This window comes from Meriones unguiculatus, chromosome 10, assembly GCF_030254825.1.
Source record: "Meriones unguiculatus strain TT.TT164.6M chromosome 10, Bangor_MerUng_6.1, whole genome shotgun sequence".
Lineage (NCBI taxonomy): Eukaryota > Metazoa > Chordata > Mammalia > Rodentia > Muridae > Meriones > Meriones unguiculatus.
In genome coordinates, this window is record NC_083358.1 from 102,117,199 (window position 1) to 102,260,976 (window position 143,778).

The 143,778-nt window shown below is 44.5% G+C and overlaps 3 protein-coding genes and 1 long non-coding RNA gene across 4 annotated transcripts; 1 reads left to right on the plus strand and 3 right to left on the minus strand.

Annotated features, from left to right (window-relative positions):
* Positions 1-24,296: 24,296 nt before the first annotated feature.
* Bcas2 (BCAS2 pre-mRNA processing factor) lies at positions 24,297-34,645 on the minus strand. The gene is made up of 7 exons (XM_021653349.2): positions 34,488-34,645; positions 34,313-34,405; positions 31,089-31,159; positions 30,428-30,589; positions 27,453-27,503; positions 25,766-25,846; positions 24,297-24,590 (listed from the first exon to the last, which is right to left on the minus strand). The coding sequence occupies exons 1-7, from the start codon at positions 34,578-34,580 to the stop codon at positions 24,464-24,466; spliced, it is 678 nt and encodes a 225-aa protein (XP_021509024.1). The 5' UTR covers positions 34,581-34,645; the 3' UTR covers positions 24,297-24,463.
* A 33-nt stretch (positions 34,646-34,678) lies between these two features.
* Positions 34,679-35,842, plus strand: LOC132656947 (uncharacterized). Its single transcript, XR_009594787.1, has 2 exons — positions 34,679-34,821; positions 35,717-35,842. It is a non-coding gene; the product is annotated as an uncharacterized LOC132656947 (long non-coding RNA).
* A 73-nt stretch (positions 35,843-35,915) lies between these two features.
* Dennd2c (DENN domain containing 2C) lies at positions 35,916-106,986 on the minus strand. The gene is made up of 19 exons (XM_021653355.2): positions 106,903-106,986; positions 74,358-75,354; positions 72,756-72,886; positions 72,071-72,183; positions 70,228-70,398; positions 66,502-66,598; positions 58,870-58,914; positions 55,506-55,693; positions 53,641-53,750; positions 50,750-50,819; positions 49,879-49,956; positions 48,417-48,557; positions 47,724-47,872; positions 46,820-46,997; positions 43,454-43,495; positions 42,415-42,520; positions 40,321-40,557; positions 39,344-39,430; positions 35,916-37,805 (listed from the first exon to the last, which is right to left on the minus strand). The coding sequence occupies exons 2-19, from the start codon at positions 75,164-75,166 to the stop codon at positions 37,774-37,776; spliced, it is 2,784 nt and encodes a 927-aa protein (XP_021509030.1). The 5' UTR covers positions 75,167-75,354; positions 106,903-106,986; the 3' UTR covers positions 35,916-37,773.
* A 2,767-nt stretch (positions 106,987-109,753) lies between these two features.
* Ampd1 (adenosine monophosphate deaminase 1) lies at positions 109,754-135,634 on the minus strand. Its single transcript, XM_060393291.1, is given in 17 exon segments — positions 109,754-109,934; positions 110,329-110,439; positions 110,570-110,743; positions 112,609-112,729; positions 113,536-113,699; positions 113,873-113,999; positions 115,669-115,832; positions 116,445-116,576; positions 116,860-117,054; positions 120,482-120,611; positions 122,021-122,240; positions 123,788-123,953; positions 127,409-127,574; positions 129,543-129,723; positions 133,143-133,154; positions 135,521-135,577; positions 135,580-135,634. Coding segments are annotated over 17 exon segments (2,334 nt in total). The 3' UTR covers positions 109,754-109,775.
* Positions 135,635-143,778: the final 8,144 nt, after the last annotated feature.

Sequence of the window (143,778 nt, forward strand, 5' to 3'; positions counted from 1 at the left end):
CAGATACGGATGCTTTATGGAATGCCTGTTTCAAGCTGATCGAGATCAGGGCCACAGAAGGGACTCAGAAGCCTAACTGTGACATCAACCTGCTCTTAGGGCAATCTTTTGATAGGAAAACCAAGTGTAGAAGGTGGGGGCAGGGACATTTTAAGTTCATTTTGGCTAACTAGACAAAGTATTATCAGCTAACCTTTAAGCTGATTGGTCCCCAGTGAGGTAAGTGAGGTGGTGGTTAGGGTCTTCCAAAGCACAACCAGCCAAGTGCGGAAATAACATAGAGTACAACCAGAGTGTAGCCAAGGGTGGAGATAACAGCATGAGTTATAAAACCATTTAGTCATAGTAAAACATTAGGTTAACTTGACCTTCTGGCAGGGTCTACTAGTATCAGCTATGAAAAACTACTTCTAGGAAGCAGAGTTAAAAATTTTTGAACTTAATTTCACCTTATAAACAAAATGGCTATTGAATACAAAATGGCTCCATCTATGTTACAAAGATGCAGGCCCTAACGGTGAGCTGCTATGTGGGGGCTGGGAATTGAACTCCGGGTCCTCCAGAAGACCATCTAGTGCTCTTAACCACTGAGCCATTTCTCCAGCCCCTCCCCAGCTATTTTTAATGCACCAAGTGTCTTACCGTTGCTACACTTGCTCTCTCCTCTGGTTTCACCAGTAATGGCTGCTGTGGGATGCTGAACAGTTCACTAGCCCCCGGGGCCTGGAGCTTTTTTGCCCCTAGTTTTCCTTACTGAGACTTGCCCTAAGCAGAAGAAAACCTCCTTTCTGTCCTCCGACTGCTTCAGAATCCACAGACAATGATCCCAGGGGAGAGAAACTGAAGCATCATTCCAGCTTTAAGGCTACCGGAAGGGGAAGGGACTGTAGAGAGCCTTCCCCCAAGCACAGCTCAGATTACCTTCTGCTTAGTCCTGCTCCCCTGGCTCTCACACAGTGCTGATCCAAAGAGCGCTCTCTAACACAACCGTCCTGCACCCTCATTTCCACCTCACAGCTTGTTTCATACAGGATGAATCCATAGCACACCTAACAATTGCACCTTCCCCTTAAAGTTTCATCTGTGCAACTTAACAATTTAACAATAGAAAAATTTCATGTTTTGTTTAAAGCAATGTTCCTCCATAAGTTTTGACAAATGTAGACTCCAACATCTACTTTTTGTTGTTAGTTGGTTATTTGCTTGTTTGGTTAAGTTTCTTAGTGTTAAAGATTAGAGTCCTCGCATATGCTGGGACCCACCTAGCACTTGTAGCCAAATCCCCAACAAGATTGCCACATCTAAGATTACCTACCCCTTTTCACAAGACACATCCTGTTAGATCCGTGCAGAGGGGCAGCAACCATTAGCTAGGCATTCACAATGCAACCCTTGCTCAAGACGGTGTATTGCTGCATACTTCTATAGCAATCACTCAAAGGTCACGAGCACAGAGGAAGTCCACAACTGGACATTTCACATAGTATTGTTTGGGGTCAAAAGGGAATTATAACATCATTTCGTATTTGTTTTGGCAGTTGGTTTTGTTTTTGAGACAGGGTCATGTGTAGTCCAGGCTGGCCTTGAACTGGCGGAGTAGCTACATATCTCTGATCCTTCGGCCTCTACCTTCTGAGGAATAGAATTACAGACGTGTGCCACCATACCCAGTTAATGTTGGGCATTGAACCCAGGCTTTATACATGACAGGCAAGCACTCCATTGAGGCCCCAAATGTGGGGGGCCTTCTGGCACCTTGCTGCCCCCCCCCCAGAATTCTTGGCATATTTAATGACAATATTGCATTCCTGGCTGACTTGGGGCTTGCGATAAGGTCATCTTCCTGATACACCTTAAACCCTCCTCCCCTCTTGGGGCTTCCCGAGTAACACTTCTGAGGAACTTTGCAAACAATCATTATTAACACGTCTTGTGACTCATTTTTGGGTCGTCCTGTGATACACCTTTATTAGCACATCTTGTGACTCCGCTGGTGGGTCATCCTGTGATTCCTAGTCACTTAGTAACCCTGCCAAAGGCAACTACATTCCTTTCACCTTGCCTATATAAAGGATGTAGGAAAATAATAATAAACTGAGACTTTGATCAGAGAAACTGTCTTGGTCTTTATTTCTCGCGTCTCTTGTCCCACCCCATCTCACCACCTCTCTTAGGGTCTCGTTTGACTGACCTGCGGGCTGGGTCACACAAATATATTAATTATACAGACTTTGCAATATCAGACAGCTCTCACCATAGGACACTACTCTCATTTACTTTAAACATATTGCAAATGCTGGCTGTGGTGGGACACATCTGCCATCCCGGCACTCAAGACGCTATGGCATGAAAGCTTGGAGCCAGCCTGAGCTACGTAGAGAGATCATCCTGAACACACACACACACACACACACACACACAAGATCCAAAAATAAAGTTCTGAAATGAAGACAGGCGACAGGGGTTAGGACCAAATAAAATGATGATGTGCACTGCAGATTTTATATGAAAGATGTTTATTAGATGGAGATGAAGAGAAGAAAGAAGGCGAGAGGGAGGCATGATAGGGGGAAGGGAGGGGATACCCTGACAAGAGAAGAGAGGGCAAGAGAGTGACAAAGTGGCGGGTTGATCCTTTTAAGGAGCAACATAACCATGCCTGCCAGCTGTGGCTACCTGGCTGGTGATACATGATGACATCATAGGTTGCTAGGCAACCCAGAAGCAGGCTGCCTAGATACTAACATTCCTCCCTTTTTCTATAATTAAAAACGAGAAGCTTGGGCGGCTTCTCATGTAAGCAAGTTCAAGTATATAAATTTAGGTTCATTGGGAGCAGCTGTTGGTTGCCACGCAAGGGGGTAAGAGAGAAAAAAAAATAGCAACAAAATGTCCAGATTACATGATCAAGAGGAGGGGAAGCCCCTGCCCTGGAAAGTTCAGGGTAGAGGGTTGCCAGTAGAGAGTTGCCAGCCACACAAGGCAGCAGGTAGGGACTGAGGAATGCTGGGAGAACTTGGAACTAGTTGTCCTGGGCCTGAATCACACCATTTCAGCCTTTTATTAATAATAAGTGAATAACGGGCATAGACTCTCTTCTGGCTACTTCCTGCTGACACTGGGGGTGATGTAGGGAGGTCAAAAGGCTGAAATGCTGGCCAAGTCCAGAAAGAATAGGCTGTTTGGATGCTGTTCAGGGTCTGGGAGAACATCCATGGCTGGGAGGGAAAGTGCAGGTCCAGCTTGATGGAAGTCTGTGAGGTCAGACTGGAACACCTGTGGTAGCTGCTTTGATACTATTGTAGATATAGGAAACACCTGGGTCTGGCAGGATACTGGACTATATATATAGGCAGAAGACAAAGTAAAGTAGATTATAGAGAATATTTCTTCAGGTGTACATTTAAAACTTTTGGGAGCGCAAACAGAGAGAGGTACAAGGTTTGGATCAAAGAGACTTGAACATGGGAACCTCCATTTACCCAATCACTGGCAGTAATTATGGCTTTACTTTGGATCTGTCATCTAAGGAAACTGAGGCCAAGTTGGGTTACAGAAGTATATAAGCTTAGAGGCCCTTAAAACAGGCACTAGGTGTAGAAATCTGAACTTCTCGAGAAGAAATCCCAGAGGAGAATCTGGAGGAACAGACGAAAGAACTATTCCCATTGGGCAGGTAGGATTCAGTGACTTGTCAAGATGTCTCAAGAGCAAGTTTTGACTCAGTAGAGTAGTATGGTACAATCTGTTCCAACAGCTCATCAGGGTTGGCCAGAAACCAAGGGCACAGTTGCGTGTGGCAGACAGGGTTTCAGCTCGTCAGTGTTGGCCAGAGACCAAGGGCACAGTTGCCCATAGCAGACACGATTTACCCAGCTAGGATTTTCATAGATGAGTGAGAGGGGGAGGGAGAGAAACTGTGCCAGTAGAGGGAAAGTCTTACTCAAGGGAGAAGACGGTCCTAGATGAAGGGTTTAGATGTAGGTTGGTGAGAGCAGCAGGAAGCATTTGCTCCAGCCAGAAGTGAAGACTCACTAAATGTTTGGTATATGAAGGTAGCAATTGGTAGCCAGGAATTGATACCAATCAGAAGGGAAGACTCACCAATGAGCTAGTGTTGGGTATAGGAATATAGCAATCAAGTGGCCAGGAAAGGGAAGTCCCAAAACCAGGGAAAGGGGAGGAATCCCACCCTCTGAGATAGGCAGTAAGTGTAGCAGTTGTCTGGAGCCCAGTTGACCTGAGAGGTGGATTCAGGTGGATTTCCTGCAGCTTACAATAATTACTTTTAAGTTTTACAAAGGAGATAAAACTTTAGACATGTTAGCATTACAATTGTAATCTGCACTGAAATATACATTGTAGAAAAGTCAGTAGACATACACATTTATGTTAACAACATAAACATTCTTTAAGGTGAGCTCTAAAAAGGCAGAAGCCTTTTGTGAAGTAGAAGGGGAACCTCTCTTGATCTTAATTAACCTTTAGTATAAGCACACATAATGGAGATTTAAAATCTTGAGCTCAGAACCATAATAGTGTGTGATATAGTGGAATGTTTTGTATTAGAGTTAGATTAATAAAGCAGAGCTCTATTGATAAAGGTCAAAGCTCTGGAAAGTCAATATAACAGTATCATAGCAACAGGAGGAAATACTATGCATTTTTACCTATTTAGGATACCTTAAATCACCTTAGACCTTACAACCTTTATAACTTTCATTTACCAACCTTAAAACATTTTCTTAGACCCTCAAACTGAGGCCTGTTTCTTGAGTCTAGTAACAAAACATATTGTGTCTAGGCCTGACAGCAACAGCTCTAGAAGGTTTAAGGCCTGGTCTCCTGCATATGAAGAGAACTAAAAAGGCATCTGAAGTCTCCCAAGACGGAAGTTGGCAACATGTCCACGGGACCTCAGTGTGAGGCCAAAACAGAGCTGCAGTGTTAACCTGGGCTGGGTGAGGGTGCTGGAGGTCACTGAATCAAGGAGCCATTTGTCCTCTGCCAGGCCAAGGAGCTGGAAGGCTGGAAGTGTCTGTGGCTCTTGTGCTGGTTGAGCCTCCATGGCTGGGCACAGAGAACAAGCCTGCATAGAGCATTTTGACTTCCAGAGGCCAGTCTGCCATGAGGCAGCCATGCCTTGTTGAGGCAGCTGAGAGACCAGCGTCCCCTTTGTCTGTGTTTGAAACAGTCAGCTGAGGAATTGACTTTTGGTTATACCCCAGCGGGATGGGGCACTGCAGACCTCTTGTTTTTTGTGCGGGAATACCAACAGCCTCAGAGCAGCAGCCAAGGTCTGGAGCATAGTGCTGTAAAAAGTTATTAATATTTACTATGGGTTTATCTTCTAGTAACGCTGCTGTTAATCCTCAGCAGCTATAAAACCAAATCACCACACAGAGACTGGGTTTTTAGTTAACCTAGAACACAATGCTGGGCAATATTTACTCCCTCCTAAGCCTCCAAGCCCTCAGTTTCCTAACATTTAGATTTCCCACATTATACTTGCTTTTTGTGAAATCTTAGGTCTGGTTCATGCTCCAAGTCCTCCTAGCTCTCTCCTCTCGCTCTGCTCTCTCGTGCACCTCTCCTCGAGCTCCTCCTCCTTCTCTCCCCTTCCTGTTCTCTATCTTCTCCCCTCTTTCCTGTCCTCTGGCTCCTCCCATTGCACAACATTGTATCTAGTTGCTTTATTTGTGTCCTGTTTACACAAGAGTTGAGACAGGATGCTTATAGTGAGTATCACAATGCAATATCCAGATTGAAACCAGAGAGTTGGGGGTGGGGAAATCAGCATTTGAATTAACAAGGGTAAGGCATATACATTTTAAAAGAACATTATACCAAGGTTATACCCCAGCGGGATGGGGCACTGCAGACCTCTTGTTTTTTGTGCGGGAATGCCAACAGCCTCAGAGCAGCAGCCAAGATCTGGAGCATAGTTTTTGCTGTAGATGAGTCTGTCGGGAAGGTTCCTCTCTTCTTATTTTTACCAACTCCTGTATGGTGACTCAAGGACCATCCTCAGCTGTTTATTAAAGATGGCAGTGAGACCATATTTGCATCCGTAGGACTATAAATATATTTTTGGACATTTTAGAGGACTTGATCATCTATGAGATGACTGACTGTTAGCTTGCATTCATTAACCATCAAATATTAGGACTTTAGGTTTTGTCCCTGTGAAGTTGGAACCTTAAAAGTCATAAATATAGTCCATTAAAGTGAGAGCATAACAGTTTTCTGTATGATTGAGTATATTAGAAGTTCATAGCTTATAAAAGTCTAAGACTATAGTATAGATTAATAATATTACCATTTTTAGAAAACAAGAGCAAGCATATTTAACCTTTTGATAGTAAAGATATAGCATAATGATCAAGTTTTAACATAAATAAATGCCTCTAAAATTAATAGATCTTAATTTAGAGTATTGGTAAAAACTTGTACGTAGTAACCAACCCCTGAGTTATGAGTTTTAAAACCAACAATATAGTAGAACAGTATAAAGCAATTTTAAAATTACATTTGAATTTATTATTGCAAACCTATTAGCCAGAAAGCCTAGTGGTGAACCTGGATCATAGGTAGCTCATGGCAGGAGAAACAGCATTTATTAATTAGGAATTGATAACGACATAGGCAGTTTGATATACATTTTAATTAATTTAATTTGAATAGACATTTATAACTTTGAAATTTTAACATTATATAAAAATTATTTTGAACCAGGGTTGAATTATATATGTCGTATGTTATAAAAAATATAGCTTTAAAGACTTAAAGGTCCTTGCCAGACTACAGGTGGTGGTTTTTTCAGAGCGAAAGAAGGAGATGGAAGTAGTAAAATTTGTTATCAGTATTGTCAGTTTCATTTCCTTTTCCTCTGTACTTTTGATATCTTGGTTTAAAAATACCCTTTCCTCCAAAACATAAATAGATGTAAGCGGAAGGAAAAATAATATCCAATACTTACTGAAATGATCACCGTTCTTTATTTTTATTTTATTTTATTTTCTGAGACATGTCCCTGTCTTAGGGTTTCTCCTGCTATGAAGATACGTCACTGTTGAGGACATTTTGGTTTATGATATGTAAACATGTTTTTGTTATAATCCCAAATGGATTTTTGTTTGTCCTCGTCTGTTAATTGTCTCGTGCAGAGTGTGGTTAGCTGGAATTCGTTGAATTCTGAGGACTTTGAGGACTTTGATAGCCCAGAGGAAGAAGGTGTGGCGGCTTGGAGGAGTTGGAGGAGGAGTGCTTGCTGTGCTTGCTGGTTAACTGGACCTCTGGATTTCCTGACTACAGAGATTGGTGTCCCGTCCCCCGTCCCCTGAAAAGACTTCTACAACCCTACCCAGAGGGAAGAAGGAAAGAGGGCTCTATTCCCCCTTTTCCTTACAACCTTCTGTTTCCCCTACCTGGGCTTGGGGGTTTGGAAGGGAGGGCTAAGCTTTAAGGAACCCCTAAATACAGCAGCATTTGAAACTAACACACCATGACTATTTAATCGGGGCTGGCTCACAGTTTCAGAGGTTTAGTTCACTATCGTCATGGTGGGAAGCATGGCAGCATATGAGCAGACATTTTGCTGGAGAGGGAGCTAAGAGTTTTACATCTTGATCCAAAGGCAGCAAAAGGATACTGTGTGCCACACTGGCCAGACTTGAGCTTCTTAAGACCTCAAAGTCCCTAGTGTCACACTTCTTCCACCAATGCCACACCTACTCAACTAAGGCCACACCTCCTAATAGTGACATTCCCTAATGGGCCAAGCACTCATACATATGAGTCTATGGGGTCATACTTATTCAAACCACCACATTCTCATTATGTAGTTCTGACTATCCTAGAAGCCATTATGTAGACCAGGCTTTCCTCAAACTCACAGAGATCCTCCTGCCTCTGCCTCCCCATTGCTGGAGTTAAGGGTATGTGCCCCAGCCCTCGGGGCTTCAATGGGGTTCCTAAGGTGGAGAGATTGGAAGGAATGGGGGGATAGAGACAAGAGACACAGGAATGAAAGCCAAGTCTGTTTGTCTGATCAAGGCTTTCGTTTATTAGAAATTTTTACCCAACTTATATAGGGAGAAGGCAGGAAAGGGGGAAGATTAATCTACTGCTGCAGGAAATAGGAAGAGTGCTTTCATGGGTTAAATATTGTACCTGCAAGATACCATAAGGATGTTCTCTTAAGATATCTGACGGATGCTCTAACAAACTCACAATCTATCACCCATGATTTAGGGTCTAGATAACTCTTTCACTACATAGCTTTAGGTCTCCAGTAAATTACCTTTGCTCTCTACTTGGCTTTGGCTTCAGTAACTACCTTTGTCTCCACTAGATAGCTTTGACTTTGGCTTCCGTAGATAGCCTTGGCTCACTAATTGACTTTGGCTTTCCGTAGATACCTTTGTCTTCACTAGATAGCTTTGGCTCCCGGCAGGTATGTGCCACTATGCCCGGCTTTTATGATCATATTTCTAATACTGGAGTAGGAAAGTTTATATTCCATTCTCTACAATACATATACTTTGTATAAAGAGAAATACATGCTGAAATGTTGGGTTTGCCACTGACATGCTGCCAAAGAAGAGATTGTGTTCTGTGCTGTAATTATGTATTTGGTATTAAGTAATAATTATACCAATTGTAATTGATTAGCTATATTAACATAAAAAGATGTTCTTACTGTATTATACTCGTATGCTACAAGTAAACCCTGACATTTGGGGTTGGAGAGACAAACCAGGTGTTAAGAATAGATAGCCAGGCTGGAGAGATGGCTCAGGTTAAGAGCACTGGCTGCTCTTCCAGAGGTCCTGAGTTCAATTCCCAGCAATCACTTGGTGGCTCACAACCATCTATAATGAAATCTGTTGCCCTCTTCTGGCGTGCAGGTGTACATGCAAAACACAACATTGTGTACATAATAAATAAATAAATCTTAAAAAAAAAAAGAGTACATAGCCAAGTTTGACCCCCAGCACCAACATTGGATGGCTCACAACTGCTTGTAATTCTAGCTCAAAGGGAAACACAGTGCCCTCTTCTGGACTTTATGAGTAACTGCACTCACATATGCATATATCCATACACAGACATACACATACACACATAATCAAAAAAGTAATTTCTTTTTTGTTTGTTTTGGTTTTTTTTTTGTTGTTGTTTTTTTGTTTGTGTTTTTTGGTTTTTTTTTGAGACAGGGTTTCTCTATGTAGCCTTGGCTGTCCTGGAGCTCACTCTGTAGACCAGGCTGGCCTCGAACTCACAGAGATCCACCTGCCTCTGCCTCGAAAGTGCTGTTGTTAAAGGCGTGCACCACCACTGCCCAGCAATAAATCTTTTGCTTTGCTGTGCTTTTTTTTTTTTTTTTTTTGAAGGGCTTGTTTTTTTCCTAGGGATTTACCTTCATCCATCCATAGGAACAGTGACTTTTTCTTTTCTGTTTTTAATTAATTAATTTTAAATTTTATTTTTGAATTTTTTTGAAACACAGTCTCTCTCTCTCTCTAGCCCTGGCTGTCCTGAACTTTCTCTGTATACCAGGCTGGCCTCAAACCAAGAGATTCACCTGCATCTACCTCCTGAGTGCTGGGATTAATGGAGCATACCACCATGCCCATCCTAGAACAAATCTTTAAAATAAAATACTCGTATTTGATCTCTTTAAAAATATTTTTGTAAGCTGGTCATAGTGGCATATTCCTTTAATCCCAGCACTTGGAAGACAGAGGCAGGCAGATCTCTGAGTTAAAGGATAGCTTGGTCTACATAGAGAGTTCTAGGATAGCCAGGGCTGCCGAGAGATTATCTGTCTCAAAAATAAAACTTTTGTGATTGATCATATTCAGTGACTTTAGAAAGAAATTGAGAACCAGTGTGGTTATTTGTGGTAAAATTGTATGTAGTTATGCTAATTGTCATTGTTTTGTGCTACTATGGTTTCCTTTTTAAATTAAACAAATATTATTATGTATATATACATAATATATAATATGTTAGATATCTTCAGATCTAATCTTAATTAATTTTGAAGGTGTCCATAGCTTTTCTTCTCCTGTTGAAACAAAGGCAAAACCTCTCTCCCAACACAACACAGTCCCTACCTTCCATTCTGAAGTTATAGGCTGATCTAATTCCACAGTCTTTTTTGGCATCCGGCGTTTTTCCAGCAGCTCTGCTACCTGTGTCATTAACATTTAAAATTTAAATTCAATAGAACACTTTAATTTTTCTCTGGGAGATCCCATATCCCCCTTCTGTTCTATGAGCATTTCTTTTGAAGTCCTGTTAGGTATCTCTACAGTTGCGTGTCCTATAGGATGATAAGATACATCTGTAACATTTTCTATGCCACAATGTCTAAAAAAAAAAAGAAATTGTTGTATTCTAATGAATGCATATGTTGGAGCATCTTCAGTTTCCCCGTACAAACGCTTCTCCAAGGTTGTCATCACCTCTAATAAATGTGCAAGCTCAGAATCAGCCTCTTCACAACTCAAGGCAGAAACATGCTGCAATTGTAGGGAAGTATCAGTTGTATCATGCAACAGCATAGTTTTCCAAACTCTACAAAATGAGACGCGTAATCTATTGTATGACATTGCTGTAAGGCAGTGTCGTTAAACAGAATCTGTAATCTTAACTCAGCATATTGTATCTCTATGCGTTGCCATTTTAACTCCTCGGGCCTTTGTGAATTTTTCTCATCTGGAACTACCTTCGAAAGTGTCTCAGCACATCTGGCAACATTTCAGCTTTTCCCGCCACCTCTTCCTGTCTGTAGCTGGTGTCAGCCAGTCTCCCTGCGGCTCCGCCCTGCTCGAGTCAGTACCTCTCTGGGCGGCTGCAGGCTTTTTCTGCTTGGACCCAAACCCGGCTGCCATCTCTGGGAGAATTCTTTTACCCTCCGCAGCGTGCGGGCAGAGGGACTCAGCGGGGCACTGCTCAGCCCACCCCGAACCTGAGGCTCCGGAATTGGTGCAGCCTTCTGCGCTGGGCTTCTGGCCTCCTCCCCGGCAGGCTGCTTTGCGGCTGAGCCAGCACTCCAGAGGAGCCGCCTTCCACTCTCAGCCTCTCTGTGGTTTCTTTGGCTCTTGTGGCCACAGAGTAGCTTGCCGGGGAGAGTTTCTTCCCGGGCTTGCTCGAGCCTCCCACCCAGGGTCCTGTCTAAGAATATTTCGTGGTTGTTATTGGCCTCCCGAGACAGGGTTTCTCTGTGTGGCCTTGGCTGTCCTGGAACTCACTCTGTAGACCAGGCTGGCCTCATGATGTTTTTGTTCTAAGCCTGGATTTCTGTCTACGTTTGGATTATGTGCCAGTCGTTGTATGCCAAACGTAAATGTAATGTTTTTCTATGGCCGCCCTTGCTCTGAGTAAGGACGCGGAGAGCTTTGTATTAAACGCTTGCAGGCGCTATAGCTGGGCAGATACTCAGCTGTTCTAACCCAGCAATTCTGGCTTGGCCTACTTCCCAGCCACGTGGCCTGTTAACTGCCATCTTAGTCTCACCCTGGCGCCTCCTTCTTCATCTGTGTCCTCACGGCGACTCTTCTCCCTCTGGGACCCTCTCTGGGCTCAGAAGTCCTGCCTTATCCTCTCCTCTCCAGCTATTGGCTGTTCAGTTCTTTCTTTCACCAACCAGTAGGTAACAGAGAACAGTGATTGGAGATTATTGGGCCAAGAGTTGCTTCATAAAAATGGCAATGCCGATGTCCAAACTGTAACCAGATCTCTGGGTACAGAAATCAGCCTTGGTATACACGGTGTACAAAACTTCCTCTAACAATAGGGTTGGTTCAGCAGTTAAAGACACTGCTTGTTTTAGTTTAGGTTCCTATTGCTGGCATGAAATACCATGATCAAGATACCCCATCAATCACTAATTAAGAAAATGCCCTACAGACTTGCCTACCGCACAACCTTAGGGAGGCATTTTCTTTTGTTTTTTTTTTTTGTGTGTGTGTGTATGTGTGGTTGTGTGTGTGTTTAATTTTTTTGAGACAGGGTTTCTCTCTGTAGCCCTGGCTGTCCTGGACTCCCTTTGTAGACCAGGCTGGCCTCAGACTCACAGAGATCTGGCTGCCTCTGCCTCTGCTGGGATTACAGGCATGGACCTCCCCTCAGCTTGGATCGAGTTGACATAAAACTATGCAGCAGATCACTCTTTCAGAGGACCCAGGTTCTGTTCCCAGCACCCACATGGCAGCTCATACCTGTCTGTGACTCCAGTTCCAGTGGATCCAGTGCCCTTCCTGACCTCCTCAGGCTACCCACACTCAGGCACACACACACACACAATAAAAATAAAAATTAAAAAATATTTTCACAACACATATCTCTCTCCACTGAGCATTGAACTCAGAATCTTTCACATACCAAGCAAGCAACCCTCCACTGGGAAACACTTCCACTCCTTTTCAGATTTCTAGGCAGGGTCCTGTTAAATTACCCAGGCTGCCATGCAACGGGGAATGCCCCTGCTTGAGCCTCCCCGTAGCTGAGGTTATGAGTGCGTACCACCAAATAGACTGTTTTGTTGGGTATAATCCACTAAGTACTCTAGATTTTGCTTGGCAGCAACTACCGTCTTTTATTCCATTCAAGTTTTAAATACGAGCATCAAAAACTTTCACAGCATTATACCCAATGTTACAGAACATCTTAGGGTTGAAGAGGTCCATGGGGCCTCCTATACCTTCCTTCTATGGAAGGTAGAGGCAGAGGGCTGATGCAGGGGCAAAGCAAGTCACAAGGGTCTGAGGAGCCCATCACGGAGGCCGTGGTCAGGGCTGTCAAGTTGTAGACCGAACCAACTGGGGCCAGGGGACTGAGCGGAAGCCCTGGGGCAGATTGCAAGCTGTGGTGATTCATTTCCGAGGTGGTCTGGGGAGCTGCCTCACCCTGTCAGGTGCTACCATATGTCCTGGTGGTGAGCCTGCTCTGGTGTGTTTACTCACAGGTCTGGCTTCTCCCATGTGATTTTGGCATACTCTTGTTCATACTCACGAATTTGTGCCTGCATACTCTTGATTTAATCTGCTAAATTCACCAATGGCAATTTCTTTTTCTTTTTTTTCATTAAAAAATTCTTTACCAATATGTTCTTCATGGTATGTGCTGGACAGACGGTGGTGGTCATTCACTTTCATGAACAAGATGCAGAATTAAACAGGGCTGGAGAGATGGTTCAGAGGTTGAGAGTAGCGACTGCTCTTCCAGAGGCCCTGGGTTCAATTCCCAGCACCCACGTAGGCTCACAATGACCTGTGACTTCAGATCCAGAGGATCCGGTTTCTTCTTTTGGTCTTTGCAGGCACGGCATATAAATGGTATACATACAAGCAGGAATATACACGTAAAATAAAATTAAAAGAGGCGGAGTTGTTTCGCCTTAGCACTCATACTCCGCACCTGAGTACAGTAAATTGCTGCTTTATAAAACTGACTCGCACAGGGCAAGGCACGACCTGTAAGACACTGGCCTGTACGTCGTGAAATAGCTGACCCCAGAGCCTGAGGGAAATTCACCGTCTGGTGCAAGATACGTCATCACTAGCAAAGCACAAGACTCCTGGTTGGTGAAACGCGGGAGCTGAGGGTGCAGTCTGTCCTGTGTATGTAGATGCAGCGCCTTCTTCAAAGGACACGCTAGTCACATGACCCGAGGGAAGCGTTACATGGGAAAGTAGGTGAAATCAATTATGTATGTATGTATGTATGTATGTATGTATATGAAAAACAAGCAGGAGGCCGGAGAAGTGGCCCAGTAGTTAAGAGTACTGGTTGTTCTTGTAGGAGACCTGGGTTCAACTCATACATGACAACTTAGAACCATCTGTAACTCTACTTCCAGGAGATCTGACACATTCTTTTAGCATCTGTAGACACCCCATGAGAAAGTACTGCACGGGGATACATTCAGGCAAAACACCTATACACGTAAAGCAAGCAAGCAATAAAATACGAACAAACATTCTCTGACATGATAACTGAGGAATTATCATGATAATTGAGTAACCTCTGGATTTATCTCTTAACTCAAAACATGGGCGAATGTAACCAAGCAAAAGAGACAGTCACAATACAATTATAAATTATTTTTATAAAACTATGTTTGTTTCTGTTTTTTCTTAATATCACACAAATAATTGTTATTCTTTTATATTTGTCTAGTAATAAGCTTCACAGTGGCTGAGCAGTTATTACTTATTCTTAAACTCTAAGCTAATCTGGTTTCTGCCCAGCGCACATCCCAGAGATACTTGCACTTTGTAGCTTTTCTCGATCTAGCTCCTTTCCCGAAGTCACCTGGACCTCTCCCCATGGCTCAATTCCTTACTTTTCTCCTTTAATTCCTCCTCCCCTGGCTGGCAGGAAGTCCATGCCTATTCGCTTCCCTGCTCAGTGATTGGCTGAAAGCTGCTTTATTGGCATATCAGGGGACAATTGGGGAGCAGCGTTTATACAACAATGAGACAGAAATTCCCAGAACCAGGAATGCAACCAGATATGGGGGTGGGGTACAGAAATCTGCATTTGAATTACACAATAATCTTATGCCTACACAGTATAGGATAACCTTGAACCTATACAATATATTTAAAGAGAGAGTTTCAAAAATTTGTAACAAACAGGAATTTGTTGGCTCATGGTTATGAAGACTAGGAAGGATTCAGAATCTAGTGAGGGCTTCTTGCTCAGTCATCCCTTGATAGAAGAGCAAAGAGAAGAAAGTGGAGTGAAGGAGGGAAGAAGGGAGAAAGATGGAGAGAGAGAGAGACCCAACTCTTTGGGGACAGCAATAGCTAAGTGGTATAGTACCTGTCTGGCACTCACAATGCCATTGGTTCCCTAACACTGTGGAAAAACAAAACAAAACAACTTTCTCTCCCACAAGCCTGCAGATGCCAACTGTTAATAACGAATCATTTGACCCCTATCTTTCAACAACTCATGACTGTGCTCAAGAGCTCTCAGCTTCTTGCCATTTTCTAGGTCAAACCATGTCTCAGACCAGTAAAAGCATCCTAATTTTCCCACTAAGGAAATTACACCATAATAAATATAACATTACCCAGGCACGGTGCCTTTAATCCCAGCAATCAGGAGACAGGGTCAGGTGGATCTCTGTGACTTCCAGACCGACATGGTCTACACAGGCAGTTTCAGGCCCATCTAGTGCTACATAATGAGACCCTGTCTCCAAAAACAAACAAACAAACAAAACAAAAAAGCAAAAGAAAATAAAACAGCCCTACTCTGAGAATTCTGGATATGGACTTTATCAGTGCTCCTCATCCTGGCCAGTATTTAATAAAACTTGCTTGGCTCAAACAAAACACAGGAGGACCAAGGGCATTGAATGATTTATATACTGGATCAGCTAAGGGAAGGGGCCCAGCTTAGGGAAAGGGGTTATCTCTTAACCCAGGGAAGATCCATCCTGTAATGGACTACTATCACCTGTCGCTTTCCTTCTCTTCTCCTGCTTATTCTGATGAAACCAGGTCCAGTTTAATCAACACCAACTACAGTGCTCCACCCCAGGACCAAATGTAAGAGACACGTGACCCAGGATAGCCAATCATGCTACCCCAAGGCCCCCAGTCACAGCTCTAAATCCAAGGGCTGATGAGAATCTATGCCTTCTCTGGAATCACCTCTGTTGACCTTCCTCTTAGGTTGCTAACCTCCAGGATGGATGTCTAATTCTGCCTGTGGCTTTGACTCATTGCATAAAGGAAGCCTACAGGAAAGAGAAGGAGACCAGAAGGGAAACAAAAAGAGGCAGATGAAAGAGTAAAGTGACCTTCTGAGTTCAGTGTACCCTGCAGCCAGCTTCCCTCTTGTCCTCACCAGCCACAGGAGCCAATCAATCCCCTTTTACGGCTTACGGGGAATTTTAAAGCATAAACAGTCACCGCAAAGAGAATTCTAATCTACAGAAATGCATCCTAAGGATGGAAGAAACAAGATCTAATGTAATACGTATAAGCCCTCAGGGCACAAAATGCGGTAAAACAAAAACCGTAAAGGTCCATTCATTAATAAGTCAGGAAGTGTCTCATTAGCTTGACTCATTATGGGTTTGTAGCAACCAGGGCCTTGCCCATGTCAGAGCGAGCTCTGTCACTGAGCCGTAACCCCATGTTCTATTTCAGCCAGTCTTTGATTCCATGATACCCAATGCATTTTTACTGAAATAAAAAGAAACGTGGTGTTTCTGTTCGTAATATATATAAAATAAAAATAGTACCGTCTGGATTCTAGCACAGGCAGAACACTCACCTAGGTTTGGGGCTTGAACGCTGGCACCAAAAAGCGAAGAAGACATTCTCCCTGGTTCAAAGAGTAGATAGCTCTGGCAAACTTATCAGTGAATAACTGTTCTTTTTGCTAGCATTTTCTGAGCGGCCTATAACAAACACCAACTTTTGTTTTTGTTGTTGGTGGTGGTGGTGTTTTTCAAAGACAGGTTTTCTCTGTACCCTTAGCTTTCCTGGAACTCACTCTGTAGACCAGGCTGACCTGGAACTCACAGAGCTCCGGCTGCCTCTGTCCCCCAAGCGCTGGGATCAAAGGTGTGTGCCACCATGCCCCTTTTTAAACATATTAATCAAACAGTTACTATCTGCCAGTTACTTGTGTTAGTTTCCTACTGTTGCTGTGACAAACTGTGAGGCTTAAAAACAGATTTCCTTCCCAGTTCTGAAAGTCAAAGCCTTCAGCAGCTCTACAAAGCAGAGCTTCTTGGGAACACTTGGGTAGATAGATTGGTTTCTTTTGCTTTTCCAGTTTCTAGAAGCCATCTTGCATCCCTTGGCCCATGACTCCCTTTCATTTCCAGAGCCAGCAGCTCAGCATCTCCTGTTTTCTTGACTTTTCATTTGCCTTTTATAAACACCCTTGTCATTTCTTTGTGTTTACCTAGGTAATCCTACAAAAACTTTTTTCTACCTAAGGATTGGGGTCTGGTCATTTTCAGGGACTAGTATTAAGCCTAACATAACTCTCTACCTATAAAAACATAAAAGATAGCAATTATATAAACTGTAATGCAAGCAAGGTTTAGCTATTCGAAGAGTGAGCAGGCCTGGTGGTGGTACGCCTTTAATCTCAGCACTCAGGAGGCAGAGGTAGGTAGATTTCTGTGAATTTGAAGTCTGCCAGATCTAAACAGTGAGTTCCAGGACAGCCAGAGCTATGTAGAGAGACCCAGTTTAAAAAAAAAAAAACAAACCAAATATAACTAATAATAAAAGTCACTGTTTCTATGGATAGATGAAGGTAAGTCCCCAGTTAAAAACAAACTTAACAAAAATAGGTTATTATATGTTTTAGTTTCACTGATGGTTGCAAAGCCTATTTTGGGTGAAGTCAGGGGGAAATGCCATAAGTGATTTCTGGGAAACAAAGGGCTTAGTGTATTATGAAGGTTCTGGCAAGGCTAGCAGGCAGGCTGGTTTTCCATGAATGAACTGAGCTTTTCCTACTTCTTAACATGCCAAGAATAAGATGGAGCAGATCATTTCTAGAAGATTGGACATTTGTGTCTGAATTCTGAAGGCACAGCTCCACTGTCTTCTAGCCTCCCGAGTGGCTGTGGAAACATCCTCAGACGTCCTAGTGCTTTTGTTTTTAAGACCGGATCTCACCCAGCAGTGGTGGCACACACCTTTAATCAGAGGATTTGGGAGGCAGAGGCAGGTGGATCTCTTAGTTCAAAGCCAGCCTGGTATACAGAATGTCCCATCTACAGGACAGTCAGGGCCCTATCTGGAAAAACAAAACAAAACACTGTGTCTCACCATGTAAGGCCAGGATGGCTTGTAATTTGGGATTTTCCTGCCTCAGCTGTTGAGATCACAGGTGTAATTCACTGTTGGATAGCTTGATGCTTTTTCCTTTCCTTTCCTTTCTTTTTTTTTCTCCCCAGACAGGGATTCTCTGCATACCCTTGGTTGTCCTAGAACTTGATCTGTAGATGAGGTTGGCCTCAAACTCACAGAGATCCACCTGCCCCCCCCAAGTGCTGGGATTAAAGGCGTGAGCCATCACCCCCTGGCTAGATAACCTCATTCTTGATCCCTCCTATCTAACATTCTCCCCACTTGCTGAAAGCTTGTAGAATCTTCTTTTGTGCTCAATGTTCTGGAAAATTCCAACAACCATGTTTTGGAGCTTGTCTGTTTTCATCTACTGTTATTGGAACCTTTTGAATCTGGGGATTCATGATGGAGAAGTTTGTAAAGTTCCCAGAAAAAGCCACACCCATGTTGGAGACTCTGAGAGGCAGAGCAACTCAGTAGAGCTTGGGGACTGTGGCTGCTGCTGACTGAGCCATATCACCTGGCGATGCTTTGGCTTCCCTTTATAGCCACTCACCGCCCTCACCACCCTCACTGCCCACCTTTACGTCTGCGCTAATGGACAGGCCTGTACTACCAGACCACACCCTTCTACCAACCCCAAAGCCAAGGATGTCCTCAGGACACTTCAACAATGCTCAGGGTTTGCCACTTCGTGGCCACTCATGTCTGTGGTGTCCCCAGCAATGGAGTAAAGGCCCTGACCTATGACCTTCTTTTTGCTCTGTCACTGTAAGAAGTTCATGTAGCCACTTCCTCATGGGAACTGTCATTCAGGGCAACTTGAATCTGTGTTTCTGGTCCAGTCTCACTCATATTTGACTCAGAAAAATGCTTATTTGTTCCTTTTGAAATCAGGCCTAACTGGGGATTTAGGATGCTAATGATATGCAATTAGTGAGGTTGTGTGTATCAACTATGAATAATGAAACAATGCGTATGACCCCAAAGCCATAGAAACCTGACATAAAAATCCCTGTCCTTCATATAATACGGGTGCTGACCTTCTAAACCCCAGGCCCACCTCCCTCATTATTCTTTTTAATAGAGCTTTATTAAGTTTTATGCTGGAGTGTTTGCCTGCATGTATGTCTGTGCCCCACATGGGTGCAGTGCCAGCAGAGGTCAGAAGGGGGCATGAGATCACCTGGGACTGAAGTGACAGGTGTCTGTAAGCCACTGTGTGGGTGCTGGGGATTGAACCCTTTTTTCAGAGGTGAAAGCGCAGCCAGGACACTTACCTGCTGAGCTGTCGCTAGCCCTTTAAGAAATATTCTTGCTCTGCTTGCTCTTACCCGTGGATCTCTGTCCACTTCTTTGTTTGTGGACACACGAACCTGCAGGTCCCCACCGTGCTCTGCTGTGATTGCCATTTCCCAGGCTGGCCTTCCAACCCCAAGTTCAAGTAATCTTCCCATCTTAGCGTCCTGAGTGTCTGCCACTGCAGACACACTGGAGAATGCCAGGCTATCCCCTCTTTCTTTATTAGTTTTGCATATGCTAGGCAAAGTGCTCTACCACCAACTACGCCCATAACCTGCACAATGTCCTTTAAGTTTTTATTTGAGCTGTCTTGTTAAGTCGCCCACACTGACCTCTACCTTGTGATCCCCTCGTCTCAGGCTCTGGGGTAGCTGGGATTATAGGCATATGCCGCCACGATTAGTTCAGTCATGTCCAATTTCAACTCCTGACTTAAGAGTTCTGCCACCATTTTTTCCCTTCTGTTTTGAAACAAGGTTTTGCTCTGTAGCTCAAGCTGGCCCAAAATTGTGTCCTTCTGCCTCAGTTTCCCCAGTGCTAGGATTACAGATGTGGTCACCATACCCAGATCTGTCACCATGTTTCTTGATGTCTGTGAATTGTTCCCCACCCCACATGGATGTTTCTCAAGGCTCTTAAGAACAGCAATCTGGGGGCTGGAGAGATGGCTCAGTGGTTAAGAGCGCTGTCTGCTTTTGGGTTCAATTCCCAGCACCCACATAGGATCTCACAACTGTCTGAAATGCCAATTCCAAGAGGTCTGACACCTTCACACTAATGCACATAAAATAAAAAAAATAAAAAAAAAAAAAAAAAGAACAGCAATCTGCATCCTATCTTATGGCTGCAGGATCTTCTACAAGAAGATATAACAAACAAGAAAGGTTTCCCCCCGTATTTCCTGTTTTGTTCCTTCTTTTGAGGTGGAGACTTGTCCTAGGTGTCTATCCAGTGTTTTTCAGTTTTCTGTTGATACTTGAAAGGGGGAAACCCAAAGAGGCTAGAAGCTCTGTGAGCAGCGAAGTCAGGCTGTACCCACTGAGCCATCTCACTGCCTGATTAGGTTAAGGATATTTGTAAGTTGTGTCCATGGATTGACGTGTCTCTCCTCTAGATAAATACAGAGAACATTGGGGGGCGAATTCAGGGCCAGCCCAGGCAACCTAACGAGGTCTTCCCCCAATATAAAGACAAATGAAGAGGGTTGGGGTTACAGCTCAGCACACATTAAACTTGGTGTGTTTCTTGTAATGACAATGGCAGATAACATTCAGAACCACTAGGCTTCCGGTCTCATTTGGTGCATTAGTCAGCTTTCTATTGCTGTGGTAAGTACCTGAGACAAACACTTGTAAGGAGAAATGGGTTTATTTCCATTCATCCAGTGTGGTGGCGCACACCTGTAATCCCAGTATCAGGAGGCAGGGCAGGCGGATCTCTGAATTCAAGGCCCTCCTGGTTGGCGTACAGAGCAAGTACAGGACAGTCAAAGCGACACAGAAAAACCCTCTCAAAAAAACAAAAGGGGGCGGGGGGAGACTTTAGCCCGTGGCTGGGCTCCATTGCTTTGAGCCTATGGCGAGTACCCTTCATGTCAGTAGACACGATATAGGAGGCTGGTCATTTCACAGAAGCCAGGAAGCAAAAGGGAAAGGGAAAGGGTCATGGTCCTAAGGTCTCTGTCAAGCCCGGGGCCCCTGAATGACTTAATATTTACATACTAGGCTCTGCCCCCTAAACGTTTCATTCAAGATTCAAACTGTGGTATTTTCCTCTGTCTTCAAAGGCTCATGTCCACTTCCTAATGCAAAAATGCATTCAGTTTAAAATCGCCAGGAGTCCCCAGAGTGTAAAGAGTTCCCTTGCTCCAAAGTCCACACTCTCAGTTCTGCAGTGGTGTGAATGTCAGAAGTTAAAAACCTCCAAGACAGCGGCACCGGCCAAACATTCCCAATGGGGATAGGAGCCCAAAAGGGAGGGTTTAACTAGAATCCTCAGAAGTAGAAACTCAGCGGTGCTAGCATTATGACTAGTCACGGGGTCCCCAGGGGCGTGACAAGCACTCCAAAGGATAGTCCCACCTCTCTGGCCTCGCTGACAGCCAGACTCTCAGACTGGTTCTCCATTTGGCAGACGCTGCTCCACTACAGTCTTGGCCTCTCCCCCAGCTTCATGCTTCACCACCAGGGGCTGCTGTGGGGCGTGGCACAGCCACCCTGCAGGCCTCAGGCTTTCCTTTGTAAGTTCATGCCAAGTCAGCAAAACTGACATCATGTGGATGAGTAAGGGGCGGTGGTGCTGGGGCTCCTCTCAACCTCAGCAACAGTCTCTGAATGCCTTGATGGCTGAATATGGAGGAAAATCCCAGAGAAACAATTCCCTAGATGACTGTGCAACCAGGGTGCCCCAGGGGCCCCCCTAAAGTCTTTGAAATTAATTTATAGTGTGCTGCCTTTGAGCCCATGATGGATGGGGCCTTGCTAATTATTGAAAAATCACTTCAAAGATTTTTTTTTCCTATTGTCCTAGTGAAAAGTACTTCCTTTGAGACAAGGTTTCTGACTCTCACCAACCCTGTAAGCACCATGACCTCATGCTGAGCAACCATGCCTGGTTGCCCCACATCAAATGAACAGTATCTCCTAGTAACTGCACACCTTGGCACTCCCCTTAAACATGCCTCTTTTCTGGCCAAACTGCAAGGTTTCCCAGTATGTTGCTCCTGATTCTCACTACAAAAAGAGCTCCAAGGAGCCGGAAACTCCCAGGCTAAAAACCTCAACACTTGCCTTGCCTTTCTTCTACATTAGTCTGTTACCTTTAAAGCCAGCCCCCCACAAAGCTGCAGGGCTTGCCGACAAAGTCATGGCAATTCCTTGCCAAAAAATTGAGGGTGGTGGCCTTTGGTCTGCTTCCCAACAGACTTATTCCCACCTGAAACCCCATGAACACAATCTTTTCACTGCTGTGTTGGCCCTCACCAGGACTGCCCGTGGAATTCTGCTCCTGGTGTTCTAACCTGCCTCTAGATTGTTTTTCCCAATAGTTCCAAATTCCTACTGCTCCATGGTCGGGGCGGTAGGTTTTTATTGTGGATAAGAGAAGACCCAGAGGCATCTGGGAGAGGAGAAAGACCCAGAGCAGAAAGAGAAACAGACTAGCTGTGGCCAGGGCTAGGAAATAAGGTGAGTAGCTGGCGGAGGTAAGCTGGGGAGAGGTTAGGAAGAGGAGGTGGTGAGAAGGGCTGCCGTGGGGTTTGAGGTGTATGACGAGTATGTATGAAGAGCGACTGCGGGGCCTCGAGGCTGGCATGGACTCCAAAATGCAGCCACAGGTGTATGTCAAATGAAGAGTCATATGTCTCTACTGCCAGAGGTAAGGGAGATGACTTTTTAGATGAACCCGTTTCACAAGTTCCTGAGGAATGCTGGCTTTTACCTGCCAGAAATCCTTCTACAGTCCAGCTTGAGCTGAGCCAAGCCTGTTACTTAGTTCTGGGCATAGGTACTGCCTACTGGAGTTTTGGGAACTGGAGTTGTCTTTGGAACTGACACTGCCGCAAATTAATTCCAGGGTCTGAGTAATCCATACTGTCAAGGAATCACTGTGACCTCACTCCACAGCTTTTTGGCAATCCAGTCGGTTGACATCCAAGATTAAGTGAAACATTTGATCAAGAAAATGCAGAGATGGAGAGATGGCTCAGTGGTTAAGAACACTGACTGTTCTCCTGAGTCAACTCCCAGCAACCAAATGGTGGCTCACAGCCGTGTAGCTGATGCCCTCTTCTGTCATGCAAGCACACATGCAAATAGGAGCACTCATATACATAAATAAATCTAAAAAAAGAAAATGCCTCTACTCCTCCCCATTCCAGAGACAATGGCATTTTCTTGAGCAGTCTAGCCTAGTCCCTGACTCACAAGGACGGCTGGAGTGACTGGCTTTGCCTATACTGGGCACCCGGCCACCAAGGCTGCCTTCAACTCTTGGCAAAGTGAAAACTGCCATCAATGACACCTCATTGACTACAAATACACAGTGCTCATGTTCCAGTACAAGTCTATCTGTGGCAAACTCCACAGCGGGTAAGGCACAGAATGGAAAACTTGTCACGCAGGGAAGGCCATCTCAGTCTTCTGGCGGTGAGATTCCACCATCACCTGGGGTGATATTGAGCATGTTATGAGGTTTCCTGGCATCTTTACCACGATGGAGAACAAGGCCCACCTGAGAGGCAGAGCCAAGTGCTACCAGCTCGGCCCCTTCGCTGATGTCCTCATGCTTGTGATGGGTGTGAGCCACAGAAGTGTGACAACCAGCTCAAGACTGTCAGCAACACCTCTTCCATCACCAACTGCTTTCTGGCCCCCACGCCACCATCTTACAACTTTGGCACCATCGAGGGACTTAAGACCGTAATTCATGCCATCGCCAGCACCCAGAGGACGGCGGATGGCCACAGGGCTGTCTAAAACATCATCCCTGCGCCTGCTGCTCTGCTAAGGCTGTAGGAACGGTCATGCTGAAGCTAAATGCGAAGAACTCACTGGTAGAAACTTCTGTACTCCTACTCCCATTGTGTCCACTGTGGAGCTCACATGGTGCCTGAAGCTGCCAAGTTCGATGACATCAATAAGGCGGTAAAACACTCAGGACCAGGCTGTCTCTACTTCTGAAGTGGGGCTGCACCACTTGAGCACCTTTGCCAAGCTCATTTCCTGCTGTGACAATGAATACGGCTCTGGCAACAGAGTGGTGGACCTCACGGCCTCCAAGTACTAAGAAGCCCTGGACCACCCACCCCAGCAAGAACAGGGAGGAAGACAGAAGCCCTCGGCTGCCGAGAGGTTCCTGTCCCGACTCAGTACCCAACACTGAGCATCTCCTGTTTCTGTCATAGACTCCTAGAAGAGAGCCATACTTTCCTGAATACCATCAACAAAGTTTTCTGTAGCCATGCATAAAAATGCTCAGGGCTGTAACTTTATTCAACAAAAACATAACCTCAAACTTCCCAGCTTCCTGAACATGTTGGAAGCCTTAAATAAAGAAGCTTCATTACAAAATTTGAAGCATTAAAAAAAAGGACCTCTGCTACAAAATATGACAAGATTATCTAAAGCCATACTCACTTTGAAAACCAGGTTTTCATAGCTATGAAAATAGCAACATGTTGGAAAGTCTTTATTTTTCTAAGACACACACAGAAGCAGTACAACAGTGTCCACAGTCCATGGTCTCTACACTTGACCAACAGTTGCTCTGAGAAAGTCCTCATGCCTGAGGTCTTGTGGGGACGGCTTCCCTTCCTTTCAGAAGTCTTGGCGGATGTTTTCCTTGTTTGCCTCCCCGTGCTGCTGCTTGATTTGATAGATCTCATTCTCCAGCTGTACAATTGTCCGTTCAATCTCATAGTTCTTACTCACCAGGGACACCCAACTAAAAAGGGGGAAAGCAAATAAAAAAGAAAAGACAGAAAGGAAGAAAAAGGGAAAAGGATGTGATGTAAAATTTTTTGTAGAGTTTATCTTGAACATAGCTTCACTCAGGGCAGTAACATTTTTAACTTTTTACTTAAAAAAAAACCTGTCAAGTGCAATTATGGGAAGTAGGTAAAGGGGACACAGAACCTCTCTGCATTATTCCTTATAACTGTAAGTGAATCTACAATTGTCTCATGATAAGCAGCTTACCTTAGGAAGTAAGCACAAATGGGAGAATTAGTGAGGCAGAATCAGGAAGGGGTATGGAAGACAGCATCAAATTAACAGAAAACAGGCCAAAGTGTTAGAAAATGGTAGACAAGCCAGGCGAGGTAGCACATGCACTCGGGCAGGCAGAGGCAGGAGGATATCTGTGAATTCGAGGCACCCTGATCTACGAGGCTACACAGAGAAACCCTGTCTTAAAAAAAAAAAAAAGAAAGAAAGAAAAGAAAAGAAAAGAAAATGGTGGGCCAAATTCTAGAATTGATAAAACAACCAAAACCAAATCCAGACTTAAGGAAGTCACTATTTCCTGTTAACAAATCTCAAGGACAGATTTTAAAAAGCATCAGGTGAAAAAAAGTGAGAATACTGAAGGTGGGACACAGAGAATGAGGTGGGAGATGAAGGAAAAGTAGAAAACAGAGAAATCACAAACACTCACCACTAGATTTAGGATTCAATTTCTTTTTTTAGAGACAGGGTCTCACTCTGTAACCCAGGCTGGCCTTAAACTCAAGATCCTTCTTCCTTGATTTCTGACATGCAGGGACTAAGGTATTTATGGGCACACACAGCATATGGTTAGAAATTTCTATAAATTATGTGTGTGTGTAATAATGTTTTAAAAAATAATATGCATTCACAGGGGTAAACAAACTAAGGCACAATTAGGCAAAGCAAGGAATCTCCCTTCCTGCAAGACTGATGGCCTCAAGGCAAGCACTCAGCAGCAGCTCACCCTCCTCTGGAGGCACAGCTACTCTGACTGCATCTCCCTCAGCACATAGCAAAGGCAGGAAGACTTCCTGTGCTTCCGTGGCAGCCCTTGCGGACAGTCCCGCAATCTGACCTCTTGCTCTTAGAACACACTAGACCACTTGAAACACAATAAAAGCACACACTTACTTTGACTCCATCTCTCTCAATTTAGAGCCAGCGGTGAGCTGCATGTTTTTTCGCTGCCAGTTTAAATCTTGAATATGTTTCCTGTAAAAAGTGTTTTATATGAAACAATGGCATCTCAACATACAACAATACAAGAAAGTTATCTTTAAACTCTTCAGTGTTCACACACACAATTATAGGCTAATTCCAGAATTAACTATTTATTTCCCAATTACAAATTTCATGAAACATGCTCATCGTGGGAGAATAAAAATAGTACCCAACCCACGAACATGTACACAGATCACAAATTCCTCCTTCATGCACCTCTCCTTGGTAACGGCCTTGGGAAGAGTCACCGTCCAGCGCGCACACTGCAGCATGACCGCCATGTGGGCCAGCAAGCGTGCGCCAAGCTGGTCCAGTCACAGTGGTTAGAGGTAGCCTGAAGGAGGTGCTGGACCAGGTATGGCTATCAGAGCAGAGAGCCACACCACAATACCAGGGGCTTCAAACTAGAACGCACACATGCAGCCTCCCCGTCTCTTGTCATGTGATTCCAGACCATGTTCAGATCTGCCTCTAGGGGCATCAACAGATACACTTCTTCAATCTTGGAGTGCCACAAGTCTAAGTCAAAATAAAGGGCTTCTCTTTCACGCTTACCACGTCTGTGGTACTATTAGGAAAACAACGTGAACCAAGACAGTGCGTGTCCTTCCGGGTTCTTTCCCATATGGACATGTGTGTGCAGTGTGTTATCCTGCAATGTCCTGCCTGACTCCCAACATGCTCTTTCCAGGTTTGTGAGTTATACAGAATGTTTTTAGGTTTCAAGCTTATTTTTACCTCCACTTAGGTACAGCAAACTCAGGGCCATGGACACAGCATATCAAAAATACCTCCATGAACTCTAGTAACATTACAATTATATATATGTATGTGTGTGTATAAACAACTATTTGCTAACTGGCCTACATATTGTCTAAAACCAAAGCCAATTTAAAAACAAAAACCCAAAACGAAGACAATTTCTTGCACTTGTAACATTCAGCAATCTATTAGTGTCTGTGAAGCTCTAGCCATTTGGTCCTGCCAATTCAAGGCTGCCCGCCTGTACCCCAAGGGGCTGGCTCTCCAGAGCTGTCAGTGTGAAGGTGTCAGCACCACTGCTTAGAAGCCAGGTCAATTTCAGATTTCGCCATCAACTGACTGTTCAGTGTGGCCCTGCTGGCTGGAGTCTCTTCAGGTGCAAATAAAATACCTTCAGACCACAGGCATGTCCCCCTGGACAGCTCTGGGACAGTGTCTCACCACATAGCCCAGAAGCTCTAACTCCTGAACCAGCTTCTGAAGCACTGGGGCTACAGCTGAGCTCCATACTGGCTCAATCTATGAACTGTTCAAAAGTTTCCCAACCCACTTCATAAGTCTGCAAACCTTCAAGGATGCCTACCCAAAGCTTCCTTTCAGTGCATGCCACAACACTGAATTTTGCCATCCTTGATACCTACCACTTTAGTTTGATGAGTCTGTTTTTGTCAAAGGTAACTTTTACAAACACCAACAGTAGCATGCATGATTAAAATTTAATTGCTTAATAAATGGGGACTATTACTTTCATAGGGCTATAGTCTTAATGGTTTTCTTCCCAATCTCTCTCAAGGGCTCACCTAAATTTTACTCGAATAGGAAAAAACCAACTTACCGTAACTTCTGAAGCTCTTTCTGTGCATGTTCAATCATATGAACGAGATTTCTAAGGAAGGAAAAGATCACACACACCTTGCAATCTGGTTAACACCAACAAAAGATAAAGTGCCTACTTATACAGTCTGGTTTTTCTGCTAAAAACCTAAATCTTGGGATTCTGTGTCCAGTATGTCAGATTATATTATATTAGTTTATTTATTTTGGTTTCCTAAGGCAGGGCTTCTCTGTTTCCCTGGCTGTCCTGAACTAGCTCTGTAGATCAGGCTGCCTCTGCCTTCAGGATGCTGGGATTAAAGGCGGTGCTCACTGACTGCTCAACATGACTGGACACTGCCTGGCCCGATGTTACTCCTTAAACTTTCAGGACTTCTGTTTTGGAAGTGTCTCACTTTGCTGTCCGGTTGGCCTTGAACTCCTGGGCTCAGGCAATCCTTCTGCCTCAGCCTGTATTCAAGCAGCTGCAAAGGAACATGCCACCAGATCCCGTTTGGCATGGCTCTTTGATTATGAAGATGAATTCACATGCCGTATCAACTTCTTTTTAAGACAGCAAATCCCCATTCAGGTCTCCTTGAGCAATGCTGGCCCAGCTCTACTGCTCTGGATCCGGTGGGTGTGTGGTGCTGGCATGGAGGCCAGGACTCCTCACGTGTGCTTCCTGGCCTCTAAATATGAACTTGCTGCTACTCATGTTCAGATTTCTCCTCTGATGGTTTGTTTCATCACTGTACTTTTCTAGCCTTCCCCTGGGCTCTTCACTTTCTGAGGCTTCACCAACCCATTCATGCTGAAGACTTCTATTCTAGAGCTCTATTCTGGCCTCTGATCATTGAAAAGGGTTGTTTTTTTTTTGTTGTTGCTATTTGAACTTTATTCTTGAAAGCTTACATTGACAACATATGCTTCTTGTGGAAAAGTATCTATTGATTTAGAGGGAAAATATGCTCTGAATGTTCAACAGAGTGCTGTGTGGTTAAAAGGAAGGCAAGTGATGTGCACAGCAGTTAGTGAGAACAGAGCACGGCAGGGAGGCTGAGCTAAAGACAAGCAGAGTAGAAAGCCATGTTCTTTTAAATGTCATGCTTATTCCTTTGTTCTCCACACAGTCCGTCTGTCTCTTTTGTCTGAGGGAAGGTCCCACTATAAAGCTTACAGTGACCTTTAACTTAATATCTCTTGTCCCACCTCCTAAGTGCTAGAGTTACACCTGCTAACCAAACCTGGTTTCTCTGCTGTTTTAAGAATCCAAATCTCACGTGTGTGTGTGGGTGGGTGCAGGTGTCAGGCACCAAACCCGAAGCCTGTGCACGCTTGGCAAGCAGGGTACCGCTGGACTGCCACCCGGCTCCGCCCTCCTTGTTTAAATCTGTGTGAGAAAGGGTCTCCGTCCAGTTTGGCGCTGAACTCCTGATCTTCCCAAGTGCTCGGATTAAAGGTGCTTGCTACAAGGACCAGCTTCTGCCATCCTTCTAAATACTCCATCCCTCCCCCCTTTTTTGAGACAGTCTTCCATGTAGACCAGGCTGGCTTGGAACTCACATAGATCTGTCCACCTACCAATGCCTCCCAAGCGCTAAGCTTACAGACATACAGGCATGTACCGCCATACCTGGCTAACGGTTCTTGTGCTTTTTGGTTTACAGTTCCATCTACCCATGAAGAAATTGGAGGAGGATCTGGGTGTCCTTCATCTCTTTCTAGCTTGTCACTGGACAGGGTGTCCGAAGCTACACAGGTGACCCGACCGTGCCCAACTCAGCAGAATCTTCTTTCCAGTTTTTTTTTTTTTAATCCTCATCATTCTGAAATTGCTCAGTATTTACTATGTGTAGTAGTTCAGAAACATTTGCAGAGCACTGAACTATTTGGGCTCCTGGCCTGTAGCTGAAGCTATACAAGGGCCAGTTCACTTTTTAATTCTACCTGTACAGTGAGCAATGGAGTATAGAATTTAAGTGTTGGGTATGGTGTCTATTAATAAGTCAGGGACTAACTTAGTGGGTGAGGCTAGCCTAGGCTTTGTAACTGTGTGCCTAGGCTAGCCTAGAAAAGCACAGCAATACTCCTGTGTTCAGTACATTGTTTTTAAGACTTAGAAGTTGTAAGAGGGGGATAGGGAGATGGCTCAGAGGATAAAAGCACTGGCTGCCCTTGCAAAGTTCCTGAGTTCAATTCCCAGCAACCACATGGTGGCTCACAACCATCTATAGTGAGATCTGGTGCCCTCTTCTGGTCTGCAGGCATACATGCAGACATAATACTGTATAAATAATAAATAAATGAAAAGAAGAGGTGTGAAAAGAAAAAAAAAGTTGTAAGAGGTATGTGTGTGTGAGAGCACATGCATGTTGATACTTCCCCCAGGAGAAAAGGTATGGTATTCTCTGACTCTGTGTTCAGGGGGCTCTTTATTGCTTTATTTTTTGAGGCAAGCTCTTCCTTTATAACCCAAGGTGGCCGGGAACTTTTGGTGTGGCCCTACCTCAGCCTCCTGGGCATTGTTGGACTACAGGAGCAATCATGCGGGTCAGGACTTTAAAGACATGACCTGTGAATGGGAGAATCCATTATTTACGCATCCACACCTTAAGGGTTGCATTCTATCAAGTGGCACTCTGTGAATCACCCTCAGAGCTCATTTTCTTACTGTACAGTGAATGTGAACAGAGGACAGCTTAGCACTAGTGAACTCCGGAAGAACTCAAAGTAGCAGCCTTTCATTGGTGTAGCTGATACAATCCCGAGTCAAATCTAGAATCACTGTTATTATTTTGGATACAAAGCTGTGCTGTATAAGCCTAGGACGACTTCAAACTCAAAATGTAGCCTAGACAAATCCTCCCCATACCTCAGTTTTCCATCCCAAGTGCTGGGATTATAAGCATGTATAATACCACATTTTTTTTTTAACACTAAAGACTTTGCATGGGAAAGGATAATTCAGAAAGGAGAAAACCCAACTCTTCTTACTCGTTATATACTTTCCAGGCATTACAGCCATGCTGAGACATCAGCTCCAGATTCTCAATTCGGACTGCCTGATGCTCCAGCTGCGCCATGGAGTTATTCACACACTCCTGCCAGGCCGTAATGTCATTTTTTTGACCCGAGGAGGGGGCTGGAAGTTCATACCTGAAATGACACAACAAATAAATAAAACCAACATATCTTGCCAAGCCTTAATCACCCCTTCCAATAGGATCCCCACAGATATATGCCCACTATAAAAAACAAAAAGGCAAATTATCCACCCCCCACTCACACATGCACAGAAAGACCAAGAATGTAATATAGACTTGGCAGTAAAAAGAAACCCATTGCTCTGGAAACTAATTTACAAATGAAACACAGCTGTATACTGTACCTAAAATCATTTTCATAAGTGTGAACTAGTTAAATGGCGTCAGCAGACACAGAGACCCTGATGTCTTGTGTTGCCATCTTGACCCCTCTTCAGTAAAGCCTGCCTTACTAGCTTTTTAAAGAGTTGCCTAAACGCACGCACAGGCCTGCGAAGGACGTAGCCTGCAGTACACAGTACACAGCACTCTATTTCTGTTTTTCTGTTCCCATTTCGTACGTGTGGCCGGTACACCCTCCATAACCTCCGGCCCTGCTGCTGTTTCCTCACCGTTTCATGCTGAGTAATTCAATCGGCTGTCGAGCGGCCAGTCTTTCAAACTCATTTCTCATTATGTCAGTCTGATGCACAAACAACAGAAAAAGTTAGTACCAGGATCATGCTGAAAATAACGAACGTACTTTACTGAGATTTCATACTTTATAGTATATGTTACAGTGAATTGTTTTTTTTGCTTCTCTCAATTACTACTCTAAAAGAAAAAAAAAGATGCTAATATTGAACCCAGGTTCTTGCTTTACTCTACACTCCACTCTCATTCATCCCTCAACTTTGGTCTGGGCTAAATTCCACCTAGTGTCTGAAGAAACAGGCCCACACTTGAATTCCATATTCTGCCTAGGCACGAAGGGAGGCAGACACAAAAGAGCCCATGTGTCAGTTAACCCTAAATTAGCAGTTTTCACCGCACTGCAGAGTTGTGGAGCTCTGAGGACAACTGTACAACCCCCCACTCCCACAGTCACTGTGTATTCCACAACATACAATGGTCTGGAAGCCGAGCCAAACATTTCAGGAAGCCGCTGGTGCTGTGTGCTCTGACACAGCATGAAGTGTGTGCACTTGCTGGGAGTCCAAAACAGAGACCTCAAAGAAGTCACATGAGGCCACACAGACCAACACTGCCAGAACCTTGGAGCGCAACTGATTTTTGCATTAGGTTTTGGTTGTTACACTTTTAGAACGTTTCACTCTTGCCAAATTCTCATAGCCCCAACATGCAGTTACGAGCCCCCCACGAAGGGTCACAACCCAGTTTAAGAGCCTGGGTGACGAGGGTGTCACAGCCGTGGGCATGGAACAGTCTCCTCTCAACCACCTAAAGCACCAGTTCTCAACCTTCCTAGTGCCGTGACAGTTCCTCATGTTGTGCTGACCCTAACCATAAAATTATTTTCATTGCTACTTCATAAATGTAAATTTGCTGTTATGAATCGTAATGTAAATATCTGATATGCAGGATAGCTGATATGTGATGCTGTAAAAGAGTCACTTGACTGCTATAGGGGTCACGACCCATAGGCTGAGAACAGCTGATCTATGACAGCTACCCAGTTGCCATCACATCATTAATTTTCTATACAGCATCACAAACTATGACTTTTTAAAACTTATCTGCCCGTCTCAGCACTAGAATTTAAGTTCTGTGCAGGTACGGATTGTGCCTGTTGTTCTACAATATGCAGCTTGCATAGACCATCCTATAACCGGGGGAAACACTTCAAAACACAGACACAGGCACACACTTCCTGAACAGGAGGCCAGTAGTCTAGGAAGCAACAAGAATTCATACATGCAATTACACCAAACTAAAAAGCTTTTGTTCCAAGCAGTGGTGGCACACGCCTTTAATTTCAGCATATGGGAGGCAGAGGAAGGCAGAGCCCTCTGAGTTCCAGTGCAGAGAACACCTGTTTCAAGAACAAAAAAAAAAAAAAAAAGCTTTTGCAAAACAAAGGAAACAATCAAAAAGAGTGAAGAGACAGTTTATAGAATGGAAGTCTTTGCCAGCTATTTATTTTACAGGGGATTAATATCCCCCAAAAAGCTAAACATCAAAGATAAGTACCAGACAAGCAAATTAGCTGAACAGCCAATTATCAGAAAATGCAAATCAAAACTACACTCAATCTGAGAATGGAGGTTATGCCTTTAATAGCAGCACTTGGGAGTTAGAGATAAGCAGATTGGCAGTACAAGGCTAGCCAAGGCCATATGCTGAGTTCAATGCCAGCTTGGGCTACTTGAGACTCTGTCCAAACAGATAGACAGACAGACATACCCCGGAGCTGAGGACTGAACCCAGGACCTTGCACTTGCTGGGCAAGAGCTCTACCACTGGGCTAAATCCCCAACCCCACTGTTTTTTTTAGTGGACTTTCCATCTAGTAATGCGTGTCTAGGACAGCAGTTATAATCTTATAAAGACGTTTATTCCTTTTTTTTCCTTAAATGATTTGTTTTATTTATTTATATGTTTTATGTGGATGAGTGGTCTTCTGCATGTACGCCTGCATGCCAGAAGAGGGCATCAGATCTCAGTATAGATGGTTGTGAGCTACCGCGTGGCTGCTGTGAATTGAATCAGGACCTCTGGTAGAGCAGACAGTGCTCCTAACCTCTGAGCCATCTCTACAGCCTAGTGCCTTACACTTGTAATTCCAACACTCACAAGCCTGAAGCAGCAGGACGATTCCAATATCAAGGCTGACCTGTCCCAGTGAGTGCCAGGCCAGCATGGGCTACAAAGTGAGATCCTGTCTCAAAAACACCGAAGCTAATTGACAGAAGAATAACAATAAACAGTTATGTAACTCTTGGGGCTGTCTTCTGAGCTAGGAAAGGCAGTTCAATACATTAGCAACTATATAAGATAGGATTACATTCACCAGAACACTGGTTATAAAGGTAGGATTCACACGGTGTTTTAAAAGGGTAGAAAAATGTATTAAAGTATTTAAAAGTTTTAAATTAAATGCAGTTATCAATCGTAAGCTGTCAGACCAATATAGATGTTACATATGGTTCCTTTTTCTTTTGAATTAAGCAAACTTTTATGAAGTTTTGACTTGCAACAAGAAGGTGACTGACCCGGGTCTGATTACAGCTGAGATGGTCGGATGGTTTCCCACTCTTGGCAAAACAAGTGTTTTGAACAACATCATCTTTGTATAACGGGGTAAAAACTATATAACAGGTATGAACGATAATGTTTAACAGAATTCATTAATCTAGAAACGACACCTTAGCTGCACTTGCAAGATAACCATTTAAAAATGGTATTTTGTTAGACATGCTTGTTCAGGCATTCATACAGCTGCTAACTATATGAGTTTGGGTACAAAAATCTCCTTCCAGTGGTTGCAAAGAGCACAGGTAGCTAAGATTATTACTATTAAAATCTCGTGATTACCACCTATTTCTGAAGGGACCTTAGAGAAGGATAAAGGGTCCTTTTGTGAAACTTACAAGGACTCTATTAAAACACAAAACCCCAAATTAAACAAGTCTGCAGATAAAGTATTTCGCGGGTTTGTGTAGTACGAACCCTGTGGAAAGCTCATCTGGCTGTTTTGAACCCACTGATACCTAATGAGCCAAGCATCCACTTAACCTAGAAGATGAAGCTCAATTTACACAGCTTAAACCCTTCATTCGAAATCAAAGTCCGCGGGCCTCCTGGTCGGGTCGCTGGGTCAGGATACCGCACTCACTTCAAAGGCAGAGTAATCCGGGGCTGTCAGGTAGCTCAGGTAGTTCTTGGTAGGTCGGTATCTGCGCGTTTCCTCCTCCACCAGGGCCGCAGCCTAAGAATGAGAACAGGGCCGGGGTCAGGCGGAAAAGGGCAGCGTGCCCCCGGCGGCCCCGCCGCACATGCCCCGCACTCACCGCTTCCCGCACGCCGGGCGCCTCGTAGCCTTGGTCGAAGTACGGCAGCGCATCCACCACCACCTCCCCGGCTACCAAGCCCGTGCCCGCCATTGCGCGGCACCCTGCCCCGCGAGCGCCTTCTGAGTCTGCGCAGGCTCAGCTCCATGCCACTGCGCCTGCGCGCGGAATGACGTCACACGCGCCGCTGGCTCTTCGACTCTGGCGCATGCGCAGCTGCGAATCCTGAGGCCGCTGGCGCTGAGAATTGTTTTGTTCAGTCCGGTGGACTGGGCATCATGCCCTGAAGTCGCAGTGTGTCTAACGCCTTTGCCTTTCGTTTTATGGGTACCAAGTGGGTATTTCTGAAGCTCCGAGGACAACTTTATTGGAATTTAAAAGAAAAACAGTAGGGCAGACAGGAAGCAAGGCAAGGGGGAGAGGAAGCCTTGTCTTTTGACTTAGGCACAAAGGTTAGCGATCCAGGTGGGACTGGCAGCCGAAAGGCAGGAGGGGAACGGATTTAAGAGGGAGAAAGCTCAGAGCGTTTCGGGCGGGGGTGGGGAGCGGGACGGATCTCGGCAGAGGTGGTTGCTGGACTTGGCTGGAGGGGAGAAGTAAATTTCCCTCGCTCTTTAACCTTCCACCTTCTAAACACGCTCCGTGTTGGGCTTCCAGCGCCCCCTTGCTCTGTCCTCATTTCGCAGCGGGTCCTTTAAGAATGTTCTGTTATAGACTCTAGAAATGGGCACCTGTTTTTTAAATTAAATTTTTAGCTTTAACAACCCTATACGCACCGGGGGTGAGGCTTAGTGTTAAAACTTCAGTTCAGTCCCCAGCGTTGCAAACAAACACCTCATCCCTTCCAAGACAGTAATTACATCTACAAAATGCCTTGTTTACAAAGCTCTCCCATTTTTGTCTATTGGGTCTATGTAAAACCCAATCATTTTGTCTTTAGGATCTGTGGTAATAGAATACTCCTCGTTTGGCTCCCAAACCCTCAAACTGTAATTAGTAAATATTCTGCATGAAGTATCTCCCAGACTAAAAGCTTTGGAAAAGTTGGTCACGATTAAGCCTGGTTAGTCTAAGATGGATTGGGTACTCAGTCCCCAGCTGGTGGCGCTGTTGTGGAAGTTTAGGCCAAGCCTGGCTGGAGGTCACTGGAGGTGGAGGTCACTGGAGGTGGCTTTGAGAGTTTAAGCCTCACATTACTTTTCTCTCTGCTTCCATGTTGCTGTTTATAGATGTGAACTCCAGCTCGCAACTCCTGCCTCCACGCCTTCCGCTTGGTGCCATGCTTCTCCACCAAAATGGGCTCTTAACCCTGGAACTGTAAGTCAAAATAAACGATCTTCAAGTTGCTTGGCCAATGTTTTATCACTGCAACAGAAAACTAAAACACATCTTAAACGGATTTATTTTAAATTCTCCAAATCTGTGGGATTATTTTAAAATGCCTTTATTCATTAAAAGACCTGTAAACATTTGATAGAAATCTTGAACAATTCTTTTTACAAACATCCAGGATTCACAACATTTACAAAAAGAAAATACAATGAACTCAAGGAAAGAAAGCAGCTTTCGACTGTAAGAAGGTGAGACTCTCATCCGCAAAGCAGTCTCCCTCAGAGCAGAAAACCCTCCTACTCCCATTCTATAAACAACCAATTAGGAATTGTTCCCTCAGGATTGGGGCGCCTAGGGAGATGTCTGGAGGAGCTTCACCGGGGTAAGCTGCATTAACATTTTAAAAGACAGGCTCAGTTTTTTTCCTGGACCCACATCTAGGAGCTATACTGCACAGCACCAGTCTTAAATAGATTCGTTCAGGTACACTTAAATGGGCGATAATGACAGTACTGTACAAGTTAGTCAGTTGTATCCCAATACAGTGTACAACATTTCTAAGTCTGAATAAATATTTTCCATGCCAGGTAAAGCCATGAGCAAAGGTTGAAGGAAACACATCTGCCACATTTATCAGTTACCAATGAAACTGCACCTTCACTGACAAACTCCTTCTCCCAGCTGCTACTCCTTAGGTTTTCAGCATCTGGTTGATGGAGAGGCGAATACTTGGAGTCTAATCAGAATGAAAACTCACAACAACATCAAAGTAACACATTTGGCCTCGGGTTCTACCCCAGCAGCAGAAGAAAAGCGAACAAAGGAACTGAGCCTCACTTAGACAACCCACAGCCTGAGTCTCTGCGGAGCCAAGAGGTGGCTCTGGTGTACTCCACAAAGAACTTTAAATGTCGCTGCAAGACTAAAGAGCTCAAGTTTCCATCTGTAGGACTAACCAGCTTTTATGTGTTCATAAGTCAAGTGTTTGGCTTAGTCCAGCCTTGTGTAAAACTGGCCAAATTACTTAGCCTCTCTGAACTCCAGTTTCTTGTAAAAATAACATGAAGTTGATCTAAAGCTCGAATAAGATAGCATAAGTAGACTAACACAGTGCAGCAAACTGTGGGCACCAATTTGCTCAACAAACAGGTAGCTATGTCCTTAAAAGGGCATTTTCATATGGGCCGTATTCCACACAGCATAATGCTGCCATGTGAAAGGCAAGCTATTCCAGCAGGACACATGTTCCAGGGAGGATCCGCATGGTGTCTGCTTTTTAAGGTTCTAACATGAATGAAATTTTCCAAGACAGGACACGGGCAGAATGGGGTTATCAAAGGTGAACATACTAAAACTTGAAAGTGCAAACGGTCCATGGATTTAAAGCAACCTGATGATGAATCGAGTGTAACCGCCATGTTCTTCATTTCTGCCTAGTCCTGAAACTCAGCATTTCTCTCATTCTCCTCTTTGCATTATTTTTGTTTTTTTTTAAAGAGCAACACTAAGTATTTCTGAGTCTTTTTCTTGTAAAAGACAACTGCTTTCATAGACTAGGCATAAAGTAGAGCTTCTTGTACCCACCAATAATCAAAAGAGAAAACACCAGTGAAAATAACTTGGCCAGGTATGATGGCACACATCTTTAATCCCAGAACTTGGGAGGCTGAAGCAGGTGGACCTCTGTGAGTTTGAGGCCAGCCTGGTTAACATAGTCAGGGTAACATAGACCCTGTCTCAAACAAAACAAAAAAAACCAACTAACCAAACCAAAGTCCCCGCATTAGAAGGAGAAGAGATTACATGGTTCTAGACTATTCCCAGTTGGTCTGCAGCAACAGTCTTTCTCCTTGTACAATCTCAAGGACTTTGTAGGACTCTTCAAGGCATCCAGATCCTTGGAAAAATACTGTCTTTGGCACTTTCAGTTATGTTTAGAATGAAAACAAAGATTTCACTTCTTGTGAAGAAACCTCATCTTGCTTCCTGGAAGGAGAAAAGGGTAGTGTGAGCACTTATTTTACCATTATCTGTTACATGTTTGGGGTAGGGGACTAACAACCTAGGCACTCAGAACCACTCAGAAGTTTAGCTGCCCTGCCAAGTGCTGTGATTTGTATAAGTGTTCCCCAAAGTCCTATGGGTGAAAGCTTGGTCACCAGCTTGTGGCACTATTGGAAAGTAAAGGAACTTAATGAAGTGGGGCCTAGCGGGAGGATCTCTGGTCGTGAGTATGCTCTTGCAGCTACTTGGCCCCTCCCTGTCTCTGATTCCTGGCAGCATGACACAAGCAGAAGCTTTTACCCATGTCTTGCCATGATGTATTACCTAGCCACAGGCCCAAAGCACCAGGGTCTATGATCTATGGGCTGAAATTCCTCAAACTAGAAGAGGCCCAAATAAGCTTCTAGAACAGTAGTTCTCAACCTGTGAGTCATGACCCCCATGGGTACTGAATGATCCGTTCATGGGGTCACCTAAGACCATCAGAAAACACAGATAGTTACGTTACAATTCATAACAGTACCAAAATTACAGTTATGAAGTAGCAATGAAAATAATTTTATAGTTGGGGGTCATCACATACAGGGGGAGCTGTATGAAAGTGTTAGGAGCATTAGGAAGGTTGAGAACCACCGCTCCAGAGGCTTTTTATTATCTTAGGCATCTGGTTGTGCTAATGGAAAGCTATCAGTTGATGTGTTCGACCACAAAAAACCAAACCAAACCAAACCAAAAAACCATGAGTGTCTAATTGTGGAGGTGTTAAGAACTCAAGACAGAATCTAATCTAAGTGGTTTTCAACTCGGACTGGAGTTTCAAATTACCTGGTTTACTCCATAGAGATTTCTTGGAGCTCATGGGAAACCTTTAAAAAAGTCCCTAAAGATTATCATCTGATCTAATCTAACCCTAGGGACAGAAGAAATCATAGCCTGCAGCATAATTTGCCCACGGTCTCTCAGCTAGTTAAGAACAGGGTCTAATGAGGCACCGGTTCCATTTAGGATTTAAGATCACTGTTTGAGAAAGGCACACAACTGTTTTCATAGCACACTGGAATTTAAAAATCATAAGGAATTGTGTTTATAAAATTAGAGTGAGGCATCCTCCCCTGCTTTCCAGTCCTCCTGGTATTTTAGTCTGAAGTCCATGGACACCCTAAAGTTATACGTAAAATTTATCTGTATGCCTAAGTACATTTTTCCAGTAACAGGACTATTTTTAAAACACAGCCCTGGACGGTGCTACCTAGAGAAGGTTTATGATCATGATGTGGGAACTTTCACTGTAAAGTTAATTAGGGCTTCACATGAGGGACACAGCCCAGAGCCCAGCCTGGTAGGGAATCCCCAGTGTTTGAGGTGACTTGTTTTTTAAAACTTTAAGAACTAGGGCCACAGTGTCCAGTCAAGCCAGCCTGAGGCTGACTGCTGGTCTGACTGGAGTCTCTGGGATGAGACCTGCTTACTGAGAGGCTCTTTTACAGCCACCTTATCTAAGAGAGAGCAAAGCAACTCACCAAGACTCCGCAAAATTCTATTCACACCACTGGGTTCCGACTCAGGAATTGTTTCCAAATATTGGAGAGCCCGGACTTCAAACAAACCTATGAAGAAGACATTGGTGAGATTGTCCAACACTCCAGCCTGGAAACCAATTAAATTAAACATTTTTTTTCTCTTTTTGGCAGTGATGTGGGCAGATTCAGGTCTTTGTACACGCCAGGCAGGTACTCTACTACTGAGCTGTGTGTCAGCCTAAGATTAGTCTTTTTTAAATGATTTTTTAAAATTTGTTCATTTACTTAACTTTGTGTGTTCATGTTTGTGCATGAAGTGGGGAAATGCATGCCATGATACACATGTAGAAGTCAGAGGTCAACTTGTGGGTGTCTGTTCTCTCCTTCCATCACATTGAATCCAGGGACAGAACTTGTCAAGGTGGCTAGCAAGAGCCTTTAGGACTGTCCATCTCCACTGCCCTGATCCTGTTTTTATTACCAGTGTATTAGTCTGCAGTTAAACAGTATAATAGATAATTCCCAAAGTAACTCAGATGTGCCCTGGTAAGCCTACACATCTTGTCTATTATTCAATCCTTATCCTACACATTTTGTCTGTTATTCAATCCTTATAAGAACTCACCAAATGTGGTGGTTTGAAAGAAAATGGCACCCACAGGCCCACAGGGAATGGCACTAGTAGGAGGTGTGGCCTTACTGGAATAGGTGAGGCTCTGTTATAGGAAGTGTGTCTCAGTCTCTTCCTGCTGCCTGGGGGCCCAGATGCAGACCTCTCAGCTCCTTCTCCAGCACCACATCTGCCTGCATACCCCCATGTTTCCCACTATGACGGTAATGGACTAAACTCCTGAACTGTAAGCCAGCCCCAATGAAATGCTTTCCTTTATAAGAGTTGCCATGGTCATGGTGTCTCTTCACAGCTACAGAACCCTGACTAAGAAAGCAAACAAGGAGATCATGATTTCTTGTAGAACCTTTAACTCCGCTTTGCCGAAGCTCCCGGTCCTGGACAAATCCTGCAAACATCTGTGTCTCCATGAAGAGATCCAGAAAGTGGCGGACACTGCGGGAAGTGTGGGACTTCCGAAACGGCTCCCTCTGGAACACGCGCTCCCCACGCTCTGTGACAGTCATATTCAGAGAATAATGCCCCACAAGCTCCACAAAAAACCTGACAAATGCTTCAGACACCAGGGAATTCAGTGTCACATCTGTGAAACAAAGGAAAATAATCTAAGTTTTGTGTATTAAGAACCTGACACTAGTTATGGAAGCCAATTCTAAAGAGTCATGAAAGACAGTAAGTTTAGGAGTGTGCATTCCTAGTTTGCCGCACAACTCGTGGCATACAAAAAGCAAATGGCTTTTGTCTTGACTTTCACCCCCCAACCCCACTACTCTTACTGCACCTTGCAGCCTGGCTTCCACATTATGATTCATTTCTCCTATGAAAATGCAAACACAGCCCGTTTCTCCACCTGTATCCTCCTCTCAGTCCTCTGCTGCATTTGTGCATCCCTATGCTCTTCTGGTCCCTGTTTCCTGTCTTGAATGTCAGACTGAGAATTTGGCACCCTCTTGTCTCTTCATTCTCTCCTGAGTGTGGCCCTCAGACCACTTCTCTTTGGCATTCTACTCTGCTCCTTAAAAGGCTAATTTTAAGGAGGTCTGGTGGCTCACACCTGTAAATCTTAGCACCTGGAAGACGGAAGTAGGAGAATCAGGAGTTCAAGATCATCTTGAGCGATATAGTGAACTTTGGGGCCAGTTTGGGTCGCCTGAGATCCTGTTCGTGCAGCAGCAGCAAGCAGTAAAAATAAAGCCAACTGGCACAGAGACAGAGCTGGCTGTGCAATTCCAAGTCCTAATCTCCACATCAGCATTTTGCTCTTTCCGTCCTCAGGCTGTCTATGGCAGTCAACACTTGGCTGTCCCAATATAAATTGTATCATTTATAAAGTACATAAATTTCAACTTGTCTAGAAGTCACCATATCAGATCCTTTACAATATTTGGTAGGTTATGAGCCAATTAAAATAAGCTGTCAAAACATAAATGCACTAGTTTTCCCACAAATCACTTGCCTTCTTAAGTTTCTCACCGCATACTACACCATGGTTGACTGCAATAACAGTAGTGCGCTGGGTGTTAATGCGCTGGCACTGCACCACCTACTCCTCCAAAGACGCCGATCAGAAACGCTTCGGTCGCTCTTTATCTCCTGTCCATCCACCCATCCATTTTACTCCAATACACACCTCTTTCTCTAGGCTCTTTCCTTGACACCCAGGCTGGTCTCAAACTTCTACTACCCTCCAGTTGCTGAGACTACAGGAATGAAATACCATGCCTGGCAAAATACTACTTCAGTTTGTGGGTTTTCTTTTAAAGGCCAGGTCTCTGGAGGGGCCTTGGAAGTCGCTATGTAGATCCACCTGCCTCACCTCAGGATGCTGGGATTAAAGGTACATGTTACCACACCAGCCTCAAACTGGGTTATCTTTTCTCTAATTCTGTTCGTTACATTCCCATCAGTAAACAGCCTTACTTCCCCATCTGAAATGTCAATATGACACCTGCTTTTTGTTGTTTTGTTTTTGAGACAGGGTCTTATTATGAAGCCTTTGCTGGCCTGGAACTCACTGTGTAGACCAGGCTGGCCTGGAACTCACAGAGATTCAGACTCTGCCTCCCAAGTGCTGAGATTAAATGCATGTGTTACCATGCCAGTGACAAATATGTTAAGGGCCATGGGGAGTGGAGGGAAAGAAATGAGTAAACATTGGTGAGAGGGGGAGGTTTTTTTTTTGGGGGGGGGAGTTTTTTTTTAAGGGCAGAATTAACTCAAAGAGAAAATGACATGAGAGACAGACCTATAGGAAGAAAACATCCTATAAATGTAACTTATCAAAAGTCCCACAGCCTAGGGGGACTGGCACTTGGGGAGCAGTAAGAAAGGACTGAGATTCTCAAGGAGCACTACTTTGGCACATTCTTTAGCCCAGCGCTGGATCAGCATCGAGTGTTCACGGCTTCAACCTAAAGGCCTCGGCCCACATGTCTCACACCTTGTGAAAACTGCTTTTCCTGGGCCAAGACTTCATTTCGATCTTCTAAAATCTGCACCAAGGCAGCTTGAAGCTTAGGCGGCAGAATTTCATCCTCGTCAGACACCTTAAAGGGAAGCAACTCTGCATGAGCCTTAGAGAATGCCAAACGTGCACCAGCTAACAACCCCACCCCACAGGCGGCTTTGTGGATATTCTGCCTGAATAGTCATTTTAACTTCTGTCACTTACCTAGAATCAGAATGCACTATGTTTACAGTATATTTTAACTTTGCTTTTAAATTCCAAGCAATATCTTGTAAAATTCTCTGGCACTTTTCTACAAAATCTCTCATCTACAAGTTTCATTCCTTGTCTCCAGTATTATTCCCCAAAAATGGTAGTTCCATTGTGAGGATCCAACTGATTCTGAAGAGAGGGATCTGGTTTCCATGCTCAATTGATACTCAAGAGAGCTGTTCTGAGACTCTTCGCTATCTCCTTTTCCCCTTGGCATCCATCAGTTAGGACTACCTCATACTGCCCCAGTATGCCTTGTTTGGATTGCTGTTATACCATCTCTAAAGCATTATATAAATGCCCACTGTCGTATTCAATGAGACCTCTGTCTTACTTATCTGTAGATTCTAATTGCCTGAGTATCTACAAATACCAGAGTTAGTGCTTTTCGCGTGTTGAATTGGACATGGGAGCTTATGCATCTAGATGGAACTCTATTACTGAGATGCATATTCAGCTCAGTATATTTCACCAACTTAGAGGCTTAAATGTCAACCCTTCTGCAGCTGAAGGGATGGCTACTTCTTTTGAGAGTGACATTTATGCTGTTTCCTCCTTTGGGATGGACACCTATAAACTCAAGCCAAAATTTTCAGGACAATCTTGTATGGTTAGCTACAGTGTCGGCTCTGAGATGGGTAGGAACTAGAAGCCTTTTCTGAGTCATCTTCTCTAAGTACTTTCACATATTTTCTGTCTAATTGCCTACAGAGACACCTATGTCCCCAAACATTATGTAACCATCTCCTTTGTCACTCACCTCCTGTAGGAACTTGTCTGCACAGAGATCAACTATCAGCACCTATGGAATAAAGGAGGCAGGCAGGTTCAACCAGAGACATTCACAGATACATCAGGCACTGTGGAATCGGGATGGGCATTCTCATTCTTCCAGGCCATGGGAACAGTTTCAATCAAAATTAACTTAAAGTTGCAGCCAACTTAAAACTAATCCATCAAAACAACAAACGAATTGGAAAAAGAAAAAGATGTGCCCAATTACACAGTACAGGGATTTACCAGGCCAGTGTGGTGGAGTAGTGGCAACGAACAGCCTTTTTAACTAGTGATACTGAAGAGGTGGGTAGCTGCAAAGAGGGAAAATCCCCAAGTGAGCTTTACACCACACTATTTGCAAACAAATGAAGTACAAGGTGGAGTCAGCAACAAAATCAAAAGCAAACTAATAGGGAGATAACAGAGGAGGATATCTTCCTCTTCATTAGTTTAATGTGAAAATTTTAAGCCGTTCATGAAAACATCAGTCATAAATGAAAAGATTGGCATCTTAGCCACATTAAAATAAAGAACTCTCCTGCATTAAAAAAATGTCACTTTGGGCTGGGTGTGGTATTACAAGATAAAATACCAGCAGTCTGGAGGCCGCCATGTCAGGATGGTTTCCAAGTTCCAGCCCATCTTGGAGATATAGTGAGACCCTGTCTCAAAAACAAACAAGTGACTTTCACCCCAAAACCCAAAAAGCACACACACACCAACCAACCAACCAACAAACAAACAAAAAACCAAATTCAGAACATTGTTTTGGAAAAGGAAAGGCGAGCCTCAGGCTGGTGATATAACCCAATCTTCAGGCCTTGCCTTGCTTGCATGCATGGATCCTGGAGTTTGATCCTGTGCACCAGACAGACCAGGTATGCTGCTATCTACCTCTAACGCAGAACTAGAGGGACGGAGGCATGCAATCAGAAGTTCTTGCTCACGCACAGCTACAATGTGAGTGAGGCCAGTCTGGGCTTCCTGAGACCCAATCCACAAAAATAAAAGAAACAAAAGGATTTCTAGAAACATAGGTTGGGCTGTAGCTCAGATAGGCAACCTGGATTTGATCCCAAAACCATCAAACAAAATAAATAATGAGGACATTTTACAAATCATGGAGGATAAATAATTCAGGAGAATGGCAGCAAATAATTTAGAGATGATATTCAATGGCCAATAAATACACCTCAAAAATGATCAAGAAATGCCAATTAAACTACAATGAGCACACAGCTCCATAGTCACCAGCCAGGGGAGGCTGAACTACACAAGATGACAACAGCGCTGGTGGTATGGGAAGCCACGGTTCCTCCCGTGCTCTGTTGGGAGAAGTTTAAGTTGCCACTAATGTTGAATTTCCTGAAGTTGAAGATATGTTTAGCCTATCGCTCAGAATTCTGTTTTGAAGCATATACCCACAGGCCTGCAAGGATGGAATGTGATGGATAAAAATATTTACAGCAGGACTATTCATGAAACCCTCAGGCTGGAGAGGGCTCAGGTATTTATCAACTGCAGAATGAGTAAGAAAACTGTGGCACACTCACACATCAGCACATCCTAGGCAATCAGAATCACCCAACTATTGGCAAACCCACACAGATGAATACGAACACAGGCCTCCCAGAGGAAACTAGAGAAAAGCTACACTACTCTTTTATAGGAAGCTTCAGAAACAAGAAGCCTTGATTACATTGTTTTAAATGTTATTAGCATTTCTCTCTCTCTCTGCATGTCACAGAAAGAAGAGAGAGAGATGCCCTGCTATGCCATGATGTAGAAAGGCCTTGCAGAAGTCAGTTTTCTCCCTCTGCCTTTCACTGGATCCTGGGCTGTCAGGTTTGGGTGCAAGCACATTTACCAACTGAGCCACCACACATATTTGATGATAAAATTATCAAGAAATACAAACAGATGGCTACTGTAAGAGTGAAGACAGTAGTGAGCTTTTCTGGGGCTTGGGGAAGGGACCATGAGATTAGGAGACTTGAATCTTTTGCTGTAATGTCCCATTACAATCCAATGCTGAATTATATACTTATCACTTTGTAATACTGCTTCACTAAGGTGCATTCTGCTTGTTTAAGGCACTTATCTACACATGTGCTAAATTTGAAACAACTTTTTAGTACACCCAGAAAAATGTGTTGATTTTAAGAAAGAAAACATGGGCCCACAAGATCAAGCTGGACCACCAATATTCTATCCCTGCTGCCTACATAAAGGTGAAGGAGAGGACTGACCCACAAAATTGTCCTCTGACCTCCATATGTGTGCCATGGAACCCATTCATATCATGTCATACAGAGAAAAAAAAATTTGTTTGTTTTTTTTTTGAGACAGGGTTTGCGTAGTCCTGGCTGTCCTGGAACTCGCTCTGTAGAGCAGGCTGGCTTCAAACTCAGAGATCCGACTGCCTCTGCCTCCCAAGGGCTGGGTTTAAAGGCATGCCCCAGCACCATTAGGCTTTAAAAAAGTGTGCTAGAAGGCAGAGGCCTCTAAACAGACCAATGACTCAGTGCAAAGAGCATTTGCAAGTAAAGAAGTGTGGACAAAGGGTGTCCTGTGTGACACACTACAGCTTCCAAAACAAGATGTAAATTGTGTTTGTTTTTCTATCTTATTTTATATTTTTGGTGGTGGTAGGGAGGTCCCAAGGGCAGAGACAAATACAAAGTGACAGAAAGATGAGTGGGATTGGGGTGCATGATGTGAAATTCACAAAAGAATCAATAAAAAGATAAAAAAGAAAACCTCCTTTTTATACATAGATGAGTCCATTGCTCACTACTGTAAAAACAAGTTAGATGCAAATGGACCATGGAACTGTTTTCACTTTAAGAAAGGGGCTGGAGAGATGGCTCAGTGGTTAAGAGCAGTGCCTGCTCTTCCAAAGGTCCTGGGTTCAATTCCCAGTACCAACGTGTCAGCTCACAACTGTCTGTAATTCCAGTTCCAAGAACTCTTGACACCCTTATACAAATGCACATAAAATAAAATTTAAAAAAAGATATAAAATATGAGTGTAATAAACATAATCAGTAATTGTATTCTTGAATTTTTAACTTATTTATTGTATTTCATGGTCTGAGTGTTATGCTCGTATGTCTGTGCATCAAGTGCATCCTGGAATTGGAGTTATGGATGGTGTGAACTGCCATGTAGGTGCTAGGAAAGAACCTCTTGGTCCTTCGAAGGACCAAGAGGTCTTAACTGACGAGCTTCTGAAGCCCAAATGATAAAATTATGACATTTATAACAATTCTGCCCCTCTTAAAAGATCATTTGGTTTCCTTTGCCAACACTCTAGTATTTCCCAAAGGTGCAATCTATTTCACCTTACCTCTTCGATGGGAAGGTCCTGAAGCTGGGGCAGGGAGCAGGACAGGATGCCAATGAGGAAGGGAGTAGGTGAGCAGACTATGTCAATCATGGACACTGGAAGCACTGGGATGTAGGTGTGCTGCCAGGTGAACGGGTACAGCGCAGCTACCACGGCATGGCCACATTTTGACAGGGTGCTGGACCGAGGGGAAAGCACATGACGTCATAAATAAAGCAGCACCTGGGCCACACTTCAAAATATTATGTCAAAGCAGTACACAGTGACCTCATTGGCCTTCACAGATCAACAACCCTGTGATCTGTAGTAATTTTCAGCAGACTCATCTCGGTCGGGTTCACCACAATTTATCACGCTAAAATAAATGATGCGTACATAAAAAAGCAATACTGGTGTTTTTAAAGGTGTTTTTAAATATGGGGTCTCACTATGTTGCCCAGACTGTCCTTGAACTCCTGGACTCAACTGAATCTTGTGCCTTGGGCCTCCTGAGTAGATGAGACCATAAGTATGAACCACACAGCCCTGCAAGCAATATCAATATTCTATTTCTTTCTGTTTTGTTGGATGTTTTTGTTTTGTTTTATTCTGAGACAGGCTCTCACTATGTGGCCTCAGCTGCTCTCGAATTTACAGAGCTCTGGCTGCCTCCGCCTCCCGTGCTGGAATGATAGGTGTGCACCACCCACCTAGCCATCTTTGAAACTGTGCACACAAGTCTTTTCAGTGTCTGTCTTCTCATTTAGGTCCTGGAAACCAAACCCGGGTACTTGCAAGAGCAACGAGTACTCCAACTTCCAAACCAGCTCTCCAGCCCTAGTTCTAGAGACCACCACCACCAACAACAACAACAAAAACCAAAAGCAAGACAAACATGAGGTGACATATCCCACTGATTTCTTACCTCAGGCTGTTGGCAACAAAGATTACCCTCCGCTCTAGAAGGAGAGAGGCACAGACCCGGATGAGATGACGCACGCTCAAGCACGTGAAGAGACACTCAAAATCCACATGTTCCAGTCGTGAATCGAGTGGCCGGCAGAGTTCAATTGACTGAAAGACAAGGGAAAATCCAAAAGCTGATGCTGGACTGCAGCCCTAATGGCAGCACTCACAAAACTTCTTCCTCTTTCTTTAGTCTGAAAAATGTGTTACTTGGGGCAGGTGTGGTGGTGCAGGCCTGTAATCCCAGCGCTCAGGGGGTAGAGGCAGGGGGATCTCTAAGGGTTCAAGGCCAGTCTAGTCTACAGAGTGAGTTCCAGGACAGTGAGAGCAACATAGTGATACCCTGTCCAGAAAGAAAGAAAAAAAAAAGGGGGTCTGCCACAAAGAGTTTATGATACATACATACACATCTGTCATTCGTCATGTTGAGACTGCCACTCTAGAGGGACCCAATCTATGTCAGATAGGAAACCTGGGGCAAGGGTTAACTAACTACCTCACACACTCATTCAGAGTTTCTAAGAAAATAAACACACTCCCTTGAGTAGATCAAACTATCCCTCCCCATGAATGAGCTTCCGCAACTGGGCCTGTAGCAGTACAAAGCTTGCCTCTGAGTGGCTACTAAACCTGGCGATATGAATCCACTTACCCCATCTCCAGCCCCAGGGAGGTAGCTCTTAACTGTGATGGTGCGGCCAGGAGCTGGGAAAGGGGCTTCCATGACACTTCGCATGAATGGGTGAACCAGGGCTGGGGACATTTCTCTTCTCTTCTCTACTTCATCCAGAATCTGCACATGGGCACACATATAAACAAAGAACAAACAAAGCCCACAGTATTTACTAAGGTCCTCATCCCACAAACAGAAAGAAATCCTACTACGAGTAAGTAGCAGCGGCAGATCTAGGAGAAACAAGCTCTGCAACTGGTAAGAGCCCATAGCACCACCTCCTGAGGGTATCTTTACCCCCAAATGAGCTAAGTCGACACACTTACAAACTAACTTTTTCCTTCACATTTATTTAAAGAGAGAGTATGCGCGCGCGCGTGTGTGTGTAGGTGTGAGCATGTCATGATTCAAGTGTGGAAGTCAGAAGTTGTCCACTGTCTGCTGATCCACTGTGTGGATCCTGGGTATTAACTTGGGCTTTCAGGCTTGGCAGCAAGGGCCTTTACCACTTAGCCATCTTACCAGTCCCTGGAGACCATTTTCACTTCACCAGAGGGCAAAAAAAAAGTTAACAGGGACAATGATATCCTTCAAGCTGGCTTAAAGGAAAGAAAGAGGCAAGATGTGCTTCAGGATGTGTTCTTTTAGAACTTTGAGTTTGGGCACTAGAAAGTTGGCTCAGTGTTTAAAAGCTCTCGTTATTCTCGTAAACCTGGGTTCAATGCCCAGCACCCACAAGGCAGCTCACAACCATCTATTACTCCACGCCCAGGGGGTCTGACCTCTTCTTCTGGTCAATTGGGCACCAGGCACAGATGTCATACACAGACGTGTGTATAGATAAAACACCACACACAAAACAAACATAAATAAACCTTTAAAAGAAAAGAAAAAAAAAAAAAAAAACCCAAGCCAGGTATGGTGACACACTCCTTTAATCCCAGCGCTTGGGAGGCAGAGGCAGATAGATCTCTGTGATTTTGAGGAATGACTGGTCTACCAAGCAAGTTCCAGGACAGCCAGGGCTGTTACACAGAGAAAACCTGCCTCAAAAAGACAAAACGGAAGAAAAAATCCAAACCTGGGCATTTTAGCAAACCAAACCTATAATGGAGCAGCATAATGATCAGGGTCTAAGTGTAAGCCTTGAAGCCTAAGGGTCATTGTTTCTCATCTTTAAATTTGTTAGGGAAGGGGCATGCACATGTCACAGTACACACACACAGGACACTACATGGGTTCCAGGAGTCAGATTCAGGCCATCAGCCTTGACGGAAAGTGCCTTTACCTGCTGAGCCTGTGGCTCTTGGCCTAGCAGTGGGGAGCTTTCTCAAGTAGTAAGTTAAAGTCTATGCTACTCAACGTTCTCTAGTGAAATCCAGCAAGAACCACCTCGGACCTAGAAGGAGAACCACTCCTCCCCAGAGGACACTTCACTCACCTTTGAGAAGAGATTGAAGCAGCCCAAGCGACTGACCATGCAGTACACCTCAGGGAGCCGCTTTCCTCTGCCTTCTGGCTGAAAAACAAAGAACCAAGCAGAGCAAAGGTTTACTAATTTTAACTATTAATATTTGCGTAGTAGGTCCCTCCTATGGTGGCTGACGCTTGCCCCTAAGCTCTGGGCTCAAGCGATGCTCTTACTCCAGACACTGAAGCCAGTGGACTGCGGGTGAGCACAGGCCTCTTTCACCATTGCTTAGTCAGAGCTGGAGTGGAGCACTTAAAGGTAAGGGAAGTACTAAGGACAGAAGCACGATCTGCCCAGGCTTAGTGCTTAAGCAAGAGACCTGAGATAGGCGGTGAGTAACTCAGCTTCTCCTGCTGACTCTCTGGACAGTATTCTTCAAATGTGCGGTACTGACATTCAATCTCTATGTTACTTTTTCTACTGCACAGAAACAAGTCAATTAAACCCTTTCTATTCTGGATCATTCTATGGCTCTCCTTCACCTTGCTCTTGCTCTTGCTCTGTAAAGCTAACGTAGCTTCTTTTTTAAAAAATATTTTTGACTGATGTCTGTGTACCATGCGTATGCAGTGCCCATGAAGTACCAGAAGAGGGCACCAGATCCCCTGGTTCAGGAGTTACTGTGAACCTCTGTTCCCCAGGGGTGCTGGGAGTTGAACCCGAGTCCTCTGAAAGACCAACCAGTAGTCTGAACCACTGAGCCATTGCTAGCCCTAATGCAGCCTCTTGTCTGTGCACAAAATTAACAAGCCATTAAATTTCTGGAGAGACAGTATCCTCAAGTTCTTAGTTGCCCTTTCTTGTTCCATTACCAAATCTGTGGCACCAATCTGGTACTCACCAAAAGCTTCTTACAGTAGCCAAACCACCGACTTCCGTCTTCACCAGTCAACACGAAGGAGAATGTTTCACTGAAAACAAAATGAAACACAGCTGCTTAAGGCATTACTCACTTAACAAGTAAAGGAGTCATTTTTGTGATCCAAGAGGAAACAGAAATATCTATTTATTTCAAGTTATATTCCCCTACAGAGTGCCCAGGCCTTGTCCTGGGGTGAGAGAGTAGCATGGGATAAGCTTTTGGTATTGCTATCCCCTTTTCCTTAATTATGCTTCCTAACTATTATCTTGTTTCCCTTTCGTTAAACATCTAATTTAGCCAAACACACATGTAAGCAAGCTATAAAGAAATTTTTTTTTTTTGAGTGTGCCACCATGCCTGGCTGCTATAAAGAATTTTGATAATGTCATTTCTCCCTTGCAAATTCTTCTGTTTGTTTCTGAGAGGCCATATGGAACAGTGACAGGAGAAAGACTACATACTCGGCTGGGGAGAGGGCTCGCTGGATAAAGTGTTTGCCACACAAGCATAACCCGGATACAGACCGGCAGGTCTACACAAAGCTGGGTGCAACAGCAAGCATCTGCAATCTCAACATCCCTACAGTGAGATGGGATGCAGACAGGAGACTCCCCAGAAGCTCCAAGGCCAGCAAGCCTGACACAAGCAGTAGAGAATGAGGAAGCCTACCTCATCAAAGCAGAGGCAAGGACTCATACATGTCCTCTGTCCTCCTCATGTGAACCTGCACGCCAACTCTCTTTCTCAGACACACACAGAGACAGGAAAAAGGTCATATCCTTAATATATGCAAATCAATAGGAAAAAGAGCAACTCCTTGTTATAAACATGAACCAAAAATGAGCACCACTTACAAAATCCCCAAAGATGCCCCAAAAAGAAATTCAATTGCCAAAGAACCTGAAGTTTGAGTGACACTATATTTAATTAATGTTTATTTTCTGTGTATGAGTGTTTTGCCCGCATATCTGTCTGTGCACCACTATGTACAGTGCCCACAAAGACCAAACGGGGCTTTGGAGCCTCTGAAATTCAAATTTTAGATGGTCATGAGATGCTACATTGGTGGTGGAATCAAACCTATGTCTTGTGCAAGAGCAGCAAGTGCTCTTTAACCTCTGAGCACCGGTGGATGGATCAACATTCAAATGCGGTCAAAATTATTGGAAAGGAGTATCTACAGTAGTGAGTTCCGAGCAAGACGCTGCCTTTGCTTTTTATTGCCTCTTCTACATTCTAAGTATTCTAGAACACGCTTAGTGCAGGAGGAAGAAGCCTACCATGGAGCAGCCAGGCCAGTAAGAGACATTGCATCCACAGCTAGCAGTACAAGTGACAACACAGAGCATCAACGCTGACAGCTAAGAGGTGGAGAGCTGCGATCAGGCTCAACTGGTTATGCGAGGAGATGGCTAAGTCTAGAGGTGAGGCAGGGCTAATGGGCCAACAGCTGAGACCATCATTTAGTGGGTCATCAGCACATGACCCAATTCATTTATACAAGCTTTTCTACCTAACTGGCATAACTAAGAATTACAATTTATTATCAAGACAGAATTTCTCTGTGTAGAGATAGCTGTTCTAGAACTCTCTCTCTCTGTAGACTAGGCTGGCCTTGAACTCACCAGAGATCTGTTCGCCTCAGCCTCCTGAGTGCTGGGATTAAAAGCATGCCCCCCCCCACCATCCGGCTAGATTTTTTTTTTTTTTAATGTATACAGATGTTTTGCCTGAATGAATGAATGTGCACCACATTCATGCAATACCCGTGGAGGCCAGAATAAGACATCGGGTCCTAGAGTTGTAGCTGGCTGTGAAGAGCCATATGGGTGCTGAGAAGCCAACCTCAGTCCTCGGGAAGAGCAGCCACTGGTCTAAACTACTAAGCTAGCTCTCCTTCCTGTTGCTTGTTTGTTTGTTTGAGACCAGGTTTCTCTGTGTAGCCTTGGCTGTCCTGGATTCATTTTATAGACCAGGCTCGCCTCAAACTCACAGAGATCCGCCTGCCTCTGCCTCCCCGAGTGCTGGGATTACAGGCTTGCTTGCTTATTTTTTTACATAAAGTCAATGTTTCCCAGCCTAACCTCCAACTCTTAGACTCAAGTGATCCTCTTTTCTTTGGACCTCTGAGTAGTTTTTTGTCTCAAAAACAATAAAAAATAAACAAGCACACAATCAAAAACCAAAACAAAAAAAGCAGGGTTTGGAAGTGTTAATGGTTCTAGAAATTAAATTCCTTTTTGAAAGATTTTTTTTTTAAATCATTTTTAAGTGTGTGTGTGTGTGTGAGTGTGTTGCACGCACATGAGTACAGTTGCTCTGGGAGAACAGAGACCCTCCTGAAGCTGGCATTACTGACAGCTGGGACTACAGGTACTGGCAACCAAACTCAGGCCCTCTGCAATAGTACTTGCTCTTAACTACTGAGTCATCCCTCCTGCCCCAAAAAACTCTTTAATGCTTCAGTTCCACACCTATCAGGCTGGGGGCTGCCTCTGTTCCCGCACAGGAGTAGAGAATCTGGGCTGTGGCTTTTTCTGTGAACTTGAAGGAGAAACAATGACAACTGTTCTGTTTCGCTCTTGCTGGGTTTAACCTGGCTACTCTGGGCCATCATCTTACTGCAGGTGACGTGGACCCTTTTGTCCTGCAGGACTGATAAACTAGGGAGATTCACAAATCTGTTTTCTCTTTGACAGTGAAATTTCAGTTTTTCTTTCCTGAGCTCTCACACAAGTGTTCGGATTCTACCTCAGCCCACTGCAGCTTGATCTGCTTGTGTTCATTCATGTGGATCTCTATTCCTGACTCTACCCACTTGTCACAGATTCTATTCAAACTGAAAACTGAAAACAGATGCACTGGTTTACCTCTTGAGCGCTGAGGTTGGCACCCAGTCCTCTGAATCAGGAAAACAAAACTTGGGGATGACTTTGAGCCTCTCTTCAGTGTCTTTGGATTGCTTATAGCCATGATCACCCTGAAAGACAATACCACAGAACATCAACCAGACCAGAACTTAAAAAAAAAAAAAGACACCTCAGCACGGTCTTGGGGCAGTGGTGAGGCTGTGCAGAGGCTTCCCCCAGTGAAGCCTGCTTGTAGTGCTTTCTAGGAGAACACCGACACTCCTCAACAGGGACTGAGCACAGGGGCTAAGGATGGAGAATCCCATTTGACCCTGAAATCGTACCGGTGAAGACCCTACAACCTTGGTGGTACCGAAGAGTTTCTTATGCAGAGGAGGATCTAGACTCAGATTTCTCAAACTGGTTGGTAGTCCAGTATGTTATAAATCATGGAATTTAAGATAAATAAAAAACCTTCTATTATATATCAGAAACCTAGCCAGCTGAAATCATTCTGATTAATAATCAAGAGTGCTTTGAAAAGGCAGATAAATGCTATGTAGAAAAGACACTATTTTTAAATGTTACCATGTATATAATCATTCCCTTTGCTTTGCTACCTAATTATAGGTTTGTAACTTCCTGGAAATTTTTAACACAGAAGACTCTTACAGAAGTGTGGTATAAGTCAGACATGGTGCTGTCTACCTATAACCCTAGTTTTTGAGAGGTGTGGGCAGGAGAATTAGGAATTCAAGGCCAACCTTGGCTACATAGAGAGCTCAAGGTCAGCCTGGGCTACATAAGACCCTCTATCAAAGTTAAAAAAACAACAAAAAAACAACACAACAAATGGTATTGTACTTAGAAAGGCAGTGTAAATTTAGTTAAATGAAAAGATACTCCGAAATGAGAAGGACTATCTATAAAAACAAGTCTGATTAGCATGTTGCTTTTTCGAGAACTGATCAAAGTTCTCTGTAAGTTTCTTTAAAGAATATGCACCTATTCCATGTCACTGGGATGTTCCACGCTGAAAACGGCAGGACAGCATCAGGACAGGGAGTGTAGCTCCCAGAGTCGCTGCCAAGCACGCAGGTGGCCTTGATCCCAGTCACACCTAACACATTTGTTAGCTCTAACTTGGTATGTTCACAATCATCTTCAGCCAAGGTGTTCCACAACAGTCCAGGCAGGGCTCCACAGGCTCTCTCCATCCCCCCAAATGATGGGCATCTGAGGCACCAAAAACAGCAAGCAATTTACCTGAAGGCATTTGTTTTCATTTATCCTTGTCCCCTTAATTATGTGCATGCCTGTGTATCCCCATATGCATATGTGCCTACGAGGGCAGCTGTCTGTCTGGATTCCTGGATACTGAAGTGAGAGATGGTTGTAAGCCACCTCATGTGGGTGCTGGAATTGAACAGCAGTCGCTGCTTTTAATCACTGTGCCACATTTCCAGTCCCACCACAGACATTCTTGACTCGTCTGCTGTGCCCTTCTCAGGCACTACACCTATTAATTCAGGCTTAGCCTTTGGTACAATTAACTCGAACTAGGGAGGGGGATGTGAAGGTCTTTCTAAGCTAGGCATGGTGGTAAATGCCTGTAATCCTAATGTTTGGGAAGCTTGTAATAATGCAGCTAATACTTGTAATAGCTCCTTAAATGAATGATTTGTGATGTGAAACAGGCAGAGGAAACCAAAGCAGTGTTAGAACAGCAAGGCTAGGCTTGGGGGCTCCTAGCACTTGGGTTGCTGAAGCAGGAGGATTGCCCATTCAAGGAGGCCTTGGGGAAGCTCCTGTCTCAATGTAAACAAGAGAAAAACACAGGAGTGTGCGGGCACCTTCCGGAGGCTTCATGGACACCATGTACCCACCTTGCTAGGGAACTGCTGTATGACCTGGGGGATGTAGCCTGTTTCTGACTGTGTCTTCTGCAGAGAGACTACCACGAAGAGTTCAAACAGCTGCTGTTCCTGCAGCTCAATAAGGTCCCGTTCCAAGGTTTGGTAGTGGGGGTTCCTCTTGGAGGACTGCTGCAGCTGTGCTAGGCGCTTGTGGCGATCTGTAATGAGGTCACAGTGTCAGGCTCCTTGTGCCCATAGCCTCTTTCTAGCCCCACAAGTTGTGGCTCTCACAGGGAGAATCCTGTGGTCCTCTGTTGAATGAATGCAGAGAAGTATCTTCCACACAAACATTCCTGTTTGGGCTATGACATGGGAGAGGACAATGCTCAGGGGTCTGTTGGAGTGATATTTTGTGCACTGTGAAAAGGCTGTCTTCGATATTCAAATCCTGATTTCTGTCCCAGCAGAGAGCTGAAAACAGACCTGACTTTGGCATTGTTAAGCATCACCTCTCTCAATTATTTGTAAACACTGTTCTCCACCACCTTCTGATTGGTTGAATAAAGAACTGAATGGCCTATAGCAAAGGTAGGAGAGCACAGGCAGGACTTCCAGAGAGATAGGACCTTTGGGAAAGAAAGAGGCACAAAGGACACGGAAGAAGTCAGACATACAAAACTGAAAAGAGGTAAAGGACCACGTGGTACGACATAGATTAATACAAATGGGTTAACACAGGTTATAAGAGCTAGTTGGGAAAAACAGTAAGCTAAGGTCTAAAGCTATTATAAATAAACCCAAGTTTCCATGTCATTATTCAGATCTGGGATGGGCATGGAGTTTTAGGGGTCCTATTCTACCTCCAGCAAGCAGTGGGGCTGACATCCATATCTCAAAAGATGTACTGTATATCTAAAACACACACTCGATGTATGTTTTATATATATATATATATATATATATATATATATATATGCACACATATATCCTTCATGCAGAGCACCAGGACACATGCAAAATGTCTAGGAAAAAGTACAAGCCTGACAGTCCATGCCATTTCTGGTACTGTCTTGAAAGCATAGAAGAGAGATGGATATAGGAGAAGAGCCGAGTCCTGTGCAGACCCTAAGCACAGCCGGGGCAAACCAAAACCAAAGCCAACCTCACATTAAAAAACCCATCCTTTCCCTTTACCCTGGCACATAATAAGAGGTGTGGCTTGTTATCAATCACAGTTCTTAAAAAAAAAAAAAAGACATGAAAGCTAGAGAGACGGTTCAGTGGTTAAGAGCATGTACTGCTCTTTCAGAAGACCTGAGTTTGGCTCACAGCCCTAAGTCAGGTGGTTCACAACTGCCTCTAACTCCAGCTCCAGTGTGAGGAGAGGGAGTGGGGGATCTGTCACCTCTGGCCTCTGCAGGCACCCATACTCATATGTACATACTCCCACACTGGTACACATAATTAAAAAGAATAAAAATAAATCTAAAATAATTTTTAAAAACAAAACACACAGACCTCTAGAATAGAAGATCTAACAATAAAGCCAAGAAGCTACAACAACCTGATTCTTGACAAGAAAACTAAAATACACATTGGGGAAGGAAACAACCTCTTTAACAAGAAAGGCTGGGAAAACTGGATATCCATCCCATAAGAAAAGCAGAGGCCAGATCCCTATCACCCCACAAAATTCAAATAGATCAAAGTCCTTGATGCAAAATAAAATCTGGCTAGGCAGGGGTGGCACACGCCTTTAATTCTAGCATTCGGGAGGCAGAGACAGACAGATTTCTGAGTTTGAGGCCAGAGTGAGTTCCAGGACGGCCTGTGCCACCCAGAGAAACCCTGCCTTGAGAAAAACAAACTCTGGACTGCTAGACAAAGGCAGGGGAAACACTCCAAGATACAGACATAGAAAATGACTTCTGACTAGAACACAGATAGCTCAGGAAGTAAGAGTAAGATTGGGTAAAGGGATTGCAAGTCATTAAAAATCCTCTGAGCAGCAAAAGGAAAAGTGGGGAGACAGGCACAGTACAGAACACCTCTGCTGGACACTCGTCTGACAGAGGATTAATAGCCACAACACATAAGAACAGGGCTGGAGGGATGGCTCAGCCGTTAAGGGCACTGCCTGCTCTTCCAAAGGTCCTGAGCTCAATTCCCAGCAACCACATGGTGGCTCACAACCATCTGTAGTAAAATCTGATGCCCTCTGCTATCCTGAGGCACACATGCAGGCAGAACACTGAATAAATAATAAATAAATTTTAAAAAAAAGAACATAAGAACAAAATAAACACTAGCTCAGTCATTAAGCAGGAAACAGATCAGACACTTTTCAAACCAAGAAACACATATGGCTAAAAAAAGTATGTGAAAGACTGCTCAATGTTCTTAGCCATCAGAAAAATGCAAATCACAACTGTTATCGCCAGTTATGATATGGCGACCTCTGCCACTAAATAAGTACAGTGTGGATCAAAATATTAAGAACTCTTTACACACAAACAGGAATGGTTCCCTAGAAATGTCCAGTTTACTGGATGTTCCGGGAAAGGCATTGCTGACTCTCCAAAGGGCTGTGTTCAAGTCAAGACACATTTGTTCTTGCTTCTCATTAGCAACTGCAATAAATTAGTCATTATTACGCATGAATGCTGAACCCCATAATACTCTAAGTTTCATCTTTAGTCAGGCTACAAAATCCAAAACCTGGAGCAATTTAGGCCAATGGAGGAGCACGAGGCTGTTACTCATGACATCAGTGTGTCAGCGTTGGCCTCCGCTCAGACTCCTGCTCTTTGTGTTGCTGTACGTCAGCCAGTTAAACAAGAAATAAAACCTGCTATGACAATTCGTCTGATGAAGATCGAGAGCACATTAAGTGCTTGTACAGGTAAGAGCAGGAAATGCATGGATTCTGTACCCCGATATGAACCGCAGAATGACTTGGAATAGAAGCACCTACATGTACATATCTTCCCTCCTTTCTTAATGTCAGAGAGAGAAAATGCACTTAGTAGTTACGCTTGAGTTACTAGGGGAAAATCGGCCATTTCAGGCTAAGTGCTTGTCGATGAGGATGATTCACTCTTTTGGCTGCTACAAACTGCACAGGTCTGGGCCTGCGGAGCTTGCCGCCCTGCTCCCTCCCGAACTCGTCCTCGGAACCATCCTGGTTTGCCTTCCTTCACTAGGGGAGATTTGTCATGCTGTCAAACGGCTGAATGTACTACTTAGCTCCGCAAATCTCAACGGGGTCTGAGGATGAAGCAATGGCCTACAGAGTCAACCACGAGGGGAAAGGCATGCTTAATCACAAAAGCAGGCAGGCGGTGCTCCAGCCGAAGCCGGGATCGGGGAAGGGAGCAGCGGCTGACTCACTCACTCTTTGGCAGGTACTCAGCATCACTCTCGTTCCCACTGGTTTCACCTGGAGAAAAAGGAAGAGAGGAGAGTTTCCGTTTGCATTGTCTCCTAGTAGGAAGCGTGTGAGGATGGGAACAATGGGAAACTGTCACAGTCTGGGGCCTCAGTGAGGAACGAGGGTCAAGCTAGTGAAGGTCAAATTAGCCCAGCTGTTGAAAGAGAACACAGGACAAAACAGGAGACCCCCAGAGGATCTGAAACAGACAGTAACACAACCTATACACACCATGGGTTTTTTTTCTTTCTGTGTTAGTCTGAGATCATTTATAAACTAAACATAGTAAGAAACTAGTAACTAATGTCAAAATAACAGCAATTATTATAAGACACAATGGAAAGTTCCGTGAATATGGCTTTTTCTCCCAATGCTTTAACACTATACTTAACCTGGGCCCATGTGCTGACATGAAGTGAGGGAGCGATAAAGGCAGTGTGTATGAAGCAGGAGGCTATGAAGGGAGGCCTGACATCAGCACTGTGACTCAGTGATGCTCACCTGATGGCCTGTGTGGTACTGACCGGTGGGCGGCACCGAGTAGAGAGCTAGACAAAGGGCTGATTCACATGGGGCGAGGAGGAGCAGGACAGACAGCAGCCCCACCACGCTGCTCGGAACAAGCTTAGCCCAAAGCTTTTCAACGGTTTTCTAGACTCTTCCATTTGATACTTTCAAATCTCAGCTGACCAGAGCTAACTGCAGCTGTAGAAAGTGACCCAAGATGTGGTGAGGGGGCTAATGATGAGGCTCAGAGAAGGACCTCACCTCTACCTCCCTTCCATGCTTGTATCAGTGGCTCTCAGCCTTTGCTATAGGGTTAGCCAGTTACTCAGATAATTCTGTCTCCTTCAGAGTGAGGTCTAGTTTTCATTCAAATAGCTCTGTACAGCTTTAAATAAAGGACTAACACTAGGATGGAAAAAAAAACTGTGGTCACTGCGGGAGATAACCAGCTGAGTTTAGAAAGCAGAACAGTACCTTTTCTACCGTTCGCTAACCACTGTAACCACACTGCTCTCTCTCAAGCCCATGGTAATAGAAATGCTTTGAACTGTTCTTATTCTCCCCAGTCATTTATAAGGCTTTTGAGGATAGGGGCTACACTCTTTTCACAAGGGAGCATTAGGGGCTTTGTTTTTGTTTTGTGTGTGTGTGTGTGACTGAATACAGGAGCTTTGTACCCTAGATACCAATGGAGGATTCTATACCCTAATTCTATAAATATAATTTACCAAAAGATGAAAAATAAAGAAAGATTTTTAGCAATCAGGGAGGTAGAGGCAGGCAGACCTCTGTGAGTTCAAGGCCAGCCTGGTCTATAAATCGAGTCCATGATAGCCAAGGCTACACAGAGAAACTGTCTCAAATTAAAAAAAAAAAAAAAAAAGAGAGAGATTTTTTAACAAAGTCAAGGGACTCAGAGGAAGAGCACTACCCTTATATAGAGTGTATGCAGAGCCTCAAAAGAGGCTTTTAAATAAGTAAATTAAAATACTTCATTGGGTATGATGGTTCCTTCCCTTAATCCCAGCACTTGGGAGGCAGAGGCAGGTAGATCTCTGCGAATCCAAGGCCAGCCTCATCTATATAAAGAGTTCCATGTCAGGCAAGGCTACATAGTGAGGCTTTTTCAAAAAGAGAAAAAAGACTGGTGGATTTAGTCCTAGCAGTAGATGGATAATGGACTCTCAAGAATTGTCCTCTGGCCTCCAAATTCACACCTCGGCACCTACCCAGCATGCCACACACACAGCCACACAGAGCATCCACTCACAATAGAACAAATAAATAAAATGGAACAACAGTTGTTTTTAGAACTTCTACATTAAGACTAAAAAATTAAGGCAAACTAAAACCTGAAAAACAAGAGAAAAATCTTTTTATCAGGAAAATCACAGCCTAACATTCATAAATTTAAAACATGCATAAATCTGATGATATAACATTTTGAAATTCAGTCAGGCCTGGTAGCCACACCTTAATCGAGTAGATGAGAGCCTGACACAAGAGGATCAAGGGTTTAATGACAGCTTTAGCTACACACAGTGAAGTCAGGACAACCTGTGCTACATGACACCCTGTTCCAAAAACCGGAAAGAAAAAATAAATTTTTCTAATTAAAAAAACCTCAGTACTAAATTAAAAATTGAAAAATAAATTGGGAAAATATTTGTAAGTATATTGAAGATACAAGAACTATTTTCTTCTTTTTTTGTGCTTGTTAAGGTAGGGTCTCATTCTGTAGCCCAGGCTAGCATGGAACTTTACTATGTAGCACAAGCTGGCCTCAAACTTGGACCAATCCTCCTGCTTCAGCCTTCAAAATTCCAAAAGGGATTACAAACATGGGCCACCATGCTCGCAGCTTAAAACTAGGCTCCTTTCTTCTTTTTTTAAGCCAGGGTATCTTTGTTCTCTATGTAGACCATTCTGGTCTCAAACTCACAGTGATCCTCCTGCCTCTGCCTTCTGAGTGCTGAGGATAAAAGTGTGTGTCGTTCTGTCTGGCTCAAAACTAAATTTCTTAATTCTCAAAGAGCTATTAAAATCAAATGGGCTAGGAAGATAGCTCAAGTCATAAGGTTTCTGTAGTGCACACATGAGGACCACATACAATGTAAGGTGCTTACAATTCCACTGCTGGGACTCACTAGCCAACCAACACAGCCTACTCAGTGAGCTCTAGGACCGTCAAAAACTGTCTCAAAAAACAAGGTAGACTAGATCTCTGGCCTCCACATATATGTACACAAATGTTCACACACATACACACATACATATGTATGTACACACAAATGGCAGAAAAATGATAAATGCTTAGAAATAGGCATTATAAATCACAGATCAAGTGAGTCTACTACAAGGAGCTTAACTTACAAATACAGTACACACAGTAAGTAAAACACTCAGCATTGCAACATTGTTTGAATATTTGTGCGTGCTTTTCTTCATAGATCTATCTCTGTAGGTTAAGTATGTAAGAGACAACCAAAATGTCTACTACTTGGACTGAAAACTTGAGGTGATGGGGATAGAATAAGGGTCTCCCTGATGAGCACAACCATCCACCATGAGACTTCCATTTCTATACCCTGGGTACAGTAGAGCTTTCAGGGTCTCGGTGTTGACACTGAAGGAGCTCTGAGGTACATTCATTAAGTCTTTAAAACAGAAAGCACAGAATAAAAATCTGAATAATATAAAACTTACACAGAAAAAGTCTTTAGGGACTGGAGAGATGGCTCAGTGGTTACGAGCACTTTCTGCTCTTCTAAAGGATCTGAGTTTGGTTTGGTTCCAAGTACCCATATCAGGTGACTTACAACCCACTTTGACCTCTTTGGGAATCCTGAATATATGTGACACACACACAGACACATAAAATAAAGTCTTTTTTGTTGTTGTTTTGTTTTGTTTGTTTTTTGTTTTTGAGACAAGATCTCTCTGTGTAGGCGTGGCTGTCCTGGAAGTCACTCTGAAAACCAGGCTGGACTCAAACTCACAGAGATCCCCCTGCCTCTGCCTGGGATCGAAGGCATGTGCCATCATGTCCAGCTTAAAAATAACATCTTTACAAAAAAAAAAAAAAGTATTATCCTTAGAATCAAGTATTCTCGTGAGCTTATGAAGTTTCTTTCTTATGAAAGAAAGCCAAAAGGAGAGAGAGAAAGGGCAACTCAGAGCCAAAAGTCTGATGATAGGTCAGTTAAAGGTTCTGATGACCTGCAGTCATCACAGTGAGTGTGGATTAAAGGGCCTAGGAACCAACAGAGAAATCTGTCGGGAACCTGCAGGAGTATCAACAGCCCTGGGTTGTCTGTCTTTTGATTTCAACACACAATATTATAATGGCAAAGGTGAAGAAATGCAGCGCCTTTTGTAACAACTGAGACTGGTTGAGAAATGCTCAGGTAGCGAACCCAGCACTGAGGTGCAGAGCGGGCATATATAATTATCCAGGTCCATTAGGTTAACACACAAGCAAAAGCACACAAGAAGAGAGAACCTGAGCGCTGTGCTGACAGAGCTGGGGGGCTCCTCAGACAGGTCAACACTCCTCTGGCTCACAGGAGGGGCTAGCACAGGAGCTGGGGGAATAATAACTTTCTTCAGGTCACAGAGGAAAACCAAGTTTTATGAGGGATGTCTATGGAATACTTGTTTTTCTTTGTTTGTTTGCTTTTGGTGCTAGAAGTTGGCAATTCAGGCTGCTGAAGGTATTTTTTCCAATGATATGATTTTTAAAAAAAGCAAAATCTGACTCCTCTCAACCTCAGGCAGGTATAGTGTGCCTGAAGTCAATTATTTTAACTTTTATTAATTAAATTTAAAAAAATTCATTTTGTATGTGTGTTTATATGCTACAGCACTCAAGTACAATCAAAAATAACTTTGGAAACTGTTCCTCTCTTTCCACCTTTTTTTTTTGAGTTTTTTTTTTGTTTTGTTTTGGGACAGGGTCTTTCCTGTTGTCGGTCACTGCACCACACCCTTCAAGCTAGCTTGGTGGCTAGCACTGACCAATTCTCCTGTCCCCACTCCCATCTCACTGTAGGAATGCTGGGATTACAGACATGCACTGCTGCACCCAGCTTTAGCAGGGCCGGCTGGAGCACACCTTTAATCCCAGCCCTTGGGAGGCAAAGGCAGGTGGATCTCTGTGAGTTTGAGGCCAGAGTGAGTTCCAGAACAGCAGAGACTATGTAGAGACCCTGTCTTTAATATACATATGGCTAACTAAAGCACCCAGCTTTTTATTCGGGTTCCAGGGATCACACTCAGGTCATGAGGCCTATGTGACTAGCACTTTTACCCACTAAGGCATCTCCCTGGGCCAGGACAATGGGGCTGTTTCGTAAGCACTCTTGCTGGCCCCAGCATTTGGGCATTTTATATAATTTGTAGCTACATTCTACTTCCTTATCTATAAATCAACAATACCTGTCACACAGGATTTAGAAAATCAACAGTAATGCATTAGAGAGACTCTAAAGTGTCATGTCCGTTTCCATTTCTGTATCTAGCTTGGAATTACACTGAGAAGCCCTTTCCTGACACCTTTGCCTGGGATAAGGAAACACCGAAGAGAGGGATGGCTAAAATTCCATGTTCATGGGAGCATGGAGAGCGTAGGCTTGCCCCTGACTCCACTCTACACTTCCTCCTCTGGGCCAGCTGCTCCATCTATGACACATCGTGGTGCCTGACTCCGACTGTGGCATTACAAATGAGATGAAATCTTTAAACAAGTATTTTATTCAATAAGTATTAGCTGTCGTTGATAATAATTAGCCAAAGACACTTCATTCCCAGAGAAAAATGAAGCTTGTCTAAATGCTTCCCTTTGACACATGGGCTGGGGAGCTGGCTCAGTGCTTAAAGTGCCTGCCATGCACCCAAGAGGGCTGGAGTTTGGGTCCCCAGAACCCAAGTAAACGCTGGGTGGTGGTAACAGACCACCTGTAATTTAGCCTCAGAGGGTGGAGACAGGGACCCACACCTGGGTATGTCCCCACTGCAATTCAGACTCTCTGCATCACAGAGCTCTGGGTTTGATTAGGAGCCCCTGCCTCAGAGGAAAAAGGCAGAATAACGATAGAGGAAAGTCTACCCATCTCAGGCCTTCACCCGAATGTACACACACGTACACCCACTCACATGAACACACATATGCACATCACACCTACAGACACATGAGAAGAAGAAAAACACGGTACGTTAAACACGGTGCCCAGTGCACGTGTTGTTCTTCTGGCAGGGCTGTATCAAAGCCAGTCTTACACAGTAAGAGCAGAGTCTTCGGAACCCAGATGGTTTTATTTTGACACAATTAACTTGTTTCAATGTACAGTAGATTTTTAAATGAATTTAAGATATTTCTCTTTGTAAATCTGTAAAAACAAGAAGTAATGTCCTCTGACAGGACTTCCTCACTTATGTACTCTATAAAGAAAAATTGAAATTGCTAAGTTCTACCTATTTCCTTTGTTCAACCAAACAGAGATTTCGTGAGGCTGTTTGCAGTGCTGGGGCTGAAGCCCGGGCCACCCGGTGAGGCAGGCAGGTGCTCTTCAGCCCTCATGGGGGCTTGTGAGAAATAACACCTCCCTAGAGAGCTGGGGCTGGAACTTCATTCTTCCAGCCTCAGCCTCCTTAGTGCCAGGATTACGAGTGTGCACCAGCACACTCAGACCTTCGAATACGAGTTTTTATATCAAAGCTGTTAATGTGTTGTGAACACTGAACGTTTCTTAACTAATTTAAATTGTATCTGGCTATCTGCATGATAAACTACTGAGCTTCAGAAACGTGGTACAAGCTGGGTATGGCATGTTTGCTGGCCACAGTGGTGCAGGTCTGTACTCTGCACCGGGGAGGCTGGGGAAGCAGAGCCCCAAGTTCCTGACCAGCCTGGGCTACAGAGCAAGACCTGTTCTCAAAAGGGGAACAAACAAGAGATCAAAGGGAGCCGGGTGTGGTGGCTCACACCTATAATCCAGCACTTGGGAGTCACAGGCTGGTGGATTGCTGTGAGTTGGAGGCCAGCCTGTCTACAAAGGGAGTCCAGGACAGCCAGGGCTACACAGAGAAACCTAGTCTTGAAAAACCAGAAAGAGAGAGACAGAGCTCAAAGTGGAATTACAAAATAATTGCTCAAACTACCTAAGCAATTTAGTCTCATTGGTTCACAATTGTTTTATTTATTTATTCACATATTGGGGTTTTTTGTTTGTTTGTTTGTTTTTGTTTGTTTGTTTTACTTTGAATTAAATAAGAAGGAATTGAAAGGGCCCTTGAAGAGCTTGGTGTGAGTGTGGTGGCTCATGCCTGTAATCCCTAAGCTGGAAGACTCAGGCAGAAGGCTCACCACAAACTCATGGGCAGCCTGAGATACAAGGTGAGTCCCAGGCCAACTTGAACTAGGGAGTGAGACTGTCTAATCAAGCATTAAGTTATGTAACAATGCTCCCTTCATATGCGGTTATGGTTTGAATCCAAAATGTTCCCAGAGGCTCATGTTTTGAATGCCTGCTCCCCAGCTGCTGGCACTACTCTGGAGAGCTTTAAAACTCTAGGAGGTGGGGCCTAATTGACAGGAGTCAGATGTAATCCCAGCCCTGGCTTCTTCCTTGTGGTCTGTTTCCCAGTCTGCTGCATGCTCCTGCTATCATGAGCTGACTGGTGGACAGAGCCCTCTGAAACCAGGAGCTGACTGGTAACTGAGCCCTCTGAGACCAGGAGCTGACTGGTGGACAGAGCCCTCTGAGACCAGGAGCTGACTGGTGGACCGAGCCCTCTGAAACCAGGAGCTGACTGGTGGACAGAGCCCTCTGAGACCAGGAGCTGACTGGTGGACCGAGCCCTCTGAAACCAGGAGCTGACTGGTGGACAGAGCCCTCTGAGACCAGGAGCTGACTGGTGGACCGAGCCCTCTGAAACCAGGAGCTGACTGGTGGACCGAGCCCTCTGAGACCAGGAGCCAAAACAAATCTTCCCATCCTTAAGTTGTTCTCCCAGACATGTCGGTCACAGCAGTAGGAGACTAACATGAATACAAACAGCTACAAACAGAAGAGCAAAAACAGTTTTTACCTTTTGAGGAGGGGGCTTCTTTCCCAGTATAAGGCTGTAACTTTACCCTCTTCTTCCCTCTCTTAGACTCAAATGTATCATTTATTTTCAAAACAAGCTGGGGGAAAAAAAGACAAGAAAATTACAAGTCAAAGCCACCAACCAAAAAGGTTCTCTGCATGACTGCATTAATACATTAAATGCTCCTTTGGAGGAAAGAGTAATAATAATTGCATAATAAAATAATTAAACTAACAACTAAAATAACCGAATAATAAAAACCTTCACATTTTTCCATTTTGGGTTAAAACAGTATCATTGGATGATGTGTGTTCTCATACCAAGTGTCTATAACCCAGGAAACAAGAGTTCAAAGGATCCTGCCCTTCCAGGTGAACCCAATACAGCTTCTTGGAGAGGTTTTGTGTCACTGTGTCACAACACGCTGGGAATGTGGCTACTGCCCTCCCTCTAGTGAGTAACACTTTGCTCAAGTTTTCACTTGCTCGGAGCAGGAAGGGGAGCAGTAACCCACTGTAGGGTGGGGCTTAGTTATTTCTGCTCCCAGGAGTTTCTCCCAAGAGGAGACAATCCTGCTTATTGGAGCTTCTGTCACAAGAAGTGCACTCTGCCCCTGCGAGTATAAATGCTGCAGCTTATGTTACAGATGCCATAAAAACGGGGGCTCAAATTACTCCATGCACAACTATGTTTTCCTCCCACTCCGCTCATCAATCCATACCTCAAGCAACTGCAATCAGATCACTCATTTTTAAATTGTTTTACAGCTGTTTCTATTTAGTAAGCATTACTCAGAATTCTTTCCTAATGCTGGGGAAAAGGTATGTGCATACAGAAGAGAGTCAGACACACAAAGAGATACACACAGACTGAGGTGAAAAAGAATACAAGAGCAGAGCTGTGACGTCAACACACATTTTAGAACAAGGAGCTGATTAACCTTTCTACGCCCACTTTTCTTTTTCTCTTAAGGTTCCAAGTTGTTTGATTTAACACACTGCCTAGACAGAACTGTCAAGCACTCTGTAGATGACTTGACAGTCTGTTGAGAAGAGTGTCATATTCTTTGTCTGTGTGATTTTTTTCAGCAGTCCACAGGCATCGAGCCGAGTCAGTCCACTCCAGGCTAAAGCACGTGAGGAGCATGTGCAGATCTCCACATCTGTACAAGCATTTGCTCTCGTAGGGAATTTTTGCAGCTGCCATTCAGGTGAAAAATTGCCAGTGCTCCTCAGTGTTGCCTTAACAAAGAAGCAAGCAGGAGAACCCAAGAGAGAAAGCTGCCTCCATGGACTGCAGAAAAGTTTCAGATGCAGAAACACCAAAGGTAGCATAAACATTAATGTGGATTTACAAAGCAGAATCAATGGTATGCCCACTATTTTGAAGGAAATTACTGTTCCGGGAATATCAGATCAAGTGTCAACCTACAACTCTGGTTATGAAGCAGGACTAGGAGCCTGCACTTACCTTGCAGCTGCAGAAAACACTGCAGAAAGCTCTGAGGAAGGACAGAAAACAGCTGCTCACTCGACAGACATAAACACTAAAGCATCAGGGAAGGTACTAGCAATCCCCACAGAGGCTTCCAGAGCAGAGAAAGGAAGGAAGGGTGGGGACCACGCATATGAGCTAGATCTGACTGAAAGCAATTTCCCTTCCAGGGAAAGCTGGAGCCATCAAAGAGGACATAAATGAAAACTGCTTTTCTCATGGAATATTCCTGAAGATACTCAAAACAACCAAAATTTGTATTGCATCTGGGATATCCTAAAAGGACTTAAAGGTCTACAAAGTGAGCCCAGGACAGCCATGGATACACAGAAAAAAAAAACTAAAAAAAAAAAAAAAAAAAAAAAAAAAGAGGAAGGAAAAGGGAGAAAACAGCGTGGGAGACAGAAGCAGGTAGATTTCCGTGTATTGAAGGCCAACCTGATCTATATAGAATTCCAGGACAGCCAGAGCTACACAGAGAGACCTTGTCTCACCAAAAAACAAACAAAACAACAGAAAACTCAAACCAACAGCAAAACTAATATTTGTAACAATTCACTATGGATATGGATTTCAGTAAACTTGGTTAGAGGCTACCAACATTTAGACCTCTTTTTCAAATGTGCGTAATCGACACCTGGCCTCATAATACGTGACACATCAGAACGTGGAGAGAAGAACTGCTTCAGCTTTAGACCAGGTTGGTCTATGTAATAATGAGACCTTGTCTTACTTTTTTTTTTAAAGAAAAGAAAACGTTTAATGTTGAGAGAGTTGATCCTATCATCTGTTATTAGGAAGTAAATCAGCAGCCAGCACACCTTTAATCCCAGTACTTGGGAGGCAGAAACAGGCAGACCTCTGAGCTCAGCGACAGCCTAGTCTAAAGTGAATTCCAGGATAGCCATGGCTATACAGAGAAACCCTGTCTCAAAAAACCAAAAGAAAAAGAAAAAGAAGGAGAGGAGGAGGAAGAAAGTGGATCAGCTTCTGGCATCACTCAGCAGCGGAAGACAGCACCAGAAGGGAGCAGCACAGAGACTCCTCAGCTCCCTCTTGCTTGTCCTCTGTGGTGCAGGACTGAAACAGGCCTCACACACGTAGGACAACTGCTTTAACACTGAGCCACACTCCAGCTCTCTTCTGTATCACTTAACCGGGCTGTCCACAATTCCCTGATAGTTGCTAATGCCATCTGAAGGGTCTAAGGAGTCTGTATCCTCGTCCCTAGAACACATGACCCGCTGTTCTGGAGTCACAGAGGCTTCAGTAAGTGCCAGAGTCATCTTCCTGAGGAGAAAGCTCCTGCAGGGTGCCTGCCCAAGCGCGAGGGCAGGAAACAGACCAGAAGAATTAAATTAACTATGGAACATAACATTTACCAAGGAACCAATCAGCAGCCACTAAACCAAGAAACAGCTGAGACTTTTATGTTAAAGTCAGGTACAAAATGTGTGTGCTAAATGATATTTGAGCTAATTCACCAGGCACTATGGAATGAAAAATATTTCAATTATCTGATTTCTTCATTACAAATATTATCTGCTACTCAACTGTGTCAGTCCTGATAACATCTTAGTTAAATATTTTTATGTAACCTTATAAAAGTCTCTCGTAAAAGAAGATAAGGCTACAAGTAATATCATTAAAAAAAATATTCTGAAAAAACAAAAAACAAACAAACAAAAAAAAAAACACCAAACATTTTGCTTTTCGGACGGGAGCTTACTGCCTTTCCTATCCCTTGAAGGCAGGTCATTTATTTCATAGGGTTTTGACAATGTCTAGTATCAAGTAACAGTCTGGTTTCCTTTTCTCCATCTCTGAATGGACATTTTAACCCTAATAAATGGCACAATACTTCATCATTACTGTAAACGCCAGCAGGAGACCGACCTCGCTTTGGTACACAAATGAAGGGGCATAAACAGACTCCTTTTGTTTGAGTCTGGCATTTCCTTGAGATAGATGGTTGATTTCCAACAAGAGCCAGGATGACAGAGGTGAAACCCCTCTATCTGATGTCAAGTCTCCAATCCACAAAGGAAGAACGCCAAAAGCCATTAGTGTAAATGCTTGAATGAGCCAAAATTCAAAACTCAAGGCTGCTTTCCAAATCTAATCCCAACAGGTAAGTTCTAAACTATTATTAAGTTCATTCTAATGAATTTGTTCTCCTTTATTAAAATGCTGGGGTAAACATTTGAAGAATGAATGTGCTGGACTCCTCACCTGTGGGAGATTTCTCTTTTTCCTGTTAGCCACTTCTCCAGCTCGGAAAAGCTTCCATTCCGTTAAGGTGACAGGCAAAGTGGTATCCTTCGTGAGCTTGGATCGCAAATATGCTTGGGAGTTCTTCAGTTCCATTGTCTTCCGCTGAAGGAATTGGGGTTTGGGAGGGAGCTAAAACGGGAGACACACTGGTAAAATGAGATCTCCAGGTAATGCCTATGTTTTCATACAAAGTCAAAGTTACCCTGAAAAATGCTTATCTTTTCTTTAAACCCATCTCAAGTGGGGATTCTGCAATTCCTTCTCATTTCAGTAATGTAGCTTGTCTGTTTTCTAATCCAAAGTTCTACCCCATGACCTAATCAAATTCCTGTAATAGTTCATCATCTCGACCAACTCAAACAACAGTCTCAAAGCTTCAGGGAGTGAGGAGGTAACCCAGGCCACAGGCTGAAATGAGCTTAATATGGAAACTACAGAGAACTGAAAAGTTCACGGCCTGCCTTAAGCACAGCTACTTAAGCCATGGGTTGTGACCTGGTACTGTGACTGTTGGGGTGATTTTTTTTGTGCACTGTGTAAAGGTTTTCTTTGTTATTCAGATGCTGATTTCTGCACCAGCCTGAACTTTGGTATTGTTAAGAATCACCTGTCTCTATGTTTTGTAAATGTACACTTTTCTCACCTTCTGATTGGTTTAATAAAGAGCTGAACAGCCAATAGCAAAGGCAGGCAAGGGAGGCAGAACTTCCGGCAGAGATAGGAACTCTGGGAAGGAGTCAGGAAGGGCACCACAGGCTGTGGGAGAGCTCCAGGCTGTGCTGCTGGCTTCTCTGGACAGGAGCACCTCAGGACTCCAGAGTGGCTGAGGTGAAATCTCCATAGCACTGGGGCCTGAGATAAGATGCCTGGAGAAACTGAGAAGCTGAAGCCACATCTGAGGCCTCAGGATGCTGCTGACAGGACATTCCGGGGTGTGTCTGCGTGAGTGATTGAGTGGGTGTGTGTGTGTGTGTGTGTGTGTGTGTGTGTGTGTGTGTACAAGCATGTTTAACTGAAACAATGTATAAACTAGCCATTCCTCCAAGGCAGGCAGCTTTACATGATCTGACACTGCCAGGCAGGGACCAGACCTAGAAATCTGACCCTTTAGTATAAATCCATAGTGTAGGGAAGATATTTAGAGTTCAAATCTGTGTAAACTGCTTAGGATGTGTTAATAGGCCCCTCCCCCACACCTCTAACTGTCAAACTGGCAGGTCAGCCTCTGGCACAGTGGTCCTCCAGCCCCTCCCAGATGATGCTAATTTAAAGGCTGAACAAAAACTCACCAATCCCTAAGCTTCCCCCAAGCTCAGGACTTGAAATCCCACCAATCCTCACTCTGGAAATTTCTGCCCTAGAAAGCTCCGTCCCTAAAACATCCTATGTAAAGGCTGTGTTTGCCCAGTTCTCTGCTGCCTTTCCCTGGGAGCAGAGGCAGCCAGGCCTGGATTCATTCCCTCCAATAAGTCTCTTGGAAGAGATTTACTGCCTGGTGTGACTCTCCGGAGCTTAGGCCCTAAGCTCCTCAGCTCCTCAGAGGTTGAGGAAACCCTCCCCTGAGAGCTGCACCACCTCTGCTGAGGAGGCCTCCTCTCAAGAGCTGTTCGGTCCCTGGGCTCCTGTGTCTCAGGATACCCCTCCCTCCGGACAATGCGCCACCTCAGAGCTGGGCTACCTTCCCAGGCCTCGAAGTTGTGAGTCTCCTGGACACCTTCCTACCCAATCAGCAATGGCACCTGTAGCCTTTTCCATGCACCCTACAGTCCAGCGTGCTCATGAGTGATGGCGCTCGGTGTACCTTGGGTGTTCTGAAGGCGCTCTTCGCAGGTGGCAGCCTCCATGCTGAAGGGGATCTCCAAATGGGAAACGGCTGCACAGGGATATCTTCGTAGGGATTCTCCTTGGCTGGGTCTTTAAAATCAAGGAACACCACTTAGAGAAACATAACTAAGTAGGAACAGTGCCTTTACCTAAGGGTGAGAATGACTTTCTTCTACATTCTTGTGGGGATGTAAGGTTGTAAGAGCAATAGCATTTTAAGTTTATACGTCACTCCGGTGTTCAACCAACCTAAAGAACTTTCAAAACACTATACTGTAAACATTAATTCTTAACTGAGTCATCCATTATTCTAACTGTAAAACTCGTTAATGATGAAAAACATTATACACAGAATGTTTCCATGTTAGAAAAACAAAGTTGCCAGGCATGGTGGCGTACACCTATACTCCCAGCACTTGGGAGGCAGAGGCAAGTGGATCCCTGTGAGTTCCTGGCCAGCCTGGTCTAGACAGTGGATCCCGGACAACCAAGGCTACACAGAGAAACCTGTCTCGAAAAACCAAAAAATAAAAAATGAAGATTTATTAAAAAAACGAAAAAGTCAAAACAAGGTATGTTTGATTATAAAAGAAAAGACCACTGTACAATGAGGGGCATCACCAAATATGCATTAAACTTAACTGCAAAGCATGGCCACCTACATATAATATCCTCATAGATATTATCCTCAGACTGTGTATAATAAAGTGCTGAACCAGCATTTCTTCCAAGTTCTTCATGAATCTTCCGTGAGTTCCGAAAGTGCTGAATATCTTCAAACTCAAAAGATTTCCTAAAGAAAGGAGATAGATTTTAAAGTTACACCTACAAAAAGTGTGGTCTCTAAATGATACGAGGAGAATGCAAAAAAGTAAAAAGACTTGTGTGTAAAATTACAGAGATAGCACAGACCTTTAATCCCAGCACTTGGGAGAGAGAAGCAAGTGGATCTTAGTGAGTTTGAGGACAGTCTGGTTAACATAGTGAGTTCTGGGACAGACATGGCTATATCCCTGACTCAAAAAAATATTTTTTTTTCTTTAATTTTTCATTGCAAAAAATGTTTGGTTTTTTTTTATCAGAGATGTAAGGATAATAAGTAACAGAAACTATAGGCTTTCAACTGTTCACACTCATGCTCATCATTAGATTCTTTACTCCCTAATCAACTAATGAGCCTTTACTCCCAGCACTTGAAAGGCAGAGGCAGGAGGATCTCTGTGAGTTCGGGCCAGCCTGGTCTACAGAGCAAGTTCCAGGACAGCCAAAGCTACACAGAGAAACCCTGTCTCAAAAAACCAAAACAAACAACTGTGTGTGTCTGTGCATACGCACGTTCTGCCTACACGCATGTCTATAAACCACTTGTGTGCCTGATGACCACAGAAGCCACAAGAAGATATCAGCTCCCCGGTAGTTACAGATGGTTATAAGCTGCCGTGTGGATGCTGGGAATCAAACCTGGTTCCCCTGGAAGAGCAGCCAGTGCTTTTACCTGCTTAGCCATCTCTCCAGCGCCATGAACTACTCCCTACTTAAAAGAGGCTGAGGCCAGCATGCCCTAAATAAGTCAAAGGATGGACATGCTTGTCTTTTTTCCCCCCAAGACAATGAGTTTCTCTGTATAGCCTTGGTTGTCCTAGACTCACTCTGTAGACCAGGCTGGACTTGAAACTCACAGAGATCCACCTGCCTCTGCCTCCCAGAGTGCTGGGATCACAGGCATGCCACTGTGCCTGGCTTGGATCTGCTCATCTAAAGCTTTTTCGGTGGTTGGGCAAGGGAGATAAGACAATGCCTTGTCAAGCTGGTAAGTGATTATGTAGCTCAGGCTAACCTCCCAATTGTGGTGGTCCTCCTGCCTCCATTCCTGATGGTGGGGAGAGAGATATGCACCACCCCACCCAGCCGTCAGAATTTATAGATGGTTGTGAGCTACCACGTGGTTGATGGGAACTGAGCTCAGGACCTCTGGAGGAGCACCTGTCAGTGGTCTCAACCTCTGAGCCATCTCTCCAGCCCAACCTTTGGAATTCTTGAAGACGCTACTTGCCAAGTGTTCTGGGCTGTCAGGTGGCAGAATGTCACTAGTGCTACCTGCATTTCTACACCTGTGCTTTGCCCTTCCACTTGCCCTCCGTGCTATCAACATCTCTAGGCCAACGGAAGCCTGTATTCCGTGGTGGGAAGTGAAACTCGGATTGAAAAGCAAAGCAGCTCAAAAATCATGCACTGTAATCGTGAGGGGTAAGACAAACACATACCTTTTGGATCTCCTTCGGATCTTCCCACCATATTTCTTTGGTTCGGGATCCTGAGAAGAAGCCAGAGAAGACTCCGCACAGGAATTATTTTCACAGTACTTTTGGTCACAGTTTCTTTCTTTATATGGCACGCCACCAGATTCAGATGAATACCTGAATGTCCTACGAGGTTTGGGCAGAGGATTTATAGAGGGTCCGCATTCTTGCCCCTCGGGTTCACAATAAATACTTTCCAAGCTTTTGGTTATTCCATAAGAACTACGCAGAACTCTGAAATTCGGTTCTTTTTCTGTAGAGTCACAAGGTGCTAAAGCCACATTTAAAGCTTTATCTGGGGGAAGCGCTTCTATGCTCTTCCACAGTATCTGTGAGGTATAGAAGTTTCCTGGCGGTAAGGAGGCCTCTGGATCCTTACCAGAGACAGCATGCCAGTTTTCAATCTGTTTGACACGAGCACACACCCAGCTGGAGTCTGGATCACTCTCCGAGGGGTGGGCGTCTCTACACTCCCGCCTCTCGCTTTTTTCCCCACTTTGATCAAAGCTTTTGGCATCTGCAATCCTGGGTAAATCCCCATTCTGAGAGTGGCTCCTTTCCTCCCCAGGGGGGCACTTGTGAGGAGGACTCTCTTGCTGGCAGTTATGCCTCACTCCGAAGTCCTTTGGATGAAGCTTAGCTGGCCTAGTTACACCGTTAGCTCTTCCTTCCCACTGGGAAATCTTCTGTTTGATGTTCTTGCAGTGGCTTCTGGACAGGGTCTGAACCGCGGACCGAGTAAAGCCAACATCCATGTTCCCGGTGGGGTGCATGGCAAGTGATGAATCTTAGCAAGGTGCCATCCCAAGCTAGCTGGAAAATGCTGTATTCTTTATCTGGTCAGAACTGAAACGATTCCAGTATTTGCCTTCCATGTTTAACTTGGAGGTATCTTGTTAAAAAGAACAGTTTTCATCACTGATTTTTGTTGAAAACAGCTACAGCTGTATCATGAATGATCCTATCAAGATGAAACAAGAATATTAACATAGTTTCAGGATTTCTTACTTTAAAAATCCATGACCACTGCCCACCAAGCACTAAATAATTTACATCACATTTGTAAAAAAAAAAAAAAAAGTGTTCGACTCCATGAACTCAATCTTACTAAGAAAATGTTTCTGGCAGTATTTCTTGAGCTGTCATCTTTAATGGTCTGCTATATTTAATACTCTGGAAACTACAAACATTATTTTGTAATGAATCAATTCTTTTTTCGTGCATGTGGGACTAGAGAGCAAACCCAGAGCCTTCCGAGTGCTGGGTAAACACACTGCCACTGGGCTACATACACCTCCGGCCATACAGCTCTTCTTTATGAAACTTCTCTTAATGAAACAAAGACTACTGTAATATTACAAAAATCACACATGAGGCCAGACATAGTGGTGCTTTAATCCCAGCACTCAGGAGGCAGAGGCAGAGGTGGTGAGTTCAAGGCCAGCCTGGTCTACAGAGTGAGTTCCATGACAGCCAGGGCTGGCTACACAGAGAAACCCTGTCTCAGAGACAAACAAACAAAACACACAGAAGCAGAACTGTATCCAGTAATTTTAAAGTGTATGTACAAGTGCAGACAGGAACCAGTTCACAAACACATCAGTAGCTCATTTCCTCCTCTTGTCTTCCGTTTCTAGGTACTATTAGCCCTTCACAAGCCTTATTTCAGCTGACCTGTTAGCAACACAGGATTTCACACAGGCTGCCCAAGAAACTCCATCCAAAAGGCACCCATTTTCTTGTCCCACATCTCTGCCACCACACCCTTGACACAGATCAGCAGTCACCTTTTCATCCTTCCTTCCACAGAGGCTTCACTCACTCAGCTCCAAGAAGCACTTCCTCAAGTGTGAAGACTGGCTGAAAGGCTTCCTGCCACTCGACAGGGACCTGAGCCCCCATTCCACCACATGCTGGTTATAAATAGCAGTCAAGTCAAAACTTCCTGAGGCAGGCTCATCTGTGTGGCCCTGATTAACAGGCAGGAAACTATCTTAGTCTGGCTCTGAAGTACAGCTGACCAAAACTGGACTGGTACTACATGTATGTACGTGTACACACACACACACACACACACACACACACACTCACTATTCTTGCCGGAGAAACTGCTCTTCAGGACTTCCATAGCTTTCACTGAAATCATGTCCAAAAGTTTTTAAATCATTTTTCCTATTGTGTGTTCATTCTAAAATGCAGTTTCCTATGACATTTCCACACATGCTTATAAAGTATGTGAGCCACACTCTTGCCTCTCCCACTCTTTCTTATTAGCAGACGACCCCCCCACTTTAGTTTAGTGCCCTACTTTTTCCGTCTAGCTTCCACATTAAGGAAATCATGTGATGTTTGTCTTTGTGGGCATTCTTACAAGTTTGTAGGAAAATTAGCTTTGCTGGAAAAGAAACTCTGGTCTAATGCAAATAATAATAAAAATATAATGTTGATGATGATGAAATTAAACTCATGTGGGTGAAAAAAATCATAACAAAAACCTAATAGAAGTTGTGTGTGTGTGTGTGTGTGTGTGTGTGTGTGCATGCGCGCACATGCGCTTGTTTTTGTTTTCCTGAGGCTGAATCTCACTCTGGAGCTCAGGCTGGTCTCCCACTGGCTGCAATCCTCCAGCCTCTAGAACACTGGCCCATAAGCATGAGCCACTGCACCCAGCAAGCACTCCAGATGAAACACTACTGCTGAAGCATGACGATGCATGACGATGCATGACGACGCAGTCAGCTACTGCTCACCCAGACTCCAAACATCCTCTTCTTGCTGCTGATATTTGCGAGTGTTACTTGGGATTTCTTCACTATAGACAAAATGGATCTGGCTTCTGAAAGGCTTCTAGAGGCTGCCATTCTTGTAAATAAACCTTTCCCCTGGTTTACATTGGTAAAACTAAGAGGAAAAGTGAACGCTTTCAGAGCTACAAAATTGCCCTAAACAACAGATGTGTAAATCTGTAGAATTCCACCCAACTATCAATGATGTGCACCAATGGTGTTCAAGTGGTAGCCTAGCAACGGAAGAGAAATTCTACTTGTTCACCTTGTATGATTTCAAAAAGTGAATAAAGTGCTTGAAAATAAAGTTTAAAGCTAACCGTAGTGATACAATGCCTGTAACCGGGCACTGTGACCGGGGGAGGCAGAAGGATTGTCAACTTGAGGCCAATCTCTAAGCTACAGAAAGATGTTGTCTAAACATAAAACACACACATTTTGATGCCTTTTAACTTCATTCATGACTGTACCAATAATACAAACAAACAAACAAACAAAACAACCTTTATAGCCAATTTCACAGTTCTAATATTTCTTTTTGCAAAACTGAAGATTCTGTATTTTTCTTTGCTTGCTTTTTTGAGACGGGGATCTCATTCTATAGGCCAGGGTGGCTTGGACTTGGATCGCAGGTGCAAGTTTATTCCTTTTATAATATGACTTGTCTATGCTTATATACAGCTTATTTGTATGTGGTCCCATTAAAAATAAATAACTTGTGAAACAAAACTTGCTGCAGACATTTCATATTTCGTACCATCGTCTCCTTAGTACTTCTTCCCCATGTCTCTCCTAGCCTGCAAGAACCTTTCAACCCCATTTCCAATCCCCCAGCCTCCTGTCTTGACCTCTACCCCATAAACACAATCAGTTTTCAAGGTCTCTTCCAACCTTCATCTTTTTCAAACTCTCTAGGTGCAGCCAACTTATTCACAGGTACCACAGACTGCTTTCTCAAGCTTGCTGAGCAAGTTCTGACAGTTTAAATGCACAAGAGCCAACGGCTTCCACAGCTATTAAAGACCACCGAAGTCAGGCAGGACTCAAAGGAGAAGGCAAGGTGCCAGAAGGTCACAGTGGGTGATCGCAGATCTTAGGAGAGTTGAAATATGCAAATCAGGCACTCTCAAGTGGGAAACAGAATGTTTGGAGAGGACTTTAAACCACTGCTTTTATTTTCTGCTGTTCTGCAGTATACTTACTAGTATCAAATATATCAAACGCAGTTATCAGGTTAAAATATCATGTGTGCTCACCATACTAAAGGAGGCCAATCTGAACCCACTCAGCTAACAAGTCTCTTTGGACAGAGAATGTGGTTGCTCAACTTACTCAATCAAGGGCAAGTTTCTCCAAATCCTTTACAGTGATCCCATTAAACAGACAACCCTGTCATAATAATTCAGAACATTTTTTTTCCTACTTTTTCCATGTGTATGTGTGGGGCAGAGCCCAGTGGCTGACACCCGGAGTCTCCTTCAACTGCTCTCTACTTTAGTACATGCTGAAGCAGGGTTTCTCACTTGAACTCAGAGCTCAGGTAGTCTAGCTTGCTTGGTTGGCCTTGATCCCGTCTCCACCTCCACTGCACTGGACTTACAGGCTGGGCACACGTCTGCCTAGCATTTAAACAACACTGGGGCCGGAACTTAGTTTCTCACGCTTGCAGAGCAAGCCTTTTTCCCTAGAGCCATCTCTCAAGCTCCAATTTAGACCACCCTAAAAGCTGACTCACTAAGGGGCAAAATGATTAACTTTATAATATATAAATTTTACCTCAGTTAAAAAAGAATGATGAAAGGACCTGGGAAACTCACCTATAGCCATGAAGGCTTAGACTAACTTTGTATGTGCAAGCTACAAAACTGTACAGAAGACGAGTTAAAGCAAATGGAATTTTCCTGGCAAAGTTACCAGAAACAGAGAGGGGGATAGGAGAAAGCTCCAGCAGTTTACACAGAACCCTCTGAAGCTGTAGCTAAGCATTGTGCTGCAAATGCAGAGGAAAGAGTATGTGGCCAGGCAATCAACAAGCTATAGGAGGAGCTGTAAGCTGACCAACATGAATTCACACAGGCCCAGGAAACTAAAATTTCACTGACAGACAGCCGGGTGGGGGGGGGGAGGCGGCTCAGTGGTTAAGAGTAAACACCATTCTTGCAGAGGATTCATGTTTGGCACCCAGCACCCACAGGCAATTTAAAGACACCTGGGACTTCCTATCTCTGGTCTCCTTGGGCACCTGAACTCAGGTGGACTACCCATACACACAGTCATAATTTAAAATAAAATAAACCTTTCAAAAATGGCAAGTTGAGTCATAACTGTAGCATTGCTGTTGATCATATCCATTGCCAAAGCATAAAATTAAAAATAAATAAACAAATAAACAGCAACAGACATGACAGAGTTAGCAAAGACTTCAGGTCAGCTGTTATAAATATATTAATTAGTCAAAGGAAATAAATGATATCATTGAAAATGGAAGAACACAAGGGCCAGGGGCCTCAGCCACACAAGCATGAGGAGGAGTTCGGTCCCTAAGATTTAGAACAAGCTGGGTACAGCAGTGCACACCTGGAACCCCAGCACAGGGCAGGCAGAAGCAGGAGGATCCCTGCAGATGGCTGGCTCGCTGGCCTAGCGACTGCGTGAGCTCGGTTCAGTGACAGGTTGAGGGGCTGGAGAAAAGGCTCAGTGGTTAAAAGCACTGGCTGCTCTCCTAGGGCACCTGGGTTCAGTTCCCAGCCCCACATGGCTGCTCACACCATCTGTAACTCCAGGTCCAGGGGATCCAATGCCTCTATGGCCTCTGCAGGCACCAGACACACACGTGGTGCAGACATTCACACACTGGCAAAATATCCATACAAATAATGTTGAAATAAGATAAAAGGCTACAGTAATCCTGACAGTTCATACAAGTGAGAGGAGACAAACAACAAACAAACAAACCAAAAAAAAAAAACCCAGTATGGGTCACAGTATGGATAGATTGTCACAAAACAGGGAAAGAAAAACCTTGAAGGGTCTCCGGCACAAATGTGTAACAAGGAAAAAGACAGTCACTCACAGTATTTCCCAAATTTACTTGAAGTACATCACAAGCCTATGCATTAATAGTTAAAACTATAAACTTCAGGGGAAAAGGAACAGGAAAAAAAAATCTTTGAAGAAGAAAAGTGTCTCCCCTATCTTTTTAAACTCAAACTACACTACTCCAGCAGATCTACTCCTAAGAGCTGAAAGAGGGGTCTTATGTTTGTTAGTTTTAATTTATGCTTATTTAATTCATGTTTTGGTTTTTCAGGACAGGGTTCTCTGTGTAGCCCTGGCTGTCCTGGACTGACTTGTGGACCAGGCTGGGATTCAAGTTGTCCATCATCACTGCCCAGCATGTTTTCCTGTTTGTTTGTTGTCGTTTTGGTTTTTGTTTTTCAGCATGAACTATAAAGAAAAACCTTTAAATTATATTTTGTGAAAAATTAAAGCCCTTAACTCATTTAAAGATGTATACTCACATAGATACAAACACACCTGCACATACACACACAGAGGCACAATCTCTCCCACACATATATATATATACACTCTCACACACACCCTCACACACATACATAAATACTCTCACACATACTCTCACGCACTCTTAGACACTCACCTCTCCCCACCTCTCTCTCTGTCACAAGCACATGCACACTCACCCTAGAATTTGAGTCCTGAACACACCACCAATCACAACTGAGTCAAAACCACACTTAAAACATGCGTAGGATGAGACTTTACAAAGGACTTACAGCAGCCAATAAGCACACTGAACACATGAACAGATTCACACCACTAGCCACCATCACACAACCCCTCAGCAGGGCTAAGCCCTGGAACACCTCGAACTTTCAAACAATGGTGACACAACCACTTTAGAAAAGAGCAGGAAGGTTCTTCCACAATTCAGGCATGACCACCCCCCCCCCGACAAGTAACCCCACTAGCAGTGGGTAGAAGAAAGGGGCACGAGTGTGCTCACAAAGGCTGTTACATGGATTTCAGAGCAGCTTCATTCATAAGCGCCTCAAGCTAGAACACCTGAAGAGCAATGAAAAGGAGCAAAGCAGCAGCATGCACGCCATGCAGACAGCCTCCTTTGCTAGCACGGTGATAAACACGTGACCGAAAACGACCTGAGGGGGAAAGGGCTTATTCCTATCACCTTCCACTGTCCACCGGAACACAAGTCAGGACAGGAACTCCAGGAAGGAACTCAATGCACAGAGGAGCGGTGCTTACTGGCTTGCTGGCTATGGTTTGCTTTGCCTGCTTTTTTACCCAACCCAGGCCCACCTGCAGAGGGGTGGCGTGCCTAGGATGGGCTGAGTCTTTCCATATCAATCATCTGGCAAGGAAAAGCCTCCACAGACTTAAGTACAGGCAGGTCTAACGGAGGCATCCCCCAACTAAGCTTCTCTCTTCCCATGTGACTGGTCTGTTACCAAGTCGACAATACACTATTAAGTTCAATATATGTTTAAAAGTTATGCAGAAACAAAAGCAGATATACTGCACCATTCCAATTAAATCAGAGTTCCTAACAGCCAAAACTGATATTCACAGGGAGAAAGCAGGTCAGTGTGGCTGTCAACGCAACTGACCACAGAAGACTGGAAATGAATTTTCTGCAGTAACAAAAATATGTATGTTGGTAGAATGGGGAGTTACATAAGTGAACACATTTGTCAAAATTTTTTGTTAAGACTTTAAAAATAAGTCTATTTAATCATAAGAAAAATAACGTAAGTGTTCTCTGAAACTTCTATCCATTTTTGCACTTAATATGAATGAGAAATTTTAACTTTTTTTTTTTTTTGGACATGTGAGTCACATTTAGGCAGGCTCCAATTCCTGTGCTTAATGGTCTTGCCTCAGTTGGCTGGACAGTTGAGACTGTTGAGGCGTCCGCTACAATGCCTCGTAGTCACTGACTTTTAAGATGTTGGGGCGTGTTATTAAGTTAAAAATGGTATGTGCCTTTGCAGCATTGGGAGGTAAAAGTATCAGGAGGTGATGATCAGCCTTGGCTTCACACTGAATTTGAGGCTAGCCTGGGTTACCTTGAGAGCCTTGTCTCAAAAGGCAAAACACAACAAAAGAAAACCAGGCCAAAACAAACCAAAAAACCAAAATAAATCAAACAACAAAGAGAGTGGAAAGCCTGCTGCTTCCCGCCTGCCTGTGCAGACGCTTGGTGGGTGAGGGCACTGGGACCCCCAGCACTGGGGGTGGGAGTGGGGGGAAAGCTGGTGAAGCTGAATGAACCCACGGAGTCCAGGTGCTGGGGATGGGGCAGGGTACCTCTCTCTCTCACGCGTACATACACACACCTCTCACACAATATAGCTTTCTCTCTCACATACACACACATACCTTCTATCTTTTCCTCACACACACACCTCTCATGCACACACATTTCTTTCTCACACACTCTCTCACACCACACCTCTCTCACACACCTCTTTCTCACAAACACCTCTCGAACACATACATCTCTCCCATGCACATCTCTCTCTCACACACACACCTCTCTCTAACACACACTCCATCACTGTTTGTGTAGTAGCTTCATAACTAAGCATTGTCACTTAACCTGCCCCTTTCCTCAGAACAGCTTCTGTACTCATTGCAGGAAGCCTTAAAGATATTAAGCTTAGAGAAGTGAATGATCTGCCCCAGCTCCTTCCTTTATTCAACAGCCACCATTAAAAACAAAAGCAATGGCACCATTTTTTCTTCTGCTACAGCCAAAGCTACTGAACAGGGACTAAACTTCCTGCATTTGGATGCTTAAAGGAACACTCCCAGTATCAAATTTAAAGGAAATGGTCCCTCCTCTGTTGAAAATACAGCTCCTCGGAATAACAGCCACCGCTCTTCTGAACCCGTAAAAATAAAGTGAAAATTATTCAACGGAGATAATAGACATGTTTCTGTGATCAGTAAATGGCACTTTGGAGCCCATCTGACTACCTAAGAAACTACCTGGCGACCTTAGAGACCACCTGATGACCCCAGAGACCACCTGACCACCTGGGAGACCACCTGACGACCTCAGAGACCACCTGACCACCTTGGAGACCACCCGATGACCTTAGAGACCACCTGACGACCTCGGAGACCACCCGATGACCTTAGAGACCACCTGACTACCTTGGAGACCATCTTTCTACCTTGGAGAATACATCACTACCTTGGAGATCACATGGCTACCTTGGAGACCACCTGATGACTTTTGGCAAAACCTCCACAATCTCAGTTTTCACCCAGCCTCACTGTTTGGAGAGCACAGGAAGTTATAGGTTTACAAAGGCCTCACTCTGTCAAGAATTCAGGCCCTGGGAAGAAGTGACTGTGTGCTAGGCAAGGTGTGTTAATTATTCTAAACTACACCACTCTTTGTATCAAAATTCTGCAGAGCCACTATTATCTTTCAAGGAACAGAAACACTTGGATGATTCCATGTCTACACAGCTGGGGTTGAACCCATGGCCTCAGGCATAAGTTCTAGCACATGGCTACAATTCTCAAGAACTCTCATTCATTACACCACCACAGTTACCTAAGCTGTTAGTTCTTCAGTCGTGGGAAAAGTAGGGAATTGGGTGTAAATGGCTATTTTAATAACACTTGTTTTATGTTTAGAGCCAAAGTAATTGTTTATCTGAAGAAAATAGCTGCCAGTTACTTAGCTACTAGAAGGAACATGGCCAAATGGAAAGAGAATTGTTTTTGGCATCCTGAGGTTGGCTTTTCAGGAAAAAGATAAGAGATTGAAAAAAAAAAAAAACTTGGAAAAAAATGCCCATCTCAAAAAAAAAAAAAGGCAAAGAGATAATATTTACTCTCTATATCTGTGTATGGATGGCACATTAACAGACACAGGGACACTTCGCTGGTCACAGGTCGGTCTTAATCTTTCCCTGCCACGTTTTTTTCCACTATAATGGAGATAAATGATCTTCCCAGAGTAAAGAACCCAAGAGCTGGTGGCACTGGGTTCAATTTTTTAAAATATTTTTTATTTAATTTTATTTAATGTGCAATGGTGTAAGGGTGTCTGAGCCACTGAATCATTAAGCTTGGCAGTACCTTGTCAGCTGTCCATAAAAGTCTTTAAGATCTCTTTTTGGAGCCGGGCAGGATGGTGCACGCCTTTAATCCCAGCACTAGGGAGGCAGAAGCAGGCAGATCTCTGTGAGCTGAAGGCCAGCTGGAGAGAGAGCTTGACAGTGAGAGCACTTCTTGCTTTTGGAGAGGAGCAAGGTTCAGTTCCCCAGCACCCATATGGTCAAGGGCTCTGCCCCCTCAGTTTCCATGGACACTGCACATGGTGTACATATATGCAGGTAGAAAAACATTCACGCACATACAAATAAAAATAAACCCTTTTTAAAAGAAATTTCAAAATAATAAAGAAAAAAAACTTTTTTTTTAAGAGATGGGGAGACAAAATGACTCTGGGGATGTAACCTTTTCCTCAGGGAACAGAATAAATCGCTCACTTCAGCAATGGAGGAGACAAACCACGGGGAAAAAATATGCTGTACAACTCAAGCAGGGGTCACATTATTCCATGTGTGAGGGTTGTATATGCCATACATACTCACGGCATAGAGTATAAAGAATGCAGACGTCAAAGCCAGAGTTCTGGGTTTCAGCCCTCCCTCATCCGCCTACCAGCACAGACTCTTCTCCTAAACTCCCAAGAGCCTTAACCGTTTCACTTAAAACGAGAATAAGCTTGTCAGTACCGTACACGGAGGACAAATGAAATAGCATGTAGCGCACCTGTACACGGTATGTGGACGTGGTAATCACATTATGATGGACAGTTACCGACAGCCTGGGGGGCAGTCACATCCTGACAGGTGTCGCACGCTTCTTGTCTCTTACACCTACCTTAATGCAGGCCTTCTCCGGCAGCTCTCCAACCCATAGGCCTACCTGCTCCCATCTCAATCCCATTCAGTTAACGTTGCCAGGGTGCTATTTCTAAAGCTCGGAGCGTATCAAGACAGCTCTCAGCTTGTGGGCTGCAACCCCCTTGGGGGTCATCACAGGGGTCCCCTAAGACCATCTGCAAATCAGATATTTACATCACGGATTCCTACCAGTAGCAAAAGTATACTTATGAAGCAGCAGTGACATAACTTGGTCAGGAACTCTACTAAAGGGACACGGCTGGGGACCACTGCTCTAATATGCTCCTCACTCTCCAACACCTCCAAGGAGCAACAGATCTTCAGAGAAGTAAACCAAGGTTCTGCTATCAAAACTGAATTAATACCTCCCAATCATCTCCGGCTTATGAAACAAATTAAGTTAGTGGACTTAATTCCCTCAATTAATATGAGCCAGGCATAGCTCTACTCTACCAATATTAACTTGCCTGATCTTTAGATTGCCTTTCTGTATTTCTGGACTTAACGAACTATGGATTAAAAACAGTTAGGGAGAAAATGTTATCTGTATTAAATATGTACAGATGTCTTTCCTTTTTTTCTTTCTTTCCTTTTTTTTTTTTGTTATCGTCGCTGTTTTCGAGGTAAGGTTTCTCTGTGTAGCCTTGGTTGTCCTATATTTGCTTTGTAGACCAGGCTGGCCTCAAACTCACAGAGATCTGACTACCTCTGCCTCCCCGAGTGCTGGGATAACAGGCGTGTGCCACCTCGCCCAGCTTGTCCATATTTCCTTAGTCAGCACAGTATAACAGTGATCTGTACTGCACTCACATCGGATTAGTGGTTCCAAGCCTTACTTAACACCTTTCCAGTGTTAGTCATGCTTGTGTGACTCCCGAGTATGTCACTACACTGTGACTACAGCAAATTGTCTGTAGATTGTTTTCATGAGCTCAGGAACCTTTATCCACTGCAGTCTTCCTTGTTGGGGATACCCAGAACAAAAGAAGAACCAGGGATGAGATCAAAGGAAGGTAGCATGGACTGTTATGGTAAATGGCTCTGCAGTGCTGCCAGGAGACCTGAAGCCAACCTGGACCGTGGAACAGCACTCCTATATTGCCAGGAGGTGATGTTGAGCCGTGTTGCAGAGACTGCGGCAAACATAAAATAAATCTGCTTATGAAGCAGCAGGATGTCAAATAACAAAGCCTGCTTTCTCTTCCTTTCCTTCTTAAAATTTTCTGTTAAGTGTATGTTATCTTGAAGTATTGGTATATATTATTTAACCTGTAAGGCCTCTGGGTAACTTTTTTTGAGCCATGGTCTCACTCTGTAGCTCCAGCTGGCCTGGAGCCTGCTCTGTAAACCAGGCTGGCCTTGCACTCAAGAGACTTACCTGCTTCTGCCTGTGATTTTAGGCCTGAGCCACCATTTTTGATAAATTATATAGAAATAAATCCTGCCGAAAATTCCTCATAGAATTTAGCAAAAAATGTTTTCTGCAAATGAAAATTACCACATCATTAGAGGAAAAAATTATCAAACAAACAAAAAGCAAGTATCAAACTGGCTTTTATTTTTCAATCTTTTACCATCCTGCTGATGGTTACTTGAATAACAAATCTTCAAAGAAGTACACACAGGATTCTGGCCTTTTATCCCACTCTCATCAGTTATTAAGGAACTGAAAATGGCTCCCAAAATAGGAAAGAAACTTCAAAAAAGTCTTAGTAAGTCCTCATAATGCAAAATAATAAATTACTGTACTTGATTGCAGAGTAAGAAAAATGAAAGATGCTTCAAAGTACAAATTTAATGCTTTCCTGGTTCTGTCACGTCTGTGACATTTATCATGGGACTGTTTTTGAAGTTTTTGTTAAATGGAAGAATTTTAAAATGCTAACTTATACAATGAGAATTTTATTTAGAGGACTGAGACAAGCTGGAGTTTGAACCAGCTGTTTGGCTGTTATAGTTGGTGACCCACGTTACTCATAAAACCTTCCATGCGGTTCCAATTCCCCTTTTCACACTCTTTTGCTTTAACAGGACTACAGGAGCTCTTGCCCAGTATGGGTATAGAGTCATTCCCATTACTAACACAAAGGTGATTCCCGGTGGCTCTACCTTCAGAACTCACCTCTAATTCTGACTACCTTTCACTATTAACACACTGGCCCAGCCAGCATCACCTCTCACTCCATTTCATATTTCATACTTATAAATAAACCTGGACTTTATTCAGGTGTGTGTGTCTGTCTGTCTGTGTGAGTGGTCTGTATGTCTGTGTGAGTGGTCTGTATGAGTGCATGTCACATGTGGACCTGGTGCCGAAGGTGGCCAAGAGGAGGTACCTGATCCCTGGAACTGGAGTTATAGTAGGTGTTTGTGAGCTGCCCCATGTGGGTGATAGGAACAGAACCCAAGTCCACTGCAAGAGCAAGTGCTCTTGACCCTTGAGCCATCTCTCCAGGTAGGGGGAGTGCGTGCCCCATAGAGTGTGTGTGGGCATCCCAGGGAAGTCTTCAAATGCTGCCTTTGTTTATGAACTGTTTGTCTCTATTGGAATATAAACATCTTCACTACTTAGAAGAGAATGTACCAAGCAGTAATTCCTCGGTGATATCTGCAGAATGAATGACTAAGTCCCAAATACAAGGAACTGAAGCTTGAGGAGGCTGGTGAGACGGCTCAGAGGTTTAGAGCACTTGTTCTTGCAGAGGACCTGATTTCAGTTCTCAGCACACATATGGTGCCTTACAGCCATCGGCGGCTCCAGTTCTGGGGGACTCAACATCCTCTTCTGGCTTTCTCGGGCACCTGGCGTGCACATGGCACACGCATATACATGCACACAAAACATTCATATATAGACAGTATAATAAATAAATGCAAAAAAACAATTCTAATTAAAGAAAAGCCAGCATGATGTGCCCAGCAAGATGGCTCAGCAGGTGTAAGTGATCTCGGAATGCACCCTAGAGCCCGTGGTGGATGGAGAGAACCAAGCCTGAAGTTCTCTCAGAACGTCTATGCACATGCTATGGCTCCTGTGCACCTGAATTCACACTAACATATACACATAATAACAACAGATAACTCTGAGCCAGGCCTACAGATGTGAGCCTTTAATTCCAGCACTCAGGAGGCAGAGGCAAGCAGATCTCTATGAGTGTGATGCCAGCCTATTCCACACAGGTAATTCCAGGCAAGCCAGCCAGAGTTACAAGGTAAGACCTTGTCTCAAACAAAACAAAGAAAAACAATAACTAACTTTGTAAGGGAAGTTCAGGGCTGGTGAAATGGCTCCACAGTTAAGAGCACCTACTGCTCTTCCAGAGGATCAAAGTCTGGTTCCCAGTGCCCACACTGGGTGGCTCACAACCACCTCTAACTCCAGCTACAGGGAGTCTGACACCCTTCTGCCTTCCTCAGGCACCTACAAAGCCATGGCACACACATAAAGGAAAAATAAATCTTTTTAATGAGTTAAGTTTGCAGGCAGTGAGATGACTCAGCGGGTGAAGGGCATCAGCTGTCAAGGCTAAGGTCTGAGTTTGATCCCTGGGGCCCACAAGGTGGAAGAATTTAGTGAGGTTCAAGGAGGTGTGGCCTTGCTGGAGGAAGCATGTCAGTGGGGATGAGGCTTCAAAAGACTGTGACATTGAGTTATCTCTACCTTCTGTCTGGAATGTGAGCTGCTACCTATGCTCTGCTATCATGGACGCAAATCCTCTCGAACTGTAACTCCAGAAAAACTCTTTATCACAGCAATAAAAAAGTAACTAATACTAATGAGAAAACACCTTAGAATACTTCAGCATAAACAATACCAAAATTACTCATTAAAATGATAATTAGCATCAAAATAGTAAGAACAATTTTTCTATTCTTGCCCTCTGCCACACAGCAGATAATTTCATTCAATGCTCACAATTCTTCGGAAGGGGCTGAAGAGAGGGCTCGGTTGCTGAAGAGCTCGCTGCTCCTTCAGAGGAGCTCTGCTTCTAGCACCCTTGCTGGGCAGCTCAATCACTTGTATCTCTGGTTCCTGGGGATCTGACACTTCTTCTGGTCTACATAGGTACCCATATGCATGTGAGTGCATGCATACCTGTGAGTTCATATGCATGTACACATATACACACACAAAGACGTAAATAAAAGACAAATCTTTAAAAGGTATAATGATATATAAACATAAAAATGTCACAAGGAAACTGTAAGTGTGCATGCTAACAAAAAGTTTAAAAATAAAAGAGGAGAAAGTCACCACAGGCCAGAGAAAAAAAAGTCCTTTTTGTTTTTTTTTTTTTACTTTATTTTTATGTGTATGGGTGTTTTGCCTGCATGCATATCTGTGCACCATGAGTGTACACTGGCTGCCGAGGTCAGAAGAGGGCGTTAGATCCCCTGAGACTGCAGCTCCAGGATGGCTGTGAATTTCCAAGTAAGTGCTGGAAACTGAACTTTTGGGTCCTCTGGAAGAGCAGTCTTAACTGCTGAGTCATCTCTCCCACCCATTAACGGGATTTAAAAAGACATTCTTCTCAATCCAGATATCACAGAGGCCAGAAAACATAGTAACAACCATGCTTCATAAGTAACTGTGTCCGGCACAGAGTTCTAGGATGGGACACTGCTCAGCAGCACACATGCCCTGGGTTCAACCTCCAGCATTTGTAAAACAGAAACCAAAGGAAAAACTCTCAAAACTCCAGGAACGTGAGCTGGCTTTTTATCTAACTGCTGACTAGCATATCTGGAAGATAAACCTGATTTCTAAAGCTGTGCTGGAACCTACAGCCCAACACATTCAGAACTTAGATTCACGGGAACCCTGAGGGCTGTGTGTGTGTGCTGGGAAAGCACCATCACCAGGAAGATGCTCTGACCACTCTTGACATTCTTGCTCTCCTTCATAAGCAAAGAGATTTCTTTGGTTACATTTTCCATTTGTGATGTGAAAAGGCATAAAAAAACTTTCATTCATGGAAAATGAATAGCAACACATAGCATGAGACAGCTTAATTTACACAGTGAGCACTCAGAATATCATAAATAGCTCCCGGGATGACTGGCCAGTATTCCAGCTGAATATTCCACTGGTTTTTCAAGCCACTGGGTTATTTTCTACGGCACCTCTTCCTGCTGGTGAGAACTTATAAAAGTAAAACAAACTACACAGATCTGGTGGTACACACCTTTAATCCCAGGAAGTAGAGAGGCAGGGGAATCTGTAAATTCCAGGCCAGCCACGCCTACATTGTAAGACTCATTGGAAACCAACAAAGTTAAAAGAAATTCAAATGAAGTGTCTACAGCAACGCCTTATATATGCTAATAACACAAGAATTCAGTGATCCGGTCACCTCCCTGGAATAAACAGAGTAATCATGCTGAATGAAGGCCTCACAATTAACAAGCTACACAGTCATGCTTTACCAAAAACCAGGATTTTGAAGACATTCAACTACACAGATCCAAGGAAACAAGAGGATACTTAAAAAAACAAAAATTCTCCCAAGGTTGTTTTTGCCTGGGTCTGGAGAGTTTTTGTTTGGTTAGTTTTGTTTTTTGTTTTTTTTTCCAAAATGCAATCTCTTAATTTATTCATTTGTTTGTACGTTTGTTTATGTTTTTTGAGGCAGGTTTTTCTGTGTAGCTCTGGCTGTCCAGGAACTCACTCTGTAACCAGGTTGCCTCTGCCTCCTGTGTGGTTAGTTTTTTTAACACAAGGTCTTCAGCCAGGCCCTCCAATCGCTCTGTAGCCAAGAATGATCTTGCTTTGGGCTGAGATCCTCTGGCCTCTATCCTGACCAGGCCCAGTTTCCCTGGTGCTGAAGATCCAAGCAGGGCTTTGTGCCTGCTAGGCAAGCACTTGACCAACTGAGCTACATACCCAGACAGAAAACAAAAACACAACTTCCAAAGTTCAAAATGGTTTCCAGCTAATCCAATTATTTATTCCTCACCCCTAAAGAAAGTTATAGAGCAAGTGTCCTTTTGCAGCATGACTGGGGCCTAGTAGTGTTCAGACTAACACAACTCATACAAGATTTCTGACCAGCAATAAGAACAAACTACCACAATCAGCAAATAAAATATAACAGAGAAAACTCAGGATTCAGGGACTGGAGAGATGGCTCAGCAGTTAAGAGCACTGACTGCTCTTCCAGAGTTCTGAGTTCAAGTCTCAGAAACCACATGGCAGCTCACAACTGTCTATAGTGGAATCTGATTCCCTTTTCTGGTGCACACACTTATAAGTGGACAGAGCGTTCATATACATAAAATACATAATAAATAAATCTTTACAGAGTCATAGCGAAAGAAAGAAAGAAAGAAAGAAAGAAAGAAAGAAAGAAAGAAAGGAAGGTAAACCCCAAGACTGAAAAAAGTATGCCTGCATAGCAATATACTTAAGTGATAACAGCATCACATAGAGGGCTATGTGTACCAAGCACTGTTCTAATCATCTGCTGACATTACTGTATCTAATTCTCACAACTGTCTTGAAACAATGATTATTACCTATCATAGTTTTATTAAGAAGAACACATTTTTAGGTTTAAAAAAGCTAACTAAATTGCTTTTGAAAAAGATAGCACACTGGTAGTTTGAATAATAGCCTACCATCCTGTAGATCAGCTAGCTATTTATGATATCCTGACCATGGGAACGCAAATAGTCACTGTGTAACTTAAGCTGTCTCATGTTATGTATTGCTAGTTCTAAAATGCAAAAAACTCCCTTTGCTGAGGATGAGGCTAGAGTGGTAGGGAGCTCCCTCTCTTGTCCTGCTGTAGGAATCTGATGGTGGTGGTTTTCCCCAGCACACAATCTCTCTGCTTTCTCGTGAATCTTATTTCTGAATCTGTGCTGGTTTTCTTTTTAGCCAAGGAAGCTAAAGCTAGCTGAACTGGTTAAGACGTCCAGGCTCATGTACTTACGCACTATGTATTGCTGGCTGCAGACATAACAATACGGTTAATGTAACGGGATGTTATATGCAGCTTTTCCTGTCTCCTCTGATGGCCCTCCCCACCCTACACAGGCTTCTCCAAGGTCCAAACCCACACAACAGGAGTCAATGCCCCCCATCTAAGAACAACACAAGGCTGACTCTGCAGACACCACTTCAAGATCCTTCTCAAGGGTGTGTGTCAACTGTGATGATCTCAAGGGACAACAGTGAAGCCTTTAAAGGTGCAAGGGGTGTGGGATGGGGTGGGGATATGTATTTGCCTGGAACCCTGGGGGACAAGGGAAGAGAACCTCAAGATAACCACTGGGTGCTTCGCAATATGTAAGAAGCAATATGTAGAACCACTGGTTTTAGCAATGTGTAAGAAGGAGGATCTGATATCTGACCTCTTCCTAGCAGAGAAAAACAGCTGGTTCGGAGCTAGAGAGGGAGCTTAGTGATTAAGAGTTCTTGCTGTTTCCTGTTTTCTCCTTCCAATGGCCATCCCATTTGTCTTTCTGAGTGAGGATTGATCATCTTACCCAGGAACCTCCTTCTTGCTTAGCTTCTTTAGGTGTACAGATTTTAGTATGTTTAACCTATACTATAGGTTTAGTATCCACTTATAAGTGAATATATACCTTGTGTGTCTTTCTGCTTCTGGGAAACCTCACTCAGGATGATCTTTTCTGGATCCCACCATTTGCCTGAAAATTTCATGATTTTCTTGTTTTTAATTGCTGAGTAGTATTCCATTTTGTAAATTACCACAATTTCTGTATCCATTCCTCCATTGAGGGACATCTGGGTTGTCTCCAGGAGCTTACCACAGAGGGCCTCTGAAAGACTCTATCCAGCAGATGCTGAGACTCTTAACCAAACTTTGGTCAGAGTGCAGTGAATCCTATGAAAGAAGTAGGAGATAGTGGGACCTGGAGAGGACAGGAGCTCCACAAGGAGAGCAACAAAACCAAAATATCTGGGCACGGGGGTCTTTTCTGAGACTGATACTCCAACCAAGGACCATTCATGGATATAACCTAGAACCCCTGCTCAGTTATAGCCCATGGCAGCTCAGGATCCAAGTAAGTTCCCTAGTAAGGAGAACAGGGACTGTCTCTGACATGAACTCAGTGGTGGGCTCTTTAACTGCACCCCAGGAGCAGCCTAGCCAGGCCACAAAAGGAGGACAATGCAGCCAGTACTGATGAGACCTGATAGACTAGGGTCAGAGGGAAGGGGAGGAGGACCTACTTTATCAGTGGACTTGGAGAGGGGGAATGGGAGGAGATGAAGGAGGGAGGGAATGAGGGAGGGAGCTACAGCTGGGATACAAAGTGATTAAACTGTAATTAATAAAAATAATAATAATAAAAATTTAATTAAAAAAAAGAAAAAAAAAGAGTTCTTGCTGCTCTTCCAGGAGGCTTGAGTTTGGTTCCCAGCAACTGCCTGTTACTCCAGCTGCAGGGGATCCAATGACCTCTTCTGGCCTCTGGCACTCTCACACACATGATATACACATACACACAAAAATAAAATAAAATCTTAACAATGGCTTAGGTAAGCTTGCTCAGTGCTCATGCCTGTAACCCCAGCACAAAAGTGTCTGAGGCAGGAGGATTTCAAGTCTGAGGTGACCCAGAGCTACATAGAGAGACTGTATCTCAAAATGAAACGAATGAATAACAAAACTTGTCTTAGGTCAAATAACCAAATGAGTTTTGACGGGGGAAGTTTTATAAACTACCATATGTGGGAAAATATATACAAAGCAACTTTAATAACAAAAAACTTTCAGAGGCTCATTAATTCAATGTTAGAAAAGATAATTAAACAAATGTTAATCTTTTTATCTAATTACCTTAAGAAATCTTCTCTGACGCCAGCACTAACAGGCCGGAACTGAAGCCTGGCCACTTAACATAGGTCATTTCTGCACACCACCCCAGAAAGCCAACAAAACCCTTACTTCCAGAAACGTCCAAAGACTACAATTTTTTCCCCAGACACTCTAAAGATGCACTTTTAAAAAGTTTTAAAAGTCACAATGTAGGCCTGGTGAGATGGCTCAGCAGGTAAAGGTGCTTGCTGCTAAGACGGACCACCTTCCTCAGAGCCCCTGAGCCCACACCGGGGAAGGAGAGAATGGACTTACAGGGTGTCCTCAGACCACATGCATGCCTTGAGAGCGCCCACACGACTAAGAAAGTAAATAAAGTATAACGCTTCTTAAAGACATAAAGTAACACTGATATTATTTTTAGAAAATTTGAAAGTACTGAAGGCAGGGAAACAGCTGTCTGCCCCGCCTACATAATCACTGGTATAATTTGGTGTTTCCTTCTGGCCTTTTTTTATGAGTGTATTTTTATGTAGCTGTAATTGGTGTGTATTTATAATTGGATCTTATTTTTCATTTTAAAGCTACATTAAAAGAATGGTAATTTTCAAGACTTCTGAACATGAATCTATATCCATTAGAACATGTAACTTCCTGTCTAGTTCTAAGCTAAAAGCTGGAAGACGGAGTTCGCCATTTTCAATTCACATTCCCAAATTATATATTCTATATTCTTTGCATATTTCATCTCACTTGGTGTGCTGGGGGTTGGTTGGTTGGTTGGTTGGTTTTGTCAACTTGCTACAAATCTAAACATTGTTTTTTAAGTGTACACATCACCTACTTAAGCCCCACTCCTAAGAATCAGAATGTTAGCCAACCGATACCTATCCTCTGTCCAGTCTTCTCTACGCAAATGATAAGGGGAAAGGAGTAGATTCTCTTCTCCTCGAGGAGAAGAGAGTGATGAGGAAGTGGTCACCCTGTGACCACGTGGCTTTTACCGTTCAATACACAGCTGGTCAGCTGTGACTCAGTGTTATTACCTTGGGTGAGTACTTTTTATGCTACTAGCCATTCTTCGGTTGACTTATTTTCATTTCATGGGTATGAGTGTGTGTACCGCGTGCCAGTACACACATGGTGCCTGCAGAGGCCAGAAGAGGGTGCTGGAACACCCATACAAATAGCTAATAGCTATCCTTGGGCAATGGAACCTGACCCAAACCCAGTGCCAGAGCAGAAGTGTGCCTAACTGCTGAGCACTCAGGAACCAAAGGCCTGGGAGAATCAACGTTCTGCTATCCATGGCCTAATGTTTACTGTTGTACTCCATTACAAATGGAGTATGTCTTTTTTTTTTTTAAGATTTATTTATTTATTATGTACACAGTGTCCTGCCTGCATGCACACCTGCAGGTCAGAAGAGGGCACTAGATCTTATTATACATGGTCATGAGCCACCATGTGGTTGCTGGGGATTGAACTCAGGACCTCTGGAAGAGCAGCCAGTGCTCTTAACCTCTGAGCCGTCTCTCCAGACCCCTTGTTTGTTTTTTTTAAAATTTTGTGTGTGAGACAGAGTGTGTGTGTGTGTGTGTGTGTGTGTACGTGTGTGTCTTTATGTGTGGATACACACATGAGAACAGGTGCCCACAGGGGCTAAAGGTGTCAGATTAGCATGGAGCTGGAGTTACAGGTGGTTGTGAGCCACCTGCTATGGTGCTGAGACCCGAACTCTGGTCCTCTGGAAAAACAGTGCATACTCTTAACCACTGAGCCACCTCTCCAGCCCATTATGCATTTCCTTCTGCATAGTTTCTTTTGTACAAAACAGTATCTGTATGGTTTACTTTGTGGTATATAGAATAGTTTTTTTGTTGTTGTTGTTGTTGCTGCTGCTGTATAGAATTCTACATAATAGTAAAAATACCCACATCCGCTTTTTCCAGTCTCTGCTGGTATGTACTGAGTGTTTGCAGATTTGAGCTGTCTGAATAAGGAGGGCTGGGGTAGCGCTCCGTAGTAGAACACTTGCCTACTCGCACATGGGCGACCCTGGTTTGACTTCTGGTATCACAGAATAAAAACTGTTATCAACATTTTATATGTATCTCTGATAGGCTAATCCCTTTTATTTTTGGTATTATGTAGAATAACTATGTTACGACGTAGGTCTACTACTAAAACACACTGCCAAAGTGCTTTTCCAAAGCCGTTAGACCAAACTACATTCTAACTAGCAAATAGCAATCTAGTCCCTCCGCATCTCGCCACCACTTGAAACTGTCATCTTTGAGCTCTAGCCCCTCTGGTACACAATGGCATCTCACGGTTTCCATGCAAACTTCCCAACCTCATTTCTTTCTTTTTTATTTGTTTATCGAGATGAGGTCTCAGAACACAGCCCTAGCTGGCCTTGAAGTTGTAATCTTCCTATCTCAGTCTCTAAAGTAGCTGGTATTACATCTATATTCCACTCTACCTGGCTCAACTCATTCCTCCTACACCATTCAACTCTTCACTGCTATACAACTGTGATTATTTTAATTACTTTTATAAGCCATCACACTTTGTTAAAATTAGAATCTCATCAATTCCAGAAACATTGCCCAGTCCAGAAAAAGGCCAGTTCTCAGAAATGCTGAGTCACTGTACAGTACCACAGATGGTAACTCAATCACAAGGAGTCAAAAGGCAGGAGAAATACAGGAGTGCACAGAACTGTGGAAGCCAGGAAGACAGAAAGACCAAGACTTGAGTGTGTGTCCTTCACTAGGACCTGGGCAACGGCAGGCTCAGGGGCTAGGAGGCTGAAGGATCGGTGCCAGTGAACCAAGAGTGAGTGGGGCAACAAAGAACGGGAGCAGCGACTGGAGACCATCCGTCCAGGAGCTAACCCAGGGCACAGCCCAGTGAGAGCTGGGGAGGAACATCGGGGGCAGGAGAGCTTTTCTTTTTAAGACAGGAAAGGAGTAAGTTATATTTAAACCTGGGTGGGAAGGAGTCAGGAAGGAAGAGGAAAGAAACGAGGATAGAGAGCAGAAAGCCCAGCAGGAAGAGAGGGCAGGAGTCTTGAGTAGGACCTGGAGAGGTGAGCAGTCACCAGGATCAGGGCGGCTCTTCCACGGGAACAAGGACAAGAAACACAGGCAGCTTTGCAGGCTTAGGGGCTACACGTTAATGAAGATCTAGCTGAAGATGTTTTGGTTTTGTTTGGTTTTTGAGACAGGGTTTCTCTGTGTATGTTGGCTATCCTGGAACTCTGTAGACCAGGCTTGCCTGGAACTCAGGGATCCATCTGCCGCCACCTCGTGACTGCTGGGATTAAAGGTGTGCATCGTCACTGCTGGCTGAGGGTTTTAATTGTTTCTTTGCTTTGCAATAGTAGGCAAGATTGTCTGTGAGGAGTGAACTAAGAGATGAAGCCAAAGGATTAAAGAGGAATGAATATTTCTCTGTGTGTCTCTTGGTTTCTCAAGACAGGGTTTCTCTGTGTAGCCTTGGCTGTCCTGGACTCCTGGCCAGCTTTGTAGACCAGGCTGGCCTCCCACTCACAGGATCCTCTGCTTCTTCCTCCCTGGGTGCAGAGATTAAAGGCCAGCTTGCCCCAACACACCCAGTTTAGGAAAGAATATTTCAACTAGGCTTTGTGAAAACAAACAAACAAAGGAAGAATACATGGGTTCCCTCTGCAAAGGGGCTTTTGTTTTCGTCTGGGAGTACTAAGGATTGAACCCAGGGCCTCACACATGCTATACCAGTGCTCTACCCCTGAGCTAGACTACTTCAGCCCTGCAGAGGGTTTTTAAATGGCCAGAGTTGGGATGCAAATTTTTGAGAACATCAGTCACAATTAGAGACCACGAGATAGAGTGGGAAGAGCAAACCAGGTGCTGTGCTCCACAGCTATCACAGAAGGAAAGGTCCTAAGAAGAAAGAAAAGGGCAGATTCATGCCAGAACGTAAGGACTGAGGTAGGGTCCTTGCATGTGGCCACAGGGGATAACATAAACCAGCAGTTCTCAACCTGGGGGTCGCCACCCCTTGGGTGGGGGTCAAATGACCCTTTCACAGAGGTTGCCTAAGACCCACTGGAAAACACCATCGGAAGGTTGAGAACCACTGACATAAATGTTTTCAATGGGAGTGTGAGGCAGGTGCTCAACATATGTCTGCCATCTTGAATCAGAGAATACAGAAAGTTGAGCCATGATATCAAACCTTAGAGGCTGGCCTCCCAGCAAGGCTTGCTCTTCTTCCAGCACGGCTCCACCAACTAAAGCTTCCATAATCTTTCAAAACAGCACCACCAGCTGTGCGTTAAGTAGTCAAATGCCTAAGCATATGGGGGACATTTCACAGTTAAGTCACACCACCATCCCATTGAAAACACTTATGTCAGTGGCCAAAACAGCCCATACTGCCTCTGGTCTGGGATGTCGTGGCAGCAGTGAGAAGAAAAGTAACTAACACAGACAGTCTGGACTGAGAACAGTTAGCTACAGAGAAGATGGACAAAGTATGAATATGAAGTTTCTGTGAAAGTCAGAAAAAGAGATAGTGAAAACAAAAATAAGGGAACAAGTTCCCCTGGAGCAGTTGAAAATGGGGGAGAGAGCTATGTTTTTGGAAATTCAAAGGCAGCGGTTCTCGGCCTTCCTGATGCTGTGACCCTTTAATACAGTCCCTCATGTTGCGGTGACCCCGACCATGTACTCATCTGCGTGGCTACTTCATAACTGTAATTTTGCTGCTGTTATGAATCATAATGTACATATCTGTGTTTTCCAATGGTCTTAGCTGACCCCTCTGGAAAGGTTGTTCGACCGCCAAAGGGGTCACGACCTACAAGCTGAGAACTGCTCTAGGGGAAGGAGAAAGAGAAGGATGAAGGGAGGGAGGGACAGAAAGAACATGCAGGATGGGGGAGAAAGGTTAAGTCTCGCTAAGAATGAGCTGCTAAGGCTCCCCTGGCATCTGAGAACAGCAACAGTTCTCACAGAAGTGGAAGATGAGGAAATACACGTGTACCCTGAGACCAAGTTGGTTGATTCTGTTCCTGTCCTATGACCCTACTGAAGTAAAATGGCACATCGATGATAAGAATTAAAGGCATAGCTACCCGAGAATACCTCACTTTGTTTTTAGATCTGTTCTGACTGTAACAGCCCAGGCTAGCCTTAAATTTCTGAGCCTCCTGTCTCAGCCTCAGGATACAATCTGTAAGAGTTGCTCAGTAATGAGCTCTGGCTAACAAATTAGAGAATGAATCCTCAGTAGAAATTGGATAACATGATTCTGAGGGGATGGACTACAGAATCCTTAAACTCCCTTACAACCTGGGCACAGAACTGAAAAAAATAAACTTGGGCCAAAGACAGGAAAATTAGTGACAACCCTTAGCTGGGGGAACGCCTTGCTTTTCAAGAGTGTACATGGAATGTCAACAGAGCCAAGGATGTTAGGACAGGATGATGGTGAGAGTGATATCCGGGCTCAGCGTGTTGGTCCACAGCTCTAACCCAGACTTCTGGAGGTTAAGGCAGGATGATGCCTCAAAGTTCAAGGATACCTTGTCTTGAAACAACAAATGTGGAGCTAAGAAAAGGGATGTTTGTGGGGAGAAACTGAGTTCTAGGAAAACAACAACACATAGAAAGCGGACACACAACAGCAAAAGGTGGGGAGACAGTGGGCAGCCATAATGTGTGGTGGAGGGGATCAGAGCAAAGTTGCCTAAGGCAGCAAGAGCAGTAGAGCATGCTGGTGTGGCTGACACACTCATGCACAATTCACAAAACACTAACTGCCATCACCATATAAGACACAGCATAGCGTTTAGATCAAATATTTTATCACTATTTTCAATTCCAACATAAATCACATAAATGTTGAAATTAGAAAAGATTCCCTGTAATGAAATAGGCAACTTTTCCTGAACATAAATTAATTCCTGGGCAATGCTATGCACTTATCAGGTTCACTTGGGATTCTGTTTTATTCTTTTGTATTTATTTGGGTAAGGGTTGAAAATCCTAGCAGAAACAATGAGGTGTAAGTGGTAAAAATAGCAACACTCAGTAATGCAAGTTTTTTTCAGTGTTAATACAAAATGCCAGGCCACCATTCTTCGCCATTCTTCAGAGAAAATAAAGAACAATCACAAAGTTTGACGACCTCTGGAACACACCTTCAAGTTACTTGCTAATGTCATAGGACAGAAATTGTTTCTTTTTGAGACAGGGTCTCATTGCTTATTTCTGGCTGGCCTGGAGCTCCCTCTGTATATCAGGCTGGCCTTGAACTAAGACCCACCTGCCTCTGATCTGGATCAGGCAAGGTCAATCTAAGCTGTATTTTCATTCAAGGTTTTAAATATTTCTGATATGTAACCAAATTAGCCAAAAATGGATCTTTCTCAAAACTGTCCTTAAATAAACGGGAGAGTGGTAAGTTAGGTCTTTTTTATTTTTTCTAAAGATTTATTTATTTTTTGTCTATATGTTTGAGTGTTTTGCCCATATGTATATAAATGTGCCACATGTGTGCAGTGGAGGCCAGAAGAGGGCATCGAGTTCCCTGGACTGTTGTGTTATGTTGATGCTGGGAAACGAAGCCAGGTCCTCTGCACTCACAGCAAGTGTTCCGAACTGTTGATAAATCTCTCCAGCCCCCATTCGTTTATTTGTTTGTCTGTTTGTGAGACAGGGTCTCCTGTTGTCCAGGCTGATGGTGAGCTCACTGGCTAGCTGAAGATGACCTGGAATTCCCAACCCTCCTAACCTCTACCTATATCTTTCTAAGGGTATAGACGTTTGTCACCACATCCAGCTTATAGGAATCTGGGATCAAACCTAAAGCCTGTTGCATGCTAGGCAGACACTCTACCAACTGAGCTACCCTCCCAGCCTCTCTCTGAAAATTATTTGAAAAAAGCCTGCTTAAAAAAAAAGAAAAGAAAAGAAAAGAAAATCTAAGGGGCTGAGGTAAGGCTCAGGCTGGCCTCAAACTCCCTATGTAGCACAGGAGGACCTTAAGTTTCTGATTCCCTGCCTCCACTTTCTTAGTGCTATGATTCCAGGCAAGGACCACTGCACCTAGTTTGTGTGATAGTGGAGGTTGATTACCAGGCTTCAAGTGGCACAGGCCTCATCCTGAAATGCTTCACTTTCTATTAAAATTCCTCTGAGTGCTTTACGACAAGAAAATCTCTTCCTGAGTGAGTCTATCTAGTGGTATGAAGTTCAGCTGGTTAATTCTGAGACATCACCAATCATGTTCATCCTGGGCTCTGGACCCTGCTTGACATCTTCACCTCAATGCTCTATAGACACTCCAAACCCAAAAAGTTCAGAACAGAAATATTTATCATCCTATCACATGAAAAATAATAAAGCAGGTGGGCGAGGTAATCCCAGCACTCAGGGAGGCAAATCGCTGTGAGCTCAAGATCTACAGAACAAGTCCAGGACAGCAAGGCTACACAGAGAAACCCTGTCTCAAAAAAACAAAAACAAAATAATAATAATAATGAAGCTAGACCTGTATTCACTGAGTTTTCCAAGCTAAGAAGCGAAGTCATTGCCTTTTTTGAGCTCCACAGCACACAGATTCTTGAGCACTCCCAATCCCCTATCTTTACGTCTGTCCTCTCCTCTTCCTTGGACTTGTTTTTACTCCGTTCCCTCATCTGCTCCATCAGTACTTCAACAGCAAACCTGGCCTTACCTATCTATCTTATCAACCTCCAAACTTATCTCCTTGCCTTTTTCCTGGCTTCATTCAATCCAGTCACCACACAGAATCATCACTGTAATCCTGTCTAACTACTTCCAACCCTTCTCAGTTCCGGTGTCTCTAGACTCAGTTGCAAAGTCCTTACTTACTACAATATAACTCTCTTCAATAACTAGCATCAACAGACTCTTTCATTTTTCCCCCAGAATCATATACTTTACACTGAGTATTTGTTAAAAATAAGTGCTACTTCAAAGCATAAAAAATACCCTCAAAATCCAATATTCCGTAGTCAAAGATTTTGCCAAGCTGAACTTACTCATTTCGTTATTCTAAATCAGGGACCTGAACCTCCGTACTTACCTAGCAATTGCAGTGATCTAATGTAGCAAACAACCATGCTCTGCAATTTTCTTTTTCTAGATTATTTTTAGCCAAACCACCCATTCCTGTACCTTTGACTTTAGAAAGTAGAACACATTTCTCAAACATGTTGGACAGTCATAAAGATTCCTCATTCGCTCTTTCCCCTGCTCAGCAAACTACTAGTCATCCTTCAAAATCAAATTCAAACATGGTACCTTTTCTACAACCCTCATCCCTACCACATGTAGAATAACTGTTTCTCATCATTGTTTCCCGTAAGATTCTGTCTAGATCTCTGATATCATACTAATACCATAGTGACTTTATTTTATTCAATTTATTTATTGGTTTTGGACAGATCTCCCTAGCCCAGATAAGCCTACAAAATTTCCTAGCCTCCTGACTTAGTCTTCCAAGTGCTGGAACTGTATGTATATTCCACCATGCTCGGTGCATTTTCTTTTCTTGGATCTAAGCCAGTGTTAACGGCGCCCCTCAGTGTTGTCCTTTGTGAGGACTAAACAAGCTAATACACAAAATAAATTGGAGACACTGCCCGCACTGAGTAGGACCCATAAATATTAGTCTAAGTCATGGTTTGAAAACAGGTATTTTAAACTTATTGAAAAACAGAAAAAAAAAAAAAAAGAAAGAAAAACAGACATTTCCAGATGCTGAGACTCATAACCAAACCTTCAGCAGAGTGCAGGGAATCATATAAAAGAGGGGGAGTTAGTATGACCTGGAGAGGACAGGAGCGCCACAAGGACCAAATATATCAGGGCACAGGGGTCTTTTATGACACTGTTTCTCCAACCAAGGACCTTGTATGGATATAACCTAGAACCTCTGCTCGGATGCAGCCCATGGTAACTCAGTATCCAAGTGGGTTCCCCAGTAAGGGGAACTGGGACTATTTCTGACATGAACTCAATGGCTGGCTCTTTGACCTCCCTCCCTCCCCCGAGGGAGGAGCAGCCTTGCCAGGCCACAGAGGAGGACATTGCAGCCAATCCTGAAGATACCTGATAAGCTAGGGTCAGATGAAAGGGGAGGAGGACCTCCCCATCAGTGGACTTGGAAAGGGGCAGGGAGGAGATAAGGGAGGAAGGGTGGGATTGGGTGGGAATGAGAGAGGGGGCTACAGCTGGGATACAAAGTAAATAACCTGTGATTAGTATAAAAAATAAAAATTATAATAAAAATAAATAAATAAGAGGTTAATCCAGGAAAAAAAGACACTTCTTATACTGCTAAGATAATGCCCTAAGTGGCTGAGAGCTTAAAAACAAGAAGAATCCCATGTCATTCATCAGGAAAAAGTTTTACATACAAAGTATAATTAAACTGTAGCTTGGACATGCCTCTATATCTTGTAATACCAGTTTTTCTGTCTGTTCCTCCTCCCTCCTTTCTCTTTCTCTGTCTCTCCGTCTCTCTCTCCCTCCGTGTATGTCTCATCTGAGGTTCATAAAAACTGTTTTTTAAATGCCTTTGGATTTTACTGAGTCTTATGGAATTTGAAACTCAATATAGCGCAGAGATTGAGGTTTGCACTCAGTGTTACTGTAGCCTGCAGCCCGACCCCTTGCTACTTACACTGATGGCGGGCAGGTCACTCAGTGCCTCTGCGCCTTTAGGTGAGAAGCCAGTGTTAACGGCGCCCCTCAGTGTTGTCCTTTGTGAGGACTAAACAAGCTAATACACAAAATAAATTGGAGACACTGCCCGCACTGAGTAGGACCCATAAATATTAGTTAATACTCTCACTGTTAGGCAGCATCCAAAATGGCTTTTCAGTATTTACTTAGCCCTTCGGTAGTCTCCCAAGAACACATGCCTGCCATGCATGCCTGCAATGCAGGTTCTAAACTATGCCTTGGGATAGTTTCAGTAAGTAGGGTGAATATAAGGTGCTACACCTGTAAGGCGAACATAGTATAAATTCAGTGAATTCATTATTCAGTACAGGATTAAAGCTGATTTTTAAAATAGTTTTAGCTATAGTTGCAAATACTGAAATCCTAGCACTCAGATCTAGATAAAATTAGTGCACGTTTGGGGCCAGCCTGGGCTATGTAACGAGTTAAAGGCTAGCTCTGGTTATATATCGAGAGCCTGTCTCAAAAAAGTTTCACTTGGAGGGCAGACACATGCAGGTCTCTGTTAGTTCCAGGCCAGCCTGGTCTACAAAGCTAGCTCCAGGACAGCCAAGGCTACACAGAGAAACCCTGTCTTGAAAAACAAAAACCAAATAAGGTTTCAAAGCACCTATTCTCTGACTGAATTGCTGAAAATATTTAAATAAAACCCTTTTTCTTAATTTTTTTTAAACAGGGTCTCACTAAATAGCCTTGGCTAACTTGAAACTCACTGTGTAGAACAGGCCAGCCTTGAATTCAGAGACCCTCTGCCTCCCTCATGGAATAAGATTAAAGGCATGCACCATTACACTGGGTTAAAGATTTGTTTATATATATATATATATATATATATATATATATATATATGTCTATGTGAGCATATGTTACCAGTATGCAGTTGTCCTTGGAAGGCAAAGGAGGGTATCAGACCTTGTGTAGCTGGAGTTATAGGCAGCTGTAAACCACCAGACACGGGTGCTGGGAACTAGGATGCAGGTGCTCTGGAAGAGCAGCAAGTGCTCTTAACCACTGGATCATCTCTCCAGCTTCACAAACACAACTCTTAAATCAGGGGCTGGAGAGACGGCCCGGCGGTTAAGAGCACTGACTGATTTTCCAGAGGACCTGCGTTCAATTCCCAGCACCCACATGGCAGCTCAGAGCTGTCTGTAACTCCAAGATCTGACACCCATGGACGTACATGAAGGCAAAACAGCGGTGCACATAAAATTAAAAAATAATAAATTATTTTTAAAAAGATAAAAAAAAACCTCTTAGAGCAGCACAAGATCATTTACTAGTAACCTTCCCTCTAGTGCTCCACTGTGCTATACAGTACTCGAAAATCCTTGACTGTAATATAAGGATCGCTACAAATCATTTAAAAGTTAATATGACTTCAGTTGCTGGGGCTGGGGATGTGGCTCAGTAACCCACAAGATGGAAGGAGAAAATTAACTCTGACCTCCATACGTGTGCCCTGTGTGCCTACACATACACACATAGTAAATAAATGTTCTTACATTTATTACTCTGTGGGGGTGGGGAATGTGTTGGTACACGTTTGGAAGCCAGAGGACAATCTGCACGAGCTGGTTCTGCCTTCTACATGTCCTGGGGATTGAACTAGGGTCCGCAGATTTAGCTGCAAGTGCCCTTATCTTCCACGCCATCTCTCTTTGTTTTGCTCTGTTACGGAGTCACATGTATCCCAGGCTGACCTCACCATATGGTCAGGAGTGACCTGACCCCCTCTCGTGTGCACCACCATGCCTACTTAGACGTCCTGGGCCTGCACCCAGTACTCTGTGAGGCAGGCAAACAGGCCAGCAACAGCTACATCCACAGCCTGAATTGTAAATTTTAAATAAGAAAAGGAAAGAAGCTGCCTACGGCTCTCAATCAGAAACTGCCATTTCTGCATCTAAAAAAAGCCTATTACCACATTCAACAGACTAATGAAAGGCCACGAGACACAATTACTACAGTTCCTGGTTTCTGCCTTTGAAATGAGTCCAGATCACTTTTAAGTATCCCTGGTAGAAATCTCCTGGTAACAGACGGCTATTCCTTTTTAAATTTCCCATCTCCCCCCAAAATTCACACACACACACACACACACGCCCACAAGAACACAGATGTCTCTAATAAAAACTGTACAAAAACCACGGCCACGTATTAACTTTGTTTCAAGAGGACTCAGATCTTCCTGTAAGCAGCCCCTCAATCTACAAAAACAAATGAAAGTCTTGCTCGGGAGCGGTATTCTCAGCTCACTTTATCAGGTATCTTCAGCTGCGACTACCCATCTCCGGGAAAGTAACAGGTCTTCTGACTGGTACAAACTTGATGGTAACTGATTCCACAACAGTATATACATACTATGCTGTTTAGAAAAAATTCATGACTCGGTTAAGAATAGACCCGCTCCTCGAACAATGGTGACTGTGCGGAAAGGCTTAAATGGCTTATTTACATAGTAAACACAAGTCAGGACTTTATCTAGCATACAGTAGGGGAATCAGTAGCTTTGGGATAAAGGCACGCAGGGCGTCTTCTGCGTCCCGGGCACTTCGTTTCACAGGCTACAGATGCTCCGTGGTGCATGTGTACCAAACAACAATGCCTGACATTTGTAGAACGCTGTCACTCCTCTCTGACCGTGAGAACATCCCTGGGCGTCCCAGTTTTACACTCCGGGGAAACAAGCTGGCAAGAGTGACCCCGGCGGGCGGAGGCGTGACGGTGTGTTTGCGGGTCTAAGCTCTAGAGCGGAGCCTTTTGACTCACAACCTAATCATCATCTTCTCTCCTGGTTACCCCACAGTCGTATTACAGTCCCACTGTTGGCTTTTTTTTTTTTTTTAACTTCAAAAAACTACTTGACGACGACCCCTGCGGTGCTTGCCGGGCTGTTGGGAGGGAAGCGCGCGCACTCACGCTTTCCCGCCGGCTTCAAGTGCTCCGTCCCGGCACGTCCAAGTTCAAGAACGCCCGGGAGGCGCGCTTCCCCCGGGCGGCGAGCCCCCGGGCCCACGGGCCCACGATCCCGCCCGCGGCTCGCAGGCTGACCCCAGCCCCCGCTTCCCTTGGCCGGAGGTGCCCAGCTCCCGGCCGACCCCGGACGCGCGGGGCACCCATGGGCGACGCCCACAGCCGAGCGGTCGAGGCCCCACAGCCTCACTCCCCGGCCGCGTCCCGGCTCTTACCTGCCAGGGCCGCGACGACGCCTCACGCAGGGATCCGAGAGTCCCGTCCGTGGCCTCCCGGTCTAGCGCCAGGCCTCTTCGCGCCGCCCACGCAGGTCCCCAGTCCCCGCCCACCGAGCTAGGACACGCCCCTTCCCTGCCTATTAGGCCCCGCCCCTCCTGGGTCTCCCTTCTCTGCTCAGAACCCACGCCTGGGAGTGTCTCCGGCCCCGGCGCTGCTGGACAAGAGTGCGCTGCACGGCGCTGGTTCACCCTGGCCCAGGACGGGAGCCAGAGCTCTGGCTCCGGATCCTCTGTCTCACCGACCCGCACCTAGTTGAATCAGAGGAGTCAAACAGGACCTTCTTTAGGAAAACCATAGAGCAGCCCTGGGAGCAGTCCGCGGGAATGTCAGTTAGTAGAGAGATGCCAATAACGCACCTGGCCCCAGGTTTGGAATCCCGAGCCGGATGCCTTTGATGCCCACTCCCGGTGCCGACTCGGTCGCCACACCCGCTTAAGACTCACGCTTAAGCGCTCCCTGCAACACGATCTTGCTCAGGAATGCACATGGCCGAGTGCCTGCTTCAAGAGCAGCCCAGTTTCACTCTACGAGAGCCTGGGATGAGTGGAACCTATTTCCCAGCACGATCTCAGCGCCCCACCCCGCCGCGCCCCGCTCCACTCCACCCCACCCACTCCATCTGACCTTGTGTCTGCTAACCGAGCTTCGCTCGCTCGTTCACACGGAGGGACCAAAATAGAAGACTGCCACAGAGAGGTGTTTGATTACACGTCAGGGATGACTGTCATTATCCGACTTAACCAAGACAAAAAAAAAAAAAAAAAAAAAAAAAGGCAGCATGTCCCAATCCGTTGTGAAGCCGTGAAATAGAGACAATAAAAAAAGGTTACTTTCTACTGCTTAAAACAGTCTAGTGAGGAAATAAATGCGAATCTTGTTTGGAATAAACTGTGAACGCTGATCTTTATGAACTCCATTTCTCCCTTAGCTAATGTGTATGTCTTTATACGTAGATGTGTGTGTTCTTTATTGTTTTGTATATACAGGGTCTCACAGTGTAGTCCAGGCTGGCTTGCCTCAATCTTCCCATCCTTCTACCCCTGCTTTCCAAGTGCCAGCATGGGCATGAGCCACCATAACAATTTAATCTATTTGGAAAGTATCACAGATAGTTGTACAGGCTGAACTTTAGGACTAAAAGCAGTGTTTTTGAAATTTATGTCCTGAGCTTTGCATCCAAGAAGATTCCTTAGCAGAATTAAGGAGATTTGAATTCCAATACATTACCTTCCATGCGTGTGTTCTGCTGCCCTCTCACGGGTAAGATGGAGTTACATCCAATGGTAAAGGGTGCCCTTTATGTCTGATAATTTAACATTTAGCATTTAGTAATTTGTATTATTTTGGTGACTAGGAAGCCAACATGCAATAAAATCAGGTTCTTGACAAATAAATACTCCTCAAACAGAATTTTTAACTTCAGAAACCAGGAAGAAGAGTCTTAGATCACAGCTAGTACAAACATGTCCTAAGGGACACACCTGAGCTCACGGCTACCTGTACAGAGAGTGAAGACATGAAGGAATTTGTTCCATTACATTCTGACATGTCCTGAGGAGTTCTCTTTTTCACACATCTTGTGGCTTCAAAGGGCGAACAACTTGAAAAGCAGAACAAAAATCTTCCTTATGCTTTTGGTGTCTAAAATAGTGTCTGATACTTTACATTTGATCCCTAACAGCTTTTTTAATAAAACTGAGTGAAATATCAACCCAACCACTAGATGGCAACACAGTTGTGTGTGAACACATAATCTGGAGAGCTGGCGCATCTCTTGACCTGAAGTACCCGGCCCCTCTGTCTGTCTGTCTGTCTCCTCTCTTCCTCTGTGTGTGTGTGTATCAGTTTATCTATCTATTTATCACCTATCTATCTATCTATCTATCTATCTATCTATCTATCTATGGTCAGACCCACGATATGTAGCTTTGGCTGTCCTATGTAGACCAGGCTTGTTTGAACTCACAGAGATCTGCCTATCTCTGCCTCCAAAGAGCTGGGACTGAAGGCATTTGCCACCATATTTCTAAAAATTTATGTTACTCTCCTGCTTCAGCAAAGAATCCCCTGCTAGGATAAATCTTCCCTCAGTACTGTTTCACATATGCAGATTTTCTGAACTTTCATACAACTGGCCTGACTTGGCCTAAGGAAGCTACTATTGACTTATGCTTTCTCAAAGAAATGTTTACATGGTTCCAGGTGCCTTAACTGTGTTCTGCAGTCCCAAAGCCCAACTGCTCAGCATTAAGTCATTGGCTTGTGTCCTTGGCTACCTCTGATAACTGTCCGGCCTGAAAGTCATGCAGACTCTAGATTCGTCAAACTTATGTCCCCACTGCTGCCCCTCACAAAGAGTATCCTGAGAACGCTATCTACCTTACATTTGCTCATTGTCCCCAAAATAAAAATTATATCTACTGTACAAAGGTGTGGAAGGAATTGAGGAAATGAAACTTCAGTGGAGCACTTAATAAAATGCGTAGTTATTTTAAGACTAGGGACTCCAGGCTGGAGAGATGGCTCAGAGGTTAAGAGCACTGGCTGCTCTTCCAAAGGTCCTGAGTTCAATTCCCAGCAACCACATAGTGGCTCAACCATCAATAATGAGATCTGGTGCCCTCTTCTGGCCAGCAGGCACATATGCACACAGTATACAAATAAATCTTGAGAAAAAAAAAAAAAAAAAGCTGGGTGATGGTGGTGCATGCCTTTAGTCCCAGTGCTTGGGGAGGCAGAGGCAGACGAGTTCAAGGCAAATTCTCAATGTAAAGCCCACTCACAGAGTTACTCGGTTTATTTACTTTATTCATTCTGCTGATTTCAGACCCTCAGCAATTAAATTGAGTTCATAACACCAAGTTTCATAACGATAGGCCATGCGAATCTGAGCAACATTTGTCTTCCGGATATCGTTTCCAACAGGGCCTTCCTCCAGGTAGTTGTTGCCCAGGAACTTTGCTTTTTCCTGTAAGACAAAGGGAGGAGAATGTTCAGTCTCTCTTTTTCACGCTGGGATAGACAGTGATTGCCTGCTCCGCCACAGTCCTCATGTTACTCGTATACAAGGAAAAGCACTGACCCATTCATTGATTGCCTCAGCGCGCATGCTTCCTGAGAAATCAAAGGTAGAGAGGTGGCCAGAGAGAGAACTCAGCGGGGCAGCTGTGGGGACTCAGGTTAGATCCTCACAGGCTGGGACCCAACCAACGACCTATAACCCCAGTCTTTACTAGTCCCTATCCATGGCAACCGTGCGTGGTTTCCGCTTTCCCGCCCGTTTCCTTTAAGCCACTAACGTTCCATTGCTTAGACTGCTAGACCCAACACTCAGAAGGGCAGTCGGCCGCAATCAAGTCTACCTCATGAGAAATCCCACACTGCAGAACACTGTTCCTTGCCACTTCACACATGTCACAGGTGCTCAGCTTGAAGACTTGAGCGGCGATGGCGTACTCCTCCATCAGGGGCTCCTGTGGTATTTCCGTAAATGGGGAGAAGAGGTACATAAAGAGAATAAGGAAGTGCCTTGATTTGATGTTCAGTTTCTGGGTGGGGAGTGCTGGCTCAGCAAAACACACTTGCTCAAGCTTCCGCGTGTACCTTGGTGAAGTGGAATTGCATCGGGTCATCGGTTGACAGTGAGATCATCAGGCCCTTCTGGAGGAAATCTAAGAAAGGATTTTTTGCATATTCGAGAAACAGGCTGTTGTTACTTAACGGTGACATGGCGATGGGAATCTGGGCTAAGAAAAACAAGTACTGTAACACAGGACTCTGAAAAAAAAAAGCAAAAATAACAATAAGGATAGTGAAAAGAAAGAGACCTAAAAAATCCTACATTTGCCGGGTGGTGGTGGCACACGCCGTTAATCCCACAATTTAATCCAGGCAGAGGCAGGCAGATCTCTGTGAGTCAAAGGAAAGCCTGGTCTGTAGAGTGAGTTCCAGGACAGTCAGGAATACACAGAGAAATCCTGTCCTGAAAAACAAAAAAACAAACAAACCCCACGGTCAACCTTAAGCTTAAAGGTACCTTAGCCCTTTAAGTCTCCTAGGAAGTATTATTGTTTTTCAATGTAAATACTATCTAAGCAATTACAGCTCAAAAGTCACCCCAAAACCTGCTTCTTCTTCTTCTTTTTTTTTTTAGCTACACGAAAGTTATGACTATCACAACAGACATTTTAAAGCACGCTACAACAAGAAACCTGGCAAAAAGTAGCTGAAGGGAAGCCAACCGCCTCCAACTTTACCTGTGAGAGTTCAAAAATGGAAGTTGGGAGATGTGTGTTAAATCATCTCCAAGGGCAACTATCAAGGTAACCTTGAGAGAACCCCGTCTCAACGCTCATGGAATGAGCTACGTAAGCAACCCCCAAAATGCTTCAGGCTCAGTGATCTTCATTTCACAATAAGGGTGCTAAAGACTCAGAGCTGCAAAACTGAAGCTGTTCTTTTTTTCAACCTTGCAAAGTTGGATATCAGCCCAGAGGAAAGACAACAATGGCTGGAGGGAAACCAGGGGTTCCATACTCCCTGAACAGGAAAATGTCCTGCTCTCTTTGTGCCACAGGCTGGCTCTCCGAGGAGTTATGATCTTTCCCACCAATCTAGCATAGACCTCATCCCAAATTCCCTATCTCCCCCTCCCCCCACCCAAAGCTTGAGATCTGCTCTATCCCTCCTTACTCCTGCCACCTTGGACTTACTCCCATAACTGACTGGAACTTTTCAACCCTAAGAAGAAACTAAAAAGCATTCAGGTTATCAGGTGCCAACTGTTAGCTAGGAGGACAGGGGTGGGGTGCCTCCTTTTTATCCTTGATTCACTGATGAGTTCAAAATGCATCTCATACTGAAAATGGACCACAATGATTTACTTGTTACAGGCTCTAATAATAGAATCATTATTGCTATTAGAAAAGATCCCAAGATAGGCAGTTCTGGCACACATCTTGAATTCTAGCATTCAGAGAGGCAGAGGCATGCAGATTGCTGTGAGTTCGAGGCCAGCCTGGCCTACAGAGCAAGTTCCAGGACAGCCAGAGCTATACTGCTATCTCTACCTTGAAAATTCAAAAGAGGGCTAGAGAGATGACTCGGAGGTTAAGAGCACTGGTTGCTCTTCCATGGGTCCTGAGTTCAATTCCCAGTCACCCACATGATGGCTCACAACCATCTATAATGAGATCTGGTGCCCTCTTCTGGTCTGCTGGCACACATGCAGACAGAATACTGTATACATAATAAATAAATATTTTTTAAAAAGAAAGAAAAAATTCCTTTTTTAATCACTGCACTCAGGAGGCAGAGGCAGGTAGGTCTCTGTGGGCTCAAGGCCAGCCTGGTATACAGAGAGAGAGAGAGTTCTAAAGAGCTGTTACACAGAGAAACCCTGTCTTGAAAAACAAAACAAAGCAGAACAGAACAACAACAAAAAGATTCCAAGCCTGATGCAGTGATAGTCACCCATAATCCCAAATCCCAGCAATCAGAAGCAGAGGCAGGAAGAGTAGCATTTCAAGATCATCTTCAGCTACATAGCAAGTTCAAGTCCAGCTGGGGTACATGAGACCCTGTCTCAGAGAGAGAGAGAGAGAGAGAGAGAGAGAGAGAGAGAGAGAGAGAGCTGACCTCACCTTCTTTAAATTCAGGCCGTGAGAAATATTGTCTGCTATCATAAAGGCTGTCATCAGGTGCGTGAGCGCGCCAGCCTCCCCACAGTGAGGGCGGAACAGAAAGGTGTTCATGCCACGTTCCCTGTGCAAACAGAAGTGCTCTGAGAACCCTTGGTTCTGGGCAGAGAGTTTCAAGAAATTCCACTGGCAGAGTTAGCACTTGGGAAGGGAACAGTAACCACAGGTCCAGCAAAACACAACTGCAAATTCTCACTGTAATTCTTCTTAAGTGCAAATATTTTTTTTTAGATAATTTATTTAATTTTATGTGCATTAGTGTGAAGGCGTCAGATCCCTTGGAAATGGAGTTACAGACAGTTGTGAGTTGCCATGTGGGTGCTGGGAATTGAACCCAAGTCCTTTGGAAGAGCAGACGGTGCTCTTAACCACTGAGCCATCTCTCCAGCCACCAAATATTTTTTTTTTTTTAAAGAGGCAGCTGACAATATGGTGGGACGAGGAGGCAATGGAGACGCGAGTACCCACCCCACGCAGGAACGTCTTCAGTCTCAGTACATGCCTCCTCAGGTACCAGGCGCCTACACGGCACACAGACATACACGCAAGCAAAACACTCATACAGATAAAAATTTTTAAAAAGTCATAAATCTTAGAAAACAAACAAAATGTTGGTGGTGTGTGTTTGTGATCCCAGCATTCCTAAGGTGAGGAAGGAAGCCAGGAAGCCGAGGCGCGAATTTCCAGGAAACTCTCAAATCATCTAGTGCCTGGCGTGGCAGAAATAAGGGAGCAGTAACCCGGAAGAAGAGACCAAGTCCGAAAGCCGTCCTCTAACCTCCCCCAAGCGCTTCCTGGCACACCCCGCGCACACCAATGAAGAACCGCCGTCAGCAGCAGAAGCCTCTGCCCCATTTCTCCCGGGCTCACCTCCTCAGGCTGTTGAGCACCATGATGTTTGCATACATGTAGTAGGCGTAGTAAGTGTAAGACGGATTGTTTTCCATCGTCCACTCCTCAGGTTTGGGACTCTTGGAGGAAAACATGTGACCGCTGTGTTTGGATTCATCATCCACGCTGTCAAAGCCAGTGATCTGTGAGAAAAGTGCTGTGGGTTCAGTCCGGCAGAGGCTCTGCCCTCAGAGAGACCCCTCGGGCAGCCCCCAAGGGGAGGTCAATGTAAAGAGAGAAGCAGGGAGGATCAGCGATGGCCAGCAAGGGTAGCTGGCTCGTGAGGAGGAGTAAGAGCCCATAGGGTCATGCTTACGTGCTTGAGAAAGACACTGAGTTCTGGGTGAGCTTGGGGGTTGATGGTGGCCTCGAACACTGGCAGGAAAATATTCTCCAGCATCTTTCCAAAGTGTGGCAGGAAATTCTTGGACCGGAACACATCACTGAAGGCAAGAGGGAAGGGAACTTAGGAGAGGAAGGCAGAGAATCAAAAGTCATGTGCCAGGAGGACCTGGTGTGTTCATCCTACGCCCACTCTCAGAGGCTCTCCTTGAGTACACATGAAGGAGGAGTTTGGGTTATACTGGGCATAAGGCTGGGCACTGGACCACATACCCCAGATCTTCTACAAACTCTCTGTGGAAAGAAAACTCAACCTTTCCAACCCAGTCCAGTTCTAAGGACAGCAGTAACTGTGTTACGGGGAGCTCAGAGAGCAAACACATGCATGGTTATGAGACAGCACGCGGTGGTATCACCCCTCTGGGGCTGCAGATGGAGCTCAGTTGGTAGAGTGCTTGCCTAAAAACTGCACAAAGCCTTGGGGTTCAATCCTCCCCCCTCCCCCCGCAGAGACCCCACAAATCAGACCAGACAGAATGGTGGCACATGCCTGGATTTGGTAATTCCAGCACCAAAGTGTGTGTCTCTCTCTCACACACACATTTCGTCTGTAGTAACAATAAATTATACCCCTGCACATATGCCAGGAACTTTTCTAAATAGCTACATTAATCCTGGTAACAACACACGAGGTGCCATTTTTAGGTGTTCTGGGAGAACTGAACTCAGCTTCATGGTTGTGGAGCAAACACTCTATTGGCTGGGCCCTCTCCCCAGTACCAGTGAATGAAGCCTTGCAAGGCCATAGGGCACATAAGCAGGTTGCCAGAGAGTATGGAAGTTAGATAAAAGATCAGTGACACTGCGCATAGGAGAGACGCCATCCCTGCAGGCAGGGAGTAGGTTTCCTCAGCATCACTACTGATAAAACACTCTGATTATAAAGAACTTGGGCCCTCGTGGGTGAATCAGCCAGTGGTGGTGAAGATTCAGATATAAGACAACTATGATTGGGTTCTGATGTGGTGGTGAAATTCTGCAATCCCGGCATTCAAGAGAAACAGGTGCATTATGAGTTCAAGTCTAGCCTGGGCTATATAGTTAGACCCTGCCTCAAAACTAAAAATAAAGAGCCAGGTATGATGGTGACACAGGCCTTTACTCCCAGTACTTAGGAGGCAGAGGCAGGTAGATCTCAGTAAAGCCAGCCTGATCTACATAGTAAGTTCCTAGGCCAGCCAGGACTATATGCCAGGGATTCTGTACCATGAAATAAAGTTATATGCCGGTGCAGTGCTGACAAGCCTGGCAAAGAACGAACTGGACAGAGGTAGGCTCAGTGTGTGAGGTACACAGCTCCTACTCTGACAGACAAGACCAATGTGGTATGTACACTGCTCTTAACCCTAGCTTACTTCTTAGTCAGAGTAAGAACTAAGTATCCTCCCCAGGCAGAAAATACATCCTAGGTCCTTATTTTAGTTTGAAAACTAAACTGACTGGGTCTGGTGGTGCATAACTACAATTCCTGCATTCAAATGGCAGAGGCAGGAGGATTTCAAGTTTGAGGCTGGTCTGGGCTACATAGTAAGACCTTATCAGACAGAGAGAGAGGTGGGGGGAGGGAGAGAGAGGAGGGGACTGTTCTAGAGCTAGTTCCCTATGTAGCCCCTTCAGCAAAGCTGACTTTTATCTCAATGAGCTATAGAGGAGAACAGGCTTCAGAGCACACCCTCCTCCCCCAAATAAAGGGAGGAGGCAAATACATACTAGATCCTGGGGACTTGGATCATCCACGTCATGTTGGGACAATAGATGCGATTGCAGACAAACCAAGAGGAGAGTTTGCTCCACTCATCTGGACTGCGGCCATAGATGGACAAGCGGGGCTCTGCGTGCTGGTACTTGGCCTCCACCAGGTCTGCTCCCACCTCCTGCAAAGCCAAGAGAGGGGTCCAAGCACAAGAATTCCCACCAGTCCCCACAGAGGCCTAGACTGGTGGGATCTACGGAGAGGAGACGTGGAGATGTAAAAAGATCTCAGGGGGCAGAGGGGAATCTAGTGAGGACAAGGCCAGGGGAAGAGTCAGACAAGGCCAGGGGAAGAGTCAGACAAAGGATGACAAGAGAGCCCTGGGGCCTGTAAGACAAGTAGAGCTGTGTATACTCCCTAAGACACAAGCCCTGGCTGCACACGCCACCCTTGCTTCTTAAAGCACAGCATCACAAGGGATGCTCTGAGCTCTGCCCAAACCTCTGGCCCTTACCCCCTAACCCTATCTTCTCTACCCTAGAAACAGAGACATTTCCACAGAGAGATTTCCCTTCCCTTTCTCTCCTTCTCTCCCTTTCTATCTATCTCCCTTCCTTCTTTCCTTCCTTCCTTCCTTCCTTCCTTCCTGCCTTCCTGCCTTCCTGCCTTCCTGCCTTCCTGCCTTCCTGCCTTCCTGCCTTCCTGCCTTCCTGCCTTCCTGCCTTCCTGCCTTCCTGCCTTCCCTTCTCTCCTCCCCTATTCATGAACCACACAGAGTATTTTTTTTCCTCACCTTGATGATAGTGGCAAAATATTCCCCGTTAATGTAATTGTCTGTTTTTAGGTAGAGGTCCCGAAGCTCGCTTGCACCCACAGGATTGTATTTGTCGTTGAATTTATCAAAACGTTGGAACGTCTGGCGTCCCTGAATCGGGAAACAAGAGCAGAAGTTTTGATTATCAGAGCTTCCTGGAGGCGGAGTCCTAGGAAATGACGGAGCAGAACAGGGGGCTGATCGCAGGGTAAGAAGATGGGCTTGTCCAAGTTCAGTGTAAGTGGTAGCAGGAGAACCTCAAAACTCATTGGGGTGCTTTCAGTCATCACGGCAGCCAGGGTAGCTAAGAGGGCCATGCTAAGGGAGGGATGGCCTGGGACATTCGGGGTTCTGTGCCATCAGAGTGGGTAAAAAGAACATCTTCCCAACCTACAGCGTGAACATCCAGAGAGTCAACAGTCAGATCATATGGATGCATATTCAGTTTAGCAAAGAGCTCCTTTAGGGTCAGGTTCTTCTCTTTGGTGCTGTAGACTACTCTGTCAGCATCGATGTGGTAAGATTTCTTAATAAAGCGCAGGAGATGCTTCTGGTTCATGCAGGCGGCTGCGTGGATGTGCGTGTCCACCTATGTACGCATCCAGAGAAAGAGAAAGCAGCGATCAGCCTTCTTTATGCCACCGTTAGCGGCCACAGACCCTGCAGATCCCACTGGGGAAGGAGGAAGGGACAGAAAAGGATGTGAACTGATAGCTAATGGAGGTGGCCCGGCAGTAAAGACCCGTTTGTGTCCTCTATGCAATTAGCTTGCACAGGGTTATCTGGAAGCAGGGAAGATGTTTGCTTTTCTCAAACATCAGCACACCCAACATGCTTCCCATATTTGAAACGGAATTTGTGTGTGTATATATATATATATATATATATATATATATATATGCATATTTTATTTAACTTTATTTTACGTGCATTGGTGTGAGGGTGTCAGATTGTTGGAACTAGAGACAGGTGTGAGCTGCCACGTGGGTACTGGGAACTGAACCCAGGTCCTCTGGAAGACCAATTAGTGCCTTTAACTGCTGAGCCATTTCTCCAGCCCAAAAATGGATTTCTTAGGGATCATTCTCTACTCCATAAATACAATTAGAAGTAATGTAACTATCATAGCTTTTGCACCCAGAGAAGTTAAGATTGAAATTATAAAGTGTGTTGGCTTTACTGGCACATGCCTGTAATCCCAGCCAAATACCAGGCCTGGGAGGAGGGGGCAGGAGAACAGGAGTTTAAGGTCATATTCATCTATAGATTGAGTTTGAGGCCAGACTGAGCTACATGAGACTCTGCTTCAAAAACAAAACAAAACAAAAACCAACAAAACAAAACAAGAACTGTGGGGCCTGGGAGATCACTCAGCAGGTAAAGGGATTTCAGGCATGTATCACCATGGTGTGTGTGCGTGCGTGCGTGCGTTTATGTGTGTGTGACAGAGTTTCACTATGTAGATCATGCTGGCCTTGACTCATAGATATCCACTGCCTCTGCCTCCCCAGTACTGAGATCAAAGGTGGGCCATGACTCTTAGCTTATCATACCCAATTTATGAAATGAACATTAGCCAGACATGGTGTGTGGGGCTGAGGAGCTGTGGGACTGAGGGAAGCAGTCCCAGAGCAAGAGTGAGGCTCAGGAACAAGCAAACCCCGGAAGTTTAGTCCTGACATCAGCAGGAGTAGGCTCACTGGCCCCTGCCCCGAGCATGCCCTGCATGTCCCGGTATACAGGTAACGCTACACCCTCACCTTTGCCCCCCTCACCAGGTCGCATAGCCAGGTTAAACTTCCTCTCCCCTTAGAAGGTCAAGTCTGGCAGCACCTGGAATTCCTCCTTATGCAAATGAGGCATCACCAGCATCCCCCCCCACCCCGCCAATGATATACACTCACCCCCAAAGCTCCTATCCATCCCCCAAAGGTTTAAGTAGCCCTTTGTTCCCCCTTATACAAGTTGTCTCCGAAGAGTCTGTTCTCTTTTCACTCACAGCCTCCTCAAGTCTCTTCCAATCCCTGGCCATTTGGCCTTGATTCCCCTCTCAGGATCTAAGGTCACGATCATGACCTATTGCACCGTAACAGGCCAGGAAACCGAGCCTGAGCAGCAATGGTGCATGGCTGCACTCCCACTCAGGAGCACCACTGTGAGTTGGAAGGCAGCCTGGTGTAATATAATGAGTTCCAGGCTAGCCAGAGCTACCCAGTGACTATGTCTCAAAAATCAATAAGTAAAGTCAGGCAGTGGTGGTGCATGCCTTTAATGCCAGCACTTGGGGAGGCAGAGGCAGGCAGATCTCTGTGAGTTCAAGGCCAGCCAGATCTACAGAGTGAGTTCCAGGACAGCCAAGGCTACATAGAGAAACCCTGTCTTGAAACAACAACAATAAAACAAACAAACAAACAAAACAAAAACAAAAATAAACAAAACAAAACAGAAAATGAAATCACAAAACACACACACATAATAGCTAAGGCTTGAGAGAGGGTTAAGGATGCTAAGGATGCTAAGGGTGTTAAAGATGCTTACTGCTCTTGCAGAGGACCTAAACTCAGCTCCTAGCACCTACATCACAGCTGTAGAATATCTGCACTTGATGTCCACATCTCTCCCTTCTTCCTTGCTTTCTCCCACACTTACACACAACTTTAAATAAAATAAAAGCTTTTTATTTTAGAAAAATAAAATGTTTTCTAAAAATTAAATAAAAATATATTAATGATTGATTTTTGATAGACTAAGTATTTGCCCAAGATTTGACAGACAGTTAAGACCAGACTTCAGTCTGAACCGTGGCTCAGATATTTCCACTCCAGCTCCTATGAAATCATTTGCAAGGTCGGAACATATATTTGAAACGTTCCTAACTGGTTGGGTTTCACAGTCAACAGCTCATATGCCATCCACAATTTTTCTGTAACTCTATTGAGCAAACCTAGTCCTCAACCTTACAAATCAAAACACTGGAACTCAAAAACTATTTAATTCTTCACCCAAAGTTTGATAGTCAGGAAGCTGAAAGCAAAGAGTAGAAGATCTCCCAAGCTCAAAGCAGTGACTCTTAACAGTTTGGGGTGTATGTTTTTGTTTGTGACAGTTATGATTTCTTTCTGCAGTTCTGGGCCCCAAACGGAGGGCCTTGCACACCTCAAGTTGGGCAATCACTCTGCCACTTGGCTTCTTCTCAGTGGTGGCTCCTTCTTCTTCTTCTTCTTCTTCTTCTTCTTCTTCTTCTTCTTCTTCTTCTTCTTCTTCTTCCTCCTCCTCCTCCTCCTCCTCCTCCTTCTCCTCCTCCTCCTCCTCTTTCTCCTCCTCCTCCTCTTCCTTTTCCTCTTCTTCTTTTCTTCTTCCTCTTCTTCTTCTTAATTATACTTTTCCTATGTGGAGTGGTTTTTTTTGTTTTGTTTTGTATCTTGGGCAAACAACAGAATGGCACTTCAAATCTTCTAGATATAATCTCCCTGCCTTCACTAAAATCTATGCAGCCTGCAGAAGTTATAGGTTCATCTGTTAGGATTTTGGAGCAAAACCTGCTTCTGGGTTGCCTAGCAACTTATCGTGTTATCAGTGTTGATGGCCAGGTGGCCACACCTGGAAGGCGTGGTTACCTTGCCCCTTAATGGGACAACCTGACACATGGTCTCTCTCTCTCTTGGCCCTTCTTGGCCTTTCCTCTCTTGGTCTCTCTTCCTTCTCTCCCCTTTCTTTATTGGGGCACCCCCCTCTCTCTCTTTCCCCTTCTCTCTCCTTCTCTCTCTCTCTCTCTCTCTCTCTCTCTCTTTTCCCCATCATGTCCTGCTCTCCCTTCTCTCTGCCCTCTCTTCTCTCCCTCCCTCCATCTTCACCTAATAAACCTCTTTTATATATAAGATCTGTCGTACGCCTAATCGTGTTTATTTACTTTGTCCCGTATCCTTACATCGTCAGCAAACAGCATCTTGTCCTTCAGAAATCCCCGCTCAGTGTGTTTCCCTCTGAGCAGCTCTGAGCAGGATGCAGGCACCTACCTTCCTGCAGTTATAAAAGTCCCGGTGGGGGTTGTTCTTCAGCTCCTTCAACTCATCCATCTCATTCAGCATCTGATGCACCTGGAACTTGGAGGAGAGGAACTTCAGACGCCGGTGAGAGTAAGTCTTACTGTGGAGAGTAAACACACATGATCTAAAATCCCTCCAGATGTGTAGGGAAAACGATGACACTTCCAAAGCCTCCGGGACTCTTCTTACCCACAGGAGGAAGCAGTTGCAGTAACAAATACTATTTGTTCCTCCACAGTTAATTACACTAAAAGGTGCCCAGCTTACCATTAAAGTAATTTCCAATAAAATAATAATTAATAGAGACAGGACTTGGGAAGGTGTTAAAAAACCTGTGAGAACTGTGGAGGTCAAAGGTAAGGGTCCTGGTTACGGAGTCAGTAGACTTGGGCACCATCCCGACACACAGCTAATTACTGGCTCCCTTAACTCTCAGCTGCTTCAGCTCCTTAAACTCTAATTCTAGTATCTTAGTGTAGGCTGAGGACCTGGAGAGATGGCCAGGCCAGGCCTTTGGCCTCCATGAGTACTATACGCAGATGAACATGTCCACAAACAAACACTTGCATGTCCATGTAATTAAAAAAAAAAAAAGAAGCTGGGTGGTGGTGGTGCACACTTTTAGTTCCAATACTCAGGAGGCAGAGGCAGAAGGATCTCTGAATTTGAGGCCAGTCTGGTCTATGGAGCAAGTTCAAGGACAACCAGAGCTACACAAAGAAACCCTGTCACAAAATACTACTACTACTAATAATAATAATAATATAGAGATATAACTATAATAATAATATAAAGAAAAAAGTATATCAGAGTAGGGCTGTATCTCAGTTGACAGAGTGCCTGCCTAGCATGCAAGAAGTCCTATGTTCGATCCCCAGCACTATACGAACTGTGAGTGATAGTGTAAGCCTGCATTCCCAGCCCTTGGGAGGTAGGAGCAGGAGGATAGAAGTTCAAGGTCAGCCAGGACTACATAGCAAGTTTGGTGTTAGCCTGGGTCACTTGAGACACCTCAAATAAATGAACAGTTTGGTGATAGAGATAGAAAGATAGATGATAGAGATAGAGAGATAGATGATAGAGATAGATGATAGATATAGGTAGATAGATGATAGAGATAGATAGATAATAGACATAGATAGATGATAGAGATAGAGAGATAGATGATAGAGATAGATGATAGATATAGGTAGATAGATGATAGAGATAGATAGATAGATAGATAATAGACATAGATAGATGATAGAGATAGCTAGAAAGATAGATGATAGAGATAGAGAGATAGATGATAGAGATAGATAATAGATTGATAAATGATAAATAGGTAGATGGAGAGATAGATTGATTGATTGATGGATTGATTGATTGATTGATTGATGACAGTCAGATGCATGAATAGTGCTCCATAAGGAATAAAGGAGTTGAACACAGTCCTTGAACATAGTGAGCATGCAATAAGCATTCTTACAATCAGCAGCAGCCAGAGTTTAGATCTCAGTAAACACTTACACGGGCCCTTGTGCAATTAGAGCAAGCAAAAAATTCATGTCATCCAGGAAGTCCTCCAGGTCTGGGTAGTGACAGGGCTTAGGCTCATCCCTGCTGGCTGCTGCTTCATCAGGGTAGATGTAAACGACACCACCCTTCATCTTGGCGCGGTAGCCCAAGTTTGCAGGAAGGTCCTCTGTGCGAAAGGGGTCTTCTCCCTTCTTCGGAGGAGGGGTAAAGACTTTTTCAATAAAACACAGAGCAATAGATCAGCACATAGGATGAATGACCATGTAAAAATAACCCACACAATTATTTCAACATCTTGTCAGTTTGTCATCTCAAGCTTTGTTAGTTATAATTATCCAACTTTATTTAATTTGTCCTTTTTTTTTTTTTTTTTTTTTAAGGCAGGGTCTCATGATGTATCCCCGGCTGTCCTGGAACTTGCTATGTACACCACATTGGCCTCAAACTCTTAGAAATCCTCCTACCTCTGCCTCCTGAGTGCTGGAACTAAAATCGTGCACCATCACATCTAGCTTAATTTGTTCTTTAAATAAAGCTTATTTTCCCACTGATTTCCCCAAAGTAACTAAATGGGTAATATAAAAATAAAAAGAGAGGGGGCTGGAGAGATGGCTCAGGGGTTAAGAGCACTGACTGTTCTTCCAGAGGACCCGGGTTTGATTCCCAGCCACCCACAAGGCAGCTCAAAACTGCCTGTAACTACAGTTTCAGAAGATCTGACACAGACATGAATTCAGGCAAAACACTAATGCACATAAAAGCAAAATAAATAAATTAATAATAATAATAATAATAATAAACAAAAAACAGCCTCACGCCGGACACTTTCAGTGCAAGTACCCCAAATTCGATGAGGCGCTCAAGAGACAGAGCAGGTGGAGCTCTGTGAGTTCCAGAGCAGCCTGGTCTACAGGGTGAGTTCCAGGATAGCCAGCCGGAAGAAGAAGGAGAAGGAGGAGGAGGAACAGGAGGAAGAAAGAAAAAAAAGGAGAAATAACCCATAGTACTTGGGCTGTACCCTGAAGGCTTAGGCTAACTCTAGATGTGTGGCCACAGGGTGAATTGGCAAGGAGAAAGGCAATCCAGGGATGTGGCAAAGCCTAGAGACAGAACTAATTCAGCAAAGTGCTGAACTAGAGGGAGATCTGGAAAGGCTCGACTAAGGAGGAGATGCTAGCCTGTAATGCCTGAACTTAAGAGGAGAAGAGAGGAGGATCAAAGAGTTCAAGGGCATCCTCAGCTACAGAGCAGGTTTGGAGGCCAACCTGGGTAACTTGAGATCCTGTTGCAAGCAAACACTGTATCTGTAACAAAGACTAAGGAGAGTGCAGGAGAGGTTGTCAGTTTAGAAATGTGTTTAGTGAATGAGTAGGAACCTGAATGGCTGAAATGCCCTTTAATGGAGGCAGGTGATTCTGACTGGTTCTGTAGGGTTCAAGCTGGAAAAGGTTTTTATCAGGAAAATAACATGCTTGGGTCTGTGTTATAATAACCAGCCTAGAAGGGAGGACGAAACGAAAGAGGGTGTGCCTGAATCGTAACAACCACTGAAACAAGGAAATACACAGGTCTGTCTTGGGTTTTCCGAGGTGCTGAAGAGAGGAGTTGTAAGGGCTGAATCAAGTGATTGACATGTTGGGGCCGATGACAACTATGATACTTAAGGTGGCGGCGCTGATAATCTCAGACCACACGTTAAAGTTCCTGTTTAGGTAGGCCCAAAGCGATGCTCCTCACTCGCAGGAGAGGATGGATTACCTGGATAGAAGGTCTCGTTTGCTACCAAGGCCTCACCGTCGATGTTCCTCAGGTACTTGGAGGGGGTCTTGGGGAACCTCTGGAACGACTTCTGCATGTATTTCTCCCGTATACACAACGCCCGGTAGAGGCCTTTACAAACCACCTCAAAGTCTTCAACTGTTACCTGCCGGGAAAGTGCAAGCTCTGAGTGTGTGAGAGCCTGGGAGGCAGACAGGCTGGTTCCTCACGCTCCTGCCTTCCTGTGCTCTGTGGCTTCTGCTGAGCCTCGCCTCATCTGCCTGCCTGGGGGTTCCTACTGGGCTGGGACTCAGGGGCTCTCTGCAGGAGAGATTCCTGGACTTCATGCTTTTTCTGTTTCTTCTTCCTTCCTTTTTTTTTTTTTTTTCTTTCTTCTTTTTTCTTTTTGAGACAGGGTTTCTCTGTGTGATAGCCCTGGACTCACTTTGCAGTCTAGACTGGCTGTGTACAAGGAAGACACAGTATCTGCTCTATCACTCCTATTCCCTTGAGAGAGCATCTCTCTCTGAACCTAGAGCTAAGTTGGTAGATAATAGGACCCAGAGACTCTCCTGCCTCGGCTGCCCATAACACTGGGGTTCCAGGCAAGGGTGGTCATGTACAGCTTTCTACACGGGTGCTAGGGACTTGAACTCAGTTTCTTCCTGCTTTCACTTTAAGTGATCTTACTCACTGAGCCACTCCCAAAGCCCTATGATTTCTTTTGCTTGTTTTGTTTTGAGACAGGGTTTCTCTGTATAGCCCTGGCTGGCCTGGAACTCACTCCGTAGATCAGGCTGTCCTCAGGCTCACAAAAATCTGCCTGCCTCTGTTCCTCAAGAGCTGGGCGTGTGCTACCGTCGGCTGGTTAGAAGACCCCCCCTCCTTTTAACATTGTAAATGTGTTCTTCCTTTCAGGTTACATTTGCACATTGAAAGTGCACACTTCTGAAACTGGGTGTGAGGCTGAGGCTGGAGGATCACTGAAACTCAAGGCCAGCCTGATCTACATAGGCATTCCATGACAGCCAGCAATATATATCAGAGTCTCTGTCTCAAAACAAGAACAAAAAGCTAATAAAATAAAACATGAACTTCTGAGCTCAAAATATATTGACTAGCGCTCGGCAGTTGTTGAGTCAGGGTTTCTCTTTGTCTCTATGGCTGAGGCTTCACCTCCAACTCTCTATCCATTTGTCTTAGAGACAAGATGTCACGCAGCCAAGGATGGCCCTGAACTCCCCCTATTTCCACCACCCAGCTGCTGGGGTTATAGTTCTGAGACAACATGCCTAGCTTTAAAAAAGAAAAAAGGTTTTGAGACAGTGTCTCACTTTGTAGCCCTGGCTGACCTGTAACCCCTCTGTAGCCCAGGTTGGCCTCAAATTCGTGTTCCATATTTCCAAGTCCTAGAACTTAGGCTTCACCGTGCCCAGTTTCTTTTGGATAGTCTTAGAGAATTTTATCTCTATCTAAAAAGAGAGAGCCTCTAGAATAAAACTTGGTTTGAGCTGAAGGAAATTCCCTGCCTCACCTCCAAGGGACTGTATTATCAGACCCCAAAGACCTTCTCTCCGGGTGTAGCAGAAGCATGATCCCAAAGGTCAGAGCTGCAGACGACAAATCCTGACCAGTGAGTCTATTTTGAGAGCTCACTTGGAGTTCTATCGCGGGAACGCAGCTGCTGGGATTCCCTTGACTGAAGGGGGCGCCTCCTTTTCCACTGAGTGTGCAATTTAGGGAATGATACGCACATATCAAGCTGGGGAGGAAGGAGACACCCACCCAGCCAGCCAGATCTGTGATTGAACCCTGGCAATCAGCCGGGTGGCCTACGTCACAGCCAGACAGCTCACATTCAGTGAGTCTATTTTGAAAGATAGATGCCAGCTTCAAGCCCAAAGAACCTGCGTCAAGTGCTGGGTCTGGGGGTCAGCTTCCAATGACTCCTGATCTACTGCCTGCGTGCAGTGGACTGTCAGCTCCGCATAGGCGAGCGCGGGCTCCCCCGCCCAGCCCTCAGCACCTTAGCATTCAAGGCCTAGCTGCTCAACAAGGGCCAACTAAACAGAGACAGTTGCTTACCAGGCCTGGAAACTGCAGCCCTGAGACGCCCCTCCCCATCTCTGGGTTTAAACCTCAAGGATGCTCCTGTTGGCTACGGCCAAGGGGAACTTAGTCACAGTCTGATGCTAAGTGAAGCCACCAGACCCCAGGCCCAGGTTTCAAGTGTGAGGTCACTCTTCCCAGACTTCTGTACATCTTTCCTTCTGTTTCTGTTCTCACATCTGCCAAGCACACAGATGTCAAAGCCCTTTGAAGTCTGGAGTTTTCCAAATTGTGTTTCTTGTGTCTTTACCATTTCCTTAAACATTTCCTGTCAGTTCCTTAATGTCCGAACCTCCCTTTTGCCCAGCACCCTGGTTACCATACTGAAAAAAATAAACAAGAATGACTTGCATTTCAGCGCCCTGAGTCCTGTGAGTATCTCAGGCCTTACCCTGCCCGGGTCAGTTACATGAGAAGGGGGCTCAGTTGGCACTAAATCTATATTTGGAGCGGAGACTGAGGGCTCAATAGCAGTTTCGGCAATGTGATGCTGATACCGCAAGTCCCAGGAGCAGAGATTTATTAATTGGCCAACTGCTGGGATAAGACAAGCAGGACAAATTGTTAGTAACATGAGTTCAGTATCCCTGTGACTTGCGAGAATCCACTCCAAGCACCATCTGCTGTGTAAGCAACTGCAGGGAGCCCAGAGACTTTAGATGGTCTAAAGATAATGGCCTCACAGGAATTTTCTTTCTAAATTTCTTTCGTCGCTGGGCGTGGCGGCACATGCCTTTGGTCCCAGCACTAGGGAGGCAGAACCAGGCGTGTGAGTTCAAGGCCAGCCTGGTCTACCACGCAAGTTCCAGGACAGCCAGGCTACACACAGAGAAACCCTGTCTCAAAAATCAAAACAAAAAGAAACAAATTATTATGTGTGAATGTTTTGCATGAACTCGTGTGTGTGTGTGTGTGTGTACACCACAGTCTGGCCCATAGAGGTCAAAAGAACCTTAGAACCAGAGTTCCAGACAGTTGTGAGCCACTATATGGGTGTCGGGAATTGAACCCAGGTCCTCTGCCAGAGCAATAAGCACTCCTAACTGCTGAGTCATTCCTCCAGCACCCCTGTATTAGATTTTCCTTTGTTTGTTTGTTTTGTGTGCTATGGTGCACACATGGAAATCAGAGAGTTGGTCTCTCCTTCCACCGTGTGGGGCCTGGGGATCAAACTCAGGTTTCTAGCCCAAGTGGCAAGCAACTTTAGCTGCCCTGCTACCCTTCAGTGCCCCTCACCCCTCACCCCTCACCCCTCACCCCTCACATCTGTTCCTACTTTAGGATGCAGTCAGCAAGAAAAAAAAAAGTGCTCTTCCTCAAAGTGCTCTTCCTCTCTTTGGTCCTTTTGTGGAATGATAGAGCAACACAAAACTGTGACATTCAACATTAGTTCTGAAACACAGAGAGAGCGTGGCAAGGGAGGTGAGCAACATCTGCCTTCACAGGAAAGGAAAACAGCATGGAGCTACAGGTGTCTGGCTGTTCTGACCTCTGCTGGCAAACACAACTCACCCCAGAAGCGTAGTCTCCAGTGATCTGCACCCTCTGGAAATCAGGCACACTCTCGTAGGTCGGGGATGAAGAAATAAATTCTTCGATGTGGGACAGTTTGGTGGAAGATGTTTCACTTTGTGGAATGGACAAATTAACAGTCTTCCGTCCTTGGAAGCGCCTTTTTCTGGGTGTGAAATTAACAAATAAAAGGAATTAGCTTTGTCTTTCTCAGGAGTTCCATTGCCATAGATGGATTTTCACTATGCTGATTTATTTTGAGGACAAAAATGGTAAAAATTAAAATATGAATTAGATAGCCTGGTGGTGGTGGTGCATGCCTTTAACCATAGCCCTCAAGGAGACAAAGGCAGAAGTATTTGAGTTCAAAGCCAGCCCAGTCTATAGAGTGAGTCCCAAGATAGCCAAGGCTACACAGAGAAACCGTGTTTTGAAACAAAACAACAACAAAAGGAACTGGGTGTCAGAAACAAGATACCACCATAATGGGTGAAGAAAGCACCCAGCAAAGATGGCAGCTTCTTTGAGAACAGGGGACCCGAGGGAATATATTAGAAGACCTTCAACGTGACACCCTTCTTCCCAAATGGTCCAGGTTGAATAGAAGAGGCAACCTAGCCATTACAGTGAACACGGGTGATGGCAGTTGTATCCTGCATCGTTTTATTCATGTTCCTTAATTCTGTGAGCCTCCATCTCCCTCCTAGTACAGTATCACAGCTTAGTACTGTCCTGTTATGGTTCACATCTGAAACCCCTTCCATGTGTGCTGAAGGCTTGCTCACCAGTTTATGGCATCATTGGAGGGGTGAGGTTGCCCAGCAGGTGCATGTTCTTGAGATCCTGAGACCCTCCTCACTCCCGCTCCTTCCTCCCCTTCCTTTCCCCTCCCCCTCCTCCTTCTTCTGCCTGCCATAAAACGATCAGCTTGGCTCCATCATGAAATCCCTTCCATCATGTCCCCTGTCACCACAGGCCCAAAGCAACAGGGTCAACTGACTACGGACTAGAAACTCTGAAACTCTGAGCCCACATAAACCTTCCTTCCTTTAAGTCCATCTGTTTTGGGAATTTGTCACAACGATGACAAGCTAACACAGCTAGCTAAGTTATAGGATTTCTGTGAGATTTAATATATATATAATGCCTTGTACAGTATTAGAAACTCTATTGATAGTGGTGTTTTCTTTCTTTTTTGTTGGGTTTGTTTTGTTTGTTTGTATCTGGGTTTTGTTTTGTTTGTTGTTTGTTTCCAGACAGGGTTTTTCTGCATAGCCACAGCTGTCCTGGAACTCACTCTGTAGTCCAGGCTGGCCTCAAACTCACAGAGATCCACCTGCCTCTGACTCCTGAGTGCTGAGATTAAAAGCATGTGCTATCACTCCTGGCTGATACTGTTTTCTTATATGGAAAAAAAAAAAAAATTTTTTTTTTTTCTTAGTTTCTGCTTTGAAGGGACACAAGCTCTGGGTGAAGACATTCAGAGGATCCCAAAAGAGACAACTTATTGTTCTTCCTTGTAATGTATAAAACCAAGAAAAAGACAGTAAGACGAGGCCAACAAGATGGGGAAGGCTGAGCGCTTTGAGGACTGTGTGGTAAAGAGCTACAGGCAGTGAAATTTAAAAAATTTTTTTTTTCTTCATGAACTATCTCCGCTAACTCCTGGGCGAAGGGTGGTGTGCACACGACAGGTGTGGTATGGCTGGGGTTGAAAAAAGATTCCTCCAAGGCCAAGGTGCCCTCAGACTGACTGGAGAGGGATTCACATCAGAGAATAACACCGCCGTTGACTAGGGGACATGCCTGAAGATGAAGGCATTTGAGTCCCAGTCCACATGCCAGCTATGTCTATGTTGAGAGTGTTTACTGCAGCTGTCAGCCCAATTTGGAGGCTCTATCCCTCTTCCTGGGGTAAATAGAAAGGCTTTATTTAGCTTAAGATGGAGATGAAGGTAGGAGGCCCACAGCTTTCTGCTTTTCCTGTCACTGGTGTCTCACTCAAACATACACAATGAGAAGGAAAAGAACCTGGAACCCCGGCAGAGGTCTCCCTTTCAGCATGGCCGGCACTCAGAGGGCTCATTGAAAGTTCATTCAGGACCTGCTATTTCTCCCAAGGTGCCCCACTTACCGCCTGCCATCCATGGACAAGGACAGGTTCTCCATGTGGAAAATGTGTGCCTGCATCTCGTGGTGGGAAATTGGGCAGATCTCATCCACATCGAAGGGGGAGATCTCGTGCCGACCTCCCTCATCTTTGACTTCAGAGGCAAACACCTTCTCAGCAAAGCTACGCATTGCATCATCAATATCTAGAAGAGGTTGTTCACATATTAGTTGACTCCCTTGTCCAGATGACACCCAGGAGTTTCTGCGCCTCTAGGTATCAGGCACAAGGATTAGGATAATGTGTGTTGGCTTCATGGCTTCCCTGATCTCCAGCCAGAGCTCCAGGCGTGCTCTCACATTGGTGGAGTTCTGTGTACGGGGCACACTTCTGGTGGGCCCCAAAGACACAGCTAGACTCTCACAGGACAAACTTGTAATGTAACATTACTTGTTCTCAGCTAAGATTGATTTCATAGTCATCATACAACACAATCCTTTCCATTGGATTGTCTGGGTCTTCCTGGTGGTTTTGAAGACACTATAGAAAGGACTATCATTGGAAAATCAGCAGATATAGGAAATCAATGTGGCCTCTAGGACACTTCTTAGGAAAGTTTCTTTCACACAGCAACCTCCGGTTTTGGTTTGTTTGTTTGTTAACCTGACAACTGTGTATGTTGTTATGTGGTGAAAGGGAGCTGCCAAGACTTAGTTCTGGGGCTGGAGAGATGGCTCAGAGGTTAGGAGCACTGGCTGCTCTTTCAGAGGTCCTGAGTTCAATTTCCAGCAACCACATGGTGGCTCACAACCATCTCTAATGAGATCTGGTGCTCTCTTCTGGTGTGTAGGTGTACATGCAGGCAGAACACTGTATATAATAAATAAAGAAATCTTTAAAAAAATCACAAAACAACAACAACAACAACAACAAAACAACTTAGTTCCATGTGGTGGAAGTCCATGTATTGTGTGACCCTTAGAAAGCCAACCTACTGTTATGCCTTGAGTTTCTCATTCTATTCTGTCTTTGTGTGTGTGTATGTGTGTGTGTGTCTGTGTGTGAGAGAGAGAAAGAGACAGTGAGACAGAGGCAGAGCAACAGAGAAATGAAGAGTGTGTCTTGGGTGTTAATTTTCTCCTTCCACCATGTGGGTGGGTTCCAGGGACTGGATTCTGCCCAAGTTTTCCCATTCTTATTTTGTATTTATTTACTTACTTACTTATTTGAGAAAGGGTCTCTCTATGCAACAGAGCCTTGTCTATCCTAGATTCACTTTATAGATCAGGCTGTGCTCAAACTCACAGAGATCTGCCTGCCTCTGCCTCCTGAATGCTGGGATTAAAGGCATGTGCCACCAGGCCTGGTCTACTTTTCCCAATCTTTCATTCTTTCTTCCTTCCTTCCTTCCTTCTTCTTTCTTTCTTTCTTTCTTTCTTTCTTTCTTTCTTTCTTTCTTTCTTTCTTTCTTTCTTTCTTTCTTTCTTTCTTTCTTTCTCAAAAGTAGTTAGCTAGGCAAGTCATGCTTTCTGAGCCTTTCTCTTTTTATCAATTAGCCAATCACTTTTTTTTTTTTTAATTTTAAGTCATTGGGCTGTCTCTGACATGAACTCAGTGGCTGGCTCTTTGATCACCTCCCCCTGAGGTGGGGGTGCAGCCTTACCAGGCCAAGACAATGCACACAGTCCTGATGAGACCTGATAGGCTAGGGTCAGAGACCTGATAGGCTAGGGTCAGATGGAAGGAGAGGAGGACCTCGCCTATCAGTGGACTGGGAAAGGACATGGGAGGAGAATAGAAAAGGAGGGTGTGAGTGGGAGGGGACAAGGGAGAGGGCTACAGCTGGGATACAAAGTGAATAAATTGTAATAAATAAAAAAACTTAAATCATATGCATTAGTGTGGATGTGTCAGATCCCTTGAAATTGGTGTTACAGACAGTTGTGAGCTGCCACATGGGTGCTGGGAATTGAACCTGGGTCCTTTGGACGAGCAGACCACTGAGCCATCTCTTCAGGCCCCTACTTTTCCCATTCTTAAAAATGAAACAAGGGTGACCTCTACTAGCCTGGCAGCGAATAGTCCCCAAACCTTCAAGATGGAAGACCTGGTTTCATCACATGGGGTAGTAGTGATGGCCATCAATTGTCTATTTTTTTGTTGCATTCCACTGTCTTCTCCACATGCCCAGCTCACACCTCACACCTGCAACACTTCTAAGAACCTTTTGGTACTTCCAGAAAGAAGCTGGTGAGCAGTAATGAGAACAGCAAACAGCTAGCTCCATGGGGCGAAACAGAAGTGGAAACTTGCCATAGAGATGACAGAGCAAACTACACAGAGAGGACGACCGTCTGTGCCAGTGTCTATGCAGGCCCTGAAAAGGTGGTCATTTTCAGTCACGTGTAGTGGTATGATGAGTTCCACAAGCCCTGAACTTAACAACTCCCTCACTTCCCCTCTGTTTCAGTTTCCTTTCGCGGTAAGTGGAGGCGCTAGTGCCAACCCAACCTCACTCGCAGGGCTGTTGTCACATAATGAGATAATGTGTGTGGAAAGCCTTCAAGAAAAACAAAGTGTCAGATTAAATTTGAATGAGTTGATTCGGCACCGGTCGGGCAAGCACACAGCTTTGGGCCATTAAGGGTGATAAGTAGCTATGATGGAATGGGATGAAGCATCCAATAGAAATGATAGCAGGTGACTGGTAACTTCACTAACGCTGTCAGGTGAGCTAGTTTAAAATCCCGGCTGCTGGTGGCAGAGCTAACAGGAAAGACCCTGTTACCTGAACCCTGAGCGCTCGTTTGCCTTGTCAAACCCCAACAACTCCGGAAACTGAGAAGCATGCTTGGATGCAATTAGTAGTTCCTCAGCAGGCTCGACCGTCCACAAAGAAGCGAATGGAACACTAAGTAGATGGAAGCGACGGCTGAGAAGGCCTTCCCAGCTCAGCACCAGCTGAGCCCTAGAAGGAGTACTATTCCTCCCAGAGTATCACAGGCATCTCGAGGATGGGTGGCGGGCAGAAGTTAGAAGACGCTTCATGCACTAGGAAGGGCAAATGGAGATAGGTCAGTCGGTTATGATGATGAGAATGAGGGTAACAATGCCATGGCTTGTTTCTGTGGCAGCACACGGGCTCAGGAAGGATGGTATGGAATTGATGTCAGAGACTAAATCCCATCTGGTGACATCCCGGCTCTTCCAGAACAACCATTTTATTATTATTTTTTTTTTTTTAAAAATCTGGGACTGTTTATATCCATTTGTCTCACATATATATTTTTAAAGTATAGCTTTTACTAAGGTTGCATCTCTCTAAGCCACTATCTACGGTTGAAAGTAGATGTTATATTCTCAAGTAGCTTACATGATGACCCAAAATGATATGGTTGATATTTGGTTCCACAGAATTAGATAGCTGTTTTGACTCCATGCAAGCACAGCTGAAATTTGATCTCTAATTCCAGAGCTCTGCCTTTCTAACGACTTCAGGGCATGGCGGGACTGCGGGTAGGAAAAAGTGGAGCTAGGATTTTAAAAGTAAGTAGATAAGCTGGGATGACATCACAAACTCAGGAAGGAGAAATAATCTCAGGCGTGTGTAGATAATTGCTGAACCTTTCTTAGTTGCTCGAGATCATGGGGCATCTGAGGCGTGGTGTCTAGGAGGCAGGACATCTATCCCAGGACAGATAGAAAAAGGAAAGGTAAAACAGGGCACTGGAGTAAGGCGCGAAAGGGCATCTGTGGCATCTGGGTGGCCATGGGCAAACCACAGTCACCAGGAGCCTCATGGTTCATCATCATAAAAGGAGAATGTAAATAACAAGTCATCCTCGGAATGCTGCTGTGGTGCTCTCGCTAACACGGGCTGACTGACGCTAGACGTAAACGGCTCTTGAGAAAAAGATCACCATGCTTGCTTCCACAGCCAGCAGCTCTGGAAAACTAGGCTATTTCCCAGCAGCATTTACTCAGTTGTAGGGAAGGCCAGCTTGCAGGCTCCCACCTCCCACATCTCATCTTACAGAGGAACTTGGAGGCAGAACTATGCTAGTCAGCAAAAGAATGGTAGAAGTTTAGAGAGGGCAGAACACACTTCTAAAGCTAGTTTATCTAAAATCATATTTTATCTGGCCAAAAAATTCACAACAAAAACTTTTTTTTGCACTAGAGTTGAGGATCATTTCAGGCAAGGTTTAGTACATGACTGTTGACTAATCTGTATGTATTATTTCCAAACAGCAAACAAATGACTTGGGAGGGAGCCTTTATTTGCTTGTGCAATTTATTGTTGTATTTTGAGACAGGATCTCTCCACATGGTCCAGGCTCGCCTTGAACTCTCCATCCTCCTGCCTCAGTCTCCTCAGTGCTGAGATTACAGGCATTCACCGCCATGGCGAGCTCATGTTTCCTTTGAGGGAGAAACCTCGTTTGTATTTTGTTTTTAGCTTGTGTGTTTTGGAAATCCAGGAAAGCCAGGAAGGTTGTTTGCTACCTATAGTTATTACTAATTGTTACTGGCTGTTAGTGGCTCTGTTTGTAAACGCTGCTGAGAAATAAGCCCCTTTGTAAGTTAAGGAACACTGTCGCTTCCTTTACAGATACTTGCAAATGGCAGAAAAAAAAATAGCCCAAGATACTCACGTTTTCCTTGACCTGTGTGAGGTAAAACAGACAAGACACAGCATATGAACAACTCTGAGTATTTGTTGTGACCCGGAGCCCAGGCTTTGGAAGAACAGCGTGTAGGCTGCCACAGGAAGCGTGGGCTGTGCTAACTCATGTTCTCTCACACTATGCACTGCCCAGGGACATCATGGGACATGTCACTATATGCTTTCATCCCCATCAGATATCTTTAAGCGCCTATCAGTACTCTTTAAAAAGTACTTCTTTGCAAGGCTGTGGTGCTGGGGGTTGAGCCCGGGCCTTCTGTGTGCTAATGGCAAGCTCACACCCCACTACTGAGCCACACGGCCAGCCCCCAAAGGTACTTTTTTGTAAGATGGAAATGTAAAAGGAAACAAAATAAAGGAATTGGATGAAGGGGGCAATGCTTGGAGTAGGCAAACAGAACTGGCTTATTTGGTAGCACCTGACAAGTCCCACTGATCCACCGCTTCTGAGACCCAGTAACATGGAAATACCCTTTATACCCAGAGAAAGCTTCAGGTGCAAGTAAGTGTGAGGACATTTATGCATATAAAATATGGTTTAAAAAAAAAAAACCCAGGTGATTAACTAAGAGCACTGGAATATCATACAGCCATTTCAAATGGTTTTAGGAAGCATACATGGTAGTGACGTAACAGTCACATTATAACGTTAAGCTACAGCATGATCCTGCCCAAAAGGCTACACAATTACAGGGGTGTGTACACAATTACACAAATCGGCCTGTGTCCTTAAAAGCATCTTTCCTTTTGCATAGCTCCCAGACGGAAAAGCTGAGCTCTGAACTGTTGAGTGCATCCCAGAACGACGAGACAAAGACTCTTTAAGTTGCTATTCTCTAGTTTTCCTACTTGAGTGTTTACTACTTTAACTTTCCGTGTAATTGTTCTTTTTATTTCACACATCTGGCTTTTTGTAGTGAAACATGCATACAGTTGATTTCTTTTTAAAAGCCCTTCTGAGTGCAAGTATGGACTGTGAGGCGCCAGAACAGTCTGGGCTGAAGTTTCTCCCGTGCTCTAGCATAGTGCAGATAGCCCTTCTTGGGCTGTGAAAGCGCAGCTTCTACTCAGAGCAGCCGGAGAGATGGCTCACTTTCCTGAGGGTCTCAAACACATAGTTTGAAAAAATAACCCTCCTCCCACAACTAGAAAGAAAGCAAGAACTTGAAAATGCTTCGCTTCTCTCTGACGCGTACACCTGAAGCTATTATGAACCCTAAATAAAGGATTCCTGAAGCTGACATGGTAGTTAGAGGAATGGTTGCATATGGGAAAAAAAGTCCCTGAGTCCCTCAAATACTTGGTGCACACCTACCTTTAAGTTTGAATAGAGGCATTGTGGCTGGGATCCTGGCTTCTAGGATAGCACAGCGGAGGAAGGAGAGTGTGGGGATGGCTGACTGACTCTTCGAAATACCAGGACACTCATTTTATTATTTTGTTTTGCCCCCTGTAACCTGACCCTTCCCTGCTAAAAAGAGAGATGAGCTTCAGACCTATTTATAGCTTTAGGCAATGACAGTGAGAAACAGGTGAAGCCTAAAGTCTTTATCTTGGGATTTAAAAAAAGGTAAAGATAGTGTCCAGAAATCAAATTTCGACACCCACCATGCACCATCGAGTGTGGTGTCCTTACGCATTGTGACCCTGCATCTATTTTTCACCTCACTTACAGCGCAGCCTCATGGACTTCTGAAAAGTGGTGTCTTACCACTGGGAGAGTTTCTGTGGTTGGTGAGTATCCTGGTACATCCATCAAGTCCTCAGCACACACTCTCACTCACATATATTCTCACACACCCTCACATACATACTTATATACCACACACTCTCGTACGTACACACACTTACAAATCACACACACACACACACACACACACACACACACACACCACACACTCTCTTATACGCTCACTTTTACTAGTTGTGTGGCCTCACTGTTTGAAAGGCTAGCGGGAACAGACCTGGGCCGTAGCATATAGCGAGCAAGAAAGATAAAGCTCCTACTTAAATTCTAACAAACAATATTCAATAAAACACTTTTTAAAACTAGGCTTGGAGCCGGGCATGGTGGCGAGCGCCTGTAATCCCAGCACCCTGGGAGGCAGAAACAGGTGGATCTCTGAGTTCCAGGCCAGCCTGGTCTACAAAGCAAGTCCAGGAGTGCCAAGGCTACAAGAGAGAAACCTTGTCTCTAAAAAGAAAACAAACATGATGGAGAAGGCCTGCACTTAGGAAGCAAGTAGAAGCAGGAGGATCAGAAGTTCATGATCACCCTCAGCTATATAGCAAGTTAAGACTAGCCTAGAGTACATGAAACCCTGTCTCAAAAACCAAACAAAATTTCTAAAATAATACCGGGTTATAATGAGTGCCATGAAGAAAACAAAACACGTGGATTTCTGCTGGTGAAAGATTATTTATTTATTTATTTATTTCCCAGAGCTGAGGACCGAACCCAGGGCCTTGCGCTTGCTAGGCAAGCGCTCTACCACTGAGCTAAATCCCCAACCCTGAAAGATTATTTTTTTTTGGCTAACTCTGTCACATAGGCTAGGCTGCTGTCTCCTTTTGCTTAATGAAAAATGAGTTGGCTTCAAGGTTCAGAGCACTTATTCTTGCAGAAGTCCTGGGTTTGATTTCTAGCAACCATATGACAGCTCACAACTATAACTCCAGCTCCAGGGAACTGAACATCCTCTTCTGGCCTCTGAGGGCACCCAGTCACATACACACACACACACACACACACACACACAGACACACAGATCACATACATACATATGGGCACAACACAAATCCACTGACATTTTTTTAATCTTAGACATCTTGAAATTACATTTTATTTATTTGTGCTCTATGGAAATCAGGGTACAGCTCTGGGGAGTCGGTGTGCTCCTTCCACAGTGTGAGTGCCAGGGACGGAGCCCAGGTGTCAGGCTTCCAGCACACCCTGTAGCTGCTGAGCCACTTCGCCGGCTCCCAGAATTGTTCCTACTGTAAGGTTAAAAACTGTGCACATTTCAGTGACTCCATCCATGGCTGTCACAACAAACCCTCAAAAGGTCGTCTGCTCCTTGCTCACAAACAGCTGGGCTGGAAAGGTGGCTCGGCGGTTAGGAGTGCCTGCAGGGGAACCGCGTGTGATTGCCAGCACCCACAGCAGACGACTCGCAGCTCCCCGCAGCTCAAGCACCAGGTGAGACCTTCTCCATGCCTCCCTGGGTGCACACACAACCTGTATGTGCATACCTGTCTGTCTCTCAAACTTAGAGCCTCAACGCCCGCTAGACAGGTGTTCTATCGCTGAACTGCAGTCCCCGAACTGATTTTGATCTCTCCCTCTGTCTCTCTGACTCTCTCTCTCTCTTCTAGACAGCATTTCTCTGTGTGATCCTGGAGGTCACTTTGTAGACCAGCCTGGCCTTGAACTCAGAGAGATGCACTTGTCTCTGCCTCTCAAGTGCTGGGATTAAAGGTGTGTGCCACCAGGCCCAGTGATTTTGATTTTTCTTGAGTTAAGTTTTCTCCAGGAGGTCCAGCATAGCTTCTAACTCTCCATCCTCCTTCCTCAGCCTCCAGAGCTAGGTGCCGCCATTTCTGGTTCCACCACCTTTCAGAACAGAATGACAGTAACAACAGCTCGCTTTGCATAACATTGGATTCTGCTCCTATAAACCGAGAACAGTTTTTAAGGCACTGTGTTTTGCAGGTTAGGCTTGTTGGTACACTCTTGTTATCGCAGCACTTGAGATGCTAAGGCAGAAAGACTCACAAATTTAAGGCTAACCTGAGCTATAATGTGAATGCCACACCAGCCAGGGCTATGTGGCAAGAGCTCTTTCTCTCTCTCTGTCTCTTGGCTTGTTGAGACAGGGTTTCTCTTCATAGCCTTGGCTGTCCTAGACTCCCTCTGTGGGCCAGGCTGGCTTCAAACTCACAGTGATCAGCTGATCATGCCTGGCTGAGATCCTGTCTCAAAGAAAGAAAAGAGACAAATAAAAAGGAATGAACAAACAAAAAAGTGTGTTCTAGTGGTTCAAGCCTATAATCCAAACTACTCAAGAACTGAGGCAGGAAGATTTTTTTTTTTTTTCAAGACAGGGTTTCCTTGTGTAGCTTTGGCTGTCCCAGTCTCACTCTGCTGACCAGGTGGGCCTTCAACTCACAGAGATCTGCCTGCCTCTGCCTTCGCAAGTGCTGGGATTAGAGACCTGCACGGCCAAGACTGGCTGAGGTAGGAGGACTATAATCTCAAAGCCTGCCTCGGCTATAGAACTAGTCTCAGGGAAGACTGGTAATTTAGTGAGCTGTTCAGGTAAGTTGGACACAGAAGAGATTTATTGGGGACATTGTCTGTGACAGATGAAAAGGGAGAGAATCAGAGTAGATGGAAGGACTTTCAGATCACCACCTAGTACAGTCTGACACTTAGAATGATGGGAAGGCTGAATGGGTATGAAGAGTCCCTGACAAGTGTTCCACCCAGGCCAGTGGGGAATTTCCCAGAAGAGATTTTGTTGGAAGAGTCTCAGAAGAGCAGGCTTGGTCCATTTCTGGGACCCATTATGTTCAGCATTGGTTGTGGGGTACAGAGGGCAAAGACAGAGCATAGTGTCAGAGCTGCAGACAAAAACATGAAGCAGCAGGCTGGAGAGATGGCTCAGAGGTTAAGAGCACTGGTTGTTCTTCCAAAGGTCTCGAGTTCAATTCCCAGCAACCACATGGTGGCTCACAACCATCTATAATGAGATCTGGTGCCCTCTTCTGGTGCACAGGCACACATGTAGACAGAACAGCATATAAATAATAAATAAATCTAAAAAAAAAAAAGATGAAGCAGCTAGAGGCTGTCAACCAGCTATGCTTCTCCAGACCAGCCTAGTAACAGGCTGGGGAGGCATTTGCTGCTCTTCCAGAGGACCAGAGTTTGGTTCCCAGCACCCATACTGAGTGGCTCATGACACCTGTAATAACAATTCCCAGGGATCCAGTACCATTTTCTGGCTTCTATGGGCACTGACATACATGTGGTATTCACACAGACACACACACTTAAAAAACTGGGGGGCTGGAGAGAGATGGCTCAGTGGTTAAAAGCCCTCCCTAGCTGCTCTTCCAGAACACCTGGGTCTCACTCTAACAGCCTGGATTTTTCTTTTTCTTTTTTTTTTTTTTTTATTTATTTTTTACAAAAGTATTCGTGGGAGTATTTCAGGAATCTGTTTTCTTGAGACAGAGTCTCGGTATACAGCCCAGGCTGGGGTCAAATTCAGTCTTCAGCTCCTCAGTTGCTGTGATTCGGTGTGAATACCATGACCAGCTTCAACAATGTTAAACTATAGCCAAAAAGTAGGAAAACACCATAATCTCTACAAGAGATCGATGGAAGTACACTACACTCTAAAATAAATACCAGGAGGCACTAAAGGCGGGTGTGATGACACGGAAAATATCCAATAAATTTTATTAATGAAAACCATAACAAAGATATATGTGTAGTAAGCGGTTTTTGTGAAAGACTATGAACTGACATATGATGAAGGCACTGCAAACAGCTTAGGCAATTTACTCACATTTCCTCCAAGCAGGGAACGGATAGTCTCATTTTTTTTCTCTTTACCATTAACAAATATTATTTCTAATGTAAGAAAAAAAAAAAAAAAAAGGCCCTGCCAGAGTGTGGTACACGTCTGAGTCCCAGCCGTCGGCAGGATTCAAGGTCAGCCTCAGCTGCTTAAAATCAAAGCCAGGTCTGAGCCTCTGCCTCCAAGCTGGGGTAGGGGAGGGCTGGGAAAGCCAAGAGCTTTGAACCTAAAGCAAAGCACAATAGCGCAGTGGTCCCCAGCCTTCCTGACGCTGGAAGCCTTTAACACAGTTCCTCATGCTGTGATGCTTCCAAACGTCAAATCATTTTCTGTTGCTACTTCATAGCTGTAATTTTGCTACTGTTATGAATCATAATGTAAACGTCTGATATGTGACCCCGGTGAAAAGGTCATTTGACTCTCAAAACGAGACCCACGGGTTGAGAACCATTCCAATAGACCCTATAAGCCTATCATCTGTCCATTTGATTTAATTATTTTTATTTTGGTTTTTTGAGACAGGGTTTCTCTGTGTAGCCTTGGCTGTTCTGGACTTGCTTTATAGACCAGGCTGGCCTTGAACTCACAGAGATCCACTTGCCTCTGCCTCCCTGAGTGTTGGGATCACAGGCGTGTGCCACCCCACCCAGCTTTTATCTGTCAGTTTTAAAGGAAAATGCCAAAGTCTTAGCAAAAGGAACTCTGTCTACCCACCTTTCCCTCTAACACACTCTGCTTTTTTTAAGTATGTAAAGAAATGTAAAAGAGTTAGTCTTCCTTTAATTCTATTTTATTAGTTTTTAGAAAAAAAAAGCATTATTTTCTGATTTTGTTTTTGTTTTGTTTTTTGAGGGGCTTGCTGGAGCCCGCCAGCAGAGTGGAAAAGTTCCTGAGTGGGGAGTGAGAATTGAAATAATTAAAGCAAGTCAGAATACACATGGGATCGACTGTCAGTATGACTGCAGTGTGGGTTTATTCCACAATTCAGTTTTTATAGGCAAAGCAAAAACAAGTCACATCAATACAAAAAAAAGTTTGGAACTACTACCAAAAAAAAGTTCTAAAACTACTTCCCTATAGCAGATAAGGTCCAAGCTCACACAGACAAGCTTTAGGGAACTTGGAACAAGTTTTAAGGAACTTGGCGAAACTTCCCCTTTTCTCTGCCTCAAGGCGAAGGCCAGGGTGAAAACATGTTTTTCAATAAATAACAAAGCAGCTTGACAAACAAGTAGCTCTCCACAGGGGCTGAAGAGATGGTTCCTTGAGTAAAGGAACTTATGGCCAAGCCTCACTAACATATAAACTCACAAATACATACAGGCATGCTAGTATGAACATTTTCAGCTATATTATGGACCACAGATTGTTTAGAACATCTTCCCCAATCTATTTTTTTTTTCTCTTTCTGTCTGTTCTTCCCCTACCCTTACTATCTCTTTGAACTCTGGATCCTCCTACCTCTCCGTCTGGGGTTACAGGTGATTGCCACCGCATTCCACACAAACTAGTGTTTTGTTTTTGCTTTTTTAAAGACAATTCTCAGCCAACTGGATGGCCCAGCTGTTAAAGGCACTTGCCACCGAATCTGATGACCTGAGTTCCACCACTGGGACTGATATGGTAGGAGCAAACACTCTCCTGTAACTTGTCTTCTGACCTATCTCTCTCTCTCTCTCTCTCACACACACACACACAAACTCACATACACTTCCTACAAATACATACAGTAAAATTACATGGTACTGTTCAACCGGGCTTTAATGCTTGTTTGTCTGCTCAGCCGGTGTGAACACACAATCGGAGTCTGAAAAGTTCACTGTCAGTTTGGGAAGGGCTGCATGCTACATCATAGCAGGAGGACTTGAGAAAGAGGCCACCCTACTGGGGCCACCTCACTTTCTCACAACTCGTTCTGTCAGTAGCAAATCCAGTTCCTCAACATCTCCCTCCTCCCTCTCTTGAGATACACATTAATTGTTGTTGGAGATGGTGCCCTCTAACTCAGTTCCTATCAGGTTTCACCTCTCAAAGAGTCCACCATTTCTCAATGCCTCGGGGCAACAAACCGTACCAACATCTGGGCCCCAGTATTGTCTGAATCCTACATCACTGTGGGGACAAAAGGTGTGAGGTGAAGAACAGCTGCCCCAAAAAGCCAAACAAAACAAAACAAAACAAACAAAAAACAAAACAACAACCCCAGTGAGGTTAGACCCCATTTGGGGGATCACGGACAGTCCCTAGCATCCTTGGAAAATTCAGAGAGGGAACTGTGGGCACTGCCTGAGGACAGAACTCCAACCAGATGCTGAGGAAGCTGGGCACCTTGGAAGGAGTCTCCAAGCTGCAGTGAAGACACTCATTTTGGGTACAGTGGACTATGGAATTAGCAGTGGGACAGGAGGACTCCCTGACTCACTACGGTGCGCCCAGAGCAGAGGCTCAGCACGGGACAGGCCGGGAAAGAGCGCTGCTACAGGAAAGCACGCTCAGCTCCTCTCAGACTGGAGCAGTTGTCAGGAAAGTGCTCGTGGCTCCCATCGGAAGTCAACTACTCTTCCAGTTGGGACTGGTATGCCTCCCTAGGATGTTGTTCTTGAACTTCAGTGATAAATGTCAAACTCCTCGGATTTTATAGGCAAAACAAGCGTAAATGTACAAGATCTCTAGACCCGTATTTCATGATGTCTTTAGATTCTGCCATGGATTTTAAAAACTGTCCAGACCAACATGTTTGGTCTCAGCTGTAAATGTGAAGAATTGATTTTATATATACTTGAATGTAAAATAACGCACAAGGCTTTTCTTTCAGGCGGAAATATCCTAATCCTTATGTTTGAAGCTCCTACAGAAAAATGCTAATTCCACCAATTTTGTCACATCCATAGCAGCCATTCTGGAAAAGTGCTTTTCCTAAACAGGGAAAGACCGCAGGCTCCTATCTTTAAAATGGACAGCTGCCAATTTCCAACCACACCTGCCCTGGTTAGGCATGTATCTGCCTCTATCTTCAGAAGCCATTAGGAACACTTTGGCCCCCCTCCCAAAAGTTTCTACACCGTGATGGTCTTAGTTAGGGTTTCTATTGCTATGATGAAATACCATGATCAAAAAGCAAGTTGGGGAGGAAAGGGTTTTATTCAGCTTACACCTCCAGATCAAAATCCATCACCGGAGCAAGTCAGGATAGTAACTCAAGCAGGGCTGGGATCTGATGCAGAGGCCAAGCATGGCCTCTTGCTCCAGCTGCTTGCTGGCTTTCTTCCCCAACACTCAGTCTGCTTTGTTATAGAATCCAGGACTACCACCCACAATAGACTGGACCCTCCCCCATTGATTACTAATTGAGAAAATGTCTTAGAGCTGGATCTCATGGAGACATTTTCTCAATTGTGGCTCCTTTCTGATTACTCTAGCTTGAGTCAAGTTAACACACAAAACCAGCCAGTACTGGTAGAAAGACTGGATTCTGCCATTTGGGTTGAGAAGTAATCAGTTTCCATTCCCAGATGGGTTAAAATGATGATGCACGCAATAATCCATGTGACAAAATGCAGTGTCCAAGTAAGGATCATCAGCCTAGTAGGCCACCTTCAGCTCACTGGTGGCAGCCATTTCAGCTCATTTTGACACTAAAAGTGCGCTTGTTATCTGTTTTGGTATATTCACCTCACTTTTTACTTGATAAAAGACATGTTATACCTGGTTATTTTAAAAGCATTACAAAGCCTTCTTATATAGTTTTGCAAATGGCCACCGAGGGCCTCGTGGCCCCTTTTTATGTACTTATGGGTATCAAGTAACTCATGCAATGATGTTGGCCTGTTCTGATGACCTTGAGTTTGCTTGTCATGAAAGGTGAAGCCCACACAACAGCTGCAGAGATGAACCCTAGTGACCTGGCTTTTCCAAGTGGGTGTTCAGGTCAGTCTAAAAGACATCCTTATTCCCACTTAGGATTTTGTCACCTACATTTGATTTT

What these genes read in the sequence shown, in the direction of transcription:
- Bcas2 (XM_021653349.2), bottom strand. Translation starts at nt 34,580, where the DNA reads ATGGCGGGCACGGGCTTGGTAGCCGGGGAGGTGGTGGTGGATGCGCTG. An exon ending in CGGATTACTCTGCCTTTGAA is followed by an intron (nt 31,160 to 34,312) that starts GTGAGTGCGGTA and finishes TTTGTGCATCAG; the next exon opens with ACTGACATAATGAGAAATGA. An exon ending in AAAGAGCTTCAGAAGTTACG is followed by an intron (nt 25,847 to 27,452) that starts GTAAGTTGGTTT and finishes CACTTTTTACAG; the next exon opens with GAAACATATTCAAGATTTAA.
- Dennd2c (XM_021653355.2), bottom strand. Translation starts at nt 75,166, where the DNA reads ATGCACCCCACCGGGAACATGGATGTTGGCTTTACTCGGTCCGCGGTT. An exon ending in TATCTATGAGGATATTATAT is followed by an intron (nt 72,184 to 72,755) that starts GTAGGTGGCCAT and finishes TTGATTTTAAAG; the next exon opens with ACCCAGCCAAGGAGAATCCC. An exon ending in GGAAAAGCAGTTTTCACAAG is followed by an intron (nt 40,558 to 42,414) that starts GTGTGAGACATG and finishes TTTGTTTCACAG; the next exon opens with ATGTGACACTGAATTCCCTG.